Source organism: Balaenoptera musculus, chromosome 11, assembly GCF_009873245.2.
Source record: "Balaenoptera musculus isolate JJ_BM4_2016_0621 chromosome 11, mBalMus1.pri.v3, whole genome shotgun sequence".
In the NCBI taxonomy this organism is placed as follows: domain Eukaryota; kingdom Metazoa; phylum Chordata; class Mammalia; order Artiodactyla; family Balaenopteridae; genus Balaenoptera; species Balaenoptera musculus.
The window spans coordinates 41,275,605-41,419,783 of record NC_045795.1 but is presented as its reverse complement, the minus strand read 5'-3'; the positions used below and the strand labels follow the sequence as shown (position 1 = coordinate 41,419,783).

Below are 144,179 nucleotides of genomic sequence, written 5' to 3'. Positions count from 1 at the left end.
GGGCCTGAGCCTCCGAGGTGGGAGAGCCAAGTCCAGGACTTTGGACCACCAGAGACCTCCCGGCCTGATGTAATATTAATCAGCAATAGCTGTCCCAGAGATCTCCATCTCAACACTAATACGCAGCTCCACCCAATGGCCAGCAAGCTCCAGTGCTGGATGCCCCATGTCAAACAACTAGCAAGACAGCAACACAACCCCACCCATTAGCAGAGAGGCTGCATAAGCTCATACTAAGTTCACAGACATGCCAAAACACACCACTGGACGTGGCCCTGCCCACCAGAGGGAGAAGATCCAGACCCACCCACCAGAACACAGGCACCAGTCCTGCCCACCAGGAAGCCTACACAAGCCACTGAACCAACCTCACCCACTGGCGGCAGACACCACAAGTAAGAGGAACTATGAACCTGCAGCCTGCAAAAAGGAGACCCCAAACACAGTAAGTTAAACAAAATGGGAAGACAGAGAAATATGCACCAGATGAAGGAGCAAGGTAAAAACCCACTAGACCAAACAAATGAAGAGGAAAGAGGCAGTCTACCTGAAAAAGAATTCAAAGTAATGATAGTAAGGATGATCCAAATCTCAGAAATAGAATGGAGAAAATACAAGAAATGTTTAACAAAGACCTAGGTGAATTAAAGAGCAAACAAACAATAATGAACAACACAATAAATGAAATTAAAAATACTCAAGAAGGAAGCCATAGCAGAATAAGTGAGGCATAAGAATGGATAAGTGACCTGGAAGATAGAATAGTGGAAATAACTGCTGCAGAGCAGAATAAAGAAAAAAGAATGGAAAGAATTGAGGACAGTCTCAAAGACCTCTGGGACATTAAATGCACCAACATTCGAATTATAGGCGGCCTAGAAGCAGAAGAGTGAAATAAAGGGTCTAAGAAAATATTTGAAGAGATTATAGTCAAAAACTTCCCTAACATGAAAAAGGAAACAGTCACCCAAGTCTAGGAAGCACAGAGAGTCCCATACAGGATAAATACAAGGAGAAACATGCCAAGACACATATTAATCAAACTATTAAAAATTAAATACAAAGAAAAATATTAAAAGCAGCAAGGGAAAACAACAAATAACATACAAGGGAATCCCCATAAGGTTAACAGCTGATCTTTCAGCAGAAACTCTACAAGCCAGAAGGCAGTGGCAGGACATATTTAAAGTGGTGAAAGGGAAAATCCTACAACCAAGATTACTCTACCCAGCAAGGATCTCATTCAGATTCAACAGAGAAATTAAAATCTTTACAGACAAGCAAAGTTAAGAGAATTCAGCACCACCAAACCAGCTTTACAACATAATGCTAAAGGAATTTCTCTAGGCAGGAAACACAAGAGAAGGAAAAGACCTACAAAAACAAATGCAAAACAATTAAGAAAATGGTAATGGGAACATATGTATTGATAATTACCTTAAATGTAAATGGATTAAATGCTCCAACCAAAAGACACAGACTGGCTGAATGGATACAAAACCAAGATCCATATATATGCTGTCTACAAGAGACCCACTTCAGACCTAGGGACACATACAGGCTGAAAATGAGGAGATGGAAAACGATATTCCATGCAAATGGAAATCAAAAGAAAGCTGGAGTAGCAATACTCATATCAGACAAAATAGACTTTAAAATGAGGACTATTACAAGAGACAAAGAAGGACACTACATAATGATCAAGGGATCAATCCAAGAAGAAGATATAACAATTGTAAATATTTATGCACCCCACATAGGAGCACCTCAGTACATAAGGAAAATGCTAACAGCCATAAAAGGGGAAATCGACAGTAACACAATAATAGTAGGGGACTTTAACACCCCACTTACACCAATGAACAGATCATCCAAAATGAAAATAAACAAGGAAAAACAAGCTTTAAATGACACATTAGACGAGATGGACTTAACTGATATTTATAGGACATTCCATCCAAAAAACAACAGAATACACTTTCTTCTCAAGTGCACATGGAACATTCTCCAGGATAGATCATATCTTGGGTCACACATCAAGCCTTGGTAAAGTTAAGAAAATTGAAATCATATCAAGTATCTTTTCTGACCACAACACTATGAGAGTAGATATCAATTAAAGGAAAAAAAACTGTAAAAAATACACACACATAGAAGCTAAACAATACACTACTTAATAACCAAGAGATCACTGACGAGATCAAAGAGGAAATCAAAGAATACCTAGAAACAAATGACAATGAAAACACGATGACCCAAAACCTATGGGATGCAGCAAAAACAGCTATAAGAGGGAAGTTTATACCAATACAATCCTACCTCAAGAAACAAGAAAAATCGCAAATAAGCAACTTAACCTTACACCTAAAGCAATTAGAGAAAGAAGAACAAAAAAACCCTAAAGATGGGACTTCCCTGGTGGCACAGTGGTTAAGAATCTGCCTTCCAATTCAGGGGACACGGGTTCGAGCCCTGGTCCGGGAAGATCCCACATGCCGTGGAGCAACTAAGCCCGTGCACCACAACTACTGAAGCCCGCATGCCTAGAGCTCATGCTCCAGAACAAGACAAGCCACCGCAATGAGAAGCCCACGCACCACAACGAAGAGTAGCCCCCGCTCGCTGCAACTGGAAAAGCCTGCATGCAGCAACAAAGACCCAACACACCCATAAACAAACAAACAAATAAATAAATAATTTATATATATTAAAAAAAAACCAAAGTTAACAGAAAGAAAGAAATCATAAAAATCAGTCAGAATTAAATCAAAAAGAAATGAAGGAAACAATAGCAAAGATCAATAAAACTAAAAGTTAGTTCCTTGAGAAGATAAACAAAATTGATAAACCACTAGCCAGACTCATCAGGAAAAAAAAGAAGACTCAAATCGAGAGAATGAAAAATGAAAAAGGAGAAGTAACAACTGACACTGCAGAAATACAAAGGATCATGAGAGATTACTACAAGCAACTATATGCCAATAAAGTGGACATCCTGGAAGAAATGGACAAATTCTTAGAAAAGTACAACCTTCCAAGACTGAACCAGGAAAAAATAGAAAATATGAACCGACCAATCACAAGCACTGAAATTGAAACTGTGATTTAAAATCTTCCAACAAACAAAAGTCCAGGGCCAGATGGCTTCAGAGCTGAATTCTATCAAACATTTAGAGAAGAGCTAATACGCATCCTTCTCAAACTCTTCCAAAAAATTGCAGAGGAAGGAACACTCCCAAACTCATTCTATGAGGCCACCATCACCCTGATACCAAAACCAGAAAAAGATACTACAAAAAAAGAAAATTACAAACCGATATCACTGATGAATATAGATGCAAAAATCCTCAACAAAATACTAGCAAACAGAATCCAACAACACATTAAAAGGATCATACACCATGATCAAGTGGGGTTTATCCCAGGAATGCAAGGATTCTTCAGTATACACAAATCAATCAATGTAATACACCATATTAACAAATTGAAGGATATAAACCATATGACCATCTCAATAAATGCAGAAAAAGCTTTTGACAAACTTCAACACCAATTTATGATAAAAACTCTCCAGAAAGTGGGCATAGAGGGAAACTACTTCACCATAATAAAGGTCAAATATGACAAAACCACAGTCAACATCATTCTCAATGGTGAAAAGCTGAAACCATTTCCTCTAAGATCAGGAACAACATAAGTGTGCCCACTCTCACCACTATCATTCAACATAGTTTTGGAAGTTTTAGCCACAGCAATCAGAGAAGAAAAAGGAATCCAAATCAGAAAAGAAGAAGTAAAACTGTCACTGTTTGCAGATGACATGATGCTATACATAGAGAATCCTAAAGATGCTACCAGAAAACTACTAGAGCTAATCAATGAATTTGGTAAAGTAGCAGGATACAAAATTAATGCACAGAAATCTCTTGCATTCCTATACACTAACAATGAAAACTCAGAAAGAGAAATTAAGGAAATAATCCCATTTACCATCACAACAAAAAGAATAAAATACCTAGGAATAAACCTACCTAAGGATGCAAAAGACCTATACTCAGAATACTATAAAACTCTGATGAAGGAAATCAAAGATGACACAAACAGATGGAGAGATATACCATGTTCTTGGATTGGAAGAATCAATATTGCGAAAATGACCATACAACCCAAAGCGATCTACAGATTCAATGCAATCCCTATCAAATTACCAATGGCATTTTTCACAGAATTAGAACAAAAGATTTTACAATTTGTAAGGAAACACAAAAGACCCTGAATAGCCAAAGCAATCTTGAGAAAGTAAAATGGAGCTGGAGGAAACAGGGCCCCCAACTTCAAACTATACTAGAAAGCTACAGTAACCAAGACAGTATGGTACTGGCACAAAAACAGAAATATAGATCAATGGAACAGGACAGGAAGCCCAGAGATAAACCCACGCACATATGGTCACTATCTTTGACAAAGGAGGCAAGAATAAACAATGGAGAAAAGACAGTCTCTTCAATCAGTGGTGCTGGAAAAACTGGACAGCTACATGTAAAAGAATGAAATTAGAACACTTCCTAATACCATACACAAAAATAAACTCCAAATGGATTAAAGACCTAAATGTAAGGTCAGACACTATAAAACTCTTAGAGGAAAACATAGGCAGAACACTCTATGACATAAATCGCAGCAAGATCCTTTTGGACCCACCTCCTAGAGTAAGGGAAATAAAAACAAAAATAAACAAATGGGACTTAATGAAACTTAAAAGCTTTTGTACAGCAAAGGAAACCATAAACAAGACAAAAAGACAACCATCAGAATGGGAGAAAATATTTGCAAATGAAGCAACTGACAAAAGATTAATCTCCAAAATATACAAGCAGCTCATGCAGCTCAATATCAAAAAAACAAACAACCCAATCCAAAAATGGGCAGAAGACCTAAATACACATTTCTCCAAAGAAGATATACAGATTGCCAACAAACACGTGAAAGGATGCTCAACATCACTAATCATTAGAGAAATGCAAATCAAAACCACAATGAGGTATCACCTCACACTGGTCAGAATGGCCATCATCAAAAAATGTAAAAACAATAAATGCTGGAGAGGGTGGAGAAAGGGAACTCTCTTGCACTGTTGGTGAGAATGTAAATTGATATAGCCACTATGGAGAACAGTATGGTGGTTCCTTAAAAAACTAAAACTAGAACTACCATATGACCCAGCAATCCCACTACTGGGCATATACCCTGAGAAAACCATAATTCAGAAAGAGACATGTACCACAATGTTCATTGCAGCACTATTTACAATAGCCAGGACATGGAAGCAACCTAAATGTCCAACGACAGATGAATGGATAAAGAAGACGTGGGTCATAGATACAATGGAATATTACTCAGCCATAGAATGAAATGAAACTGAATTATTTATAGTGAGGTGGATGGACCTAGAGTCTGTCATACAGAGTGAAGTAAGTCAGAAAGAGAAAAACAAATACCATATGCTAACACATATATATGGAATCTAAAAAAAAAATAGTTCTGATGAACTTAGTGGCAGGACAGGAATAAAGAGGCAGATGTAGGGGACTTCCCTGGTGGTGCAGTGGTTAAGTATCTGCCTGCCAATACAGGGGACATGGGCTCGAGCCCTGGTCTGGGAAGATCCCAGGTACCGCAGAGCAACTAATCCCGTGTACCACAACTACTGAGCCTGCACTCTGCAGCCCACGAGCCACAACTACTGAAGACTGCAAGCCTAGAGCCCGTGCTCCACAACAAGGGAAGCCACTGCAATGAGAAGCCCGCGCACCGCAACGAAGAGTAGCCCCCACTCGTCACAACTAGAGAATGCCTGCGCCCAGCAAAAAAGACCAAACACAGCCAAAAATAAAAATAAATTAATTTTTTAAAAAAACCTAAAGAGAAATATTAAAAAAAAAAAAAAAGACGCAGATGTAGAGAATGGACTTGAGGACACAGCAGGGGTGGGAAGCGTAAGCTGGGACAAAGTGAGAGAGTGGCACGGACATATATACTCTACCAAGTGTAAAATAGATAGCTAGTGGGAAGCAGCTGCATAGCACAGGGAGATCAGCTCGGTGCTTTGTGACCACCTAGAGGGGTGGGGTAGGGGGGGGGGAGGGAGGCTCAATAAGGAGGGGATATGGGGATATATGTATACATATAGCTGATTCACTTTGTTATACAGCAGAAACTAACACAATATTGTAAAGCAATTATACTCCAATAAAGATGTAAAGAAAAAATATAAAAATAAAAATGAAATTAAATCTCAAAGAAAAAAAGATACATGCATCCCAGTGTTCATAGCAGCACTGTTTACAATAGCCAAGACATGGAAGCAACCTAAGTGTCCATCAACAGAAGAATGGATAAAGAAGATGAGGTACATATATACGATGGAATACTACTCAGCCACAGAAAAGAATGAAATTTTGTCATTTGCAGCAACATGGATGGACCTAGAGATGATCATACTAAGTGAAGTAAGCCAGGCAGAGAAAGACAAATATAATATGATATCACTTATATGGGGAATCTAAAATATTATACAAATGAACTTATTTACAAAAACAAAAACACTCACAGACATAGAAAACAAACTTAAGGTTACCAAAGGGGAAAGGAGATGGGAGGGATAAATTAGGAGTTTGGGATTAGCAGATACACACTGTTGTAAATAAAATAGATAAACAACAAGGACCTACTGTATAGCACAGGGAACTATATTCAATATCTTGTAATAACCTATAATGCAAAAGAAAAAAAAGAGGAAGCCCACCCCACAAAATCCACATCAACACGTCACCCTCATTTCTCCATCCTCAAGGAGATAATCACTTTCGCTGCCTCCAACGACTGGCTGGCCAACACATATCTGACATTTTCTGATAAAATAAGTTCTTGTGGATGAATTGCTGTGGCTTTAACAACAGTTTGCTTCCTAAAAACTGTTAACTCTTTTCCTGTTCCAACTTTCAGGTTTACAGGGTAGAGGGAAAACCACACAATGGCAGTCACATTTTATTGTGATCAGTATAATACTGACCCTATTCCAAGAAGATGCAATTCTGATTTCAAAAGATATTGCAGTTCAAACAATTAGATCTCGTTGGACTCTCAGGATAATAAATGAAAGCCTATGCAGGAGAAATTTACTCTGAGATACAATCCCCCCCAAAAGATCTCTTTATCTTAAGATTAGTAAAATGTAAATGCAACAACTGTTTCCAATGAAGATTTCACCTAAAATAAGTAAATGAGAATTATGTGTCACTTATGTGGCATGTTAAGACTACAAACAACATTATAAAATTTTTTAAAAACAATGAATCACAAAGTAATGTCCTTCACATGAGCTGGACAGTGTCTGGGGAGCACAGGGATAGTCTGTGAATCCCTCACCATCAGCACCACCAGCATCTGAGTGGAGGGAGCCCCTCTGACAATACCTGGTCCAGAGATGGTGAGACACCAGACAGGTGAGCCATGCCTGGCCACTGGCCTCAGGAAGCCAGATGGTCCAGGCCAATCCCCGGGTTCAGCATTCTGACTTGGGCAGGACAGGATGTGTCCTCAGTCACAGAGAGGTCTCGGCTGTACACAGGCTCCTGGGGAGACCAAGTACATCCCTTCAGAGAACTCATTCTCCCTGGGATATACCTGGCCTTTCAGGGAAATCTAGGAACCTCTGAAACTCAACCTAGACAGAGCCTGTACCCAAACCCAAACCCAAACTACTATCTTTCTACACACACGTGCACACACACACACACACACACACACACACGTTCATTGTGGAAATATCAGAAGACAAATATGACCCAGGTATCAGCTGGGGTCCCCCGCTTGAGAGGACATGGGGAAATTGTCCAGAACCTCCAATTCCAGAGCCTGTGGAAGTCCTGATTCCAGTGCTAGCTATTTCTGTCTGCTTCCCCCGCTCCACCCCTCCCTGACTGCTCTGTGTCCCACGGGACTGAACTTTGCAGGTGGCACCTGCAGGGTCCCTGGCCTCCTGGCTTCTCGGTAGGGTTTGGCCAATGGAAACACATACAGGAAATCAGTAAGTGGAAAGAGCAAAAGGAAGAGACACGGATTCCCTCTGCTTCTGTCCTCTGTTGCCTACATTCTGTAGTCTTAGCTCCAGGTGAACAGTCTGTCTTCCAAGGTTCCAAGCTCTCTGTGGACTCGGATAATGCAGTTGCCTCCCTCTGCCCCCTAAGGACTGCACATGTACCAAACCAAACTTGGGTCTGCTCACCCGACGTGCAGCAAAGCCCAATCTACAGACACTGAGTTATGGTGAAGGAAAGTACAGAGTTTAATGCAAGGTGCCAAGCAAGGAGAAAGGCAGTTGGTTCTCAAAAGAGCCAAATTCCCCAATGGTTTTCAGGGAAAGGTTTTTAAAGACAGTGTGAGGGAGAGGGTCATGGGGTGTGTGATCAGCTCTTGCAGAATTCTCTGATTGGTTGATGGTGATGTAACAGGTTCTGTTTTGGGAATCTCAATCATCAACCTACTGGTTCTAACTGGTCTGGGGTCTACATGCTGGTGGCCAGCAGTCAACTTCCTCCACCTGGTGGGGGTTTTAATATCTGCAAAACAAGTTAAAGATATGACTCAGGATAGCATTTGTAACCCTTGAGGAGGAACTAAAGGTCCTTGACTTTGTTTTATGGCTAAACTATTATTATGTTGTCTTGCTTGACTCTTTTCCTTTGTTTCTGCATTTTCTCACGTCTCTGATTGAATTTGCTCTTTGGAACTTAGGGAAGGCCTAGGTGGCTAAAGTTTTTTACAAACAAGGGGTGGGGATGTGGAGGTCTGTCCAGGGAAGGCCCCACAGGGTCCTGCTCAGTTTCAGGAGTGTGAAGGCTCCTTTTGGTTGCTAGTCCCGTGTGTCACCTGTGCTTGCTGGTTCCTCTAACACTGTCCCCCTCCTTTCTTCATTAAACTCTTCTCAGTTAAACCCCCTGAAGGTGTGGTCTTTCCCTCTTGGTGTCCTGACAGATGTACACTCCTTCCCAGTGATTCCTTTGGACTCCAGAAGGTCTTATGGTCACATGTGCACTGCTTTCCAGGCATCCCTGCTTCTTCACTTTATGGATCTAAACAAGAAGCAGCTATTTTAATGGTTCCTTAACACAGTAAGATTTTTTTTTTTTTTTTAGTAAGATTCTTAAAGTCAGTCATTCATGAGTATGGGGGGAAAGTTGGGGGTAACAGAAATGATCATAACTCACACCATGCAGTCAACAACTTAAAAATCCATGCTAGACACATGTGGCCAAGTGTTTCAGACCATAGCCTCTGGAGTCAACTCTAGGAACCAAACCCTGGCTCTACCACCTCCTAGCTGCTGTGTGATCTTGGGTAAGTTACCTAATTTCTCTGGGCTTCAATTTTTTTCTTTCCTCCCTCTCTCTTTCCTTCCTTCCTTCCTTCCTTCCTCTCTCCCTTTCTCCCTGCTCTCTCTCTTGTAGATTGGAGTGGTCATAGCCTCTACCTCCTAGGGTTGTTGTGAGGATGGAACAAGTTAGTATCTGCAAAGTTCTTAGACACCTGGCCACAATAAGGATCCTGTGTGGGAATTAGCTATCATTTATTATATATTATTATTATTACTGGACATTCTCTAAAATCCTTCTCAGCTGAGTTTCTTGGCCTCTCTCAGCCCCTTTGGCAACTTGGCACCCTCTTTTTGTCCAGCTTCCCCATTCCTTTCTCCTTCCTCACCCTTGCTTTCTCCGGGACTGCCCCTAGGGTGCTGGGTGGGAGAGGACAAATATTTTTTGCCCCCTTGTCTGTACAAACCATTTGAGTCACTCAAAATTAGGATGTCAGCCCCATACCGGCTGTCCAACCTTATGCAGTTCATGAAGGAAATACGGTGCTGAGCAGTGGGGGTGACCCGCCTGCCAAGCCTCTGGAACTGGGGCCTGGCCCCAGGGCTCCCAGAAAACCCCACAGGCACAAAGTCTCCGAGATCCTCAGGACATCTGGTCAACCCCACGTGTGGGAAGTGGGGGTGGAGGATCAGAGGGTGCCCCAAAAGGGAGAAAGAGGGGCCAGGGCCCTCAGGGAACCTGGGACTCTATACAAGCCCTGGTCTGGGCTCAGAGTCCCCCACCTGGAATGTTCTGCTGACCCCATCAGTCCCAGGCGCTAGAGGATGATGGACAATTTTGAGGACCCTATGAGGTGCTGGACTGGTCTTCTCCTCACCTATTTCCTTCTGCATTTCTCCTTCATATAAAGCAGAGTAAAGAAAGTTCCACATTCTCCCTCCCAGGCTTCCATGGCCCCACCATCAAGGTCCTCTATAGATACAGAGGCCTTCCTTTGGCAGGACCTACCCTCCTTATAAGGCGCTTAGAGTGATAGACTTCTGATAATGACAAGGGAGGAAAAATAAGAAGATAAATATTACCCTTGACTCTACTACCAGGAGATATTGCCTCGCCACATTTAGGCATGTGGAAAAGTATGGTGACTCTAAACAAAGAGGTGGATCTAAATGTGTGGATACAGAAACAAATTTGTAGTACACAATACAAGATGCCCCATTAGACTTGAATGTCATATAAACAATGAATCTTTTTTAGCATAAGTATATCTCATGCAATATTTAAGACATATTTACACTAAAAAAAAAATTTTTTTTTTTTTGGCTGTGTTGGGTCTTCATTGCTGCAGGCAGACTTTCTCTAGTTTCAGCGAGTGGTGGCTACTCTTCGTTGCGGTGTGCGAGTTTCTCATTGCGGTGGCTTCTCTTGTTTCTTCTTCTTCTAGAGCACGGGCTCTAGGCTCACAGGCTTCAGTAGTTGTGGCACACAGGCTCAGTAGTTGTAGCTCGCGGGCTCTAGAGCTCAGCCTCAGTCGTTGTGGCACACGGGGTTAGTTGCTCCGCAGCATGTGGGATCTTCCCTGACCAGGGTTCGAAGCCATGTCTCCTGCATTGGCAGGTGGATTCTTAACCACTGCACCACCAGGGAAGTCCTACACTAAAAATTTTTGTTGTTTATCTTAAATTCAGATTTAACCAGGCATCCTGTATTTTTATTTACTAAATCTGACAACACAAATTACATTGTTAAGTGAAAAAAGCAAGTTGCCAAACCTTATGTTTATACTGATCCCATAAATGTAAACAAAAATTATTCTATACATAAACATGCTTATATAGACACACACACTCATAGATAAAAACCTCTAGAAAAATATACACAGGACCAGTATCTCTTGGGTATAGGATACGTGAGGGAGCTTTACCTTTTTACCCTACACATCTGTATGTTATTTACATTTTTAAACATGTGACAAAGTCATTTAAAAGATGTAATGAATGTATTATGGGTGAAAAGACTTTTTTTTTTTAACATCTTTATTGGAGTATAATTGCTTTACAATGGTGTGTTAGTTTCTGCTTTATAACAAAGTGAATCAGTTAAACACATACATATGTTCCCATATCTCTTCCCTCTTGCATCTCCCTCCCTATCCCACCCATCTAGGTGGTCACAAAGCACAGAGCTGATCTCCCTGTGCTATGCGGTTGCTTCCCACTAGCTATGTGTTTTACGTTTGGTAGTGTATATATGTCCATGCCACTCTCTCACTTTGTCACATCTTACCCTTCCCCCTCCCCATATCCTCAAGTCCATTCTCTAGTAGGTCTGTCTTTATTTCCGTCTTGCCACTAGGTTCATCATGACCTTTTTTTTTTTTTTTTTTGAAAAGACTTTTAAAATAGGTGAAAAGGCAAAAAGCATAACTGTATAAACAGTATAATTACATCTATAATTATTTTAAACGCTGTGTCAGAACATGCACTAAGAACTTAACAATGGTTCTGGACACAGTACTCGGGGTTCCCATGTATGACATTAGTCCACGCAAATGGATTTGGTGCTGCTGCTTGATTTGCTGACCCCTCATTTAGATCACCCCCAATTTACTGAGAAGGAAAGGAAAATTGGAAGCCCACAGGGATGAGGGGAATGCCCGGGCCAGACTTCAGGCTGTGAGCTCATGGATGGAGTCCCGGGTGGCTGTATGCATCAGGCTGGAGCTTGGTTTATTTCAAGGTGATACCAGGCGTCCCGGGAGTGGAGAAGGTAAATGTTCTCTGAAGTGGACACCTACAGGCCCCTGACACAATTGTTAAGGCCTGAGTTTTACTCTGAAAACTTGAAATTGTGTCCCGAAGATACAGAGGACTTTGCTGTATATAGGAAGCATCATGTAAAACTTTAAACATTGGGTTGTATCCAATATTGACAATTTTATACGTTTAGTATCTTAGAGGCAGCACAGAGCCATGAACTTAGCCAACTGAACCTTTTTGTAAAAATCACGCCCCCAAACTTCTCCAAACTTTACATGCTTCTCTTCCTACTTGAGGACATTCTTTCAATTTTGGATCCTCCGACCTCCTGTACCTCAAAATAGTCTATTAGGCAGACCATTTGTTCCCTTTGATTCTATTTTGAGAGCGGCTTTCCCTCGGACAGAGCCATTAGAGCAGCTGCGAGAGTTGATGTCCGTCCATCTGTGACCAAAAAAAAAAACTTACACAAGTGCAGTAACACCAAGGCTGTCCCCAAGCTGCTCCGAACACTGCTCTGAGCAAGGGAGCCCCGCCGGCCCAGAGGTGGAGGGTCCCCTCTCCCGATCTACGTAGCGCTGGATTGAGGGATATCCACAATAAACACGTGGGATGAGGACTCATTTGTAGCAGTTACTATTAAAAATCACTTTTTTAGGATCCATCATCGGATAGTATTAATGACTTAGTACAAGTGAGGAATGTATTTATGCCACGTGCTAGGTTGTAATCAGGAAAGATTCAATTATAGTTTCTGCCCTCAAGGAGTTAATAGGCTGAGACACAGAATAGTAAGTGATGAACCTTATACATGTCACCTGATATTTTTGCATGCTGCTCTGTGCTTTCACTCTGCCAAGCCTTTTAACCAATTTGAGCTCATCTTCCCAACCACCCTAAGAAGCGGGCTGCTGGGAAAACAGACAAGAGAAGCAAGAATCAAGCAGTGACCAGTAGATTAAGTGACATTAAAAAACGTGAAATTTCATTTCTTCATTTCCAAGTAATGGAAATGAACTTTGTAAACGGACTTTGTAAACGAATCTGAAATAGTACCAGTTAAATAGAAGCTCAGGGGAAAGGAGTCCCCGGGCTCCACCTGCTGGGTGTTGGGTCACCCAACCTGTTCCCCGCTCCTGCCAGCAGCCCAGCCCACCCCCAGGACCCGAGGCCAGTCTGCACACTTCCCTCCAATGGCCACAACCAGCAGTGTCAGTTTGAGCTTCTGAGATGAGGGACAGAAGTTAAGGGCGGGTCTGGAGTCCAAAAGGCAAGGAGCCACTGAAGCTTGCTTCCTAAGAGGGAAACTCAAAGTTCGTGGCAAGCTATTTTTACCCCTGGTTGCCTTAAAGGAACCTTATTTCTTCCCAGAGAGTAACGCAGGCATGGAGAATCTGGCCCATGTAATGTGGTCTCAAATTATATTAAAATACTTTCAATTCATGAATGGCTTTGGGGCAGAAAGTTGTCAAATCATGAACCAACCCATGTGCCTCCTTGCTGTGGATGGTATAGTTTTGATCTTGCTTCCCACAGAAATTTGAGCAATACACACAGAGACCCTGCCTCCAGTCCTTGGGATCCTCCAAAGCATGGGGCAGTGCCGGGACACCCAGTGCAAGTTCATACATCTTGGCTGAATTTATCACTGAGTCATAAACATAATACATCCTGTGTCCTAATGTGAGAGGGGAATCAAAGACTCCAGCGTAGAGGATGTGTCTTCTTCTTCCGGGTTGGCAGGCAGAGAGTGAGAACTTTGCCTTGCACTCTCCCTTCTTACCTTCCCCTCCCAGGGGCCCACCATCTGTTCTGGAATATCACCATCCATGCAGGGTTACCCCAAGTGAGCCTTTTTAGACAGGGTTTCATCATGAACTATAAGTAGCAGTGATCCAAAAGAGAGATTAGAGATGAATTTACTCTTCATCCCTCCCCCCAGCCCAAGCAGTGCTTTACAGAAACACAATGCTTACTCAGATAGCTGAACATCCCCCAAAGCGCTGGTTACAAGCAAATCCATAACACTAGTTTGTATCACCCTTTCAACCGGCGCGTGGACATCACCCACCCACGAACACAACACGCCTCATTCATGAAGTGTTTGTTGAGCTGCCTCCGTGGGCAGGTAATTGTGGGGGCACCGGATGAGTCAAATACGGACATTTCCCCACGGAACTTCCGAAACAACATGGGAAATAAAAGGTGCAATTATAATCCAGGCAGGAAGTGATGAAGTGCCAAAAGAAAGATACACACACAGGGATGGGGGTTCTTGCAAGAGACCAGTTCCTGTGTTTGGGAGGAGAGGGGGGTGCCTTTGAAGGCATTTGAGCCAGGCCGCAAGCAAGGGCAGGGTTTAGCCCTGCACAGTCTGGACCCGGCAGGGATTGGCAGAGGCATAAAGGCAGGGAATTGCGTGCACGCCGCGCGGAGATGGTGAGCGAGGGATCTGGATTCATCAGCATGAGGCGGAGTAAGAAGAGATCAAAGTTAGATTCCTGCCAGGTCAGGAACTATGTAAAATAACAGGCGACAATTGTAGACTCACTCCACGGGCACGGCTTTTTGTGTCCAGCAGCAACACTAGAGCTGCGTTTGCAAAAGTCTGAACTGACGTGTGCCCTCCTGGGAGGGGGCTGTGCGAACCGACCTCTGGGTGCTTCCCACGTGGAGCGGGGCTGCCTATTGCCTCTGGAGCACAGAGCAGGGCTGGAGAGGGAAGGGCGCCACCTGGCGAGGCACTGGATAAGTTCCAATCGCAACCGGTGCTGTAGCCCCGTTTGACAGGTAAGCAAACTGAGGCGTAGAGGGACTCCTTTGTCTAAGGCCGTGTAGACGGTCAGAGATCAGAATCAGGACTGAAACCCGGATCCATCTGACTCCAAAGCTGCTGTTCTCAAATAGTAGCAGCCTTGACATCTGCAGAAATGCAGCTGAGCTCTCCTGCACCCTCTCCATTCAGCAACCTACCTTAGGTCCTAGTGGCAGAGAATCCAGCATAGTGGATACATAGTGTTACTGTAAAATGACAGGCTGGAGCCCAGGTTTCGTAAGGAAAAAAAAAAAAAAGAGAGAGAGAAGCCAGAAAGGTGCTGATCATCTATTAAAAATAACCAGGGCTCCAGGGACTGGAAGATGAAAAAAGAAATAACAGTACATATAATAATAGTTAGCATTTTGGTAAGTGCTAGTCAGTATCGAAACACTTTATGTATAAATAGATTATCACAATTTTCACAGCAGCTTACTGAAGGGGATGTAGTTAATATCATCCATGGCCCAGAGAGATTGATTAACATGCCTAAGGTCACACAGCTAAGAGAGTAGCAGAGGCAGGATACAAATCCAGACATTTCTGACTTCAGGGTCTGTGCACTGAACCTCCACAAACTGTCCCTTTGAAAGATGTCAAGTAACCATAAGGAAAAGACATAGACCCTCTAATAGAAAAGAAGACTCTAGGATTTTGGAGGTTTGTGCTTACCACAAAGTCATGTAGCCCGTGGCTATCTAGAGATGATTTCTTCCAAGGTAACCATTCATTCTCTGTGTCCAGTCAGTTTGCTTCCTTTAAATTTGCCTCCACCAACTTACCCCCAGCCTCCCCACCAGGACAGTATTGTAGGTTCTGGTCACTTCTCCTCCCCCCAGATCTCCCATGTCTGTCTGCCTCCTTCCTCTCACACCTGGAAACTAGCAGTTCTGCTTCTGTCACTTTTTGGCTGGCAACAAAGAGATTGGGTTTCTTGAAGCAGGAATTTTAAGGCTACACTTAGACGTGTCTCCCTTTTCTTCAATAACAGCATTTTTCTCCCAGTGGATTCAAAACTACTTTTAACTTGGAAAATTTCATCTCTCACAGCATCTCTCTATCGTGGATCAGGATGGTTGACATTGTTTGGGGATTATGGTGAGCCAGGCGTGGCTCTTAGTTCTTTACCTGTATTAGCTCATTTAATCCCCATGCATTACCTGATAGGATGATACTACTGTTAGTTAGTTCCAATTCTAGATAAGGAAAGGGGTTCAGAGAAGTTAACATATCTCTTGTTTCCTGGTTAGGTAACTGCTGGAAGCAGCAGAATCCGTGTTCTTGGATCCTAGAGTTGAGTTCCGGTTCATTTATGGCTTACTAGTGCCCTGGTGAGACCCACGATGCTGAATATTAACGTGGTTCTAGGAACTCTAGGGTGATCGTTGGTAGCCCTAGTTCTTGAGGACATTCCAAAATGCGTGGAACCGCATTTAAATCACTGTAAAATCACATTTGTAGACCTGAAGGCATATAATCCACCTGCCAGTGCCACCATATTATATAGTGGAGGCAGGAAAACCGACCCATATCACTTGCAGGCGTAAGCAGGCCAGCGTCCAAGCTGCCACGTTGCAAAATCACATTACTTACAACAGTTGCCGTGGACAGGCAGGGATTTGTGACTCCCAAACAGCACCTTAAATAGCAAGATCCACCAAGACACGTGGTTTGGATTCTTTTTTTAAACGAAAAAAAATCTCTACATTCTTAACAAATGGCCTTATCATATTTGGAATCAACTAAGATATTGACTAAACTAATAATGTTTTATTTTTATTTTTACTTTGTTATGGACATAGGCAGAAAAAAAATATCCATTCAGATAAATAAGTTGATTTGCATACTCAAAAAGAACAATTAGGGCTTCCCTGGTGGCGCAGTGGTTGAGAATCTGCCTGCCAATGCAGGGGACACGGGTTCGAGCCCTGGTCTGGGAAGATCCCACATGCCACGGAGCAACTGGGCCCGTGAGCCACAATTACTGAGCCTGCGCGTCTGGAGCCTGTGCTCCGCAACAAGAGAGGCCGCGATGGTGAGAGGCCCGCGCACTGCGATGAAGAGTGGTCCCCACTTGCCGCAACTAGAGAAAGCCCTCGCACAGAAACGAAGACTCAACACAGTCATAAATAAATAAATAAATAAATAAATAAATAAAAGAACGTGAATTTCTAAAAAAAAAGAACAATTAAGAGGAATTCCTTCAGGAATACCGAAAGAAGTAACAGTCTCCCATGTGTGAAATCCTCTTTTATGCAAAGTCTAAATAATAATCTCCTAGTGCCCTCATCTGATTATTTCTTTACGGTAAGTTCCTAGAAGTAGAACTATTGTGTCAAATGATATTAAGGGGCTTATCATACACTTGACCAAACTGTCATCCAGAAAGGTGTCCCCAGCTTCCTACAAGAGCCCTGATTTCCCACACTCTCACCCTGGCTGATGTTATCCAGGTGTTTTTGAATTTTACCATCAGAAAGTATGTTCAGATTCTGCTGAATCTATTTTTCCTTACTTCTTGGGTTTGTGTTGCACAAAACCCAACCCCACCTATCCTCTGGTCTTGTTTCACCCTCTAGGTCCTCACACCCTGACCTCCAGCTTCACAGGCCACCCTACAATCTCTGCACACGCTCTTCCCTCTTCCTGAAACCTCTCTCCCTGAGCTCTGCCTGGGGGACTCCTACTCGGCCTTCAGCTCTCTGCTTAACCATCTCTTTCTCAGGAATGCCATCTCTGTTTCCCTAACTAGATCAGACCCCCATGAAGCTCCCTTCAAAGCACCCCTCTCTGTTGGAATGTAATCTACTATGTGATTCATTTATTAAGGGTCTATCTCCACGACTAAATCATAGCTCCATGAACCCAGGTATTTTTTAATGTTACCCATTGGATTCTTAGCCTAAGAGTGCCTAGGACATCCTAGACACCCAACAAGAATATTTGAACAGGGCTTCCCTGGTGGCGCAGTGGTTGAGAATCTGCCTGCCAATGCAGGGGACACAGGTTCGAGCCCTGGTCTGGGAAGATCCCACATGCCGCAGAGCAACTAAGCCCGTGTGCCACAACTACTGAGCCTGCACGGCTGGAGCCTGTGCTCCGCAACAAGAGAGGCCGCGATAGTAAGAGGCCCGTGCACCGTGATGAAGAGTGGCCCCCGCTTGCCGCAACTAGAGAAAGCCCTCGCACAGAAATGAAGACCCAACACAGCCAAAAATAAATAAATAAATAATAATTTTTTTAAAAAAGAATATTTGAACAAATAAATGAATGAATATTAAGAAATAAATAGAACTTGCCTTCAAGTTGCTATTGACTCAAAAAGAGAAGTAAATGCACAAAAAAATTTTTATAATACGATGTAATAAATATGCTACTATAGAAATATACAAACATCAGTTCAGAAGAGAGAAGGGGCAAGTGTCTAACTTTGGAGCAAACTGAGAAGGCATTATTGGTAGGGTCACCTGAGCTGAGACACAGAGGGTGAGCTCCTAAGAGAGAATGAGGGTGGGGTGAACATCAGGGATGGAGGAGGAGGCCGTGCAGAGACCCAGCCAGGGAGCCCTGGGAACTCACAGGCACCAAGGGAAGTTTTCGGAGCGAAGCGGAAGGGAACACTGGAAAATGACAGGGTGGGAGAGGTGACTGGAATTTTATTATGCAGTTTGCACAGGCAGAGAAGACACCACTAGAATCTGCATTTTTAAATCTTGCTTTTGCAAACTGGAGCAAGCATTGGGGTGGAACGGCGTCAGGCAGGACTCAGAGAGACAGGGAAGAGGCTGTTGAAACGGTCCAGGAGATAGATTAGGGCCGGAGCCAAGGAAGTAGCCGCGGGTTGGAGATGAAGAGGTTGAGACGGGGGTGAGGGGGGGTGGTGACAGGGGGTTGGGGGGGGGCCTGCAGAATTTGCAGGGCTCGGTGTCAAACCGAAAGGCAGGGCCCCTTGTTCAAGGGACAGTGCCAAGAAGTGCCGTGAAAGGTACAAGTGTTTTCCTTTCTTCCATAGCCCCCCACCTCCACCCCAAACCTCTCTCAACTTAGGGTATTTTTTATTTGCTATTTAATGCTTTTCCCAGTAAAGAAAAATTAAATTCTACGTTACTACGCTGAATTTTACCCCTCCTCTTTATATTGTGAGATGCCAGTGTTAAATACAAATATCAGAGTTGGTTTTTTTTGTTGTTTTTTGTTTTTTTTTTTTTAAAGAACTATAACTATGGGAATTAAGTAAGGGAGCCCTTGCTTTTTTTTTTTTTTAATTTATTTATTTATGGCTGTGTTGGGTCTAAATTTCTGTGCGAGGGCTTTCTGTAGTTGTGGCAAGTGGGGGCCACTCTTCATCGCGGTGCGCGGGCCTTTCACTGTCGTGGCCTTTCGTTGCGGAGCACAGGCTCCAGATGCGCAGGCTCAGTAGTTGTGGCTCACGGGCCTAGTTGCTCCTCGGCATGTGGGATCTTCCCAGACCAGGGCTCGAACCCGTGTCTCCTGCATTAGCAGGCAGATTCTCAACCACTGCGCCACCAGGGAAGCCCAATATCAGAGTTTTTAACTGCGGAATTACACACTTTGAATTTCGTGGCTCATTCCGGAGGGTTCCTCCAGGAAGGCTGGAAGGAGGAAAGAGACTCCCGAGGCACGAATTGCCCTCGGGCGCTGCGGGGCTGAGACACGGGGTGCTTTTGCTCCTGCCTGAGGGCCCTCGGGTTCCCAAGATGCTGCTCCCGTCCAGGTGGCATCTGGGGGAATCAAACCAGGCGTTTCCCTTCCCACCGCCTGCAGCCCCAAGCCCTACGGGACAGGATCTCCCAAGGATCTTAAACCCGCGCCCGGAGGCGCTCCTCCTGCTTGGGGAGGGGAGCGGGGGCGGGGGCGGGGAGACTGCTGCACAGAGAGCGTCCCCCTTTAGCCCCCCGCCCGCCGCACACGGCCCCCAGCCCGGGATGGGGACCACAGCCGCCTCGCCAGCCTCCACCCGCACCCCCGCCCCAGACGGCACAGGGCCTACGTGTCTGATCCCGACGCTCCCGGACAGCGTGGGAAATGCTGGGGGTCCCGGGGAGCGGTGGGAGAACTCCCGGCGAGGAGGCGGGACCGCGGTGAACCCAGGCTCCGAGGTCCCTGGAGCCTGCTCCATCCTCCCCTTAGACCTCATTACAAAACACAGATTCAGACAAACTGGTTCAGACTTACGAGACAACAGCTGCAGAGCGTTAAACCCCAAGTACACGCTCCTCTGACAGCCCGGCCCTGTCGGGTTGCAAAGCTGTGAAGCTGGCCCCAGGCAGAGACAAGAGATATTTAAGAGGTAAGAATAAGATGATGGGTTTCATTGTGCGTATGTGGGTGTTTTGTGGGAGGCATAAAGGAGAGGGGACCTTTCACAACCAATAGTTTTATGTCTTAGGTGACAGATATGGGGGTGCCATTAGCCCAGAGAGGGAATGTAGAAAAGAGCAGGTGTGTTTCCACCTGTGACTCCTTCACTGTGTAGCGTTCTCCACTCAACCTGTTCTCCCAGTAGATTTGCCTTGTCAGGGGGCAGTTGCCTTTAAAAGAAAAAAAGTTTCCCATACAATATGCAAGACTTGAGCATGTGAAAAATTCCATGGAAATCTCTTGGCCCAGAGAGTAAAAGAAAAATTAAACTATTCTTTAACTTTCCACTAAAATTTAAAATTTGGAGAATTTTCTAATGCTTTTATAAAGAAAGGAAAAAAATCTTGACTTCTATAATTTCCCTCTTTCCTCAAAGTATTCAATAAGTATGTGTTCCCATTTGATGCCTGGGTCATACTCTTAAGTAACGAATTGGCTTAAAGTAACATTCCCATTAAAATATTTAGCATAACTGTTTACAATAGCCAAGACATGGAAGCAACCTAAATGTTCATCAACAGATGAATGGATAAAGAATATATATATAGTGGAATATTACTCAGCCATAAAAAAGAATGAAATAATATCATTTGCAGCAACATGAATGGACCTAGAGATTATCATACTAGGTGAAGTCAGTCAGACAAAGACAAATATCATATGATATCACTTATATGTGGAATCTACAAAATGATACAAATGAACTTATTTAGAAAACAGAAACAGACTCACAGACATAGAAAACAAACTTATGGTTACCAAAGGTGAGAGGAGGGGGATAAGTTAGGAGTTTGGGATTAGCAGATACAAACTACTATATATAAAATAGGTAAACAACAAGGTCCTGCTGTATAGCACAGGGAACTGTATTCACTATCTTGTAATAACCTATAAGGGAAAAGAATCTGAAGAAGAATCACTTTGCTGTACACCAGAAACTAACACAACATTGTAAATCAACTATATTTCAATAAAATAAGTGAATAAATAAAATATTTAGCATAGAAGTGTTGAGTTAAAATTTAAGGTAGAAGTTTTTTGAAGCTTTCTGTGTTTTCAAAATAGGTGTCCAAAAGATGAAAGTGAAAATGTCATTCATTCATTCAGCAAATATTTATACTGAGAACCTATGGTGTGCTAGGCTGGAGGTGCAGAGGAGAACAAATAACACATAGGCTGTTGTAGAACAAGATCATTCTAGTGGTAGAAGACCTCCAAAAAAAGGTGAATACAAAAGCACAGTCATTTCTAGGTGTATTTTCCTTGCCCTTGCCCTGGAATCAGCCGAATTCTTCAATGACCCCCGGTTCCTTTTAGGAGAAAATGGTATTTAGAATTCAGAGTCCTATGGCGCACGTAATGAAGCATCCCTGCTCCCAGGGTCTCAGCAAACAGAACTCTAGCCGGTTATCTCCACACACGCACGCACACACACCCACGAATGTACAGCATCAGTGCCAATTCTAATCACACACCACAGGGTTCCTTCTGCTTCCCCCCTTTTTCATATTTATAGCTCCCTTCGCTGACAGTGAGAGACCTGGCACCCACCATTCTTGATACGTTTACTTATCGAATCGATCCCCTCCTTATAACCACGTTCTTACTGCCGTTGCCACCCCTTTCCCCGATGTTTGCTCCCTTCCTCCCACCCTGTTTCCACTCCCATGTCAGTCCCACGGGAGTGTGGGAGCTCCCCTCCCTCCATCTGTGCTCTGACAGTCTGCCCTGTGTGGACACCTCCCTCACTCTGCTTGGATGCGATACCCTGAGCCACGCTCTTCTACATCGTATGCCCTCTTCCCTCCACTTGAGCCCTGATCCCCAGACCTTACTGCCCCCGCATAGACAGACCTCCTGACCCCCACAGGCTGCCCCTCCACGTGGACACCTCCTCACCGGGTTCCGGAGCCTGTGCTCTCATCTGTGTGGTCAAATAGGCCACAGAAGTCAGGAAGAAAGAACACCAAGCTAGCGTGTGCCTTATTTAAGGGGCTGGGGCAGGAGAGGATGGGTTCGTGGCAGCAGTCCTCCTGCCCTAAAGCTATCGTTACTCTCACTTTCCTCCTGCCCAGTTTATTGAAGACATTCATCTTCCGTGAATTGAATTGGAATGTAATGGGCAGCAGGCATCATCGTCAGCCAGTGCAATGCGTTAGATGAAGTTCTTTTGTCCTCAGAACATTTTTCCACCGAAATAAGCCATGTCTTAGGATCTTGTATTGCTATTTTTCAGAAAGTTTCTCTGGGGTCAGGTTAACCCGCAAAGAAATCAGGTACTACTTCAGTGGGTCCCTTGAAAAGGTTTTTTGTTGGTCAGTTTTTATTTATTTTTATCCAAACCCCGCCCCCCACACACACAGCCTATTAGGTATGACGAATAAGTTAAAGAATAAGTCACTAAAGTAGACTGATGGATGCAACTCTGAGTAGTCTTCCTACCTTTCCAAGATCCTTTCATTTAAAGAGTTCTCCTTTTAATTACTTGCTACCCTCTGCCTCTCACTATATCCATCCTTGATATTAATGCCCTAACTTTTCCCATCAGCCTTGCTTTCCAACCCAATCCTGGATTTCCTTCCTAACTCAATAGCAAATTCTGGGATCCCACCCAGGGACGAGAGTACTTGACCATCTTTAAGTCCCAGACACAATCCGTCAGAGCCTGGAGTCCATGTAAAGAAGAAGAAGGGCATGTGTGTGCACAGGTACGCGCACAGGTATGTGCACAGGTGCGCGTGCAGACTGCACAGCACAAGCCAACAAGCAAGCTCCCTCTTCTCACCACGTCCTGAGTCACTTTTCCGCCTGCACAGTCAAACCCTGAGCATGGCTTTGGGAGAAAGAGAAGATGACACAGACTTAGAAGCAACCCTGTGGCTTTTTCTGCCATTTCTCCCATCAGTGATCTTCTGCTCGGCACTGACCACAATTCAAGTTCACTATATATTTGGAACCACCCAAGACCCAACCAGATTCTGAGGGTTTGTGTCAGGGGATTCAAACTGACTGCCCCTGGGCTGAATCCAGCCCCATAAAAAGTTTACATTTGTCCAGAAGAGCATTTAAGAAGTGCCTGTGAATGTCTGCAGGTGGGGTCTGCCCTCCCTACCTGGCTCGGTGCTCATCACGCTGTCTTACAAGGCAGCCTCCACACCCTTTCCACATCCTTTGCCTGCCGTAGAGGCCCTGGCATAAACCCTGTACTCATGACTTCCAGTGCCCATAATAAAGACTGCTCTTCCCCACACACGTATTTTCCTTTACTTGTTATTCCGGGATCTTGTTCCCTAGCCCCGTTAAGAGGTCTTATAATATTTTCTTCCCAGGCTCTCCTTCCACCTTTCATCACATATTCCTTTTTACTGTTCACTCAGCCACAAAATTCAATTGTTTTGGAGCCTGACTCCGTCCACAGGTTTTATAGGGAGGGTGCCAGATAGTCATGAGACCTGGCTTTATTCTGGTCTCTGCCTCTGGTGAGCTGTGTGCTGTTGGGCAAATTGCCTTGGAACTGCAACCTCCAGCTCCCCATCCCAACGTGAGGGAAGGGGAGTGGGTCGTCTCAGTTTCCTGTCAACTGTCCCACGTTACACTTCTGTGATTTGGTGGGGGGGCAGGCAGAGAGGTCACAGTCCAAATAGAAAGAAGTGGCAAGGAAAAGTAGCATCTGTTTCATTGACTCAACCATTATTAGCTGAGAATGAGTAGGCACTGGGCACACGGCAGTGAATAAGACAGACAAAGTCACTGCCTTAATTAGAGGGAGACGGTAAGCAAACGAAGAATGTTGGGTTGTAACAAAGCTATAAAGGGAATAAAGCGAGGTCGCTCAGTAGAGTGACTGAGCAGTGACTTAGGCAGCGAGGGAGGGCATCTCTAAGGAGATGATGTCCAAGCTGTGAGCTGAGTGAGGAGGCACGCGAGGAACAGTCAAGGCAGAGGGAACGGCAGTGAGAAGGCTACGAGGCACGTTAGAGAATCTAAAGCATGCAGTGTGTCTGACATGTACTGCGCTGGGGGTAGAAGGTACAAGCAGAGGGGAGGGAGGGAGGCAGAGGTCAGATTGCGAAGGGCCCTGTGGGCTCTGATGAACTGGAGTGTGGTAAGCAGAGAAGTGGCCTGGGCTGCTGGTATGGCTGTAAGTGGGGTGGAGAGGAAGCCAGGGAAGACTCCTGGTGATGGAGAAAGCAGGCGAATCTGGTTGTATTTTGGAGGTGGACCTGGCAGGACTTGCTGAGAGATTGTGAAGATGGAGGTGCGGAGCAGGAACCCAGGACCATTCTTGGTGGTGTGGTGACACTCTGGTGTCAGCAGACCCTCCGGTCACATGCATGAAATCCGACAGCCCTTCCAATGCTCTCCTTACGTCTCCCTGTTCACCTGTAAACAGCAGTTCAGACGGCTCTGTGCTTCCGTTCAGCATATATTTATTGATTGCCTATGACATGTTTCTTTTAAAGTAATGTGGCTATTTGGTTAATTTCAGTGTGGCTGCTTTAAACCGCTCCAGTCGGAGCCGACTTAATCAGCAATCTAAGCTGTGGGTGAAATTAGTTCCTTTTTCATCATTGGCAGGCTGTTTGCAGCAAGTGAAGACGCCTCAGCTTCATGCCAGCTGTGGGCATATAGTTTGGGTTCTCAATCCATAATGTTCTAGAAATTCAGAGGAGATAGCCAGGTTGAGGCTCGGGGATGATCTGTGCTTGTCAAACTCTGTCCTGCTGCATGTCTCAGCTCTCTCTCCATCACAGATATCATTTGCTGGAGAGGAAAGGCCTCGTGTGGGGTCTGTCACGGTGTCAGTTAGTAGGGGCTGTGTTCAGTCTGATCTGCTCCTTTGAACCGAACGCCCTCCTTGCTGCTCTTGTGGGTACAGACCTGGGTCTGCTCCACGCAGGGTTTTTAGATATTCAAAGCTGCCGCTGAGATCACCGCTTAGTAAAGCTCCAATCCATGGAATTATGCTAAAGTGGGCCCCTTCGTAACTGAGACAAAAGAAAAGTGAAGCCTGTCAACTGGCTTGAAGGAAAAAGATATGAAATCTTCACCAACTCATCAAAACCTCAAAAAATGTGGTTGTTTTATTCCACCCAGGAAACCGGACTTAGTCAAGTGTAGGACTAGTTCTGCTCCCTTGGGATTATCTTTATTTTTTTTTTTTAAGTATTTTGTTTATTTATTTATTTATGGCTGTGTTGGGTCTTCGTTTCTGTGCGAGGGCTTTCTCTAGTTGTGGCAAGCGGGGGCCACTCTTCATCGCGGTGCGCGGGCCTCTCACTGTCGCGGCCTCTCTTGTTGTGTAGCACAGGCTCCAGACGCGCAGGCTCAGTAATTGTGGCTCACGGGCCCAGCTGCTCCACGGCACGTGGGATCCTCCCAGACCAGGGCTCGAACCCGTGTCCTCTGCACTAGCAGGCAGACTCTCAACCACTGCGCCACCAGGGAAGCCCGGGATTATCATTTTAAGATTCTTCAGGTGGACAGGTACAGAGTCATTCATCCAGCTTGGCTCGCTTCCAAATGGCAAAAGCCTCGTCTAGACTTTGAGCATCTTCAGTGGCCATTTGCTGACATTTCTGCTCATTTCCACACAAGCAAGGATGGAATCCCAAGCCCACGTCCCAAGTTCACTCCTCACATCGGTCACGTGAGTGATTGCAGCTACACTGGAAAGTCATCAACTTGTCATGGCTTGAGTGGCTCACAGAAGGTCCTGACACCCCAGATGTCACCCTCCAATACTCCCAAGACAATAGCTAGACTAGCAGAGTAATAGGGTATCAGGTAAATGCTTTCTTTCCTGTTGCAGGGAAGTTTGCTAAAGCCCAGAGAAGGGGGAAAAGGCACCATCACATCCAGCAGCGGGAGCCAGCCACCTCCCCATAGGGTTGATGCAGAAGCACCAATTCAAGAACCAGCAAGTCTGCCCCCCAACCCACCCATGGAAGAGCCACATGAGAAATGGTTTTTGAAAGTGTTCTTTGGAAATCTCTATCATGTCGTAGTCTAGTCAGCCTTTTAAATGGAATCATAAAGGCCTAGCCACCTCCACGTCACCTGTGCCCTGAGAGTGACTTCACAGAGGCCTGCAAAGGGACAGCTGAGTGTGCGGTGAGGTTAGCAGCTATGTGTGGAGTGAGGGCTAGAGGGCCTGGTTACACTGAACCGTAGCCGGGCAGTGCAGACGCCAGCAGGCCAGGCTGGCAGGAGAAGAAGGACTGACCTGAACCCAGTAATCTCAGTGCACAGGTTACATTAGCATTTCTGGCCCTTAGTGAGAAGCACCTGGCTCCTTGTAAGACAAATATATCTCCAGCAAAACAATTTTGGCAAATAGAAGGCATTTATTCATTTAAAAAGTACACCCAGTCAATTATGCTGTGTGATTATAATTATGTAGAAGAAGCTGTGCAAATATATCTTGTCATACCTTTTTAAAATTTGTAAAGTGTTTTTATTGAAATATAGTTGATTTACAATGCTTCAGGTGTACAGCAAAGTGATTCAGTTATATATATATATATACATCTCTATTCTTTTTCACATTCTTTTCCATTACTGGTTATTACAAGATATTGAATACAGTTCCTCTTGTCATAACTTTGTATGGTGACAGAGGGTAACTAGACTCATAGTGGTGATCATATGCAAAAATATTGAATCACTATGTTGTACACCTGAAACTAATATAATACTGTAAGTCTACAATACTTCAATTTAAAAAAAGATTTTAGAACAAAAAATTCCACAGTTTGTATGGAAACACAAAAGACCCCAAATAGCCAAAGCAAGCTTGAGAAAGAAAACCAGAGCTGGAGGAATCAGGATCCCTGACTTCAGACTATACTACAAAGCTACTGGCACAAAAACAGAAATATAGATCAATGCAACAGGATAGAAAGCCCAGAGATAAACCCACACACATATGGTCACCTTATTTTTGATAAAGGAGGCAAGAATATACAATGGAGAAAAGACAGCCTCTTCAGTAAGTGGTGCTGGGAAAACTGGACAGCTACATGTAAAAGAATGAAATTAGAACACTCCCTAACACCATACACAAAAATAAAATCAAAATGGATTAAAGACCTAAATGTAAGGCCAGACACTATAAAACTCTTAGAGGAAAACATAGGCAGAACACTCTATGACATAAATCACAGCAAGATCCTTTTTGACCCACCTCCTAAAGAAATTGAAATAAAAACAAAAATAAACAAATGGGACCTAATGAAACTTAAAAGCTTTCGCACAGCAAAGGAAACCATAAACCAGACAAAAAGGTAACACTCAGAATAAGAGAAAATATATACAAATGAAGCAACTGACAAAGGATTAACCTCCAAAATTTACAAGCAGCTCATGCAGCTCAATATCACAAAAACAAACAACCCAATCCAAAAATGGGTGGAAGAGCTAAATAGACATTTCTCCAAAGAAAATATACAGATTGCCAATAAACACATGAAAGGATGCTCAACATCACTAATCATTAGAGAAATGCAAATCAAAACCATGGGGTATCACCTCACACCGGTCAGAATGGCCATCATCAAAAAATCTACAAACAATAAATGCTGGAGAGGGTGTGGCGAAAAGGGAACCCTCCTGCACTGTTGGTGGGAATGTAAATTGATACAGCCACTATGGAGAACAGTATGGTGGTTCCTTAAGAAAAACTGAAAATAGAACTACCATATGACACAGCAATCCCACTACTGGGCATATACCCTGAGAAAACCATAATTCAAAAAGAGACACGTACCACAATGTTCATTGCAGCACTCTTTACAATAGCCAGGACATGAAAGCAACCTAAATGTCCATCCACAGATGAATGGATAAAGAAGATGTGGCACATATATACAATGGAATATTACTCAGCCATAAAAAGGAACAAAACTGAGTTATTTGTAGTGAGACGGATGGACCTAGAATCTGTCATACAGAGTGAAGTAAGTCAGAAAGAGAAAAACAAATACCGTATGCTAACACATATATATGGAATCTAAAAAAAAATAAAAATGGTTCTGAAGAACCTAGGGGCAGGACAGGAATAAAGATGCAGACGTAGAGAATGGACTTGAGGACGCGGGGTGGTGGGGGGGGAAGGGTAAGCTGGGACGAAGTGAGAGAGTGGCATGGACATATATACACTACCAAATGTAAAATAGATAGCTGGGGGAAGCAGCCACATAGCACAGGGAGATCAGCTTGGTGTTTTGTGACCACCTAGAGGGGTGGGATCGGGAGGGTGGGAGGGAGACACAAGAGGGAAGAGATATGGGGATATATGTATACGTATAGGTGATTCACTTTGTTATAAAGCAGAAACTAACACACCCTTGTAAAGCAATTATACTCCAATAAAGATGTAAAAAAAAAAAAAAAGACCTTGTAAGGCAAACTTTCAACCAATAAAAAATAAATAAATAAAAATTTAAAAAGATTTTAATAAAGGAAAGAAAATTGATACAGGTAAAATAATATAATAGTAATAGTTGTCCTTGTTTGTTGGGGTAATTTTTTTCTACGTTTCTAATTTTCTTGATTTCATACTTGTTAGTTTTATAGCTGAAAAGAGAAACTAAATAAATGAGTTTTGTAAAAAGAAGGCTTAATAACTCCAAAGACAATCAATTAAATTATTAGGGCTTATGAGCCTAGTAAGATTTATATTTAGGAGATAAATATACTTAAATCAGTAGCTGTCATATACTGTTAATAATCAATTAGAATGATGACATATCTCTCTATCTATCTGTATCAGGAAGAAACTTAACAATAAATGTGCAAGATCTATGTTTGTGAAGAAAGTATTAAAATATATATGAATAACATACATGAATAAATGGAGAGACAGGCCTTGTTTCTGCATGGAGCACTAAATACTATAAAAATATCAATTCCACTCACATTAATGGATTAAAATGCAATTTCAGTAAAAATTCCAATAAGACTGCTTTAGAACCTGCCATGGGAATTCTAAATCCATCTGGAAAAAAGTAGAGAAGAAATTTGTTTAAAAAAAGAAGAAGAAAAATGTAAAATAAACTTTCTAGAAGTTCTATGAAACTGCAGAAATTATGGCAGCTTGGACAGTCACACAAATGAAGAAAGAGATGAAAAGAGGGACCAGATTATATCTGTGGGGTTGATTATATGATAAAGGAGGTATTTCAAATTCAGGAGGCCTGTTTGATGCTGAGGATGGAATTTGAAAATAAAAGAAACAAAGTATTGTGGGTAATCCTGAACAAACTTTTTGGTCAACCCAATAAGAGGTCAACTTTAAGTCATAAGTAAAATATGTATTTTGCGCATGGACTAATGATCAGATGGATTAATAAATGACAAATCTATGCAAGTAGTAGATGGAAAAACCAGGGATATATTTTATAATCTTGGAATGAGGAAGTCTCTTAAACAAGTAAAACTCAGAAGTCGTGAAAGACAATTGACAGACCTCACTATATAGAAAGGGAACACATCTGTGAACCATTGTCAAAAAGACTGAAAAATGAACTATAGTCTAGAAGGAAAATACTTGTAACATATAGTAGACAAAAGATTACTGTAAAAAGATAAGCAACCCAACAGCTAAAGGGATAAAGGCCATAGAAAGGCAATCCCAAGAAGAGATCCTTAAGTCTAGCAGACATTCATCTTCATGCCTTCATCATGATGTGCAAATTAAGACATCCATGGGAGCCACTTTTCACATATCAGATCGGTTAATCTTGAAAATATTGATAATACCCATTAATTGCAAGGTGGTAGGGAGAAGGGGCACTTTTATATGAGATGATGCGTATGTAATTTGGTGAGCCTTTTAGAGATGTAATTTGGAGGGCAATTTGAGAAGAGCTATCTAAATAACCCAGCAATTCCACGTCTACAAGTCTGTCCTGCAGAACATCATGTACACGTGCCCATGGATGTGTGCACACAGTATTATCTGTAAAACAGAAAAATTAGAGTCAACTGAATGTCCCCCTATGAGGGGTTGGTGAGATGAATTATGGCTCAACCGTGCTATAGAATACAACACCATGTCGATAAGGACGAAGTAGGTCTACAGGTACTGACAATGGAAGAGGCTCATGACACGCTGAGTTAGAAAATTGTGGCATACGTGTGTGCAGGGATAGCTTGATTTTTTTTTAAAAAAATTCTTTATACTATGCGAAGAATGGAGGATTCTTTTATTTTATAAACTTTCATAGTTTCAAGTTAGATTACTCTTATCTTTTTAGAACACTTGCTTAACTGAAGTATTCAAAACTAAGCATCTCTAGAGCAGTCCACTTCTCAATGTTCCTGCCCTCCCTATGGGCTACTCATCACTTCTACTCTGTTCACAAAAGAGCCCTGGAAAGCTTTTAGAACATAGCGACTGCCTGGGCTCCATCTCGAGCAAGTAAGTCAGAATCTCAGGGGTAGAACTGAGGCATCTCAAAGCATGGTCTGCAGACCAGCAGCATCACCAGCCTCTGAGAGCTTGTTAGTCATGCAGAATCTCAGGCCCCACTGCAGGCCTTTGCCAGCAAAATACGCATTTCAAGAGAACTATACTCAATATCCTATGATAAACCATGATGGAAAAGAATATTAAAAAAAGAATATATATATTATTGAATCACTTTGCTGTACAACAGAAATTAACACAACATTGTAAATCAACTACACTTCAATTAAAAATATATACATTAAAACAAAATACGCATTTCACGTGATACACCCTGGGTGATCCCTGGGCACATTAGAGTTTGAGAGGCACTGACTATTCCACTTCTTGGTCTAGAGTAAATGACTTAATCTCTGCAAACTCCACCTTCCTTGATTGTAAAATGGGGGAACATCATATCTGTGAAACCTGAAGAGCTGTCACATGCCCGGGGTCCTGCCAGGCACATGGTAGAGACTCAGGAAATGTGGATTTCTTAGGCTGGCTACTTCCAACTTTGCACCTGAAAGTGGGGGCTTGCCCAAGTGACCTCCATCTGCCAACTCAGAAGAGCATCCACGCTTTCCGGTTCCTGAGATGTGCAGGCCACGCTTGGGATGCACAGAGGCTCTCGGCAGTGGCTGTCCTCCAGCACACCCTGGCTTCTGCTCCCACAGGTTCAACCATGTGTTTACCAAGAGGCAGCTGGGTGTGTCCCCCAGCCTGTTCATGCCAGAACTACCTGTTATGGAATTTAATAATTTAATTAAATATTATGTGAACCAATTGAAATATTAGTACAAAAAGAAGGTTGTTGTTTCTATGAAACACTAAATTGAATGCTTTCTAAAAAACAGTTAAATGCAAGCTTCTAAAAATGGGTGTGGATGAGACAACTGTATAAGACAAGAGAAAAGAAATCATATACATTTATAACTATATTTAGGTCTCCTTGCAAGTTTCTCAAAATTTTCAATCCAGTATAAGGAAACCAAAATTGGAACTCACAGTCAATGTTTTGTGGGTGAGTTAAAGAAAGATCTATTCACCTGTGCTCACACGAAAGGCCTTGGCTCTACATTGAAAAATTGGGGGTGAGTGTACATTTTTAAGTTTCAAGTGTAAATAAGATGCTTCAGGAATTGATAGGCATCTCTTGAAGGGTTTCACATGTGGTCGGGTTGGGAAGGCTTGGTGCTCAATAGGGTACAAAGAGAAACTTTGGGGTCTGCTCCCCAGCCTCTGCTGCTTTGCACTGGCTGCACGGGCTGGTTCTTTCCCTGTCCTTGTGTGAAGTCTCAAACAGTCACCATTGGGTGGGTGGTAATGTCCTGAGGTCACCTTTGGTCTTTTGGAAAGTCTTGTTTTAGTAATTAAAATGTTCAGTTTAGTATAATAATCAAATTCCAAAATTTTTGCCTTCCCTGAGCTGAGGCCTGATTTAGGCCAAGAAGCCTGGAGTGGGAGTCCTGGGGGTCAGGGGCACAGGGGCCATCAGGGCAGGCGGGCATCTTTCCTCTTCCACTGCCTTCCCTCACTAGCTGCCTTTCCCACCCCTCCAAGTTGGGCCCAGGGCAAGAGGGTTAGGACGAAGGGCACAGTCTTCTATGGATGGTGCCTCTGGTCTGGAGCTGCTGCTCATTGGACTTGGCGTTCAGGGCTGACTCTGTTACAAGGTGCTTCCCTCATAAGAATCCCCACTGGGAACTCCATGATGACAGCGTAACTCCTCGGCCTGCCCACTTTCACCAGCGCTCAACCCTCAGGCTTCTATTTTGAAGAACCCTCTAGAAAGCCTTTTCTTTGGGCAGTCCTTCTTAAGAAAAGAAGGCTCCAGGCCAGGTCCCTCCTAAGAACTCACACAATCAATCAGAAAAGCATTTACCTCCTTGTCCCATTGTTGGAGAAAGGACAGCTTGCTCCCAGTGCTATTACTTAACTGCAGCTCCAGCCACAATAGCTGGCCTCGTGGAGAGTCAGACACCCAGGGAGTTCAAGCACAGTTTTACAGGTTATAAACATTGTCATCTCCGTGAATGGGACCTGTAGACTTGTACAGCGTGCAACCTAAACAGCCATCGTCAGAGTTCAGACATTAGTCCACTGAATTCCAGAGGGCACAGATCAAGCACCTGAAGTGACTCCCTCAATGCCTTTCTCGCTTGGATTGAGAAGGGAGGACGCACACTTCTCCCCCTCCCCGCAAAAGGGAAAATGCCACAGGTCCCCCAAGAACTTCCTTCAGAGGAATCCTCTCTCTTTGCTCTCTTTTCTCCTCTTCTCAACCTCCTAGCTCCATCTTAAATTACTTCCAAGGGTCACAGAAACAGTTTTTGTTTTTGTTTTTTGGACAATGCAGCTAATGAGAAAAATGAGAAACTAATCTTTGGGGTCTTGTTTAATCTTGTTTTATTCTAGAGCTAGCAGGTTATTAATACAAGCAAATGGGTCATCCCTAGAATGACAAACTTTCTTGAGCATTGATCAGGTATCAGGCACCATGCTGGGTACAGAGATTCAAAAAAAAAAGGACACTACAAGGACCTTGTCCTGCAGGGTCACATAGGCTAGGGAGGGGAAAACCACGTTAGTATAATGTGGCAGGTGTCACAAGACGCAGCTATACCCGTGGCATTGCAGGAACGTGGAAGAAGGCACATAGAACAGTCTGGGAGGTGGGTGGGAAAGAGGCAGGCAGACACGTCAGGGAAGGGGTCAATGAAAAGAAGGTCACTGATGGAGAAGATACACTATCAAAACTTGTTGTTAAAGAAACTTATATTATTTTAACCCTGTGTGGCCACAGGACTCAGTATCTCACTTTTATTAAGCCAAACGCTGCCAGGAAAGCAAGTTCTCTGATTAGCAGGCATCTACATTTTAGAAGGTGGACTCTTCATTGGTCCCGCTGCAAATGAGAGCTTGTCCTCGAGGCTTTCATGTGTATCCTGTTTTCATTATTTGACACCAAAAGTCAGCCCTCAGTGACTATACGCTTACAGTCGGAGAACTCGTGCTCTGTGTTTTGCAAACTGCCTCATACTTTCAGAAGTGTTTGCAATGTACATGTTTTCTCCTTTCCAAGTGTGTCTTAACCAAAACAGTGCTGCCACCTTTAAAATGTCACAACAGAGCATATGGCTCGCAAGTGTCCACTTACGTCAAGAAGCTCTTAACTATATTGAGCACAGCCCCAGCACAGCTGGCATTTCTAGAAGTTATTGGGACGACCAGTGGGAATTCACTGGGTTAGCTGCAGTCTCCACGAAAGTTTTTACTTCATTGATGGACCTCATGTTTATTTTCCAGAAGTCAGAGTTTGATGGGAACTCTGAACACATCTGTGCTGCTGGCCTGAACTTATCTTAGCCAGGGCTTCCTGCTTCAAACTTACACGTGTCTGAATAATAAAACATCTCCCTTTGGTTCCCCTTGAAAAGGCGATGCTTCGAGTCTATTATCTGGAAATTCTTGGCATGTGGCCTCTGCACATTCTGTGCATCCCCTTTGTTTGCAGAGTCACTCCTCTTGCAGGCAGGTTCCACCTCCCACAATAAAGATGGAGACAATGTTGGGGGGTGGGGGTGGCATGAACTGGGAGATTGGGATTGACATATATACACTACTATGTATAAAATAGATAACTAATGAGGACCTGCTGTATAAATAAATAAATAAATAAATAAATAAATAATTTTTAAAAAAGAGATGGAGACGGCATTGCTGTTCCCTGTGACCCGTCCATGAGCACGTCCTTCTCAGTGAGGACAAGTGGATTAACTCTGGTGTGGCCCAGACGTCATCTGAGGTCTCCAGGCCTTTTTGATATTTATTTATTTTCTTTGGCTGTGTTGGGTCTTCATTGCTGCACAAGGGCTTTCTCTAGCGGCTGCGAGCGGGGGCTACTCTTCATTGCGGTGTGTGGGCTTCTCATTGCGGCGGCTTCTCTTGTTGCAGAGCACGGGCTCTAGGCACACGGGCTTCAGTAGTTGCAGCGTGTGGGCTCAGTAGTTGTAGCTTGCAGGCTCTAGAGCGCAGGCTCAGTAGTTGTGGTGCACAGGCTTAGCTGCTCCGCGGCATGTGGGATCTTCCCGGACCAGGGATCAAACCCGTGTCCCCCGCACCGGCAGGCAAACTCCCAACCACTGTGCCACCAGGGAAGTCCCCTGATATTTAAATAAAATTGGCTTGACCTCTCAAAGTCACTGCCATTGGGAAGTTCCATGCCCTCACCTGCATTTCAGGGACTGGCCCAGGGCCTTAGACTTGTGTCTGTCACCTCTGACCCCAAGTGACCCCTCTGTTGGACATTCCATCACAGCCTATCTCCATAGCTCTCCTGTCATCTCTGCCCACCTGGGTGACCCTTCATTGATTTCTGCTCAAAACACCCACCCAGTGTTTATGGAGAGCAGGCTTTACCGAAACTTCTGTGCCATGGAGAGTCCTCACCCCGCAGAATGCAAATCACTGAAAACAGATCATGAGGCACATTTGCTGTTCCAGGTACTTCAGCCACTGGCCATCAGAAAGTCCTCCAGGGCTCCTTTTCCCCCACAGACTCCAGTTCATGTTGTGTAGCTCAGCTCTCGTCTCCCTGACTCCCCATCTTCCTGACGGCCTGCTCCCAGCTTCTCGCTTCTCCTCATTTCATGAGCTCCTGAGCTAGTAAACCACATAACTAAAGAGGAAGGGAGTCTATTGAAGGGGGGGTGGGGAGGGGAGGGATAAATTAGGAGTTTGGAATTAACAGAGACATACTCCTATATATAAAATAGATAATCAACAAGGACCTACTGTATAGCACAGGGAACTATACTCAATATCGTGTAATAATCTATAATGGAAAAGAATCTGAAAAAGAATATATATATATGTATGTATGTGTGTGTCTGCTGTACACCTGAAACTGACACAACATTGTAAATCAACTATACTTCAATTAAAAAAAAAAAAAGAAAAAAAATTTAAAAAAAGAAAACATTATAAAAAAAAAAAAATAGATCCCGTGCAGCTCAGGGAATCGCTGTTGGAAGACCAGAGAAACAGGCCAGGGAAAGGAAAGGAGCAAACGGGGGCTTTGCAGCCAGAGCCACAGCCAAGAAGAGATTCAGTCACCACAGCTGCCCCCACGGAACCGTGGAAGCCACAGCTGGATGTCCCAAAACCTCCAGCTCTTGATCCCGAGGCCATTCCTGCAAAGAAGTGCCACCCCCATTGCCAGAAGGGCTCCCAATTTCCAGTTGGGGGCGCAGGCATCTGATCAGACAAGCCCTTATCTTGTGCCCATCTGTGCCATTGCTGCAAAGAAGGCTGGCAAATCAAGCATCTGGCTTTTTGGCTTCTAAGGTGGGAGACAGACTCTGCTTCATACCTAACCTCATACAGTGGAAAAGCACACAACCATTGGAAAGGGGTTCAGAGATCCCGCAGCCAGAAGTAAAATGTTCTGCTTCACCTTTCCACTGCCTATTGGTCTCCTGGCCTTTCTGGCTCCTTGATGACTTTGCACAACCAAAGACTTGCTATAGCCTTTGCTCAACAAAGGCTATCTTCTCCAGTCTCTCCCTCTAAGAGCACAAAAACTGGCAGCTTTGTTCTCTTAACCTTTCCTGTCTCCAGCCTGAAATGAAACTGCATATTTCTGGGAACCCAATGTCAGAAACACAAAGGCACAAGCTCAAACCCCTTTCCCAGGCTACTGTTCAAGATGACGAGTCAGGATTTATTTTCCAGTTTCCATTTAAAGAGCAACTTTAAGACAACTTCTGTCCCTAAAGTTCAGTTTTTATTTTGAACAGTTTCCAGTGTATCCGGAGATCATAACAGAAGTAGTGATGAGAATAACAGACACTCTGCAGACTCTCACTGGCTGAAGCTTCTTTTCAAATTTTCTTTACACCTGCGCTGTCTGCACACCTGCACAGTCCATACACCTGCAGTGTCTATTACTAGCTACTGGGCACTTGAAGTGGGGCAAATCCAAATTTCAGCCCTTGAAATGTGCTGAAAGTGTAAAAGACAGACCAGATTTTGAAACCTTAGCACTTACTTAGAATGTAAGTTTAACTTTATATTGATTACCAATATTATACATATAAAATAAAATGTATTGTTAAAATTAATTTCACCTGTTCCTTTTTACTTTTTTTAGTGCAACTCCCAGAAAATTTAAAGTTACATATATGACTCACACAATAGCACAGGGAACTATACTCAATATCGTGTAATAATCTATAATGGAAAAGAATCTATAAGAATTTAGATCTAAAAGAATTTAGAATCTAAAAGAATTTACATTTTGCTGCTCTATACACTGAAATGCATCTCTGATTTTCAGTCAATTAGTACACAGCCCATCTGAGGCCCTTGGAGAGGGCGAGGGCTGGTTTTGCATGAAGAGATCACGGAGATAGACAGGGACCACATGTCTGAAAGGCACTGCAAGCCAGAGAAGGATTTGGCACTTTATCCTGAGGAAACGGAAAGCTGTTGTATTTCCTGCAGGGGAGTTACATGATCAGATTTGGAAAGATCACTTTGACTACGCTGTGTAGAGGATGGATTGGAAGGAAGCAAGAGTGGACACAAGAAGGCCGTTTAGGGGATTTCATGATGGTCCAGGTGAGAGGTGATGATGGCTTGGGCCAGAATGACAGCAATGGGAGAGAAATTACAGATATGTAATACGAAGACATGGTGATCAATCAGATGTGGAGATGAGGGTGCAGGGTGGTGAGGAAGGGGTAAAGAATGACCCCAGATTTACCCTTTAAGGAACTGGATGATGGGGTGCCTTATTCACTACCAAAGAGAATACTGTAAGAGGAACATATTTGTAGGGAAAGGATGACTTCAGTCTTAGAAATAATGAGTTTAAGGAGCCTGTGAAATGCATGAGCTCATCTTCCAGACGTGGTTTTGAGGATGGAAGGGAGTCTAGGACAGCTCTGAATCTTCAAGAGTTCGGCAGAAGAACTTCTGTAAGGAAAGGAGAATGAGAAGAAACAGCCAGAGCAATTGGAGAGAAAGCAAAACCAATGGGAAAAGGGCATTTTTAGTAGGAGCGATTGGTCAACAGTGTGGAATAATTCTGAAAGGTCAAGCACTGACAAATGTCCAAAAAACCAGTGACTTGGGATTATTTATGACCTTGGCAAAGCACTTTGGTAGAAGGGCAAACAGGGAAGCCTGGTTGGATTTAGTTGAGGGGGAAATGGGAAGCAACAAGATAGAGGCAGCAGGTGAAGATATACAACATATCTGAGAAGTTTGCTGTGAAGATGTGGAGAGAAATATGACATTAACTGCTGGGGAAGGTAGACTAAATTGATAGTTTTGTTTGTTGTTGTTGTTTTTTAAATAGGAGAGTTTGTGTACCATTCAACGGTGGTAGAAATTAGCTGGCAGATATGGAGGACTGGGTACAGAGGGGGCAGAGCTGAGAGAGCAAGGTTCTGGAACAGGTGGCTGTGTCTGTGATCCAAAGCTGGGTTTAGAAGGAGGGCTGGTCCATTTTTAATGAGGCAAAGAAGGAAAGGTTGGGGACTTCTTCCAGTAGATCTGAAGATGTGGTATTAGAACACTAAGTGAGTTCTGATGGAATGACTTCTATTGCCCTTTAACAAACCCTTTCCTTTCCGATATTGAGTAACCAAGCATTCCAAATCCTTGCTACTCAAAGTGTGGTCCTTGGACCAGCAACATCAGCATTACCTGCGAGCTAGTTAGAAAGGCAGAATCTTGGGCCCCACTCTAGATGTACCTGATCAGAATTGCTATCTAACAAGGTTCCCAGGTAATTCCTGTATCCATTAAAATTTGAGAAGCGGCATTCTAAATGACTTCCTACTGAGAGTAGGAATTGAGAACTGGCTAAGTGATCAGAGCTATAATCTACAGCAGATACATATACTTTGGGGACCAAGGGTTATCGTCCGGTGGTTCTTTCAGCTATAAAAGCTTTTTTGAAAGACACGTTTTAGCTAGAGAATCCCTGTGAATTGTTGTAGGAGACAACTAGGATGAGTAAAAAGCAAAATATCACAATACTTTTCAACTTTCTAATTTATTGTGTAGTCAGTATTATATTTTTATGCAACAAATGTTTATTGAGAACCTATTATGTGCTAGGCATTGTCTTGGTTCTGGGGTTGCAGCAATTAACAAGAAGAATTCCCTGCCCTCAGGACTTCATATCCACCCTTATTCAGCTCAGTTTTGTGGTCTGTCATTATAATACTTCTTGGCATACACTCTCAAGTCTCTTGTTCTCTAACTTCATCTTACTCATTCAAAATTTATTTATTCATTCATTTATTCACCTAGTCAGTTAATAAACAATGACTCATCATCCACTATGTGCCAGGCACTGTTTTAGGCACTTGGGGCTCATCAGTGAACAAAACAGATACAGATCCCTGCCCTCACGGAGCTTACATTTGAGTTGGTCTGTGGCAGAGGGTCAGGGGAGGTTGGTGAAGGAGAGGTGGGCACTAGCAATGGAAACAAATAAATTACCCACATTGCAAAACCCCTTCTCCAGTTAAATCCAGCTCTCTGGTTTCTCTGCAGTTGAACGTGGCTTAAGAAAAACACACAAGCAGGCTGACAGGTCTCAGACCAACAGTCACGGCCATTGACCTCAACTGGGCCTTCTATCCTGCTGGGCAATCCTAGCCCATGTTCTCTGTCACCAATACCACCTACTCTACCCTAGTCTTTGCTGATAACTCACCTAATATTTTCAATCTCTTTCTAAACCTCTATATTCTACAAAGGTTATACTCCCCAAATGCCAGAGCATTCTTTCCAAAATACCAATCTCATCATGGTCATCTTTTCATTAAAATAAACTTCAACACGTAGGTACCCATTGCTTTAAGAATAAAGGTCACATTTCTTCAGACACAGACATAGAGATCAGACTTGTGGTTGCCAAGGGGGAAGGCGGGAGGAAGAAGGATGGACTGGGAATTTGGAGTTGCAAACTATTACACATAGAATGGATACACAACAAGGTCCTACTGTATAGCACAGGGAACTATATCCAATCTCCTGGGATAAACCTTAATGGAAAAGAATATTAAAGAGAATGTCTATATGTGTGTAAAACTGAGTCACTTTGCTGTACAGCAGAGATTGGCACAGCATTGTAAATCAACTCTACTTCAATAAAAAAAAGATCGAATGTCTTAATATACACTACAGCCTCTTTTCCAGGCTCCTTTTCTACCCATGTTCCATGCTCCCTATTTCCAGCATACCAACCACAGCAGTAGTTGAATCCTGGCATGTGCAGCTACTCTGTGAATGTTTTTCAATTGAAGTGTCTCTTAGATTTTCCATTTCTGCCATTTATTCTTCCACTTGGGTTCATACCTCTACCTCAAACATTCTATTGAAAGAATTATCTCAGGGTTGTTCCCATGAACAATCTGAACTGAAATTAACAGTCTTGAACACTTGAAGACAATAGTGTTGGTTCCCACACCTACCTCTTGATGGCCCTTTCCATCATTATATCATCATTACCATAAATACTGATATAAGGCTGACTTTTTATCACAGTAAGAATAGAGTTGAGTGCTCTGGTCCTTTGTTGGACTCAAGGAGGTAGAAATAAAAAGGATCATTTTGGAGTGAGTTGTCCTCCATTAGCTTTATGTCAACCATAGAATAAAGAGCTTTCTCTGATTTACTTCTAACACATTCTGGGCTGGAGATCTATGAGTGGAAGTAAATTTTTAAAAATCAAAAGAGTTTTTCCTACAAAAAAGCTGGCTGGTTGCTGTACACCTGAAACTAACACAACATTGTTAATCAACTATTCTCCAATATAAAATTTTAAAAAATTTTTTTAAAGCTGGCTGGAATTCAAATAGAAGTGGTAACTAAGATGCTATCCAATGAGTTGAGAGGGGTCAGGAGAGCTAGAGGCAAATACATATAGAATCATAGAGTTTTAGAGTTGGAAAGACACCAGAGATGATCCAATGTGAGCAAGAATCTCCTCCGTGTCACCTCAGTGATATAGCTTTTCTTACGTCCACCCTTCTAATCATAGGGAACTGGTTCTTTTTCATCACTAGAACCCATTTGTTATCAGAGTTCTCATTCCTTATTTTTAATTTTTTTCCCTGGAGTTTCTACCCATGGGCCTAATTTTTGACATCTTAAGCTACAAAAATTTTAATTGAACCACCTTGCTACCCAACAGCCCCCAAAACACTTGCACCCAGGAGACACTTCTCCTAAGTCCTCTCTTAGTTCTCCTTTTCTGCAGATGGTCCCAATACGCCCAGCTTCCTTCCAGCCACTTCCTTCAGGATACAGAGTAACTTCTTAGTGTGCCACAGCGGCCAAGCAATGCTGAATGCATGATCTGACTAATGAAGAATAATTAGAACATTTATTTTCCATGATCTATTTTTCTTTTATTGCAGCCTAATATCAGGGTAACTTTTTTAGCAGCCATTTCACACTCTTGGTGCCTATTTAAAGCTTGTGGTCAGTTATAACCCTCTACATTTTTTTTTCCGCAGGAAGCGTTGCCAAAGTATTTCCCCAAGCTGCATGTGTGCTGGAGTGTGTGTTCATCTCAGGCCTCCCTGTGGATCACCAGATAGTAGGGACTGGTCATGAACCTTACTCTGTTGAACTGTACGATGACTCCAGTGATTCTGGTGCCACATGTGAGCTACCCCAAGTTCCTTTTCTAAAGAACAGTCTATTTAAAAACCCAATCTTCTCAAAGGACCTGAGGTGACCAAGCTATGAACCTTTCTAGTAGCTCATTTTTATCCACAACCTTCCCTTTCTCTTACCAAGTACGCACACTCTAATCTGCTTCCAACAATTAAATACCCACCTAGTTAATTTTCTTTCCACACTCCCAGGTTGATTGAGCTCTTGACTTTCTTGTTTTTAACTACTGGGCAGGTCAAGAAATCCAAGCCCTCTCCACCAACCAGGGCTCCGCCCTCTGCCCCGGGGTGACCTGAAATTGAAGCCAAAGAGGGGGAGGAGGCCTCAGAGCGCAGGCTCGGGCGGCGCTGCAGCCAGAGGGACGGCAAGAGGTCACTCTAAAAACTGCTGCTGCTGGGACGCGTCAGGTGGCTGCTGGTGGTTCCCCAACGGATTTTCCTTCTCCCTGTCTCTCTCTCCACAGATTGCTTCTCAAAAGGAATCTTCTGCTGAAACTTCACCATCACAAGTCGGGGACGCCCCTCACACAGGACGGTAAGGAGCTGGCGCCTCAATCTCCAATTCTGGTCTTCTAATCCTGGGGTTTGAATGGTAGGGGGGGTGGGGGGGGCGTCTGCGTTCGCGGTGGTAGAGTGATTTCATTGACAGTGGTCTACAGCTGGGTCAGATCCTCCTGTTGGAGCCAGAAAACATCTTCTTGAAATCCAAGGGATGCGATAGATGAGAAGAATGTCATAGCAATAGAAATGCATGCTAGGGATGCCTTATGAAAGTAAAGTGACTTGTAATTTCTAACAATAATTTTAAGTCTCTAAAGCCTAATATAGGTTTTTCTTCCTCTATTTTATAGAGAGGGGAGGGGGAAAATAAAATTCTTGGGTTTTGTTCATGAAGTTTAGAGTTTCACCTCCATTTTTTATCAGGAACCATCAGGAACATTTAGTATCTGATAAGTTTAGATAAAATGTAATCAGTTTTGTTGAAATGGGTAGCAAACAAATCAGACAACTCTTTGAATCCCCAGAAATAGAACCTATTGACAAAATCCCTCCTGCAAAAAAAGAACAGCTTTTAATTTAACTGTGAAACAAGTTTTTGTTCCAAATGTGTACCTATGGCAATGCTGACATATGTTTTATGCTAGAAATCCTTTTGGAAATGAAACAGTAAAGTAGAAAAGCCCCCTAAAGTTGGACTTCACTGAAAATGGCAAGAGGCAGAGGCTGGGTGTTTCTATTCCGGGGTCAGGCTGCCAGCCGACACACGGGGGGGCTGGAATGTGGCGGGGACCCGGAGCAGGCGCAGCTGACGCCCCCTTGGCAAGAAGACCTTCTGGGACCCCAGCTCATTCTGGCATGAGAGTGACAGTGACACTTTGGCACACATGGCTTCCCAGCTTGCCCTGGGTACAGTCTCTCCCAGGAGGCCGGGGTGGAGGGCAGCAGGAAAGAGAATGTTCTTACTTATAAAGTGACAGTTCTTTTCTGTAATTGGTTCTAGGAGTTTTCATCTGAAATCTGTTTCAGGCCAGGAGGGACAGGTGTGATCCTGTCACATGGACTTGCCCCCTTGTAGAAGAGGGTAGAATTATGTTACCATGTCTTGGCAGCCTCATTTCAGTCCAACAGTTCTAGATCTATTTGGAGTTATGGACCTTTTTGTGAACCTCTGAAAGCTCTGGGCCCACTTTATAGAAAAATACACATAAACACACATGCACAACATGTTTTCATAATATTCCAGAAATGTTCATGGAATTCCTGGGCTCACCTGAAACCCAACCCAGAAAAGGGTTGCCTGATAAAATACAGGACACCCAAGTACACTGAACTTCAGATAAACCACAAACCAGTTTTTATTATAAGTATATCCCAAATATCACCTGGGATATATTTAAATACTAAAATAGATTGGTGGTTTTTCTAAAATTCAAATTTATCTGGAGATCCTATATTTTTATTTACTAAATTTGGCAACTCAGACCCAAATGCATGACTTGCAAATGGAGAATCCCCTGTCTCTGTTGGTTTATCCATATCTGATCATGAGTTGATGCTAGGGTTCTAAAAGGCCATATTGCGGGGTCGGGGGGAGGGGGGAGAAGTGATACAGACCGGACTTTGACAATTCTGACAGCAAAAGCCAGCTGTTTATTTTTAACTCTCTGTAAAATTTTACAACTGAAAGGTATACATCTCATCTGACAGATGATTAAACTGAAATCCTAAAAAGTTGAATGTTTTGCCATAGGTCTTTCAGATGTTTAGAGCAAAATTAACATCAAAACACAATTCTCAGTTCTGTGACCACCAAAGGGACATTAGTCTTACAAACTAGATTTCTAACCCTACTTCCTGCAACCTTAACGTACACACACAAAAGACAAGTAAAAGAAAGAGCTATTTTACTAAAATTTTCAACAAAACCAAAACCAAAAATCTTAGCACAGGGTCCTTACATCCTGCATCCAGTTTTGGAAAATAGAAGTTAGCTTTATGTATAGAGTGTGTATATGTTATAGATAGCAGGCCTCTAGCTAAGTTGAGCCATCAGAAATTGATAATATTTGTCTTTAAACAAAAATTGATAATTCTGTATTCAACCTAACACTGAAAAGGAGGTGTCTGATTCTCTGATCAACAAATTCATACAAGATGTCCTTGAACCTACTTCTGTTTTTGGCTTACCCAGACTACTAGAGTTTCATAGCCTCACAACCCCTAATAGGATAAAGAAACCCACAGGCTCTGAATGTCCCCGAATGAATCTGTCTTACAATTAAAAGGGCAGCTCTTTTATTTCAGTGTTTGGAGCTATAAAGAACCATTTCATGTTCTCCATATCCAAACTTTGATTTTATAAATTTGAGTTCCACCTCACGCAATCTCAAACTTCCCATGTTGGAAGGAGTTAACTTTTTAACCTGTGACAGATTTCAACCTGCCCTGGATATAAGGGCTATATAGGGGGTCAGGGTTCAATCTGGGTTTGAATCTTTGCCCTACTACACGTTATATACCCATCGTGTGACCTTGGATATGTTTTTAAAACTCTCTCTGAACCTTAATTTCTTCATTTGTAAAATGAACATAATATTACCTGCCTTTTAGAATTTTCATGATGCTTAAATTTTAAAAAATAAAATCATGTCAAGTATTTACCTAGGCCCAGCACACAGTTATTCCACAATTTATACATGCTAGCTCTACAATTATTATTTTAGGTAGAAATGAAAGTAATAGTTTACATTGAATACATAGTCTAGATTCATGCTTGGTGATTTATATTTAGGAATTAATTATTCACATGCTTAGATTGGCAAATACAAAAGATCACGGCAAATTTGACGGCTCACGTAACTGCCCAGCTGTTGATCACGTGTTGAATACACAACACTATCATCATAGAAATGACACAAGAGCCAAGACCGGCAGTGGGCAGTGCGAGGAGGGCGTGGAATTGTGCCTCTGTTGCCCTTCTGCCCACTTTCTAATAGGCAGCTCTTCCAGGGGACCCGGGAGGCTGCTCTGGGCGCTAGTGGATGGAAGGGGGAGGGAAGGAGGCGTGGGGTCCACGACCAGAGAAGAATTCTCTGAGCTCCCTCCACAGAATGAAGGGATAGCTCCGACAGCCTGGGGAGCCTTCCACAACCTTCTGCACTGTGTGCAGTCGCCTCTTTTACCCAGAAAGGGAAGGGACGGGGGGTGCTGCAGTGCCTCCAAATAGCTGCTCATCCCATTCCACAACCTCAGCTGCCGGGGCTAGACCTGCTCTGTCCAGCGTGCCCTGCTACGGCAGGGCCACTAACGGTCCCGGGGCACCTGTAAAGCTCCTTTTTGATCCCAAGGGGGCAACTCATTAGAGCCCCCTGGCTGGGGAGGGAGAATCATGCCCTTTGTGCTTCAGGAAAAACGTAGAAACAGTCTTGAAACTGTCCCAGTTGCAGGCAGCTCAGATAGGCTGGTCCCCTCACCATGCAAACCCCATGCAGACTGACCGTGACCCAAGTCAAAGCCATCCCTGGGGTGTGGAAATCACAGCGACTGCCCGGCTACCAAGCCCGGTGGTGGTGGGGGGGGGTCCCTGAGCCACTGGCCACAAGGCCCTCACTCATTAAAAAAGAAAAGAAAAAGACAAAAAGCTTTGAAAACAACAACAAGAGTAAGTAAAACCCCCAAACCCCCATCCAACTTATTGAATCAATAAGAATGGAATGCTTTCGAAACGGATTACTCAACACCTAGGTTACACTCTGGATTGTATGAGAACATGTACAAGCAACTCGTCGTAACCACCGCTTCTTCCTTGTAGCCACGTTTTGGTATCACTGTGACCACCATTTGTGATCATTTACAGTATGACCCAGGGGTGCATAGTGAACATTTGAATAACTGTAAAAATTATATATGTTATAATTGAAAAGACAATGAGACTTCTGTGCAAATTGCTTTGACTACTTGTTCACATATGACCTTGGGGCTGAGTAGTACGTTTCTGTGAATATTCCATTTTTTTCTAATCATCCTCTACAAGCCCACACCATCAGCCTGGCAGTCCAGCACCGTGACCAGATGAGTAAATGGAAGTGAGTTAAACTGTTTCCCTTTCCTTCCATTCATGACTCCTTAGGCTGCCCTCTTATAACTTCTTTCCTTTAAGGCTGCCTTTGCTTTTCATTCAAGTGTGATTGTAGAAAAATGCTGGTTGGTTGGTCAATTGGCATGGGGTGTGTGTGTGTGTGTGTGTGTGTGTGTACCCAGCGTGACATGACAGAAAGGCCTCAGTGTGAGGGTCCTAGAGAGTCATCAAAGGCTTCCCAGTCTTCCCTGTGAGAACATAGCCTCTGGGTTTTGAACACCCATGAAGAGGGAGCTGGTCTTCCCTGCAGTAGGGCCTGGAGCACACCCTGTAGCTGTCCTACCATACTTGCCTTAAATTGAGAAAAGCCATGGCCAGAGCCCCATCTCCCTGGGAGATGGAGGAGCAGGGCCAGAGGAAGAGCATTTCTTGTGATGTAGGGGGCAGTGAACACCTCTGCAGCCTAGAGGACAACATCAGAGCCTGGCCCAGCTTCCAAGGAGTGAGCCTGGTCCCCAGACTCCTCTGAGGGGTCTGCAGCGTGTTATTGGAGGAATATGGCCCAGACTAAGAATACCTGGGCAGGTGGATGGAGAGCCTCACCTTCGAGGTGCAGACCTAGGAACAGGATGTAATGGCAGCTCTAGTAGAGAAAGACTGAATTTATGAGCATATCTGGGGAAATATGGCCACCAGGAAGTGGTCTGCAGGTTCTGATTTCAAAACTCTCTTAAATGGTCTCCTGCATCTCAGAGCTAAAGAAGCCAGTTACCTTTACACAGTGATTTTGAGGATTCTAAAAACCCTCTCTTATTAAGAAAATATATATATATTTAAAATATTAATTAATAATATTAAGATTAAATTAATTTAATTTGATTAATGTTAAAATATTATTTAAATAATAATATAATATTAGTTTAAAGAATATGCATATATGTTCCACAGTGGTAGCTCTGTTAGACATTTGTATGTGAGTCATAGGAGTACACTGATTAAAAAACCCAAAAAACTCCAAAAAACATGCATATCTGGGAGAAAGAGTAGATTTGCCCACTGATGGATTAGCTTGGATCATCTGTCAGACTAGCTAATGTGTCACCCAGTAGGGCCCTGGAGAAATGGGACAAGGGCAAGAGAATTCAGATAAAGGGTCATGAGGGTTTCCATGGGAACACCAGGGGCAGCAAGAAGGCCAGACCATGGAGGAAAGAGAAGGCAGCAACAGAAAGTAGCAGAAGGAAGCCGTGGAGGAAATTTGACTGATTTCACTAGGGCCTCAGTGCGCCCTCTCCTTCCTGGAGGTTCCTTAATCCTTCTCAATTGCATAGCAACTCATCAAGTTCAAACCCTTCCTGGCATCCAGCATCCTTTCTGTATCCTCATGTTACCTGCCTACCTGTCTCCCTCACTCCAGCAGTCTTCTTCATCTGCACATCCTGTGCTGAGTCACCCCTCCCTGCTTCCACAACAGGCATTTCCTCTGCTTTAAAGGCCTTCCCCATCCTATACCTACTCCTCTTAAAAACCTTTCATTCCTGGAACCGGCAAGATTCCTGTTATCTACAAATCTTCCCATCCTAACTCCGCTCCAACAAAACAGTTCCTTTCATTTGAAATCTGAAGTCCAGGCTCATAGATTCAATCTGTTCCATATAATCTGTTATTTTCCTTACATAACCTATGTCCCAAGTTTCCTAAACTTCCAGGGTTACCTTTCTCATTCATACCAAAGTAAATAATCTGTTCTTCAGCCTATGTCATTGCATGAGTTCCATTTCTCTCCCTGGCATTTTCAAAAATCCCTTAGAAATGTTTACCTCTTCCAGAAATCTCCTCTTGATCCCCTTGACTGCATCTCCATCCTGTGGCCACTTTCTCTGATTGGCTTCACCCCAAAGCTTAAACAGGTTACTTCCTTCATTCCCCAAAACACATCTAAGAAGGTTATTGATTTTAATGAAAACAATTCAAATTTTTTGAACATTCACATTTTGCAAGATACCCTATTAAATGCTGTACAGACATTTCTCACTAAGCTTTCATGGACCACCCTACAGGCAGGCACCATTATTATCTTTACTTTAGAGGTAAGTCAGTGGAGTGGAGACTCTAAGAGGTTAGTAATCTATGGAAACTCACAGCTCAGATAAGTAGTGGAGCTGGTATTTACACTGTATTTTCATTTTCATTCTCATTCAGTTTGAAATACTGTCTAATTTCTTCTTTGACTCATGGATTATTTACAAGCGTATTGTTTAATTTCCAGGATTTCCTCCAAAACAATGAGTGGTAATAAGCCCGATGTCCAAATGAGTAAAAAATTGCCCAGAGGGCTTCCTCCAGGAAAATAGACAGGGCTACTTACAAAAACACATTTGTACTCCTACTGGTAGAATGTACTGGGTTTTTGTTTTGTTTTGTTTTGTTTTGTTTTTTTAAGTTACTCTGCTGTGATTCCCTACTTTCTTGTTGTCATTTTGTACTTGTCATTGTTTATCTATTTAACACAAATTACATATTGTATTGCTCCATCATTCCCAGTACAGTGCCGCCCACACAGCAATAGGTGTCTGATAACTACTTGCTGAGCAAAATTTTTAAAATTTTCCCCAGAAAAATCCAACAAGGGGACACTTACCACCTAAGTCAAATGCATTTGAAGACTAAAATGATGGTGGGTTGAAAATGTGTTTCACAAGGTAAGGATGCATGTGGCTTTGTCTGAAAGAAAGAATGAGGAAGGACAAATGTGCTACAGTCTTGTAAACAAAAATAAATGTGAATATGACAAAGCTTAACGAGGAAGAAAAAAAGCCCTGGCAAAGCAAAAGACCTCTGTTTCCTATCTACTTGCTACTCTCCTTCCTCATGGAAAAGAACAGGAACAAACACAATAGAAAGGTTATGGAATTGTTTTTAACATCTATTCCAGTAATTAAACTGAAGACTTTCAAGGGGGATCAAAGCTAACTTTTACCCCTCAGGATGAACTCAACAGTGAGACAAAACAGACACACACACACACACACACACACACACACCACCCCTCAAAAACTATAAAAATATAAAACATCTAAATGTGCATCAACAAGAGAATAATTGAACAAGTTTTATATATCCTTACTATGGGAATCTATGCAGCTGTTAGGGAGAATGATATAAATTTATGTATGTGCTGATATGGAAAGATGTACATGAGTACATCCGAGTGAAAAAAAGCAAACTGCTGAATAATATAGCATAAACTTGTTTTGATACAAGTTCTCTTATAGTGGTATGCTGGAGCTCATGAGAACCAATTTACATTTTCAGGAATTTAGCAAACTGGTTGTTGGTAGCTTAAAACCAACCACAACGAGTGTATTTGTACTAAAGAAATTAGCACCTTACAAATACGGGATTTTTTTCCCCCGCTGGAGAGTTGATTTACCAGCACACCACTGCTCAAACTATGCAAATATAAGTTTGCATAAGCATATACAATTATCTGGAATGATATAAAGCAAACTGTGAGTTGTTGAACTACACATACTGATTTTGTTATTTTTAAAATGAAAATTAAAAAAAAAATGGATGGCCCTAGAGATTATCATACTAAGTGAATTAAGCCAGACAAAGACAAGTATCATATGATATCACTTCTATGTGGAAACTAAAAAAACAAAAACAAAAACAAAAAAAAGATACAAATCAACTCATTTACAAAACAGAAATAGATCCACAGACCTAGGAAACAAACTTACGGTTACCAAAGGGTGAAAAGGGAGGGAGGGAGGGATAAATTAGGAGGTTGGGATTAAAATATACACACTACTATATATAAAATAGATAAACAACAAGGACCTATTGTGTAGCACAGGGAACTATACTCAATGTTTTGTAATAACCTATAAGGGAAAAGAATCAGAAAAAGAATATATATATCCTGAACCACTGTGCTGTACACCTGAAACTAAGACGACATTGTAAGTCAACTATACTTCAATAAAAAATTAAAATAAAAATGAAAAAATGTTACACCAGTAATTTCACAAGAAAGTGAACGGCTATAGATAAAATCCATTTAAAAGTCTAAGTGTAGCATCTTCTAATGACTATGCCCAATATTTTGAGAAGGGCTAAAATAATTAATCTGTGATACTTTAAGGGCTATGTATTTATTTGGTAAACTTAATATATTTCAAGGCTACATTTAATATTAGGGCTGTTCAGAGCTACGTAATAGAGCTAAATCTACACTTCCTATAGATTTAAAAACTGGTTCAAATATTTATAACATTGATAATAGGAAATGGTTACTGTCCTTAATATGTCAGCATCTATATAAATATATTTCTAAGAGGCACATTAGTAGATTTAGAACTTTAGTGTCAAAGCATAAAAATAGTTTTTATTCTTAATGGGCTGCTAAATTATTATTCAAAAGACTGTATCAGTTGTACTCCCATCAACAATGTATGAAGAGTACCACACCAACATCTGATATTCTGAATATTTTAAAATATTTTAACCACTTGATAAGCAAAATTTGATGACAAAAATTAAAAAGGCTCTCTGGATTTCAGTTGACAGTTCTCTGATTATTGTTAGTTTAGCGTTTAAAAAATATTAACTGTTTGTATTTTATTTTCTGTGAACAACCTAGTTACCTAGACATAGTCTTTGTCCACTTTCTACTTGGATTACCTTTGACTTATTAACTTTAGGAGCCCTTTAAATATAGTGTTAGGGAATTCCCTGGCGGTCCAGTGGTTAGAACTTGGCGCTTTCACTGCTGGGTCCCAGGTTCGATCCCTGGTTGGGGAACTAGGACCCGGAAAGCCTCCTGGCAAGGCCAAAAAATAAATAAAAATAAATACTGTGCTAACTTCACTTTAACCTTTTATCTGTCAAAAATGTTACAAATATTTGTCTTCACAGTCTGTTGCTTGTCTTTTAAATAGTTGGTGCTGTTTTATAGATATAAGTTTTCATTTTTTTAATATTCAGATATTTCAGTCTTCCTCTTTATGCTTCTGGATTTTATGTTATGCTTAAGAGGGTCTTTCCTACTCTACGATTTTTTTAAAAACTACTTTGTTCTAGTTCTTGTGTAAGTTTGTGTGTGTTTGTGAGTCATTTAGAAATTCAACTGGAAATTATTTTAGTGACTTTGTAGAGTAGAAAGCACTTGACTATCATTACAATTCCTTATCCATTGATTGCTAGCCACATTTATTCTAATATATATTCTACATTTAACACGGATCCCTGAACTTTAGTGTTATAATATTTTATTGAGAGAGAAAAACTTCAGGGTAGTTGTCATTCACTTTTTCCTGAACATAAACTAAGCCCTTAAAATGATGTTTAACTACTATTCCATAATAACTGTACAGGTAGATCAGAGAATATTGGGTCATTTCTGCTATATAAAATTACTTGTCCATATAGCTATTGAGAGGTCTCATTTGATAATATAAATTTTTCTAGAATTGTCTACAATGATCGATGCTGAAGTAAACTGTGAATAAGATGTGCATCTAGTTTAATGTAAGTCTTTAAATCTAGTTTTGAGACTTAATCAATCTACATTATGCCATTAAAAAACTACTATCTTATTAAAAAAAGGAAAGTTCCTCAACATAGCATTTCAAAGTTTAATGCACAATTAAAATAAAACCGTGTCTTTTTTTTTTTTTTTTTTTAGCAAGTTCTTGCCTGTGACAGCCACCATGGCCCCCAAAAAGAAGACTGTCAGAAAGAACAAAGGCAACATCAATGAGATGACCATCATTGTAGAAGACAGCCCCCTCAACAAACTCAACGCTTTGAATGGGCTCCTGGAGGGAGGCAATGGCCTTAGCTGCATCTCTTCTGAATTAACAGATGCTTCTTATGGCCCCAACCTCTTGGAAGGTTTAAGTAAAATGAGGCAGGAGAGCTTCCTTTGCGACTTAGTCATCGGCACCAAAACAAAATCCTTTGACGTTCACAAGTCAGTGATGGCTTCTTGCAGTGAGTACTTTTACAACATCCTAAAAAAAGACCCCTCTACCCAAAGGGTGGATCTCAGTGATATCGCACCGCTGGGCCTGGCCACGGTCATTGCATACGCCTACACTGGAAAGCTCACTCTCTCCTTGTATACCATAGGAAGCATTATTTCTGCTGCTATTTATCTTCAGATCCATACCCTTGTCAAGATGTGCAGTGATTTTCTGATACAAGAAATGAGTGTTGAGAACTGCATGTACATTGCTAACATTGCCGAAACATACTCCTTGAGAAACGCAAAGGCAGCAGCCCAAAAATTTATCCGGGATAACTTCCTTGAATTTGCAGAATCAGATCAGTTTATGAAACTTACATTTGAGCAAATTAATGAACTTCTTATAGATGATGACTTACAGTTGCCTTCTGAAATAGTAGCATTCCAGATTGCAATGAAATGGTTAGAATTTGACCAAAAGAGAGTGAAATATGCTGCCGATCTTTTGAGCAATATTCGCTTTGGTACCATCTCTGCGCAAGACCTGGTCAGTTATGTTCAGTCAGTACCGAGAATGATGCAAGATGCTGATTGTCACAAGCTTCTTGTAGATGCTATGAACTACCACTTACTTCCCTATCATCAGAACACATTGCAGTCTAGACGCACGAGAATCCGAGGGGGCTGTCGTGTGCTTGTCACTGTGGGGGGCCGTCCAGGCCTTACTGAGAAGTCCCTTAGCAGAGACGTCTTGTATAGAGACCCTGAAAATGGATGGAGCAAGCTTACAGAGATGCCAGCCAAGAGTTTTAATCAGTGTGTGGCTGTGATGGATGGATTTCTTTATGTGGCCGGTGGTGAAGACCAGAATGATGCAAGAAATCAAGCCAAGCATGCAGTCAGCAATTTCTGCAGGTACTGGCTCTTTTATTAGGAATAGAAATCGTTCAATATTATGAGGAAATTGCCCTGACATAGAATGAAATTAATCATGCCTATTAGCTTAATTCATTGGCTCAGTAAATCAATAATAATAATGCCACATCACATATATGTAACACTTCACATTATATAAAGTGCACTCACATATATTATGCATTATAATTTTCCAAATAAGCCAATGAAGCGAGCACGGAAGATATGATGATTCTGATTTTACATGTGAGAAATTTGACACCCAGAGAAGTGACACCACTAGTAAGTAGAATTCACATTTTCTCATTTCTGGTCAGGGTGCTCTTCACAATACCCTGCCTTTTTGAAAGAAACTGGGTGCAAAGTTAGTTTTTAACATTAAGTGGTAAGAAAGATTAAAATGATACAAAATTTCTTTTTAAGTGGACTGTTACTGATGACTTCAGATTCATAACTGGCAACTAGAATGAGATCATTAAAAATGTGGCAGCTAATTAATTTTAAATATTTCCCTAAAGACTGAATACCATCAATATTTTTGATGCATGTAAACAAGAGTAAAAGCATGCTAAATCCTGCAGAAAGTGGAATTCAAATGCATGTTATTTTTGTATATTTATAATAAAAAATTAAACCTCCATATACATGAAATGTTCAGAAAGTCATGCTTCTATCATGGTAGTGGTTCAAAGGCAAACATAACTAATGAGCAAGATCTGAAAATTCATCTAGTAAATCATAAAAAATATTCTTTATTATTTCATTATATGTACATGTGTGTCATTTAAATGAATCCAAACAATTGATTTTTAGCCCTTAATTTATAGCTATGGTTAAGTTTTGATTTGGAGGTGAAATGAGACAAACATGAATGAACATCAAACAGAATCAGTTCTGTGTTTACAATACTTGGAACTATGGAAAGTGTTAGTTTACTATGGGTGCTTATTTTCCTCCTGCTGATAACTACTTGTACTCAAGTTACTGTTTTTGAGGTATTGACCTCAGTGTTTATGGTATAATAACTGTAATGCTGAACACAAAATATATATACCCCTACACTAAAAAGTCAGACCTACTAATAAGTGCTAGAAAATAGAGAAGCATCAAAAGTTAAGGTTTTGTTGATGCACTGGGACATGAGTTCTATTGTTCTCATTATAAACAGATGACAGAAGACTTAGTGACAGCTTTACGGTGGCAATGGCCAAGAGAGGTGTGTGAACAAGAAGGGGTTTGTGAGAATGTAGGAAGTCAGTCAACTTTCTTGATTAAGCCATGAGAATGAGCTAGGGGTGCTGGTGTCCGAAGATATGTGGAATTGACTTTAATGTAGCCATATTCCCTTCTCCGATTCCACAAATACCCAGCTTCCACCCTTCCTCCACGTGCGCATCCCCTAAATCCTACGGGATGATGGATTTGAATATGAAGGAAAGGGGACTGGAGGTCGGTCTCAGCGGGGTGGTCTCCCAGTAGCTGCTTTTATAAACGGGAGGAGGCACCTATGCCTGCCCTGCCTTTCCCAAGGGTCACACTTTTTTACTGGTTGAGAGAGGATTAGCAGCCTCCAGGCGAGGAGCTGCGATGGGTCCCCAGCCTCCTCGCAAGGATAGTGTCGAGACTCCCACGTCCTGGTTGGCGGCGTCACCTGGGTTCCCCGGCTGCCGCCCACAAGGCTGTCACGCTTGCTCTACCACTTCCAGATACGATCCCCGCTTCAACACCTGGATCCACCTGGCCAGCATGAACCAGAAGCGGACGCACTTCAGCCTGAGCGTGTTCAACGGGCTCCTGTACGCCGTGGGCGGCCGCAACGCCGAGGGCGGCCTGGCCTCGCTCGAGTGCTACGTGCCGTCCGCCAACCAGTGGCAGCCCAAGGCGCCCCTGGAGGTGGCGCGCTGCTGCCACGCCAGCGCGGTGGCCGACGGCCGCGTGCTGGTGACCGGCGGCTACATCGGCGGCGCCTACTCGCGCTCCGTGTGCGCCTACGACCCGGCCCGCGATGCGTGGCAAGAGCTGCCGGCGCTCAGCACGCCGCGGGGCTGGCATTGCACGGTGACGCTGGGCGAGCGCGTGTACGTGATGGGCGGCAGCCAGCTGGGGCCGCGCGGCGAGCGCGTGGACGTGCTAACCGTGGAGAGCTTCAGCCCGGCCGCCGGCCAGTGGAGCTACGCGGCGCCGCTGCCCGTGGGCGTGAGCACGGCGGGCGCCTCGACGCTGCACGGCCGCGCCTACCTGCTGGGCGGCTGGAACGAGGGCGAGAGGAAGTACAAGAAGTGCATCCAGTGCTTCAGCCCCGAGCTCAACGAGTGGACGGAGGACGACGAACTGCCCGAGGCCACCGTGGGCGTGTCGTGCTGCACCCTGGCCATGCCCAATCACGTGACCCGAGAGTCCCGCGCCAGCTCGGTGTCCTCCGTGCCCGTCAGCATCTGAACCCGGGGAGCCGCGGGCTCGCGGGGAGAGAAGATAGGCATCGCGGTTCAGCCGTGAGCTAGCGGAAAGGAAACTATCTAACATTTACTGCAGGGGAGTCTTTTCAGATCCATCGAGGCATCTGCCTTGGTGGTTTTCAGTTGCTGGTGTGGCATCATCTACCTCTCTGTCGATTTTTTTTTTTTTTTTTTTCTTTTTTTAAGCAAAATACAGGGCCGGAGCCAACAAAGGAAAGAAGCCATTTATTTCAGCGGCCACTGGGTGGCAGACAGAACTCGCGGTGGGCACTTCCATCGCGGCCTCCTTTCTAAACATAGAGCGGTTGCACCCACATTTGAGATTGTGCTTCTGCACTTTAATACACACGAAGCCTGTGTGAGTAAGAGATTTCTCGTACAAAAGTTTATTTTCCTTTCTCTTTTTTTTCTTTAGGGAGTTTAAAATAGTCCTTTATAGGTTTCATTTTTAAATGGAAATCAGTCTACATCCATAAGGACTTAAGATTTAATTCTGTGTTTCTATGCAGTTTCTTTTCCTATACATGCCTGAGTAAAGGATTTCGAAAGGCATCCCAGGAGAAAATCATAAACCTTAAGACAAATACTGATGGGAAAGTAACAGGGATTCCACCCAGGGGCTGACAGGTTGATGCCTTTGGTTTAGTGGTGAGTCCCTCCTCCCTGCCTCAGGCCCCCAAAAGTATTTCCTATCATAAAATCCTACTCTCAAAGAAGGAACTGACATCAGTCATCTAATTTATAGGTAAATTTAAACCATTTTGTTGTTTCTCCTAGAAGTATTCACATTTTACTTTGGTCCCCCATTAAAAGAATTGCAAGTAGTACTCTCACCCTAAAAACTACATCAAGATGGTTAAAGGCAACCTTGACCTTCATGTAAGCCCCCAGAAGAACACCAAATGAAACTCTGTCTGTAAGGATCCTTAACATATAGCATATACAGCCTGAAGGTTATGCAACCAGTAACAATAATTTGATTTCTTCCAGTCTTTTAGATGAGTGAGAATGAAGGAAACATTTGGAATTCCTGGATTTGGCAATAGCGGGATGAATGGGTCCCCCTGTTGGTAAATTCTATTCTTTACCAATTGATTTCAATCCTGATTTCTTAATTAAAAATCTAACACGTTCATTTTCTATAGAAATGTTAAGATAATATATGCCCATTTGATTATATATTTTTAAAATTTCATCTGCTCCAAATTAGCTTTGCAAATTAAACTATATCCACTCCATATCATTTTTCTTATATGTTCGCCAAGTTTGGAAGCAAGGGAATGATGGCAGTAAATGATACATATTTTCCTTTCTTCTAATTTATCTTTTTATTCTTTGATAGTTCACTTGTTTTGGAGAGGAAGGGCCTATCAATTATGGGTTATGTGCAAATGGATTTTGAAAAATAAGACAAACTATTTAAATGGTGAAACATGACATCTATGACAGTATAACCGGGTTTTCGTGAGCCCTGTCCTCTCCCACTGTGTGTAGATAGGTTATGGCTAGAGTTACAATATTTATATTGAAAATATTTTATTCGAACTGTGAAAAGTGGTTCATATAGTAGTACACTTTGTGGAACAATTTTATATCATTGCCCCTTATGGAAAGTTCAATCTCTGGGTATTTAATGGTAACACTCGGGTAAAGGCTAGAACATTGCGGGTTGAGAACAAGACGTTATTAATGTAAAAACACTGGGCTGTTTCCTAACCCCACGCAGGGCAGGAGGAGCTTCTCCAAGTACAGAGCAGATCTGCTCCTTGATTCTTTATTGGCCCAGGCTGAAAAATAAACCTGTGTGAGAAACCAGTGTATGGAGCTGGTTATATCACTGAGCTCTTAAGTCACAATGTACAACCTATAGATAGACTTTTGTCCTTGCAGCACCATGGGTAAAATTAGCTTTTCATTTGTAATAAGTTGTTTAGGCCACAACTTCCAAAGCCTATATGAGGGTGACTGTAACATCTTTTAGTTTGGTATAAACATATATTTTCATACAATTGAGAAGCCTATAGCATACCGTTAGTTTTGAGAGACAAAAGGTGATGTATTATGGATTACAGGTCATAAGTGGGCAAATAGACATAATCTCTTGATGCTCACCAAGAGATGTATCTCCCATTGAGATCCTAGAAGTATTGTGAAGTGGGGGGCTTAAGGCTAGAATGAAATAAGAATCAATCAACTGTAATATTTTATCATGGACAAATGAGGAAAGATGCTGAAACTAAAGGATTTTTCATCTCTCAGAGCTTGATAAAATACAGTGCACAAAAACTCGGCAGTGGCTTTCCAGAGGTGACCCTGGAGATGTGTTAGAATGGATAAAGCATTTGAAATGACCATTTAACGTAGTTTCTACATTGGTTATCTGAAGACTCAGAGGATACAAATATTGGGGCTACCCAGGTTCCTGGGTGCATTGCTGCTGTGTCTCCTGCTTCAACCATTAGGTCAATAAACAAAGACCAATAGGAATTTGGAATTCCAGAATTTCTGACATAACAAATTGGAAGGGAGCATGGAACCTAAGGGTGGGTGAAGGTTTTACCTCCTGGAACATCCTGCACGGACCACTGAAAGACATGAAAATATGCAGCATCAAAATAATGCCTGTCATCTTCCACGTGTCAGCGAAACACACTCTTTAACCCAACTACTGAAGCAGGCACCTCTAGAAAACTTGACGACTTCCCCATGTTTTCCAACTGGAAAATTACTTCATTTTCATTACGTTTTAAGCTTACATTCAGTCACACTCCCAAGTCTTAGGAGCCAAGCCGATACCTCCTTTTATTTTTCCAAAAGCAGAGGACTTGTTATTTTTGTAATACCAGAGTCCTGTGATGAAATAAAAGCATTGGTTCAATGTATCAGAGAAATAGCAGGTTACCCAGCAGCTGAAATAATAAAACTCAAGCTCTCTTTTTTGGAATGGGCCAGAGACCTGACGTAAGACTTTCCAGGGAACCAGCCTGTAGTCTGTCCGTTTTTAGTTAGGTTCTTGGTGCCGAGTTGTTAACCCTCCTGCACTAGTTGCTTTCAGTGGCATTGGATGAGTTTTCTTTTTACTTCCTATGTTGTAAGAATGGTTATGAATAGGAGGTCAGGGATGGTACAGATGAATATAATTCTAAACAAGGATTAGATGGTAGTGGACTGTTACGAGTGAGGAGGCATAATTGAGGTAAGAAGAATGTGAGAATGTACTGACTGGGTCTGTGACTTAAGGCAGAGCAGCAATTATAGTAAGTGTATTTTACAAACACGCATGTAGATAGAGGTTTGCTTGGAAATATGTAAGTTTTAAGAGGTCCACATTTTGCTGGTTATCCTGGCCAGATAGCTTCCGAATTCAACCAAGTTACTAGATAAAAGAAACTAAAATCACTTCATTTAATTAATGTTTTCCCTGAGTTACAAAGAAGTTAATTTATGTCATCCACTCTGAATGACTCTTCTTTGAATGAGCTAGATTCCCAACCCAGCCACTGATGGATATATTCTCTAGCACAAGGCAGCATTCAAAGGAATTATTTCTCAGTATTTCTTTTCATATTTTAAAAACTATAGACTAGTTTCCTAAACACTCCTCCATGGTAATTATGAGAATTAAAGATTCTAAAATATTAACAATTTACCCTCCAGCACATTCAGAGGGTCAAGACCATTTAAATGTCCCTCTCAGGGAACTTGAAATAAAATACTTGTCTTGAATACTCCTAAAAATCTTTGTATTATTTAGCAAAGTTTGGCCCAAAATTTCTTTGTTTGCTTAAGACATTCTTGTACTATATAAGGAACAACAAACTAAAAGGTATGTCGTGTTTGTCACCTCCTCACTATCAATAAAGCTGCATTCAATAAGCGCTTTGTCAGTGATCAGATATGGGTAGTTTTGAAGTGTTCTTTCTGTGATGGTTGGGGTGTTGGTTTCTTTCTCTTTTTTTTCTCTATTTAGTTTTCCTGATGACTCACCTCAACAAAACACAACAAAAAAAGGAAACGACAAATAATTGAAAAGCTGCTCCAATAACTTGAAGACTAGTGAAAAATAAAAAGGAATAAAGCATCACTAGTGACTTGCTCTGTAACTCAGACAGAAGCCTAGGTCTGTCTCTCAGTCCTGACCATGTAGAAGTCATGGATTAAGTGTGGTTTCTCATCTCAGTTCCACCCTGACCACAGCCAGCCTGGTGCAGACTCAGGTTCATCATCATTTGCAACGAAACCACTTTTTAGGAAATGAAATTGTGTTGTTATGCAGACCAACCCTCACGGCCTTTCTCTTCCACCTCACCGTCCAAATGAGCAAATGACATGGAACCAACGTGAGATGCTCAACCTTTGATCTGAGTTAGCAGTAAAGTATTAAAAGTCAGTTGAAACCATCTTGGTCATTTCTAGAAAATTCTAAATGGCAGAAATACTTTTTCTTAAGGCTCTCCAAGCTGTGTGACCATGTAAAGAGAGTGGATTGGCCTCCAAACCGAAACAGAAGCCACGTTCCCAGTTTTGAGCATCCCAGCCAGGGGCCCCAGAGTTTCTTTGTGTTTTCTTTGAACTCTCACAGAATTCCAAGCTTCCCTACAGGTTAGCACCACCCCCCGCCCCCACATTCATATACCATCTATCCAACTCATAACACACATGAAGTTATTTCATCCCACTGAAATAATTCCTTTGTGTGTCAGAGGAACAACCATTTTGCACATGCTGTACTTGGCAAACTTGGTAGAAAGACTAGTGGCGAAAAGACATTCAAACACTCCTCTGGGCTTTCCTCCATCAAGGTGGTATGGAAGTGCAGTGAAGGTCCATTTCAGGAAAGGGAACAGGCCTTGAGGGAGAGAGAGGTCCAACCCATGACTCTGGAAGCACCCTACTCAGCCCCTTTGCTTTCCTTTCTAGCCACATTCGCAGGCTGGTCTATGAACCTGGGTATCAGACGCATTACCCCTTATGCCAGCACCAACCTTCCACCCAGTTTCAGACCAAACCTGCTCTTTAGGGAGTGGTGCGGAAGAGAAGGCACTTTTCCTGAACCTTTGGGCAGGCACATTAGCCTCAGGTTAGCCTAGAGATCCTATGCGTCTTCTTTCCTTATCCCTTTCAGAGAAACGCCTTATAAAGTCAGGCTGACTCATGCTGACCTCCCATTCGGACTTTGCCTTGACGTTCAATCATGGCTATAGAAGTGATTGCAATCTTCAAAAAGAAGACCCTTGTAAATTACCATTATTTAGCCCAGAAGGGGTGATATACCAAAATGGAAGAAGCAAGACCTTGATTATAGTAACAAACATTTCTCCCACTGCACCCCCATCCCAAGCATTTCAACACGTACCCAAAGGAGGGAAGTGTCCAGTGACATGATTGGAGGACTTAAACGCCCTTTATCTGGCTGTCTTTGCTTTGTGCTCATGTTTAGGTTATCACCACAGGCTCCACATTCAGAAATTCTCTTTCCATGTTGGGAATACCTTTCCCCCTCAATGAGAGGGGGAAACTGAGCAGGTGGGCCAGGTATGGAGGTGATTTATGTCTATTTTTGGTGGGCCAGGTATGGAGGTGATTTATGTCAATTGCATCTGCATCACTTTGGCTGGAAGTAGGCATACGGCCCTACCCAGATGCAAGGGAGCTGGGGAAGGATGTCTTCATGTGACACCGGGAAGAAAAAGAAAAATTTTCATCGAGGATTGTCTCTGCACAATGAATGATTACATTCAGGAAGCCGTAGCTCTCATCTCCCTCCCTGGCTGTCCACGGAGCAAGGAGCTTGCCCGGCGAACCACCTGCCTCCACCACACCCCTAGGGATCCGCTCACGCTACGCAGGGCTCTCCCCCACCGCCAACCCCTTGCCTGGGTCATAAGTCTTGCACTCAGCTCCCCTGTTATATCTTGCCTTTCCCCTTCTGAAGGACAAGCCCAGACAACTCTTGCAGCCTTTTCTCAATTCAGGGCCCTTACAAGTCTACAGCATACATTAAATGGGTTCTGTAAGCCTTGGGTGTCTGCATAAATCCGGTTCTAATGAACTCAAGGAAATCCGTCTAATATCACAAGCCCCCCACACACACCTCTGCCCCCCTGGGTCTCCCTGTCCCTCTACTTCTAGAAATGCTCTACACTCTTCTTGATTTTACCTCTTCTAAGACAATATGGACTGTAAAGTCCACATCTGTGACTAAATTCCTCTTATTCCAGCCACACAAGAAGGTTCCCAATGCACAATGGTTTTGGGAAAAGAGAGCACATCATGGAGAGTCTAAGAGAGGGAATACATGCATCGATTCTTTTTTTTTTTTTCCTTTTTGTGTTAGTTTCATGTGTACAGCAAAGTAATTCAGTTATACATATATATATGCATATATAAAAAATATATATATTCCTTTTCAGATTCTTTTCCAACATAGGTTATTGTAAGATATTGAATATAGTTCCCTGTGCTATACAGTAGGTCCTTGTTGTTTATCTATTTTATATATAGTAGTGTGTATCTGCTAATCCTAAACTACTAATTTATCTCTCTCCCCTCCATGCATCGATTCTTAATCACCACAGCAAGAGAGGATTCCTCAGGGACAGAGGGAGAAGGAAATTGAAATGATTATAGTCTGTCCCCCAAGTCTTCTTCCCTAACCTTTATGAAACTTTTCCATTTATTGCAGGCTTGAAGTTGAGAAATGTTTTATTCTATCACAATTCTGCATATGGGTAACAAAGAAAATTCTGCATGCAAAAAAGAATCCTTGTTTAGCAAATGTTCACTGGCATAACTGTGCACCAGGCACATTGCTGTAATGCATCGTGAACAAGATGCTGTGTTCCCCAGGGATAGTGAGGAACCAGAACCCCCATGGGGTGACCAATGCCTGAAACACACATTTAGATCAGGCAGAGCCAACCATACAAAACAGAGTTAAATTTATTTTTTGAATTTTATTTTATTTATTTTTTTATACAACAGGTTCTTATTAGTTATCCATTTTATACATATTAGTGTATATATGTCAATCTCAATCTCCCAATTCATCACACCACCATCCCCCCGCCACTTTCCCCCCTTGGTGTCCATACGTTTGTTCTCTACATCTGTGTCTCTATTTCTGCCCTGCAAAGCGATTCATCTGTACCATTTTTCTAGGTTCCACATATATGCATTAATATACGACATTTGTTTTTCTCTTTCTGACTTACTTCACTCTGTATGACAGTCTCTAGATCCATCCACGTCTCTACAAATGACCCAATTTTGTTCCTTTTTTTGGCTGAGTAATATTCCATTGTATATATGTACCACAACTTCTTTATCCATTCGTCTGTCGATGGGCATTTAGGTTGCTTCCATGACCTGGCTATTGCAAATAGTGCTGCAATGAACATTGGGGTGCATGTGTCTTTTTGAATTATGGTTTTCTCTGGGTATATGCCCAGTAGTGGGATTGCTGGGTCATATGGTAATTCTTTTTTTAGTTTTTTAAGGAACCTCAATACTGTTCTCCATAGTGAGTGTATCAATCTACCAACAGTGCAAGAGGGTCCCCTTTTCTCTACACCCTCTCCAGCATTTGTTGTTGTTTTTTTTTTTTTTTTTTTTTTTTTTTTTACGTATACATTTTTTTTTTAAGTTTATTTATTATTTATGGCTGTGTTGGGTCTTCGTTTCTGTGCTAGGGCTTTCTCTAGTTGCGGCAAGTGGGGGCCACTCTTCATCACAGTGCGCGGGCCTCTCATTATCGCGGGCCTCTCATTATCGTGGCCTCTCTTGTTGCGGAGCACAGGCTCCAGATGCGCAGGCTCAGTAATTGTGGCTCACGGACTTAGTTGCTCCGTGGCATATGGGATCTTCCCGGACCAGGGCTCGAACCCGTGTCCCCTGCATTGGCAGGCAGATTCTCAACCACTGCGCCACCAGGGAAGCCCCATTTGTTGTTTGTAGATTTTCTGATGATGCCCATTTTAACTGGTGTGAGGTGATACCTCATTGTAGTTTTGATTTGCATTTCTCTAATAAATAGTGATGTTGAGCAGCTTTTCATGTGCTTCTTGGCCATCTGTATGTCTTCTTTGGAGAAATGTCTATTTAGGTCTTCTGCCCATTTTTGGATTGGGTTACTTGTTTTTTGATATTGAGCTGCATGAGCTGCTTGTATATTTTGGAGATTAATCTTTTGTCAGTTGCTTCATTTGCAAATATTTTCTCCCATTCTGAGGGTTGTCTTTTCGTCTTGTTTATAGTTTCCTTTGTTGTGCAAAAGCTTTTAAGTTTCATTAGGTCTCATTTGTTTATTTTTGTTTTTATTTCCCTTACTCTGGGAGGTGGGTCAAAAAGGATCTTGCTGTGATTTATGTCATAGAGTGTTCTGCCTATGTTTTCCTCTAAGAGTTTTATAGTGTCCTGTCTTACATTTAGGTCTCTAATCCATTTTGAGTTTATTTTTGTGTATGGTGTTAGGGAGTGTTCTAATTTCATTCTTTTACATGTAGCTGTCCAGTTTTCCCAGCACCACTTATTGAAGTGACTGTCTTTTCTCCATTGTATATCCTTGCCTCCTTTGTCATAGATTAGTTGACCATAGGTGCATGGGTTTATCTCTGGGCTTTCTATCCTGTTCCATTGATCTATATTTCTGTTTTTGAAGCACAATTAAATTAATAAGCATGTGCTTCTTGCCAAGTATTGTGTTCCTTGGGTCCTATGGGGAAGAGAAAAGTAAACCCAACTTAGAGCCTGCCCTCAAGGTGCTCAGACATGGTAAAATCTTTCTAACTGACTACATTTGGCCCCTGATCATGCTCTTTCTCTGCCCTGCTCTGTGCTCTGGGAGGCTGACCCCCAAGGATTCCATCATCCAGACTCAGACTCTTCAGCCAAGAGGTTGTATTTATCCAATAGGAGACCTCAGAGAGGTCAGAGGCCGGAAGAGAGTGGCTGGGGTATTTCTCTCCTGTCCTTTCCTGGCCGTGGCTATAATTCTGAGCCTGCATCTCCTGCCAGGAGGCATCTCCCCACACCGCCTGGACTCCAGCTCTCACTGGACTCATACCACCACACTACAGCTACCACTTCTAGATATTTTCTCACTGGTTTGTTGATGCTCTGCCACTCTTTTTAGAATATGTTCCTTCAGAGCAAGGAACTTGTCTGTCTTATTCACTGCCATGAATGTCCAGTGTCTAGAACGATTCCTGGTGTGCAGCAGGGGATAAGTACTTTTTGTTGAGTAAATAAATGAGTGAATGAATGAAATAACAAAACCATCATGACTTACCACTTGCTAGATTCCTATTCCAATATCATTCATTTATTTAATCAATAGTTATTGCACATCTACTATATTCAAAGCACTTTCCCTTGCCCCAAGAAGATGGGAGCACAATAAAATACACAACCATGACAACGAGGACTCCCCCAAACTAGCTGGAAGCCAAGAATTCCATTGCTGAGAAACATCACAGGCTAAAGGAATTATCCAACCAAGCCTTACTCTATATTTACCTTTTTTTAAAAAATTTATTTATTTTATTTATTTATTTTTGGCTGCGTTGGGTCTTTGTTGCTGTAAGCAGACTTTCTCTAGTTGCGGCGAGTGGGGGCTACTCTTCGTTGCAGTGCGTGGGCTTCTCATTGTGGTGGCTTCTCTTGTTGAGGAGCGTGGGCTCTAGGCTCGCGGGCTTCAGTAGTTGTGGCGCACAGGCTTAGTTGCTCCGTGGCATGTGGGATCTTCCTGGACCAGGGCTTGAACCCATGTCTCCTGCATTGGCAGGCGGATTCTTAACCACTGCACCACCAGGAAAATCCCTACCTATTTATTTTTAAATTTCTCAGAAGATTGATAATATTTCTATAGTTATTTCTCCATTAATTTTTTTTTAATTACATACTTTCTCTCTATAATTGCCAAATCTTTAAAAGCAGGTTAGGACTAGTTTCAGCAGTTAGCTGGTAAGTGTTTATTTAGTGCTTACTATATGTAATATAATATAGTATAATAATATATAATTATATATAATTATAGACTATATTTATGTTTATATACTTATATATATTCTATCAAATAATGTGTACATATATGAATATAAATATATATTCTATTGAATTTTATAGATAGATAGATCTATATCTATTTATCACTAAATAAATACCAGCTAAATGCTGAAACTAGTCCTATATATAGTTATTTATACAAACATAGTTATATTGTTATAGACTGAATGTGTCCCCTCAAAATTCATATGTTGAAGCCCTAATGTGATGGTATTTGGAAGTGGGGGCCTTTGGGAGGTCATTAGGTCATAAGGGTGGAGCCCCATGATGGGATTACTGTCCTTGTAAGAAGAGGAAGAGTTAGCCCTCCCTCTCCACCATGGAGGACACAAATGAGAAGATGCCATCAGTAGACCAGGAAGAGGACCTTCACCCAGAATCCAACCACACTGGCACCCTGATATCTGACTTCCCAGCCTCCAGAACTGTGAGAAATAAAAATATTCGTTTATGTTTAAGCCACCTGGTCTATGGTATTTTATTACAGCATCCCCAGCCAGAGAGAACTAAGAGATAGAGATGGAGATTATAGAGACAGAGATATGTCTCATCATGTTGTTACATGATTGCGTTCTGAGACTGAGCCGTTCTGATTCCATCCCCTTGACTTACATGACACCTGAATGAGTTACTAGGTAATGTTCATTTCTTTAAATACGTCTTGAGGACAGCCATGTTCCTGGCCACATGGAGAAACCTGAGAAGGTTGGAGCCTACCCACTGACACCCAGATGACTTTTTCTGGTTCAGGAATGAGCCATAGATAGAGGGACTCCTGGGAGCAGGGCACCTGCAGCCTGAACCCTGGAGCCCTTCAGAGCCCCCAGACAGGCCTCCATTGATGGTTCTCTCATTTCCCTCATGGATAAAGATACTGAGGACAAGTCAGGACTCATGGCACAGTCCTGGGTGACGGACAATAAAGCTCTGGGCTTGAGATACTAGGATATCTTCCAGAGATACTAGGAATGTGGCATGTATAAAAAAAAAAAAAACAGAAGTCAGCAAATTCAGCTGGAAGAAGGACCTGCCCACTCTTCAGAGGCTCTCCATGGAGGCACACTTCTGAAGGTGATGCAGTAGACTGCAGACCAACCCCAGGCAAGCGTGGGAGCCACGTGCTAAAGGTGGCAGGGCCACTGGAGGAGAGCCTCACCATCCAGGAATGCTTGGATGGAACGGAGACAAACTGGCTCCACCGAAAATCCATGAAATATTAAACACTTCAATTTCTCCTGAATTCTTCCAGTTGAAATCCAGCTCTATAAGTTAGTGCCTTTGGTGAAGCCCTTCTGTCCCCTGTCCCTGCCTGCACTGACCAAACACAGACAAGATAGGGAGTCCTCAGTGGTGAGAGGTCCCTGTGATGTCCAGAGGTAGACCAGGGTGCTGAGCTGCAGCAGGAGACTTTAAATCAGGAGAAGAGTGAGCTTCACCCAGGGATGGAGCACACGAGTCCCCTGCTGCAGCAAATGCCACCATAGGCCCTGCCACACTCCTGTGCAGAAAATGGGTTATGACCCAGCCCTGCTTTGATGCCTCCCAGGTTTGCCATTGGAATTTAGCAGTAGGGCTTTTGCTGTAGGTTTGCCAGGCAGGGTCTACGGAGGCCAGTGTTTCTCTGGCTGCTGTCAGCCATTTGCGTTTTTCCCCAATGCACCACACAAATCATTCTACTTTCTCTTCATGCATTTTCTCTTTGCTCACGCAGAGCAGAGTTAGAGAGCCCTGTTTTACAGAACTTGGCCTCCCCGTCTCCCAGCCCCACTGCTGGTCTGCCCTGGATATCAGGCACTTGTTTGGGTCAGAACTCTGCAGGATTCCATGCCATCAATTGTGGTTCACAGGTCACTGGCAACCAGAGACAGAGCTGCAGTGTTCTCTGGAGCCAGAGAGGGTCTGCTGACTGCCACAAAAATGTCTTTCCAGCAGCCCTGGAACAGCTGTGTGGTGCTCTGCCTGTGTTGTCAGAATGCTGGGGACGATGCCCAATTCTCTGTGAGTTTCCCAGTAATTCTGGTATCTGCTCTTTATATACTAAAGAGCCCACGTACTTTAAGGAGGGAAAAAGAGTGAGCCAAAAGGTTTTGTGCCCGGGATTAAGACTATGGTAAAGTCAGAGAGAAGATCAGACTGCTTACAAGACCAAGAAGGCCTGAGTCACCTCTAGTGGATGTTGGTCCTCTGAAGTTATGAGCACTCGACAAAAATCTGAACATGTCCATCTCTTCCCTTGAGGATAAGTAGACCTTCCTGACAAATGATAGAAAAGCGAGACTCCTAACCTTTCATTTCATGGAGTGATGTTGCTCGCCTTCAAGGACAGACGCACAGTCACTTGAAGAGGCATCAAAATCCTCCATTGCCTAGTAACACACACCAAAAATATCTTAAAGGCATCTCAGAAGAATGTAGAACAACTTTGGAGAGAAATGATGGGTGGTTTGGATGAAAACACTCATCTTCAGGAAAGCCTAAAACTGCTTATCTGAGGGACTTCCCCGGTGGCACAATGGTTAAGAATCCACCTGCCAATGCAGGGGACACGGGTTCGATCCCTGGTCCGGGAAGATCCCACATGCTGCGGAGCAACTAAGCCCATGTGCCACAACTACTGAGCCTGTGCTCTAGAGCCCGCGAGCCACAGCTACTGAAGCCCGCATGCCTAGAGCCCATGCTCCGCAACAAGAGAAGCCCCTGCTCGCCGCAACTAGAGAAAAGCCCGTGCGCAACAACGAGTACCCAACATAGCCAAAAATTTTGAAAACCAAAGAACTGCTTATCCGAGAAGTTATGAGATGGAAGAAAGTGTGGGAATTAAAGAACAGAAAAAAAAAACAAACCCTTGAAAACTCAAACCATGAGAATGAAACAGGTTGTGAATGACAAAGCAGCCAGTTAAAATCTCTAACTGAAACTATACTGAAGGTGATACATTTGTCTGCTCTGTTTAGAGAAGATTATGGATGATGGCAACTTCGAATGAGATGAAATGAGATGAAAATAGTGAACCGCACGTGGCTGCCTAAACTGTCAGTCAGAAGTCACTTTGAAGAAATTCATTGATGCTGCTAACTTAAATGTTTCCTTAAAAGGGTTTAAAAGAGAAGACCAGGAATTATTTTAAATTATTTGAATAAAATCAAATGGATGAAGAGCTTACAGGTCAAATGAAAAGTTTCCAAACTGAACAAATATCTTAACGTTTAAAAATTCACAACCTAAAGGTGAAAGTCAAGAACTTCAACTGAAACTTCAAATACCGCCTGAACTGTGTCAAGAACATGCAGTGAAACTTTGCAGAAAACCAATCGAGGAAGTAATTTACCTCTGAGGGAAAAAACTTCCTAAAACATAGGAAAGCATCAGCAGCATGAATTGGAGACACAGCTCCAACTGGAAGATGGCTGAAGATCTGGAGAAAGAATTACGATGAACAACTTCCTTCTTGGAAAGCTAGATGGACTATCTCCCACGGGAAAAAAGCTCAAGAGAGCTGGTTGGCAGCTGCATCAACTGAAAAAAAGCTCAATGGACTAAGAAAAGGAAATGGCTGTACCAGACAAAAATCGGCTGAAGCTGATTAAATTTCCAATTTTCTCAAGCAACCCTACAGTGGGCTGATTAATGGCCACACTCTACTGTCTGGATCCTGTGTATACGTCATGTCACGTGGCAAAAGGGACTTCACAGAGGTCATTAAGGTTATGGATTTTGAGGTGAGGACTATCCTGGACTCACCAGATGGACCCAACCTAGTCACTTCAGACCTTAAAGCCAGAGAAATTTCTCCAGCTGGAGCCAGAGAGACGCAGCCAGAAGAGGAAGTCAGGGAACTTCCAAGTGGGAGAAGGATTCACTGCACTGCTGAGGTGTAGGTGTCCAAGTGCAAAGATTGAAAAAGGCCTCTAGAAGCTACAGCCAGCCCCCGGCTGACAGCTGGCAACAAAACAAGGACCTCAATCCTACAGCTGCAAGGAACTGAGTTTTGCCAACAACCTGAATGAGCCTGGAATGAGCCTCTCTATAAGAGCCCAGCCCGTCAGCACTTTGATGCAGAGAAACCAGAGAGCAAAGCCACACCTCTAACTTACAGAACTAGAATAAATGTGTGTTGTTTTGAGGGCTAAGTTGAGACCTAAATGCCCTTCTATTCAACAAGCAGCCCTGGGCATAGGTCCAAGAGGATCAGTGCATCCCCTGAGCAATCAGGTCCCTGGGGGAAGAGAAAGGTTAAGGAGTCTGGAATGCAGGTCACATACAGGTTTGATTCAGCTTTCAAGGCATCTGACCCCTGCATACCCATGGCCACGGGAAATTTTCCTGCATTCTCTCTCTTTAAAAGTCATTTTGAGGGCTTCCCTGGTGGCGCAGTGGTTGAGAATCTGCCTGCCAATGCAGGGGACAAGGGTTCGAGCCCTGGTCTGGGAAGATCCCACATGGCGCGGAGCAACTGGGCCCGTGAGCCACAACTACTGAGCCTGCGCGTCTGGAGCCTGTGCTGCGCAACGGGAGGGGCCGCGATAGTGAAAGGCCTGCGCACCGCGATGAAGAGTGGCCCCCGCTTGCCACAACTAGAGAAAGCCCTCGCACGAAACGAAGACCCAACACAGCCATAAATAAATAAAATAAATAAATAAATAAAGTAGCTATTAATTAAAAAAAAAAAGTCATTTTGAGTCATCTGTTTTTAGTTTAACTACTATTTTTTAATTGAGGCTACATCTGCTGATAAAATTACAATTCCTAAGGTAGTGTTTTTCAAATATAGGTGATTGTTATGTAATTCTTATGCATACATTTTTTCCACTTCACTGGACCCTGTAGAGAATAAGTCATATAAATATTGTATTTTGTTTAAAATAAAAGGTCTTATTTATTTATTTATTTATTTATTTATTTATTATTTTTGGCTGCATTGGGTCTTCGTTGCTGCACGTGAGCGGGCTTTCTCTAGTTGCGGCGAGCGGGGGGCTACTCTTTGTTGCGGTGCGCAGGCTTCTCATTGCGGTGGCTTCTCTTGTTGCAGAGAAAAACTAAATTAATTAATTAACTAATTAAAATAAAGTAAAAGGTCTATTATCACTTAAGCCATCATTGAACTTCGACATGACCAGATGGAAACATTCAAAAGAATAAAGATCATTTCTATATCCTATGAGCTGTTATTAGAAATCCATAAAAGTAGGCTGATACTTACCACAAAACTTTTTGATTGTTTTTAAAAACAACACACACACAGACCCGAATGACAACACCACCCCCAGCTAACCTTAGTCCTATAATATTTTTATAATCACTAATTCATAGATGAGAGGATTTGACATTTGCATTTGTTTCTTATTTTTCCATTTTTTAACCTTTATTTTGTTTAAGATATTCTTTACTGTTTAAATGTCTCTAAATGTTATGCAGTCAACAAGTTTGCCTTTTGTGAAAAACATAAAGATACTTCTTGAGCTGTTGTTACATCTAGCAACCTGCTAGGTGCTGGAGATCCGAGATGGCTAGGCCTTGGCTGGTTTTCCCTGGGGTCGGGGGGTGGTGAGGGAGAGGCTGGGAGACAGACGTGTAAACAGGTGATTGTTGGATGATGCAATATGTGTAACTCCAGGGTGTGTGCAGAGCCTCATGGCACCGCCACAGGACATGCAAATTCTACCTGCAGGGGTCAAAGCAAAAGAGGCAAACTTCCAGCTGAATTTTTAAAAAGATTTAGGAATTCAGTGTTTCTGTGGATCATGCACTACGTTCAAAGAGCATTATAAAGTCTATACTCTTGCCTCTCTTGAATTTTGCCAAGAAATTTAGCAAGGGTTTTCCCCTCATGGCCTCTAATGTCATCTCTGGAAAGGAATCTAAACTGAGAGTTGGAAAACTGGCGTTTTATACCTAAATCCAGCATCTACTAAACAAATGGTTTGGGCCTCAGTTTCTGAAAAAATGGCACTTAATCATAACCATCCTGCTTACCTCGTAAGACGATTGTAAAGATGGAATTAGATCACGTATGTGAAAACACCAGGGCACTCTACAGATTACTCCAGGTCCAAATATTTCTGTACTGAGTTGCCTGTGGCTGATGTGAATGACTGTCGTGTATTAAAAGAACAGATTAATCAGAATAATAAAGATATTTGATTGCTTAGAGTTCCACAGCACCGTTCTTCTGAAGCTTTGCACATCTGTTCTCTCTTTGGCCTCCTAATGTCTTTCCAGGGTAGGCTGGGGCACGTGTTACTGCCCCAGACTTGCAGAAGAATAAAGAAGATGAAGTCATAGGGTGGATTCTGGACTTGAACTCCAGCTCTTGCCTTCAGACCATCCCTATACACATATGGTGCCCAGAGCGCCAAGGAGGAATGGCTGTGATGCTTCCTAACAGATTATTTTAATAGCCATTCAGAAGAGATAAGGATATATTTATTCCAATTACAAATGCTCAACAGTAAAGTTCATTCTCTTCAATATTCAACTGGAAATAGTAAATCATGCCTCTAAAATATAAAGGAGAAAGCACTGCCTGCCTGACTGACCAGGCTCCCACCTTCCTCCCAGTAGTCCGCACAGCTGTGGGGACCTCCCTGCTCTGTTCTGCTCCAGACATGCCGGGCACAGAATACCCTTCCCCATCTCCACCTGTGGAAATTCCTCTCCTCCCTAAGCTCAGCTCAAATGCCACTCCTCCCTAATCCCAGATGCCAGAAATAGGTTCCTCAGCTTAGACAAGTGGGTAAGAACCCAGGCCCCCAGGAAGCCTGCCTGAGTCTGAATCTCCGTCCTGCTACTTTCTAGCCACCTTTCTGCCTCTGGTCCCTTATCTGTAAGGGGGAAGCTATGGTGGCCACGCTAATAATGGCATGGTCATTACAGGGTTATTAAAGGGATTAATAAGATAACACATGTGGCACACACTTGATGGCACATGCAATACCCAATAAATACTAGCAGTCAAATTCTCTTCTTTTCCTATGCAGGTTTTCCGTCCTGCACCAGGTAGCCAGTTCCCTGAGGGTGGGAATTCGTTCCCTGGCACCCCTTGCCTGGTACATAAGTGTAGGTTCCAGCTCTGTCGTTTATGATATCCGTGAACTTGGCCTATCACTTAATTTCCTAAAGTCTCAGTCTTTATCTGAGGACTGAGATAATGGGGTTAACATGGAAATCAAAGCCAATAATGTGTATTAAACCACATGGCACAGTGCCGGTAAATAAGTAATTAAGCAAATATATTTTAGCCACTGTTTGGTGATTAAGAGTTTATATGAAAACTGTATTAAAGGGTTAAGGCTCTGATGTCACAGTGTTCCTCAGACAGTATTTTCTGACCTTTACAGTTAAAATTACAGATCAAAATTTGCGGATTGAAAAAAGAGAGAGAGAGTAGTGTTAGGAGGCTCAGGGCTGGGAGGACTGCAGGAGGCAGCCTTATGAGATCTATTCTCCAAGAGAGACAAGAAGCCCTCAACTCTACTCCTAGAAGGAGGCCATGGCCTCCTCCTGATGAAGGGGGAGGAAATGGGGAAGGGAAAGCCAGTGGGGGAGAACATAAGGGACAAGTAAGATGAAGAAGAGGGAGGCAGAGGGACAGAGGATGAGGGAGACTCGGAGGAGGAAGAGGAGAAAGAAGGAGACAGACAGAGGGGACAAGGGGACCAGAGCGGCTCTGTGACTGAGCAAGCACACACCTAAGGGTCGTTGGATGGAGTATTACAGCCCAGGAGGGTGCTGGGAAAATCTAAGGGGGTAGTTGTCCCAACACTTGCAGGTTGCATATGGCAAGTAGACTACACAGGCAGGTCCCACAACCCAAACAAGAGTCCCACATCCTGCTTTTTAAAATTTTATTTTATCAATATTTATTATGTTTTAAAAGTCATTTAATGGACTTCCCTGGTGGTCCAGTGGTTAAGAATCCATGTTGCAATGCAGGGGACGCTGGTTCGATCCCTGGTCAGGAAACTAAGGTCCCACATGCAGCGGGGCAACTAAACCCGCGTGCCACAACTAGAGAGAAGCCCGATCACGCACCGCAACGAAGCAAAGAGCCCACGCGCTGCAACGAAAGATCCTGCGTGCCGCAACTAAGACCCGACGCAGCCAATAAATAAATACATTTTTTAAGTCATTTAATAATGATGGTTTATATATCCTACTTTTTAAATTAATTAATTAATATTGAAGTATAGTTGATTTACAATGTTGTGTTAATTACTGCTGTACAGCAAAGTGATTCAGTTATACATATATATATTCTTTTTTTACATATTCTTTTCCATAATGGTTTATCATAGGATATTGAATACAGTTCTCTATGCTTTACAGAGAACTTGCTGTTTATCCACCACATCCTGCTTAACTGTGGAACTAATTCAGGAAGGTGACAGATTCAGGACTCGACCCTATTTTCCATATTAACACATAGTATTTTTTTGCTTGGTTTTGATATAGGCTGAATATACCAGTAATGCCACTAAATTAGAAAGAAAACTGTATGTTGCTTTGTTGATAACTTTTTTTTTTAAAGCAGAGGATGATTGTAGGTTGTCTTGCTAATGACTTTACTTGGCTTCCTCACCACCAAAGATCTCAGCTCCTGTGGTGAAGGCCACAGGCGGTGGGTGCATGAGTCACATACACACCCTCGATTCAGTGCATCCTTGCCCATGTGGCTTTGCAGAGACTCCACACATGGGTGCAAGCATTTGGCTACATCACTATGACTTTACTCTAGTGGGCCCTGAGCAATAAACATCAAACTATTTCATTTCCATTTATGTTCCTCTTATTTTTTCTTTATGTTTCAGGTGGGGCATTATACTGATTGTATAAGTAGGTTAGATTATCTATGAAAGTCATTTTAGGATAAAAGAGTTCAATTTTTTTTCTTGACAGGGGGTACTGGGGAGGATGGGATTGAACCCCTGCCCTAGAAGCATTTCTGACCATCCTTTCCCTTAGTTCTCCTCCCTCTTGCCCACTTCAACAGTAGGAGGTGCTGGCCTGCAGGAGCTCCCCCAAAAGGCACTGGACCCTAGCCGTCTCTGTCCTGGGTCTCTGACCACCACCCCCTGCCAAATGTGTGCTCTGTAAGGAAATAAGGAGACCGGCAAATAGTCACTGTCACTAATTTTATCATATAATAACATGATTTTTTAAAATAAAACATTTAATTTTTAGAAAGTTGTGGTATTTCTGGTGAGTGGGCCTAGCTGGAGAAAATGTAACTGCTTAAAAATGGGGCCCACATGGCCTTCGTCATTCCAAGATCGAGAGACCTCTTTAAAAACACCCAATCATGAATCCCTCCAGCTGGACTGAGAGGCCGTCTCATTCTGTCCACTTCCTGCAAAGATGATCCTGCAACCTTGGGCAAGTACATAGACCCAAATTTTGCATTAGCTGAAAAGGATACAAAGACACTTATTTTCAGTGAGGAAAACATTACAACATTCAGATCCAGGAGGGGAGTTTTTCCCAGGTAGGAAGCCAACAGGGTAACGGTGAAAGCTAAGACTTTGCAGCCAGACGCCCTGGGCTCCTCAGTTCAGCTCTTGTGATCAGCGAGTTTTACTTATCACCCCTGTAATTCAGATTCCCGGGCTGTCGAGTGAGGGCACCAATGGCACCTGCCTCACACAATGCCTGTGGGGATGAAAAGAGTTATCTGCTGTCAGCACCTAGAGGAATGTTTGGCGTGGAGGAATCACTCGGTAAGTGTTAGCTATCAGGATTCTTCTTCCCTGGAAATTTCCTTCCTTTGACTCCAGCGGGCCCCCCGGGGAAGCGGGGAGCACTGCAGAACGACTCAGCAGTGCTTGTTGCGATCCTGCTATGCCAGGTGCACGGTGCTCTTTCTATCCATGTCATCAAACACAGATCAAATTAGAGGGGAAAGCTCTACAGGAAAACAAAGACACCAGAGAATTCCCCTCTGACAGGCACAGACCAAGACAAAAGGAGTTATGTGAACATGAGCCATATATTCAGAAGAGTTTAGACAATACGTTTCTTTGTTATATTGCATGAGTTCATGGCACCCAAACACGCTGCAAATACAGGAGGACAATAGCTGACATATCAGGTTTTGCAGTCATACTACCAGTGGCTGACTGTTTGCCAAACTGCCTTCGGCTTCGGCCCTGAATTCACATAACAAAAAGAGGAGAGTATTAAAATGCTCACTTCCATTTGGCTTTAAAAGTCCCAGCTTAGCTGAAAGATAAATCAAAACTAAAACCAGAATGTAGCCCGTTGCATTTGATGCAGGATTATTAGTTTATTCCTTTCCTGAGGTATCTACATAGCAAGAGAGAGGGTGTTTCGCAAACATAAGCAGAGGGGAAGCCTGCACAGAATTTATCTGAGTTATTAGTTTACATCAGCCCATGGGTGTTGGACTAGTTTTCTAGGGCTTAACAAATGACCACAAATTCGGTGGCTTATAACAACAGAAATTTATTCTTTCACAGTTCTGGAAGCAAGAAGGCCAGAATCAAGGTGCCAGCAAGGTTGGTTCCTTCTGGAGAGCTGCGAGGGAGCACCTGATCCGTGCTTCCCTCCCAGCTTCTGGAAGTTACCAGCCATCCTTGGCATTTCTTGGCTTGTAGCTACATGACTCCAAACTCTGCTTCTGTTGTCACATGGCCGTCTTCTCCCTATGTATCCCTGTGCTTCACATGGCATTCTCCTCTGTGTGTCTGTGTCCAAACTTCCCTTAGGGTGCTGGATTGGAGCCACCTTAATGACCTCAACTTACCTCGATTACATCTCCAAAGACCTTTATCCCAAATAAGGTCACATTCCCAAGTACCAGGGGTTAGGATTTCAACATCTCTTTTGGGAGGACGCAATGCAGACAATAACAGGTGATGAATTTGCTAATTGCTAAAGAGAATTTAGAGTCAATCAAGTTCTGCCCACTGGCTTGAGTATCTTCATTCCTTATATGAGGAGGGCAAACAGACTTGATTTGGGTAGGGATAACTCTCTTCTAGTTTTCACTTGAGTTCTGTTTTGATATTTTTTTCAGTTTTAGAAGAAATGGTAATTGCCTTGTCTCTAAATCTATTATTAACTCTTTATGTAGATAAGTCACGCCAGAAGGTAAAATTACAAAGGCTGTTGAGTTAGTCATTGTTGGGCATGACATGGGAGAAAGAAAATAGAGGCCACCTCAGAGAAGTTCCTCCACTCTTGCCAGAGGCTGGCTGTGTGCAAAGAACTTCACCAGCTGGGAGGGAAAGTAGCAAACAGGGCCCCTCTCTTTAAAGAAAGCCTGGAATAACATATTCCAGCCCCTTCTGTATCTTAAAAGCAGGCATGAAGTTTGGTTTAAGGCTATTAGCTTCCAAAATTACAAATGTAAGATCGAAGGGAAACAACAGTGACATAGTTCCATGCAGGCAAAATGGTTCCTCCCTTTCCCATCCTTTAGGAAAAAACAATAACAAAAAATTGCTTGTGGAGAGTATGAAAGTTATTTACCTGTTTGTTTTGTCTGTTTATTTATATCATGGGTCAGAAATGGGGGCCCATGTGCCAATCTGATGGCTGCCTGTTTTGTGAATAAAGTTTTATTGAAACACAGCCACCCCTATTTGTTTTATTATCTATCGCTGCTTCACACTACATGGCAGAACTGGGTGTTGCCAGCAAAGCCTGAAACATTTACCATCTGGCCCTTAACAGAAGAAGCTTGCCAATCCTTTAGATTTAGGGAATTAGGAACTAAAGGATATCACGAGGCACCAACACCCTACTCATGGATTACCAGTAGTAACTTGCAACCTCTTGGCGTTGCCATTTCTTTAACAAGCCTATGAGCTTAGTGGTAAACACTTGGAATTTGTGCCTATTGGTACAAGCCAGGCAGGGTTTAAACAACCAAAAACCCCTAGCAATCATAAGAATAGGGATGCCAAAAGCAGATACTATTAAGAATCAGAATCCCAGGGACTTCCCTGGTGGTGCAGTGGTTAAAAATCCGCCTGCCAATGCAGGGGACACGGGTTCAAGCCCTGGTCCGGGAAGATCCCACATGCCGTGGAGCAACTAAGCCCGTGCACCACAACTATTGAGCCTGCGCTCTAGAGCCCGCGAGCCACAACTACTGAAGCCTGTGCGCCTAGAGCCCGTGCTCCGCAACAAGAGAAGCCACCACAATGAGAAGCCCACACACCTCAACGAAGAGTAGACCCCGCTCGCCGCAACCAGAGAAAGCCTGCGTGCAGCAACGAAGACCCAACGCAGACATAAATCAATAATAAATTTTAAAAAAAAGAAAAAAAGAATCAGAATCCCAGAACTGATAGAAAGGAAGACTGAATCACAGTCTAGGATAGCCTTCTAGGGCTTGAAGCAGGGTGTGGATGAAGAATGCCACCTGCCATATCAGTAAACCAAGGATGTTGCAGCCATCAAGCCCTCAGCCACTGCAGCCAAGCCCAACGGTGCACCCTGAGGGGCTTCAGGATGGAAAAAAGGAGGATACTGGCCCCAGATAGCTAAGGTGCCCATCAAAGGAGTGATTTCAGTGAGCCCAGACTCTTGTACCTTCCCATACATGGAAAAGTGCTAAAATCCTTAACTTGAGATGTCTGGTTTTCTTTCATTAACAGTAACCTTTTGATGTACCAACTCCCTGGTTTTTGTTGCAGAAACTCTATATCCCGGCTCCTGCCTTACTCTTCGAAGCAGTTCCTCACGGCTATCTGAGAGGCTGCCTCCCGGGCTCAAGTCCTCAGCAAGTCCACCAAATAAAACATAATTCTCAACTTTTAGGTTGTGCACTTCTTTTCAGTTGACAAGGGGATAAAATCCTCTTCTTATGCTTGTTGATAACCACTTTCTGGTGTTGGGATGAAATCTGGCACTTCTCCCTGCTACTGTCATCCTTGTACTTTGTCCCCTCCTTTGCTTGGGTCACCAAACCACGGGAGGGTATCCCCCAAACAGTGCTGGAGACCCCTGAGCCGTTCACGGGGTCCCCCCCAGAGCACCTCAGACCCAGTGCTCTATAAAAAGCACCTGCCATTCTGTCCCAGGGGCTGAGGCTCCTCTCCCAGCTCCCACACCCCTCTCCCCGGCCTATGGCTTTGATCGGGTGTGCCCGTATTCTCAACCCAAACTGTCTTTCCGGCCGGGCCCTATGGATGAATGCCTCGGCTGAACTGTCTGCCTGGCTTCGCATCAGATCATCTTTGAATCCAGGCTCTGCGGCGAAAGTGCCAGACCTGATCTAGCCCAGTCCGCTCTGACCTCATTATTTTTCCCCTAAGGGCACAATGTCCAATCTCTACCACTAAGCCACAGGGACTTCGATGTACTATATTGGCTGTTGCCTTTTTGCTGAATCTGTCTTTCCATGACAGTTTCTGGGTTAACCCAACTTAGAATATACCAGAACCTGAAGGGGCTGCTAATCTTTTATGTCCTAGGAGAATATATACATATATATGGCATTTAGAAGCTTGCCTGACTATAATAAGCACCTAATACATGGTAGTTTTTATGTTATTATGTTATCTGAGCCAATGACTGTAGTTTCTTAAGTGCTACCCAGTATTCAGAGAGCTTCTTAGAACCAAGCGTTTACTTCTAAGAACAGGATTTGTCTTCAGGTTATTGAAACTGTGGTCTTACCTAGGATCTCTCTTGAATATTTCTCAATTCCTATTTCCAGGTGGAGAAGGAAAGCTTGGGAAATGTGCCTTTAAGTAGAATGAGAAGGCAAGAATACATGTATTTACTTTTCTTATTTTATTTTTAAGCCACTGAAGCTCAGTTGGGCCAATAGATAAGCGATCCTTGAACTGTCACAAGCTTTGTCTAAAACAGAAGCATGTTTTTCATTTTCTCAACAGAATGTCTTTTATACTTTTCCATATAGCAAGGATTGTTTTTCCCCAAATACTAGCACAGAAAGAACTACTCAGAGTCAGAGATAGCATATTTACCCAACATAACTGCAGCCCTCCAGGGTCATCTATTTTCATGTGCTTTTAGATGATCCATGGTTATGAGGTGCTGAGTATTTACTGCTCATTTGTTGAGCTTCAGGTCTCTCCCATGCTGGTGTCTTGTCCTTTGAACTCTTTGTCCAGCCAGCCCTGGGAGACAGGGCTGCAGGAAGGGGTGTAATAGAAATCAGGAAGCAAAGGTGCTGGTTCCCCAGCAGCGGCCAAACTGGGAATGGACCTGTTTCAAAGATTATTTGGGACAAACACATGCTGTACCGTTCCCAACACTACCTGTCCAGTGTCTGCTCCAGAAGCACCCACGTGGGGTGGATAATAATTAATGGGCCTGTAGGGACCAGACCAGTAACTTGGTAACCACAGGGAAATTTTAGACAGTGGGCCTGGCTCCAGATATGAGATAATCTGTGATCTTTAGAATCAGGCCTCATTTAGAAGAGCTGGAGCTGGAGTTGAGCCCATACTAGCCTGTAGGTAAGAGGGCCTCCCAGAGGCATTTTGTCTAACACAAAGCCCAGAAGATTCCTTCTATCTTGGACTTGCTTTATTGTTGCCCTCATCACACAATATCATAAATATTTCTCCATATTCTCCACTAAATTCTGAGCTCCTTAAGTGGTATGATCATATAATTTTCATGTTTAGATCCCCAATGCCTGTCAATCAGCCAATGCACTAACCAATCAATTCATTTCAGGTGAAAAAGAACACTGTACCACACACCTCTCAATTAGACCAAGCAGTTGAGATACTAATGGGGCTTTAGGGACTCCTCCAGGGTGGATTAAATGTGGCATCTTCCTTTCTCCTACCTCATTCTCTGGGTCATTCACAAATGGACTGGGAATGTTGGTCCCCCTTGTGTCTTAAAACTAAAAGCCTCTGTCTGGTTGTGGGGCGATGGAAGAACACTTGGGACTAATGAAATTTTTCCCACCTACCTGCCAGGTGGCATGAACGTCGTCCAAGGCTAGATGCAGGGATTCATCCAAATGCTTGTTGTCATCTATTGCATCATCCTCTTCTAAGGAAAGAAAACAGCTTCCATATCTCTGTGCCCCTGAATGTTCTTGGTCTAATCTGACCAAAGGCAGCTCTTGGCCTTTCAGTGCCAATAGCACTGACCATCCTAGTACCTACAGTGTCACCCTGACCAAGCACTCTGGAGGTGTGCATGACTCATGGAGTCCCACCTCCTGGAAGTTACAGCAGGAGTGTGGATAGTATAGCAGGGCCAGAGTCACAGCAGGAGAGGTGACCAACCTGTCATTTACCAGAGACCAAAGCAAGTTTTTTTCATTCTCAACCCCCCTGAATAATACTCTATTTATGTTTTATTCCTTTTAAATGAATCCAAATTTGCCCCTCATTTCCTTACTTTTAGTATCTCATTCCAGATCTATTTAGATCCAGTGCCCTTCCTGTACCTATTTAAAACCCACTAGTTTACCATCTGAGTCAGAGGTTCTGGACTCTGACCTCTGGTTCAATATTTGAGACAAGATGAAGAGGTGACTTTAAAACTTTCAAAGGATAAGAACCAAATCAGCACATCCAACCCTTACAACCTGCCGTGTATCACAGAAGTAACTATATGGATGTTAAAAGGGTGAGCAGAAGTACCTTTGGCTCCACATTCCCCTGGTTACACTGAGACATTGTAAGAAGCCATCAGGAAATAGATGAAGGAATTAGAGGGGAAGGAACTATGAGCTCTGCTAGCTGGAAGCCACATGCCTTGTGGGGGAACAGATTCTTTGACCACCTCCAACAACAACTCCCAACCTCTTTGGAATTCTGACATCCCATCACTATCTATTTGATTATCTAGTCTTGATATGACAGCTTCCATCTTGCAGGAAACAAGTTACACAGCGTCGATTCATTACATTTTTTCAAATGAATGTGAATGAACAAGACTTTTATTGCAAGCATTTTACTGCATCCCTTGAAACAACTTGCAACGCCTTGGCTAAACAAACACCATTTTTCAAAAATAAACTCGAGCGGTTGTGTAGCTATTATAGCACTGTAGCCACTAGGGGAGCATTACTGCAAGAGTCCTAGGAGCTAGCAGAGAGCAGTTGTAACCTCAATCAGGAGACAGCACAAGAGAGGGAGAGTTTCCCAGGAGGTCCAGGCACACTTCCTGCAAATGAAGTTCAGGACATTTCCTCAAATCCTTCCAGTAAATCCTCCCTTTACTTGAGCTAGATTCAGTTTTTCAGTCCTTGAAACAAATGATCCTTGACTAGAGCATGCTGAACTGGAACTCAGAAAAAGGATAAATGGAGAAAAATCAGTAAAAAGCTTTGCAGGCCCATCACCTGCCTTCTCTCGTTTGACCATCCGAGCACAATACCCTGTGGGAGTGGAGGGTGAGAGAGAGCTTGCCTCTGTGTCTGGTATCACTCTCCCACCTAACAGAGCCATCTTGCCATCTGAAATGCTTAACTCGGATAAAAGAGGGCATTTTCTTGGCCTCTTTAACTGATATCTTTGGGTAGGGCAAAGGAAAAAGAGACATTGACCAACATGAAGAGGAAAAATAAAACAAAACATGAAAACCTGTGGCAAATAATTCCCACCCAAGCATGCACACTCCTTTACAGAGCACATAAAAGACCCTGGATTTGGAAAAAGACTCCGTTCCCTCAGAGTCATACTTACATTTTCAATAAAAATATCTTTGCTCTACACACCCATCTGGCTGCCTGAGTCTACTATAAAACAAGCTCCAGCTTGGCCTGGTTGTAAGGGGGGAATGTGAAGCTGGGAAGATTATTTCCCCAGCTTCTTTTAGCACCGCCCCCCCTTTATTGTGGTAATTCCTTGACTTTCACACCCAGGTTCCCATAATTGCTTTATTTCCCTTGTGCTTAAGGCCAGGTCAGCACACAGTGGTTGGTGGCCCAGTCCCTCAAGTCTCCTCTTTCTGCCGAGTCACCGTGAGTCTTACTAGTTCATACAGGAAGTAGTAGTGTAGATAAAAGGGTTTGGCTTAGACAGGCTGACAGCCCACAGCTAAGGAGCCCAGTGCCTTCTCTGGGCCTCAATTTCCTAATGTATAAAATAGATATTTCTGCTCTCCTGGGTTGCTGACAGGCTTGCAGAGCTCCAGGCTGGGAGCAGGTACACGCCAGGCTCTACACACTACACTGCGTGGGGCCTGGCCTCTCCCCGAAATGTACTCACCTCCTTAGAGTTTCTGTTAGTGGGTCCAAGAGTGCATGGAATTTAAGAACAAGTTGATAAGGCAACGAGACGTGGGCAGAGGACGGAGGACGTTTGCTCAGGGGCACTTTTGTGCCCTCACATCCCACTGCAGGGGTAGAATGTGCTTTCGTACACTTACCATGGACTCAGATGAAAACTTCAGAGGAGGTTGAGGAAGCCGTCAAGCAGAAAGGCTGAAGGAAGGTGAGCAGTAGAAGTCAGCATAATTCTGCATCAAGATCAAAACTGAAATTCTGCAGATAAAATTTTATTGTGAAAGAAGGATGTGAATTAATGGGAATTACAATCTAATGAAGTTAGAATTAACTACTATCTTAGCTGATTTTTTATATACTGAGTTGAAAGGAAGTTTATAGCATTCTTCTTATTATTAATAATATTAATATAATGTTATTATTAATTATTATTATTATCATGTTTAGCCAATTCAGAGTCTTTTGGGGGAACCAAAATGTCTCTTAACGACTTAAAGAAATTAAATTACTTATTTAGAGCCTATAATAAATCTCTTTGACTCTTTGTTAACGAAAGCTTTAAATCCATCATTCAGAGATGGATTCCAAGAAATAGCAAACTTATTAAGATTTAATCATACAGACTAAACAGCTAAGTCCAAGTAGTGAATTTGACTGAATTTAGCTGATGATGTGGATGAGAATTTCATTCTCTGAAATATCTTAGAAAATAAATTCTGGGACTTCCCTGGTGGTCCAGTGGTTAAGACTCCACGCTCCCAGTGCAGGGGGAATGGGTTGGATCCCTGGTCAGGGAACTAAGATCCCACATGCTGCATGGTGCAGCCTAAATAAATAAATAATAAATAAATAAATAACACTGTAAAAAATGAAAAAAAGAAAATAAATTCTATGATTGTTAATGTGAGGATAACAACCCCTGTGCACAACTTTATGTTCAATCTTTATCTAGTTGGTTATAGTTTTAAAATTTAACTAGTAGGCTAATTAGTTACTCCCACACCATTTTCTATAAAGAATAATAAGCCTCTAAGAAGGTTTTATAAACTAGAACCTGATAACATAAGTTACCTATAGGTGGAAAACAAACGTAAGTACGTGAAATAGAACTAGGAATAAATCCAACAAAAAACTGTCTACCATATGAAGCTATTTAGTTACTTTGGTACCAACTTCTTAACCAGGTGTGGAAAAAAACAGTTTGACTTTTTATAAATATAAAATATTTAACTTTTTACTTTTTCGAGTTTAAACTTTACCTATTTGAAGCACATTCCAAAAAGATTCCTTTGCACTTCAAAATCTTCTAGTGAGTCTTCTTAAAATTAAAGTCATATCTTATTATGATATTTATATTTAATATTATACCAAATTGAATTACTATTTTTCCACCTGATAGCTTGAAAACAAGGACTGTCATATTACTAGAAAATCCTACAAAAAAGCAAATCTCAGCCTGTGTGAATTCCTGGGAAGTGATAGGATTTTTTAGGGACTTATATACATATCCACATCTATAATTTTTTTAAGATAGAAAATTTCTGTAGGAATTGCTTGCACGTTTCTGTTTACAGGCTTCAAAGACTTCAGATATACCCTACCCCTCCACTTAACACACTATTCTTTTATTTAAAAGATTTTCCCAATAAAGTGTTAGTTTTATCAGGTTTTGGTCCCTACAAAAGCTGTCACCTTGCAAATTTCAGAAACAGATCGCCCTTAAGATTCAGCACTCACAATCTTAGATTTTCTGAGTCCTACTTTAAGTATTCTGTCCCATATCCTGTCCCACTGAATCATCAAAATACCCTAGAAATTTCAGCATTTTGGCAAAAAAAGAAAAAAGTACATAAGCATTATAATAAAAACATTCACAATTCAAAAATAACTTCAAGCCACAGATGAAGAATAATCACAAGCTAAAGAAATACTTTAATTAGTGGTAGAGCTAGTAAGAAATTTTTAAAAGCTGACATCGTGCTAATTGATAAAATGACTTTTTTTCCTAATCTAAGTAAGATTTCTGGTATATCAGTTAAAAGTAGTAACATCAACAATATTTGCCTTGGTATGTCCAACGTAAGACACAACATGTTAATTTCAACAATAATGTTTTGAGTGCTTCTTGGCTTACTCCATACAAGGCAGTATCAAGCACTAAGTACAGTTATAAACAACCCCTAGGGATCTTTCTTTGGCACTCAATTAGGGAAAATTTCTAACATATACAAAAGTAAACAGAATAGTATAAGGAGCCCTCACATACCCATCACCCAGTTTTAATAATTATCAGCTCATTGTCAGTGTTGTGCCATATCCCCAACCACAACTCCACCCCATATTATTTGAAATCAAATGCCAGATATCATAACATTTTATCTATATACATTTATTATTTATTCTTGATTTTAAATACAAGCATAACAGCATTATGCCACCTAAAAAAAACAAACAAACCAATAATTCCTAAAGTATCAAATATTCAGTCAGTGTTCAAATTTCCCTGCCTCTTAAGTCTCTTTTAATCTCAAGCTCCTCCTCTGCTATAGTTTGAGTTCCTCCAGAAAGAGACCATAACACAAGGATTCAAGTACACGTAGTTTAAGAAGGTCAGGGGACACCGTGAAGTAGGGAAGAGAAGGCAACCAACAAAGGGTATTAAACATAAACCAACAATGCCATTTAACCATTTACCAGCGCATGATTGAAGCTTAATCCTTTCAGGGAAAAGGTATTAACACACACACACACACACACACACACACACACACACGTTAAGCCCCTCGGAATGACCTCCCTGAGAGTTGAAAAAGCAGGGTATTTATTCACCCACTTTATTTAGTCATTGATTAAAGGCTGCTTCTGGGGGCATTGATTTCCTGGCACTCCTGACCTTCCAAAAGTGGGCAGAGCAGGCTTCCATGGGTCAGGGGGAAAAGCTCTTTGGCACAGAGGAGCTAGTAACAACTGGAAGTCGGGTTGAGCACAGTGAAAGGTACAAAAAACAGGGGTGAGCACTGACAGCGTCTGCTACACACTCTTTCCCCTCCTTGCCATTTATATGGTGAAGACACTGGGTTGCTTTGTCCTGGAGAATTTCCCCCATTCTGGATTTTCCTGACTGCCTCCACATGGTGTCTTTTAATCTGTTTGCTGACCCCTGCATTTCCTGTGTTCTCACTCTCCAGTGGGTAGTTGGTTACAGACTTGATCACTTAACAGATTGGATATAGCAGATATATAATGCCCAGGACTTTTCATTAGCAGATATATAATGCCCAGTTGTCTTTCTTAGATATTTTTGCCAAGTTCATTATTTCATTAGAGCTTGCAAATATTCTAACTCTCATTCCTTTTTCACTTACTAGCAGGAATACTTCTATAATACAGAAATTTCCTCTTGTCAACTATTTGGTTACTCCGTGATACATTTAGTACAAGAAAGGTAGGATAAACACTTGATCTTTTCCTTTTATTTACCAATTCTCAAAGTCCTCTGTAGGTGACCAGGAGTTCTTTATTTTTTATGAACTCATGGATTTAAACATATCTGCTGTGTTTCAATCCATAGCTCAAATGTTTCTTTTCAAAAGAAGTATATCTGTTAATATGCCTTAATGTCATCTTTAGAGGATTTTTAAGACTTTTTCTTTTTGAGAATTATGTTTTATTTGGTGGACAAAACTGAGGACTTAGCCTGGAACATAGCCTCTCAGCTAGTTCTGGGTGACTGTTCTGCAGAGGTGGGGGGGAGCCAGGCTATATAGGAGTTTTTGTAACAAAGACCAGGTAGTGGGACATCAAAACATTACTGTTAATTAAAGAAAGCCAAATATCTCAAGTTAAGGAATTTAGTACCTTTCTTTTTTATTTTTTTGAATTTTATTTTACTATTTTTTATACAGCAGGTTCTTATTAGTTATCCATTTTATACATATTAGTATATATATGTCAATCCCAATCTCCTAACTCATCCCACCACCACCAATCCCCCACCTGCTTTCCCCCCTTGGTGTTCATACATTTGTTCTCTACATCTGTGTCTCTATTTCTGCCTTGCAAACCGGTTCATCTGTACCATTTTTCAAGGTTCCATATATATGCATTAATATACGATATATGTTTTTCTCTTTCTGACTTACTTCACTCTGTATGACAGTCTCTAGATCCACCCACGTCTCTACAAATGACCCAATTTTGTTCCTTTTTATGGCTGAGTAATATTCCATTGTATATATGTACCACATCTTCTTTATCCATTCGTCTGTCAATGGGCATTTAGGTTGCTTCCATGACCTGGCTATTGTAAATAGTGCTGCAATGAACATTGGGGTGCATGTGTCTTTTTGAATTATGGTTTTCTCTGGGTATATGCCCAGTAGTGGGATTGCTGGGTCATATGGTAATTCTTTTTTTAGTTTTTTAAGGCACCTCCATCCTGTTCTCCATCGTGGCTGTATCAATTTACATTCCCACCAACAGTGCAAGAGGGTCCCCTTTTCTCCACACCCTCTCCAGCATTTGTTGTTTGTAGAGTTTTTGATGATGGCCATTCTAACTGGTGTGAGGTGATACCTCATTGAAATTTTGATTTGCATTTCTCTAATAATTAGTGATGTTGAGCAGCTTTTCATGTGCTTCTTGGCCATCTGTATGTCTTCTTTGGAGAAATGTCTATTTAGGTCTTCTGCCCATTTTTGGATTGGGTTGTCTGTTTTTTTAATATTGAGATATTGAAAAATTTAATTAATTTAATCTGATTTAAATATATTTAAAACAGATCATGCAGTATTATTAAATTATTATTTAATATTTATTAAATATTATTTAATAAATATTAAATAATAATTTAATAATACTGCATGATCTGTTTATATATTTTGGAGATTAATCCTTTGTCCTCTGATTCGTTTGCAAATACTTTCTCCCATTCTGAGGGTTGTCTTTTCGTCTTGTTTATAGTTTCCTTTGCTGTCCAAAAGCTTTTAAGTTTCATTAGGTCCCATTTGTTTATTTTTGTTTTTATTTCCATTACTCTGGGAGGTGGGTCAAAAAATATCTTGCTGTGATTTATGTCAAAGAGTGTTCTTCCTATGTTTTCTTCTAAGAGTTTTATAGTGTCTGGTCTTACATTTAGGTCTCTAATCCATTTTGAGTTTATTTTTGTGTGTGGTGTTACAGAGTGTTCTAATTTCATTCTTTTACATGTAGCTGTCCAGTTTTCCCAGCACCACTTATTGAAGAGACTGTCTTTTCTCCATTGTATATCCTTGCCTCCTTTGTCATAGATTAGTTGACCATATGTGTGTGGGTTTATCTCTAGGCTTTCTATCCTGTTCCATTGATCTATATTTCTGTTTTTGTGCCAGTACCATATTGTCTTGATTACTGTAGCTTTGTAGCATAGTCTGAAGTCAGGGAGCCTGATTCTTCCAGCTGTTTTTTCCCCTCAAGATTGCTTTGGCTCTTCCGGGTCTTTTTTGTCTCAATACAAAGTTTAAGATTTTTTGTTCTAGCTCTGTAAAAACTGCCATTGGTAATTTGATAGGGATTGCATTGAATCTGTAGATGCTTTGGGTAGTATAGTCATTTTCACAATATTGATTCTTCCAATCCAAGAACATGATATATCTCTCCATCTGTTTATGTCATCCTTGATTTCTTTCATCAGTGTCTTATAGTTTTCTGAGTACAGATACCTCCTTAGGTAGGTTTATTCCTAGGTATTTTATTCTTTCTGTTGCAATGGTGAATAGGAGTGTTTCCTTAATTTCTCTTTCTGATTTTTCATTGTTAGTGTATAGGAATGCAAGAGATTTCTGTGCATTAATTTTGTATCCCGCTACTTAACCAAATTCATTGACTAGTTCTAGTAGTTATCTGGTGGCATCTTTAGTATTTTCTATATGTAGTATCATGTCTTCGGCAAACAGTGACAGTTTTACTTTCTTTTCCAATTTGTATTCCTTTTATTTCTTTTCTTCTCTGATTGCCATGGCTAAGACTTCCAAAACTGTGTGGAATAAGAGTGGTGAGAGTGGACATCCTTGTCTTGTTCCTGATCTTAGAAGAAATGCTTTCAGTTTTTCACCATTGAGAATGATGTTTGCTGTAGGTTTGTCGTATATGACCTTTATTATGTTGAGGTAGGTTCCCTCTATGCACACTTCCTGGAGAGTTTTTATCATAAATCGGTGTTGAATTTTGTCAAAAGCTTTTTCTGCATCTATTGAGATGATCATATGGTTTTTATTCTTCAATTTGTTAATATGGTGTATCACATTGATTGATTTGCGTATATTGAAGAATCCTTGCATCCCTGGGATAAATCCCACTTGATCATGGTGTATGATCCTTTTAATGTGTTGTTGGATTCTGTTTGTTAGTATTTTGTTGAGAATTTCTGCATCTATATTCATCAGTGATATTGGTCTATAATTTTCTTTTTTTGTAGTATCTTTGTCTGATTTTGGTATCAGGGTGATGGTGGCCTTGTAGAATGAGTTTGAAAGTGTTCCTTCCTCTGCAATTTTTTAGAAGAGTTTGAGAAGGATGGGTGTTACCTCTTCTCTAAATGTTTGATAGAATTCACCTGTGAAGCCATCTGGTCCTGGACTTTTGTTTGTTGGAAGATTTTTGATCACAGTTTCAATTTCAGTGTTTGTGATTGGTCTGTTCATATTTTCTATTTCTTCCTGGTTCAGTCTTGGAAGGTTGTACTTTTCTAAGAATGTGTCCATTTCTTCCAGGTTGTCCATTTTATTGGCAAATAGTTCTGTGTAATAGTCTCTCATGATCCTTTGTATTTCTGCAGTGTCAGTTGTTACTTCTCCTTTTTCATTTCTAATTCTGATTTGAGTCTTCTCCCTTTTTTTCCTGATGAGTCTGGCTAGTGGTTTATCAATTATGTTTATCTTCTCAAAGAACCAGCTTTCAGCTGTATTGATCTTTGCTATTATTTCCTTCAGTTCTTTTTCATTTATTTCTGATCTAATCTTTATGATTTCTTTCCTTCTGCTAACTTTGGGGGATTTTTTTTATTATTCTTTTAAAACTTTTAAAGAGATTTCTCCAGCAAAATTTCCCAATTTGCAGCTCAGAAAATATTATCATCGTTCCCAAAGACCATAAAGTAAAATTCATCCATCTTGCAAATCAGAAAACTGGGTCTCCAAATCATAGAACTAATTTTTTTTCACTTTTTTGTTTGAAATAATTTCAAATTTATGGAAAAGTTGCAAAAATTGGACAAAAAGTCTATATAATCCAGATTCATCAAATGTTAATATTTTGCCACATTCACTTTCCCAGTCTCTGTCTCCTCATCTCACTCTCTTTTTTCTCTTTCCCCATGTGTCCACACACTTACACACACACACACACACACACATTACCTTTATCAAAATTAGAAATCTGACATTGATACAATACTAATTATCTATCATTCAGCTTGTATTCAGATTCTTCGAATTTTCCTAGTAATGTCCTTTATAGCAATTCAGGAGCCAACATGGATCATGAATTGCATTTAGGTGTCACACCTCTTTGGTCCCTTTAATCTGGACTGGTTCCTTAGCCTTTCTTGATCTTGACACTGACAGTTTTGAAGAGTGCAGAGCACTTGTAGAACAGGAACTAGTGTTCACTCTTCTCAGCCTCTTCTATAGTTGGTGTTGCCTTGGCAGTAAAACTTGGTGTGTGCTATCCTGACCTTCAAGAATCTATTTCTTAAGGGTGAATAAACCTAACAACTCATTTTCATGAATCTATATGTGTAACATCTGAATCCACATACACATATAAAGATTCAAGGCAAACTTACAAAACAGTTGTGGCAGTGGTAGCTAGTACTTATAGCACTTACCCCATCACATATACTGTCATTTAATCCTCATAACAACCCTAGGAGATCAACACAATTATCATCACCCCTATTTTATGGCACAGGAAACTGAGGCACAGAAAAGTTAAGTAGCTTGGCCTGAACCACACAGCTAGAATACAGCAAAACCTGAACTTCAACCCCATAAATCTGGCACCAGAGGCTTCTATGGGTTCCGTCTCTCCCAGATAAACCTCATCACCTCTTTCACAAGCATCCAGCCTGGTGAGTGAGTACTTGGACCTGATGGTAGGTTGGCATATGATCTGGGTAACAAAACCCTCAGGAACTATGTCTTGGTCTACTTCATAAGCCCCATACTCTACGTCTAAGCCAGGTAGGAAAAGAAGACCAGAGAAGCAATAAGTTAGCAACAGACATAAATTCTCTGCAAGCAAGAAGTGGCAGTGTCTGGACAAATTGTCACAGAGTCATATTAAGTTAAATATTTACTCCCGCTGACAGGAGTAAATATTACATTTTTAATTATTATCCACTTTAACCAACATTTAGCTTGTGTCCACTGTGTATGGGAGACCATACTATGCATTTTGGAAAAAATGCAAATAGAAAAAAGGGTCTAAGGGAGCAATATGCATTCATGAAAAAACAAAAGCCTACAAATATTTATCCAAAAGTATACACATGTTGATAAGTTAGTATTATACAAAAAAAACAGTGTTCACACAGACCCTGAGGGAGCCATCAGAGAAGGGAAAGTTTATGGAGATAAATTTCTCCTTGAAGGTGTAGGTTTTAAAATAGGTTTAGAAGACATAGAGAACAAACGTATGGATACAAAGGGGGAAAGGGGGGTGGGGTGGGATGAATTGGGAGATTGGGATTGACACATATACACTACTGATACTATGTATAAAATAGATAACTAATGAGAACCTATTGTGTAGCACAGGGAACTCTACTCAATGCTCTGTGGTGACTGAAATGGGAAAGAAATCCAAAAAAGAGCGGGTATATGTATACGTATAGCTGATTCATTTTGCTCTACAGTAGAAACTAACACAACATTGTAAAGCAACTATACTCCAATAAAAATAATTTAAAAATAAAAATAAAAGTTATCGAGACAGAGTAATTATCAGAGACAGTAAGACTGTTGTATTAAAAGATGAAAAAGCCAGTATCAAAGAGAAATAATTAACTGCTTAATAGGGCAGCTTGGTCCAGGAATCAGACCCCAAGAGGCTACAGAGGGAGGCCTTCTGTTTGGTGGGGCCTCAGGCAACATTAGTCATTTTAGACCAGACCTTTATTTTTCTTTCAATTTTTTTTATTGTGGTAAAACACACATGAAATTTACCATCTTAACCATTTTAAAGTGTACAGCTCAGTGGCATTAAACACATTCATAATGTTGTACAGTCATCACCACCATCCTTCTCGAGAACGTTTTCATCTTGCAAAACTGAAACTCTGTCCCTGTTAAAGCATAACTTGTGTGGCAACCACTATGCTACTTTGTCTCTGAAATTGACTGCATTAGGTACCACAGGTAAATGGAATCATACAGCATTTGTTTTTGTCTTTCTGTGGCTGACTGATTTCAAGTAGCATGATGTCCTCAAGATTCATCCATGTTGTAGAATGTATCAGAGTTTCTTTCCTTTCTGGGCTGAATAATATTCCATTGTATGGCTAGACCATGGTTTGTTTCATCCATTTATCTGTTGATGGACATCTGGGTTGCTTCCATCTTTTGCCTATTGTGAATAATGTATACGAATATCTGTTCAAGACCTTGCTTTCATATTCAATATCCTGTAATAAACCATAATGGAAAAGAATATAAAAAATGAATATATATATGTATAACTGAATCACTTTGCTTTACAGCAGAAACTAACACAACATTGTAAATCAAGTATACTTCAATTAAAACAATCAATAAGAGAAAAAAATAAAATAGGTTTAGAAAACCAAGGGACTATGTGGAGTTAAGAGTGTCTTGAGTGGGATAAAGATGCAGAGCTGGGAGGAGATCACACACATGTGGACCTACAGAGGGAGGAGAGTGGTGGACTCACTTGGGATGCGGAAGGATGTTAACAGCAATCGTGACCATAAAAATCTCCAGACAGGTCCAAATAATGCACATGGGCTCAGGGTTACAGATGTCAGGATGGGGAGACTGTCTCAAGAGCGGGAAGACTTTGGGTTTGGGGGTTTTGTTTTATTTTGTTTGTTTTTTTTAACAATGTGGAACCGATTAAGTAAGCGTGAAAAAGGGGTATGAAAACAGCTCAGTGGATCAAGGTCAGAAGAAAAACATCAGGGCTTTAGAGAAAGCAATGTGTTCTGATAAGTGGTGGGCAGAGAGGAAAAGAGGGTGGAAATGTAAATTTCTTCACTCCAGACATTTTGTCAAAATGGTTGTGGAAAATGAAATGGCAACTGGACACGGAAGTGAGGTCAAGGGAGGGATTTCTTTTAAGTAAGAAGAGAATATAAACTGGCTACAAATTCCCTGAGATTGTGTCTAACCAGAGCTACAGATATGAAATCAGCTCCCAACGTCTGCTTTCATGACCTCAGTCGTTAGAAAAATGTGCAGAAGAAACAGGAAAACTGAGAAACATAAACCTTTGAGCAGAAAATAGAGGGGAATCATAGAAAAAAAACTTCATACTATTATGCAAAAGGCCACCTGTATATGCTTACAGTGGAAAGGGAGGAACCAGGGGCATGTGATAAGAGAAAAACACCAGAGTCAGTTAAACTTTAACATGCAAAGATTGAAGGCAAACCTAGAAATAGTAGTAATTGTGGCAGGCCTAGTTAACACTTACGTTGCGCTTACTCTGTGTAGGATCATGTGAGTGTAGAAGCAAAGACCCTACAGAAGGATCCGAAACCCAAGTAGAGACACTGATGTTTTTCATCACATCTCAGAGTTTTGATAAAATGTAGAGGATAGATGGATGCATTCACAAATTCAATAAAACATTTACTGTGAACACTAGGGGTACAGAGATGAATTCACTACAACTCCTTTAGTCAAGGAGCTCCCAATCCAATGGAACAGGCAGATAAGGACAGTCCAGTGCAACAGCGGCCACCAAGGACAGAGTGACAAACACAAGTGTTCCACTGAGGCGTGGGGTTCCACTCAGTGGACTCCCAGGAGCCCCTCTTTTATCCTGGGAGGATGCCCATCACTCAGGATGTTCTTTGGTGTTCTTAGCGTTGCCTCCTGCAGGATGACTACTAACCCTGCCCCAAGAAAGATGGTCTCTATTGATCCTTCCAGCCCCATTGTCACCTCACTTCTAACCTTGCGGAGTGGACCTTGATGTTATCACAAAGAGGGACTTCACCTCACCTATATTGGAGCTCTCTTACTGGTGTTCCAAAAGGTTGTCTGGCTCCTAAAGATTATTTTTTGTAATTTTCTCTCTAACGCAACTTGAAATACCTCTACTGTGTTCAACCTTGAGTAAGCTTCTTAACCAGCTTCTAGTGAGGTTAAGAACACACAGATACACACAGACACACACACACAACACACACACACACACACACACACACTCTCTCTCTCTCTCTCTCCTTTGCTCAGTAATCTAAATCTCTGGTTTTTTTAAAATTTTATTGAAATATCGTTGATTTACAATGTTGTGTTAATTTCTGCTGTACAGCAAAGTGACTCGCTATACATATATATTCTTTTTCATATTCTTTTCCATTATGGTTTATCCCAGGATATTGAATAGAGTTCCCTGTGCTATACAGTAGGACCTTGTTGTTTATCCATCCTATATATACTAGTTTGCATCTGCTAGTCCCAAACTCCCAGTCCTTCCCTTCCCCTCGTCCCCTCCCCCTTGGCAACCACAAGTCTGTTCTCTATGTCTGTGTTTCGATGCCTGAACATCAATCCCAACTCTTACACATCATCCCTGCTTAAGGTTCCCAGGAACATCTAGTCCAGAGGCTTCTAGGTAGCAAGGCCACTCGGTTTCCCCCAGGGGCACAGTCTTGGGGGGAGAAGGGGGTTGTGGGGAGGTGCTTTGCTATTTTATTATGTAAGAGGGAGAAGCACCTGGAAAAGTGAGTTTTAGTGAATGAAAGTGATCATGTGACAATGCCTCCAGGCTCACTTCAGCAAATGAAAGGAAGTGAAAGTCAAGCTCTCAATCTCCTTTTCACAGAGAATCACCTGATCACAGTGACTCAGCACCATCAGACATTTTTGTCACTGGTGCCTGATTGGACCCAAACATTGCTCCAAACATGTTGCCTTGTCACACCTCACCACTGTTACTAGGAAAACATATTCAATGCAGGAAAACGTATTTGTTTCACTAAAAGCAAAGATAGAGATTGCAGGGCAGAAGCAGATAGTGATCAGATCAAAGCTGCCTTTCAAAAGACATTTGTCATTGGTTCACACTCTCCCATTTAAGCTCTTGCTGACTCACTGTAAACTACTCAAAGCTGCACCGAGCTAATGTTCAGAAATTCATTCTATATGGAAGCAAAGTCCAATATCAAATTCGTAAAAGCATGTGACTTGGTCTATTCACACCTGAACATACACTTAGTCGTGAGTCACTCGCCAACTCAACATGATTGTAGGAAAATGGAATAACCAGCCAATCAAGTGAGGTCAATGAGGGTTATTTTTAATAAGAAATAAGATTACAAATGGCCACAACCTCCCTCTGCATTGATGTTTCTATGCATATATATACATTCTCACATGAAACTCTTTACAAAACTAAAAGCCAAGTGAGTGGAAATACCTGTAACTCGAACTAAGACTAGAGTGAACAAGGACTCTACAGATTACAATTTAGTTGTATATTTCCACTTCCTTTCCCATTATTCCAATTATACATTTTTTTAATGTAGTGAGGTATAATATACATACTGTAAAGTGCACAGATATTAAATGTGGGGTGGATGAATTTTTCCACCTGCGCTTACCTATATAACCACCATCCAATTCAAGATAGAGGACATCTCTGCTCATTGCCCCTTCCCAGTAAATATCTCCCCAGAATGAAACTACTCTGACCTCTATCATCACAATTTATGTTCTTGAAATTTATGTAATTTAAATCTTTAAGATACAAAAAAGAAAAAAGATACATACTTTTAATTTTATAAAATGTGATACATTCAAAAGGTACAAAAGTGATGTTTCTCTCCCAGCTCTGACCTCCAGGAACTCAGTTCCTCTACCCAAAGGGACCCAATGATATCAGCTTCCTGAGCATGTCTACAGAAATATTTACTCATATGCATGCAAATGCACGTGTATATACATAGCTTTCCTCCCTTCATACAAGTTCTATAGAATACCGTATACACAATGTTCTATACCTTGCATTTCACACACACACACACACACACACACACACAATATCGGGGATATTGTTCCCTATTCCAGACTTTCCTTATTTTTACTGTGCCAGAGTATTCCATTATTGAATCAGTCCCCTATTGATAAATATTTAGGTTATTTCCCTTTTTTTGTTATGATGAACATACACGGAAGTAAATCTATGAAGTAGATTTACTTACACGGAAGTAAAAGTACAGTTCTGGGTCAAAGGACATATACATTTGCAATTTTTATAGATTTGCAAAATTCATCCCATGACATAGAAGTTGTTCCCATTTAAATTCCAATTTAAACTCCAAGATCCTATTTGCTCACACCTTTGCCAACACAGGGTGCTATTAAACTTTTGGATCTAAGCCAATCTGATAAGGAAAAATGGTTTCTCTAGGTAGATCTAATTCGCATTTCTCTCATTGTGAGGCTGAGCATATTTTCATGTATCTAAGAGCCATTTGTATTTCCTTTTCTGTGCACTCTCTTTTTGTTCATTTTCTTATTTAATTGTTGGTGTATTTCTTTGAAGATGTGTCTTACATATTAGGGAATTCATCCTTTAATTGGGAAATGTCTTGCAAATATTTTTCCCTAGCTTATTATCATTTGTTTTTCTTTATGGTAGCATTTGCCATACAGATATTTTTATGTAGTTGAATTTTATTGTATGTCTTCTGACCTTTCCACTCGAAGAATATAAAAGAAGATTTTCCCATGGAATCTCTTGGTGTTTTAATAGTTTGTTTTTTCTTTACGTTTAAATGTCTGATTCATCTGGAATTTATTTGGGTATACGATGTAAGGTATGGATATAACTTAATCTTTTTCCAGATGACCATTCAGGTTTACAAACACCATTTATTAAATAACTGCCTTTTCCCTCTTGATTTGAAGTATTGTTGTTATCATATCCTAAATTCTATGTGTCCTAGAGTTTCTGTCTCCCATCATTGATCTAGAGTTCCTACCTCTCAGCAGTTTTTAGTACCAAACTGTTTTAATTATTACATTTTAAAATGTTATAACAGCTGATAGGGCTAACCACCTCCACTCTGCCCTCCCCCCTTCATTGTTTTATTTTGTTTTGTCTTTTTCAGAATTATCCTAGTTATTCTTTTTTTTTTTTTTTTTTTTTTTTTGGCTGTGTTGGGTCTTTGTTGCTGCACGCAGGCTTTCTCTAGTTGTGGAGAGTGGGGGCTACTCTTCATTGCGGTGCACGGTCTTCTCATTGCAGTGGCTTCTCTTGTTGTGGAGCACGGGCTCTAGGCGTGCAGGTTTCAGTAGTTGTGGCACACGGGCTCAGTAGTTGTGGCTCGCAGGCTCTAGAGTGCAGGCTCAGCAGTTGTGGTGCACCGGCTTAGTTGCTCTGTGGTATGCGGGATCCTCCCAGACCAGGGCTCGAACCCGTGTCCCCTGGATTGGCAGGTGGATCCTTAACCACTGAGCCACCAGGGAAGTCCCTATCCTGGTTATTCTTACTAACGGATTTTTCCATGTAAACTTTGGAATCAGCTTGTCTAGCTCCAAATATCTTGTTGGTACTTTTATTTGGATCTCATTAAATTTGTAGATTAATGTAGTGTTCATGTTACCTATTATTATCTAACAGACTACCACCAAAACTTAGTGGCTTAAAGACTTCTTATTATTTCTTATAGCATATTGATAAATTAAGCCCCTCAGGAAAATTTTCACTTGGGGTGTCTCAGGGGCTTGTAGTCAGATGAAGATGTCTTCCCTCATATGTCTGGTGCCTGAGTTGGGACAGCTAGAACAGCTGGGGGCTGGCCAAGCATCTCTCTTTCTCCAAGAGCCTTTCCACGTGGCTGGTTGGGCTTCCTCACAGCATGGCAGGATCACAGGAGTCGGACTTCCTACATGGCTACTAAGGCTTCTCCCAGCCCAAGAATTCCAAGAGACAGGCAAAAGCTTCCAGGCTTCTCATGACCAGGGTTCAGAAGTCACACAGTGTCACTTCTCCCATGTCCTATATATCAAAATAAGCTACAGGGATCGAAATGGAGAGGACTACACAAAAGTGTGACTAAGGGCTGTTTTTGAAGTCTAGCTTCCATACTTATGGAGAGTGACAACATGAATGGGGTCTGTGGAGAAGAGATTATTTATTTGGCTCATGCTCTCAAATAACTTTTAGGCAAAGAGAATTTTTCATTCATTTAGAAGTGCTAAGAAAGAACTTCTGTGATAGAAAATAGAAAATTAGAGAAAGGAAAGGGTTAACCCTACATATAAATGATTCGCTTTAATAACACTTTACGGTTCACACAATGCTTTCCTCCCCAGTCTCAGCTGATTTTCATTTCTACACAAGACAGCTTTATTGTTCTGGTTTCCCAGATGATGAAATTGAGGCTTAGATGGATTCTAAGTTGCTCAAGGCCGCACAGTTCCTCTGACTCTAAGGCCCACCTTGCCCGAGGCAGAAAAACTCAAGTGTCCACAGGAGCCAGGATGATAATCAAAATGAGTTAACTGGGACTGCCCTGGCAGTCCAGTGGTTGAGAATCTGCACTGCCACTGCAGGGGGCACGGGTTCCATCCCTGGTCAGGGAACTGAGATCCCGCATATCCCGCAGGCCGTGCTGCGTGGCAAAAAAAAAAAAGAGTTAACTGGCCCAGTTGTATTCTTTTGAAAGAGACACATTTTCTCTGAAAATTAAGTGCATAAGTCATTCTTTATTTCCACTAATCATTATTCTCTCATTTCTTGTTAAACACGCCATTGTCTTCAGCTACCTTTGGTTTCCAAAGGTAGCTGATAGAGACGGAGTTGCAAGAAACAGTTTACTCTCTTCTGAAGCTGACCACGAGAAGAACACATCCACACACACGGTCAATGACAAATGAAGGCTTTGGCAGTTGTAGTCAAAAAGAGAGTAGAAAGACTTCTGCAAACTGGAAAGGGAGCTTTCCAGCAAATCCAGCGAATGGTTGTCATGCAGCACTATGGGCTCAGTGTGCAGGTTTTTGATTTTCAGAGCTGTTGCCCATATTTCAAGTGAAGTAGTCTGAGGCTGAAACAGTGACAACAAATTCAATTTTTTTTTAAAGACTGAATTGCCCACCAGCCCCTGAGTATGGGATGGAAGCAGCGGCCTGCTCCAGCCCACGAGCGGAAAGAGTCTTACAATTAGAGTTCCCAGCCTGAATTACTGCACAGGTGCTGACCCAAGTTCTCTGAATCTCTCTCTCCACAATATGAAAGCCTCAAAGCAAGAGACAAAGGGGAAAATTTACATTGAAACAATGAACACCATGGAAACTGTCTTAGTCTGTTCAGACTGCTAGAACAGAATACCATAGACTGGGTGGCTTAGAAACAACAGAAATTTATTTCTCACAGTTCTGGGAAGTCCAAGATCAAGGCACCAACAGATTCAGTGTCTGGTGAGAACCCACTTCCTGGTTCATAGACAGCTGTCTTCTCACTGTAACCTCACACGATGGGGTCTTTTTTATAAGGGCACTAATTCCATTCATGAGGACTCCACCCTCATGACCTAATCACCTTCCAAAGGCTCCACCTCCAAATACCATCACACTGGGGACTAGGAGTTCAAAATTTGAATTTTACGGGGACACAAACATTCAGTCTGTAGCAGAATTACAGCTAAGGCAACAAGAGAACAATCTGTGAAGATTCTTCTACAGCCCTAAGATCAAATAGGACCCAAACAGAGGTCACAATTACCTCTGAAGATAGGCTCATAGGAAATGAACAGACAAGGAGAGAGTCAGCAGCCACTCAGATATGAGGAATCACACTCAGTAAACTTCACACAATAGGACATCTGAAAGGCACCTTAAAATAAATGTTTCAAATGTCAAAGAGATGGTAGCAGGAAGAAAATCTCTAAGACAAGAACAGAACATTCTGAGAAAAGAACCTACAAATCTGAAAGGGAGTCGAATGGAATGGATTGAATTATAATGTACTGATTTGACCTGAATCGAATACTAAAGTGACCAATTATTAACTAAGCTTTGTTGTAAATATTGCCTAAGAAGAGAAAAAAAAAATGAAGGGAAACAAATATGAATTTGCCTATCAAAATTTTTTTAAATATTCTTAAGTTATTTAGAAAAATTATTTTTAAAAAATCATTCTAAACTTTTTGTCTCAACTTCTACAGTTATTCATTTGATAGTGATTTATATTAGAAGAGGGGCATCATTTCACCTGCGGAAACACATGCTTAAGATAAGGAATGGCACAAAAGCTACTGATGAGAAAAGCATTGTGTAGTATTTCTTCGTAGATTAAAGGAACCTTGAAAACCAACACAAATTAAAGGTGTTTCTACTTGGTAAGGTAAGTAATAATGGATATGGACATATTAAAGAGCTATAATTATCATGCCTCAAGTGCACGTAGAGTCAATTTGATATAAAATAAATAATAATATTATTATTTATAATAATATATGATTTTTATATATTATTAATAATATAATTATAATAACAAATAATTTGATATAAAAATAAATAGGAGAAAAAGATAGCGATATAATGTAGCATTTAGAAATGTGTTTAGCCACAAATAACAGAAACTCAAAAACAGCAGCTTAAATACTAAGTTTGCTGCATGCAACAAGAAGTCTGGGGCAGGCCAAGGCTGCTACGCAGGCTCAACAGGCTTCTTCTGTTTTTCACTTGTCTTCATGCTGTCACCCCTTTGTTGCACTATGGCTGCTGTACCTCCAGGTATTACACCTGTATTCTAGACAAGGAGAAGAAGGAAAGGGGAGGTAGGAAGGGGCTGGATCTGTGTCAGGAAAACAAAAGCTTCTGCAGAAACCCTCCGCTTATATCTCATGGAACACTACAGGGTCCCATGGCTCCTGTAACTGCAAGATAGATAGTCTAGTGAAGCAAGTAATTTTAGTTTGGCACACTGGATAAAATTAAGGCTCTTTTAGAAAGAGAGAGGGGATGAGAATTGACATCAGCAGATAGAGGGTCAGCCCTGGCCTCATGATATTATGACTATGTTGATTATTAAACACTGAGAAAGTTATGGACTATTCTAATAAACCTTAGTTTCGATAAACACTATTCACATCAATTTTTGCTAGGTCCTTCCTACTTGCAGGCAAAAGGTGAACTAAAGTACTCCTAAAATTTTCTCTCATTTTGCTATTATAAACAGGTCCGTCTTTCTTTATCCACAATTGCAAAATGTAAAAACAAGACAAACAAATAAAAACTATGAAAACAGGGAAAAAAATGTAGCCAATTTTGTGGCAGAAACTTTATCTGACCTGAGGTGAAGATATTTAGAGCCTTTATTTATATGAATTAGTGTGACTGTTTATTTCATATATTGCAGAAATATTAATGTTTGATTAAGGGGTGCTGCCCCAGACCCTGCTTGGAATATTATGTAATAAACAGTATCATCTAAATTTGAAAAGTTCTGAGTTCCTAACACCTCTATTCAGTGGTTTGAATTGGGGATTGTGGAACCATACTTAGAAAGATGACCTCAATATAAATACACAGCTTGTCAGGGGAATGGCATAAATAACTTTAAATTAAGGCAGGCAGAAATGAAAAAAAAAAAAAAAATCCTGAAATTTTGAGAAACTGGAATAAGGTCAAATTAATATGTTGCTTAAATTTGAATAATTTGAACCATTTATATAGTCACTTAGGATGAAGGCATCAAGAATTACATATTTCTAAACTCTAAATATTATGTACATTTGAATGCTAAACAAGTCCTAGGACTAGTCTCAGGAATATCACTGACAAGTATGACTCAATGTTGATATTTGCCTCCCTACGTGACCACAGTATTCACAAGGGTAAAAGGTAAAGCAACTGCACAAGAAGTCTTTGCTCTTGTTCGTTACTCTGAGATTATCCTCCACCTGAAAATACTTAAGCAGATGCTTCTTAGCAATGCAATACAATTGACATCTAATCATTCCCAATGAATACTTTGTGCTTATCAAACTTCTGCTAAAACACATTTATTGACATGATAAATGACAGCCAAACTAGTCAGTGTATTACCTTGTTCAATATCCATATTATATTGTACAAGCACTATATTATACAAGTATTATATAAATACTATTGTAAGGTAAAAAATACAATGAATTAACCTCGCTTGAGCTCTTTGCAGGGCTGCTGAGGCAGAGCTGAGTACCAGGTAAGTGACCAGGCCAGACGACCACCACAACCATGCTTCTCCAATTTTAATGAGCACACAGATGGGGAGGGGCGGGCAGGGGGGCGGTGTTACAACATGCATTCTGATTTAGTAGGCCTGGGGTTGGGCCCGAGATTCTGCATTTCCCCCAGACCTCCAGGTGACACAGATACTGAATGGTGCACCACATTTTCAATAATAAGGCCCTAAAGCTTCTTCCAACCCTGGGTTATCATAATCCTCTAAACAAGGATTCATATACTCTATCTTGAGCTGGACTATGGAAACATAGGGTGATAATAATAATAGTTGACTACTGTTAGTTGCTTTGGAGGAAAACATGCATCTCAGAATCTACAGTCTTAGGGGAACTCCATGTGATTTAGAAATCAAGCCAGCTTGCCAAGAGGATAATGAAAAACATCATTGAGATGGGGGTGAAAATCTCCAAAGACTAGAAGCCTTTGCTCCGACATGCACCCTGAATATGGCTGTCCCTGTGCCAAGGTCTTACTCAAAGGTAATTAAGCCCAACCTTGAGAAAACATGTGTTCTTACGAGTCTCTTGAACTCCCAGCCTCCAGTGAAGTTAGGCAATTCTGGAGGACCCAGTTAACTTCTTAGGTCTATTACTTGCGAGGAACATTTAGACCCCATAAAGAAACAAGATGTTAGCTAGATAATAGGCCATAAAAGAAGTCGAGCAGAGTGGAGAAGTCCATAATAACTAAGGACAGAAAAGAATTCAGAGTGAATAATTTCTACAGGGCTCTTATACTGGATTTCAACTGGTCTCCTTGTCTCCAGAATCTTTTCATACCAATTTCTGTTTCTTACCACAGTCATCTTCTCCAAAGAGAATTTTTTACGTGCTGCTCTGTTGCAAAGTCTAAGGCTCAGAGAGATAAGGAAATGCTCAATCTTTTGAGTGTACAATTCCATAGGTTTTCATGGAAGAATACAGTTTCATAACCACAACCACAAGCAAGATACTGAATGCTTCCATCATCCCCAAAATCCAGGTCCTATTAAAATCATTCTTCTTTTACTGGAAATTGGTGGCCAATTCGGAGCACTATCAAAATTTATTACAAATGACACTTTCTTACTTTCTTGCTCACTTTCTGGTTTACGAGTTTATGAAACGTCTAGCATTTCTGGTTTTGTCTTCATATTTCAAAAAAGATTCTTTAGTTAACTCTGAATTTGATGATTGTTCTAATAATATCGATATTTAGAGACTTGATTGTTTTCAATGGTTGAAAAGCTGTTTTCTAGCCAAACTTGTAACTTGTAACAAGTATAATTTAATCCATTTCTGCATGCATTCTTTCTTCTTTTCCTAAACACTGTACCACTTGGCTTTTTAGATGCCATATTTCTGAAAATTAATTTTTAGTATAAATTATAGTATATTTTTAATCAATACAAGGTTTAAATCAAGTAAATATAATGTACAGTGAATTAATTTATATGAATTAGCTTAATTCATATAAATTGTAATATTTAAAAATCAAATAGATGTACATAAAAGTTTGTATCCATAATATTAAAAAACCCCTTGTACACTATTGTTGGAAATGTAAAATGATGCAGTTGTTATAGAAAACAGTATGGCAGTTCCTCAAAAAATCAAAAATATAATTATCATCCAGTAATTCCACTTCTGGTAATATACCTAAAAGAACTGAGGGTAGGGTCTCAAAGAGATGTTTGTACAACCATATCCATAGCACCATTATTCACAATAGCCAAAAGGTGGAAGCAACCCAAGCATCGTCCAATCAATGGATGAATGGATAAACAAAATGTGATATATACATACAGTAGGATATAATTCAGCCTTTAAAAGGAAGCAAATTCTGACACATACTACAACATGGATGAACCTTGGGGACATTATGCTAAGCGAATAAGCCAGTCACAAAAGAACAAATATTGTATGATTCCTCTTATATGTGGTACCTCAAGTAGTCAAATTCACAGGGACAGAGAGTAGAATTATGGTTACCAGAGACTGGGAGAAGGGGGAATAGAATACTTCACGTTCCTTTCCAGGCTCAAAGAGAGGGAAAACCTTTCTCCATCTTTATCCGTTATTGTTTTGAAATCAGAGATTCCAAGGAAAACAGTATCTCCTTAACACAGAAGCTGCCACAAAGCTTTGTCCAGGATTGAAAGTGTGTACTAATGAATAGTTTTCAAATAATTTGTAAACCAGAGAGGTGAGCCTGCTTCTGCCCGAGGGTAGTCACATGGGTGAACTTTTTCGGCAAACACAGGGCAAGAAAGCAGGCATTGTTCTGGGATTAGGATGGAACCCAAATTTTGTGTCTCAGTCAAGACTGAGAGCCTTGTTATATAAAACTGGGGAGACAGGGAGGAGACAGTGGGTCAATCTGAGTGAGTTCAGGGTCTTCTGGGAGGCAAGAAACTGAAGTTTTAACCATCCCCAGTTCCCTGATATGTGAAGTTAGGAAGCTGTCAAGGTGGACCAGGATGCCTCTGAAATTAAATTAACTCCAGGCTAGCAGAGGTCTGAACAGGTGAGCTGAGCCTGCCCCAGAGTCAACAGGGAAAGGCTACATCAAACACTGGTCCTGTGGTGATCATTTTGTAATGATATTGAATCACTATGTTGTGTACTATGTTGTTTATCAATTATACTTCAAAAACAAACAAACAAACTGGTAGAAAAAGGGATCAGATTTGTGGTTACCGGAGGTGGGGTGGGTAATATTGGGGAAGCTGGATTGGATGAAGGTATTTAAAAGTTACAAACTTTCAGTTATAAGTAAGTACTAGGGATGTAATGTACAACACGATAAATTAACACTGCTGTATGTTGTATATGAAAATTAAAAGAGTAAATCCTAAGAGTTCTCATCACAAGGGCAAAAAACCTTTTCTTCTTTTTCTTTCATTTTATATCTATATGAGATTACGGACACTCACTAAACTTATTGTGGTCATCATTTCACGATGTATGTAAGTCAAATCTTGTACACCTTGAACTTATACTGTGCTGTGTGTCAATTACATCTCAATAAAACTGTAAGGGAAAAAAAAGCAGCCATTGCTAATGATATAAAGAAGAAGAAACTCATGACTGCTGAAATGAAATTGGGTGCTATGTCCACATTATCTTGGAAACTTAACAGTGGGATCCTAGGGTTCAATACCCTCTTGCCTTAGCATAGAAACAGAGATCTAAAAAATTACATCCATTAGAATATACCAAATGTAACTGGGAACTTACAATTCACGGTTACTTCTGTATTTTTGTTTTTATTTGTAAAACCATTTTTATTGAAAGATGCCATACATATAGAAAAGGGCACACATTATAATTATGTAGCTAGATGAATTTTTACAAAATGATCACACCCACATAGGCACCACCCAGATCAAGATAGACCAGCACCCCGAAGTCCTCTTTGAGCTCCCTCCTTGCTATGAATGTTTGCAAAGGTAACCACTATTTTGATCTTAAGTCATCTGAGATTGATTTTGTCTGTATATCTATTTAATAAAATGGAACCCTATAGAACAAAAACAAACAACGTAGGTCCTGCAGATGCTGGAATGCCTCCTGGCCAGGCAGCAGGACCTGGTGCTTTTGATCCAAGAAACAGGTGCTGAGAGTGGAGTTGTGAGAGGAGTGGTGGATGCACCTCCATGGAGGCCCAGAACTCCGGGAGGGGAGGGGAGGGGAGGGGATGGGATGGGATGGGATGGGATGGGATGGGATGGGAAGGGATGGGATGGGATGGGATGGGATGGGATGGGATGGGAGGGGAGGGGATGGGAGGGGATGGGATTAGGTGGGATGGGAGGGGAGGGGAGGGGAGGGGATGGGATGAGGAGGGGAGGGGAGGGGATGGGAGGGGAGGGGAGGGGAGGGGAGGGGAGGGGAGGGGATGGGAGGGGATGGGATGGGAGGGGAGGGGATAGGAGGGAGAGGGGATGGGATGGGATGGGAGGGGAGGGGAGGGGAGGGGAGGGGAGGGGAGGGGATGGGATGGGAGGGGAGGGGAGGGGAGGGGAGGGGATGGGATGGGAGGGGAGGGGAGGGGATGGGATGGGAGGGGATGGGATGGGAGGGGAAGGGGTGGGATGGGATGGGATTGGATGGGAAGGGGAGGGGAGGGGAGGGGAGGGGATGGGATGGGAGGGGATGGGATGGGAGGGGAGGGGAGGGGATGGGATGGGAGGGGATGGGATGGGAGGGGAGGGGAGGGGAGGGGAGGGGATGGGATGGGATTGGATGGGAAGGGATGGGATTGGATGGGATGGGATGGGATGGGATGGGAAGGGATGGGATGGGATGGGAAGGGATGGGATGGGATGGGATGGGATGGGATGGGATGGGATGGGATGGGATGGGATGGGATGGGATGGGATGGGATGGGATGGGATTGCCCGCCCACCCTCAATGAACTGACTGCCAGGAGTTGCCCAGGAGGCACCATTTCAGAGTGGACCACCATCACCTGAAGATTAGGGACAATTTGTTTTTTTCTGTAACAGTGTGTGCATGGTGGGGAGAGTGGCAACAGCTGATACATCACTTGTGAAAGTTAGACAAAGGCCCTTTTCAGACTTTAGAAGTAACCATGGTGTTTGGGAGTTTTATTTCAACAACTCATAGAAAGGAACCTGAAAGGAGGACTATTAGACTTCTTGTTAGTCTGGCAGCTGGGGTTCTGGAGCTGTCTTCAACTCAATATGAAAATCTAAAAGAATGTGACTAATTAAGTCCATGAGGCAGATAAATCCAGCTACACATATAACATAACCCTTATCCAAAAACAGTATTTGAAGTAATATCAGAGGCATTATAATTTAGTGATTAAAGGCATAGACTTTGAAGCCAGACAGGCTGAGACCACGTTCTAGTTCTGCCACTTGTTTGCAAGGTAATCTCGGTTATTCTGATGGGCAGATCATTTTCCATCCTTTTAAGCTCAACTTATACAATGGCTTGGTGTGGTTGATTAAAGAAATGGTGTTTGGAAACAGAAAATCTGAGTTCAAGTTCTTGTTGTGCCAATTAAAAGTGTGTCTTTGGCAAGTCATTTAACGTCTTATATCCTCAGTGCTATTCCTTGTAAAATGGGATAATAAAACCCTATCTTTCAGGTTTGTAGGGAAGGTGAAATGTGGCGATGTCTCTGCGAGCGCTTTCTGAACTATTCAGGGGTGAGCCTGGTTACCCTGTGTGGCTGATGTGGTCCGCAATCCACCATTGCATCCCCCTGGCGCTTTCACCTACGTTCTCAAGCCTGCTCACTACCCGAGGGCTTTGTTCTGGTCCTGGGAGAGTGACCAGCAGCGTGTGAGGCAAGCCAGGGTGCTGGGAGCAGCCCTGAGCCAGCGGTGGGCAGAGTTTGGTGGATAAATACCCCCCCTTGCAGGGCTGCCAAAGAAGTGGAGTCCACATTAGAACAAGATGACAAGAAGCTATTTAGAGTCTAAGCTGGTATTATGTGTGTGATAACGGATCATTAATTCCAGGGAGGGATCATAGAAGGGTATTAGAAGTTGGGGGAGGGGGAGAAGGTGGGATAGAGGAAGGGGACAAAGAGGGAATACACGGAGCCCTGTGCAATTCTCAGAGCTTCCTCCTCTCCTGTCACCTCCCCCGCTCACTCCACCCCCCACCATGCTGACGCCCCCACTCCAGCTGCCCTCCCTGCAGGGGGCCTTTGCCCGGGTTGTTCCCCCTGCCTGGAATGCTTTACCCTCAGAGAGCCACTCGGCTGATTTCCTTACTTGCTTCAAGTCCTTGCTCAAATCTCTCCTTCTCAAGGAGACCTAACTACCCTGGCCACCTTATCCAGGCCGTATCAAGTCCTGACCACGCACCTACCCTCACACTCTTGATCCCGTGCTAATTTTTCTTTTTTTTTCCATAACACTTAATCACCTCTGACTTCCTATACAGTTACTTATTTACTGTAGGTATTGTGTGTCTCTCCTTCCTAAAATGTAAGCTCTATAAGAACAAGCACCTTTGTGTCATCCACTGATGTATCCCAAGCACCTAGAATGGTACCCAGCCAGTCGTGAGTGCTCCATGAACATTCGCTTAAAAATGAATGAATGGATGAATGAATGCCAACATTCATAAGCCCACAGGAACAATCAACGTGACACTCCACGCCTTCACTGTAACTTAGTGCCCTGTGCTTCCAAGGAGAAAGAGAAGGCTTCGTTTTCTCTGTTTCCTGTCCCCCACTTCCTACACATTCCCCACTCTCCGAGGCCCAGTCTTTTCTGTCTCTTTTTGGGTCTAGCAACCAGAGGCCTCTGCCTTGTGAAAGTAGGCATTTTCTTCTCAGTTTGATTCCAAATGTTAGTGCTTTTGCTTGCCTGTGAAGCCGATAGTAACAGTTTATTTAATAACTGGACTGGCTCCCGTCTCTTTTTTTGGACACAGTAGACGCCATGAACCATATTTTGCTCTTGGTTGTTTTTGTCAAAGAGAAGGTAGGATCTGCTCTGTGATCAGCATTAGGTCTGGACCCTGCCCTTAAATTGTCAACATTGTGTTTACTTGATATATTTATAGTGTCTGGAAACATTTGCTTTAGTTCCAACAGTCAAGTTTAAGAGATAAGGATCTGAAGAAGAGAAAAGGATGGGATGGAAATCAGCCCATGTGTCAAATGCTGGGAAAGGACAGAGCTACAGGCTGGAGAGTAACAGAATCTTACTCTACAGTGAAATCAGTAGTAAAAAAAAATATATATATATATATGTATATACCAAAGCATTTAAATAATTCTAATATGTAAGCTGAGAACTAAACGTTGTACTTAAATTCAAAGAGTAGCATTTAAAATTCTGATGCACCCTGGTGAGTGTTGTAGGGCTGAGCTTAGGATTTGATTAACTAAAAAATAACTAGCTCCATTTCCTGAAACCTAAAATCATAAGGAATTAAGTGTATGAAGAACATAGAAAATACACAGAGAAAATTCCTCAGGAACGCTCACTTTCAGTCTTTTTTTTTTTTTTATCATCCACCATACTTCTTTTTTTCACACTTTTTAAAATTGTGGTATATAATTGACATATAAGAGTATATTAGTTTCAGGTGTACAGTACAATGATTCAAGATCTGTATATACTGCAAAATGATCACTACCTAGTTAATATCCGTCACCATGCACAGTTACAAAAACATTTTTCTTGTGATGAAAATTTTTAAGATCTCTTAGCAACTTTCAAATATATAATACAGTATTATTAACTATAGTCACTACGCTGTTCATTACATCCCCAGGACTTATTTATAACTGGAAGTCTGTACCTTTTGACCCCCTTCATCCATTTCAACCCCCCACCCCCACCCCAGTAACCACCAATCTGTTCTCTGCATCTATGAGCTTGGTTGTTTTTTGGGTTTTCGGGTTTTTTAGATTACACATATAAGTGGGATTGTACGGTATTTGTCTTTCTCTTTCTGACTTATTTCACTTAGCGTAATACCCTCAAGGTCCATCCATGTTGTGGCACTAAATGTCTGAAAGATAATAATCTGGTGTAGTGAGAACATTGGCTGAGAGGACTCCACGGCACACCAGGAAGTCACTGGCTGACTGTGTCCGCTGGTAACAATATGGACCGACTGCACAGCCAACAGAAGAGTCACCACGTTTTGCCCTTCAGATCCAATAAACAAGGATAGAACAGCTCAACATTAAATATTCTGTTCCCCCATCCATTCATCCATCCATCCATTCAGTAGATATCCAACACTTTGGATATCTACTGAAGGGCCAGGCAAATGAGCTTAAAATTATTGAAAAAGAAAAAAGAAAGAAGCAGTCCCTGGTGCCAGGAGTTCCCAGCAAAGTAAGAAAGATTAGTTGGAGAAAGTTTCAGGAAATGCAGCCCGCTCTGAGAATGACTGGCTTGTCTGCAAGGCACAGGCTGAAGTGAATGCAGGAATGAACACATCAGTATTTCTTCAGTGTTCTTGCTTTGTCACATCTATTTACTTACAGAGTTTCATATTTATATATTTATTTTAATCAAATTACTTTTTTTTTTTTTTGGTGCTGGTTTTAAAATGTATCATTGGCAGAGTGAAAGAGGGTATGTCTTTTTTTTTTCTTTATATATATATATATTTTTGGCCGTGCCGTGCAGCATGCGGCATCTTAGTTCCCCGACCAGGGATCGAACCCATGCCCCGTGCGTTGGGAGTGCAGAGGAAGTCCACTGGACTTAACCACTGGACCGCCAGGGAAGTCCCTGTATTTTACTTTCTTTAATCCCCTCCATGAAGCAATTCAGAGTCCAACCTTGGCTCTGAATTGCAACAATACCAAAATAGTCAAGAAACCAGTCCATTAATTAAATGCCTACTTCATAGATAAGAAAACTTATGTTTGGAAGTTTGCACAATGTCACCCACTGACATCTGTGGCAAGAATTTTTTTTACCTTTTTTTTCCTACTTAATCTAGAAAAATTTATGGGAATTTTCATAATCCTGCATTATTCTGGAAATGGGTGATATATTAAACCATTAAAAATGACTCAGTCTGACCCTGTCTATAGGGTACACAGTCAGCTCCAGCAAGAAACTTGTGGGAACATGTAAAAGAGATCAAGGTGACAAGTGCAGAGCCTGAAACAAAAGTCTAGTTAAAGATGCAAGAAAGTCAGCCGGCAGCATTTGACCTGGTAATTTATGCTTAAAAAGATACTAGGTGCTTTTCCACTATAGACTCTAAAACAAGTAAGGAAAGGGTTATTACAATGCTTCATCCAAGACTTCCTTCTTTTTCATTTCTTCCAGTTTTGTTAGATAGAATTGACATACAGCACTGTATAAGCTTAAGGTGTACAGAATAATGATTTGACTCTCATACATCATGAAATGATGATCACAGTAAGTTTAGTAAGCAGGCATCATCTCACATAGACACAAAATTAAAGAAATAGAAAAAAATTTACTCTCTTAACAACTTTCATATACAAGATACAGCAGTGTTAATTATATTTATCATGTTGCACATTACATCCCTAGTACTTATTTATCCTATAACTGGGATTTTGTGCCTTTTGACTGCCTTCCTTCAATTCCTCCTCTCCCTACCCACCACCTTTGGTAACCACATATCTGATCTCTTTTTCTATGAGTTTGTTTGCTTGTTTTTGAAGTATAATCGACCTATGACACTATGTTAGTTCCTGTTACACAACACAGTGATTCGATATTTCTATATATTTCAAAACGATCACCACAATAAGGCTACTTACCATACAAAGATATTACATAATTATTGACTATATTCCCCACGCTGTACATTTCATACCTATGACTCAGCTATTTTGTTACTGAAACGTTGTACCTCTTAATCTGCCTCACCTGTTTCTCTCCTCCCCCCACCCCAACACTTCCTTCTTATTTGGAGTTAGTCTGTCTGGAAATTCTTGGACAATGGGAACTTTATTGTACCACTACTTTTGAAATGGGTGAATGAGCAAACTCACGGAGAATTTGCAATAAGATCTAAATCCTTATAATGACCGACCCTATGGTCCTTGATGCATGGCTCCGTCTTTCCCAGTGCGCCCCCCCCACCCCACCCCCGCCACCGACTGACCTCTAGCCATGCTGCTGTTCTTCCTATTTCTGGGCTGCATCAAGCACTAGCCCACCTGGGGCTGGGAGCCTTCCCACATGCTGATTCTCCCAAATGCTGGTTCTCAATCTCAGTACTATTGCCTGAAAATTGGGGACCTGAAAATTCTTTGCTGTGAGAGGTTGTCTTTTGCACTGTAGGAAGTTTAGCAGCATCTCTGGCCTCTACCCACTAGATGCCAGCAACGCCACCAACCCCCCTCCTACACCTTGCCCAGCTGTGACAAGAAAAATGTCTCTAGACACGGCCAAATGTCCCCTGGGGGCAAATGTCCCCAGATGAGTACCACTGCTCTAGCTGGTTCCAGCTCACCCTTCAGGTTTCAACTTAAATGTCCCCCCCTCTAAGAAGCCCTCCCTCGTCCCTTAATCTAAAGTAAAACCCCTTATTAATCTCCCTTTCATACCACCTCAGTCCTTTCCTTGATAGATATTGGCACAATTTGTAATTACATACATATTATCTTATTTACTTGTTTAATGCCTCTCTAACACCTGCTGTTGGAAGCTCAATGAGGGCCGTGACTGTGCATACTTCATTTGCTGTCATAAACTCAGCAGCTAGCACAGTGCCTGACACACACAAAAAAGATGCTCAGTTAAAATTGTCTAAGTACATTATACTAACATTTCAAAGGATTCTGAGGTCAGAGTTATTTTGTATCCAAAGTCCCTACATAGACCCCAATCCTTGCAGGGGTAGGTATTTATATTCTAGGATGTATGATGAGTGACTGGCTTTTGATCCATTGCCCAGTTCTGCCACTTAGCTGCCCAAGTTGGGTTAATCACTTCACTTCATTGACTTACAGTTGTCTGCTCTGTAAAATAAGGCAGAGTTATAGTAAGGAGTAAGGATATTGTTTATAAGGTATCTGTCACATAGCAACTGCTCAATAAAATGGCACATGTCATCAAATATTCTTCTTAATATTGATAATGACAGTCCTGTCCATCCTGGGCCTTAGCAATCCAACCACACTCAGCTACTGCCATCCAGCCTCCAACCAACAAGCCCAGTTCCAACAGCCAGGCCAAGGCTACCAGAGACCCTGCAAATGAGCAGGGTGAGTAGTTCACTCTCCTGCCTAAGGCTGGTATGCAACATGCCCCACTGAGCCCGGAGCCCAACAAATGGCAATCTGTCTCTAACCCCAGGCATCTTTGTTCAGACTGTGTAACTTGGTTTTTGCACACATTTCTTGGCTTGCACATTATTTTCCTTTCCAGGACAAATTTTCCCTGAGACCCACCCATTTTTATTAGGGCTCAAACACGCTCCTAGATATTTCTAGCCCCCTCTGTATGTCGATAACCACAGTCGCTGCAACAACCCAGACCAACCCAAACCACAGCAACATCACCACTAGGAACTCCCCTGCTGCCCTCATCCAGTAATCAGAACCAACGCTGGTCCTGCTATTGATGTGAGCCAGAAGTCCCCTCTGGAGAGTAGGAGATTAATAGCAGAAGCACTGCAAACTGGGACAGATTTGAGGAAAGGCATGTGGATTATCTGGAGAAGGAGGGACAGGGTTGGAAATTGCTGACTCACAGCCCCTGGCATCCCCTCCCTCCTTTCTCCCCTCTCTCACCTGCTGCAAAGGTCCCAGGGGATCCCCTAGCCAACAGATGATGAAGAATCTGTGGCAAAGTCTTCAAAACACACCCACAACCTTGAAAATAGTTCAGCATAGCCATAACTCTTCCTATATTTCTGAAAAGTCGAGTTCATTTCCGGATTGAGGTTAACAACCTGTGTGTGTCCTGACTTAGTGTTTCTGGCACAGCATTTCAGCAAAATCTTCCTTGTCCTTAAATTCACTAGGTGGGGCTGACATAAGTCAGTAAAAAGGTAAACCCTTTTCTGATTGAGCAACATGTAATGCCAGTCAGAAAGAAGGCCGTTGACACATCTTCCTGGGCTAGAGAGCGAAGAAGAGCAACCATTACCCTTGGCTTCCAGTTAGCTTTCTTTCCTCTATGACCTCTTTTCCATACGAGGTCAGATAGTAAATATGTTAAATTTTGCAGTCCACATATAGTCTCTGTTTCTTCTTCTTCTCCTCCTTCTTCTATTTTGTCTTACACCCTTTAAAAATATAAAAACCATTCTTAGCTCCCAGGCCACACAGAAATAGTCCCACAGGCCATAGTATACTGACCCTGCTCCAAACTAACAATGCACAAATTTCTGAGTAACAGCCAAATTCATTCATTTTATTTGGGATATTGTGCTCATTGGGGAAATTTTACCAGTGAGCACACTATCCCAGATAAAATGAATGGACTTTGGCTTGAATTGTCAGTTTGAAGGCCCACTTATGAATACTCCTAAGTAATTGGTAATTTGTTGAGCTTATACTTAATATTTGTACCTTTTACTATATGAAAGTTTTATCTCAATTTTTTTGTTTTAAAGCATCTTTAGTACTTTTTTATTTAACCTCTATCTCATCTACCTTTTTATTTCCAGAACCATGCCCAGTTGAAAGTAGGCACTCATTTATTGTGTTTTATGGAGAAAAGGAGAAGCAGGAGGCTGGATGGTGGTAGAGGGAGGAGGGGAGAAAGAGCATTATTGAATAACCCATGGCTAAAAACCAAGACAGCTCATAACTGAATGGCCAGATCTCTTGAAAATCACCTGTTACACAGGCAAAATGAAGCTCCTATGGACACCTAGTTCTAATAAACAAGTAAGATTTCATAGTTGTTACATCTGTGGTTACAAGGGTTCATGCAAGTCCTCTGGGGCAGCATAACACATGGATCCCCAACAGGTTTCTCAGGACTGTATCCCTGGAAGCTGTGACCAATTAGCCTACTAAGCCAGGAGAGAGTTCTAAAATTCAATTTGATATCATTTTAATACGCATAAGAGCTCTGTGAGATTCCATGAAATTTGAAGTGTTACAGAGTTGTATGTAAAAGACACTTATTTATAAACCTTAAGATTCAAGGAAAGAGGGATGGTAGACTTCCCTGCAGAGAAGATTAGATGTTTGAGGGTTAAGGGACCACTTGGCTCTGGAAATCAGAGTCTGGAAGTGACAAAAGTGCAAGTATTGGGCTGGCCAAAAAGTTCGTTCGGGTTTTTCTGTAACATTTAAGTCTAACGTGTCGATTTATAACAATTATTCAAACACTTGAGAAGGTTTATTAGTCAAACAACTTTTTAGAGATAAAGAACTGAAATATATTAAATATTTAAATGCAGTGTAAAATATCTGAAGATGTTTAATTAACAAATCCATAAATAGAACCAAATATTAGTCAAAGACCCTTACAAGTGATTGCAAAACTTTGCTTGGTTTACAAACAAAATAAGATTTGTAAACTGAACTTTAAAGTTTAAGGAAAAACTATGATTTTGAATCTGTAACTATAATAAATTTATTATTAACTCTTAAAGCTTAACCAACCTCTGAATAGTCTCTTCTGCACTTAAAACAGCCCTTAAGTACACTGAGAAATTCACACCTAACACCTCCATCACCAGCCTTAATTCTTTCTACAGTTCCCCTTATGACATGATTTATACACTTCTCAGAATTTCAGTTACCTCTTCTGGACAGTCATTTATCACTGTACCTATAGGCACTAATTGTAAAAATTCAAATTGATACTTATCAATTTGACATCCAAGAGGTGCTTAGTAATTTAAAATCAAGTAGAATTTAAAACCAAGATATCCTGGTGCAATAACATAAGTTCTAAAATTGAGATAAAATGCAAAATAACTAAAATTTTGAGAAAACAGCTCAAATTAATCTGCTAATTTAGAGCTTCTTTGTGCCACAGAAATTTAGCCATACAAGTTGGGACTTTGACCAATCAGAATAATATATTGCCTTCTATAAGCATAGCCTGCTTATAGAATGCATATTGCTTTCTATAAGCATAGCCTGCCTCCAACTTCTGGAAGTGTAAATTTAGGGACCATTAGAAGAAACACCCCATCTAACATATTCTGACAAGAAGATATAGCAATAAAATAAAAACTAAATATATATTATATCTATAGGCAGTTTTGAGATCCTTTTTTCTAATCTGAAAATGTTTTTTAGAATAGGAAAATAGTGCTGTTAGCTTTGAGTTATTTTCTAGTAATAATAGTTTTAAAAGGATAAAATAAATACATAATGTTGCAATGGGTATGAACATCTTCTGTAACTGTAGAAGAGCATGGTAGTCATAAAATCTTTTTTTCCCCCAAAACAAAAAGTGTGTGAATGGAAGATGTCTCCAATAACAAAGAACAAGGACAGAGGGATAGCCCAATTAGCAGTAAAGAAAAAGTCTTTATACCATTTATGTATAAATTTGTTTTTCCTTACTATAATTCAGGGTTTCTTAGCTATCTAAGTCACAACTGTATATAATAAAATTTAGGAATAAAAAAGGAATATAGAGAAACTTCTGCCTTTTGCCACCTTCACAGTAACCAGTATTAAACTTGTCCTCCTGACATAAACAACTATAAATGACAAATAAATAAGGCAATTATTTTCAGACATTGAACATGAGGCAGCACAGGACTAAGAACCTTGAGAGAAGGGAAGCCCACAAAATGAGTGACACATTCACCCTGGTTCTTTCTCTAGAAAATCCTTCCAAACGATAGGGGCCAAGAAGTGGAGCACAATCAGAGCATAGCAGTCGTCTGAGCAGAAGAGGCAGAGACTGAAGTTCAGGGCTGCTAAAGGTCTGGAATGTGTAGGGAATAATACCAGAGAGCAGAGAACCACAAAGAAGAGTTCCTAGAAGTCTGCATGGGAGTTCCCAGCAGATCCTTGGCTGAGGACAGGGATGTACATATCAGGGCAAAACTCCACAAGGCCCCACAGAGAGAGGCTGCTGCTGGGCTGTGTGCTGAACGAAGGCACCAGAAATAGCTCAGTGCTGGAAGGCTTTGGAGTTCTAGCCCAGCCAGGGTGGGAGGCCTTGCCAGGCTCTTTGAGCACCTCCTGAGGCGGCAGGAAGGCCATGTGATGGCAGGAAGTATCACGCCCTCAAGTGTGGGGCATTTTTTAGAGCAGAGGTTGGCAAAACTTTTTACAAGCCCGGACAGTAAATATTTTAGGCTTATAAGTCATATGATCTCTTTCCCAACCTTTCAATACTGTCAATGTAGCATGAAAACAGCCACAGACAATATGCAAATAATGAGCATTGTTGTGTTCCTATAAAGCTTTATTTATAGACACAAAGATGACCTAAGTGTTAGAACTGGCAGACAAGGACATAAAAGTAGCCATTATAAATATGTTTAAAGACTTAACAGAAAAGATAAACACAGTAAACAGGTAGGAAATGTCAGCATAGAAATGGAAATGATAAAAAATAACCAAATGGAAATTCTATAACTGAAAATTACATTACCTGAAATAAAATACTCATGAGATAGGTTTAACAAGCAGGCTAGAGACTGCATAAGAAAAAGTCAGTGAGTTTGAAGACAAATCAAAATAAATCATCCAATTTGAGGAACAAGAGAAAAAATGTTAATGGGGCAATACCAGTGATCTAACATATGTGTAATGGGAGTATCAGAATGAAAAGAGAAAGCGAACAGAGAAGGAAAAAAATATTTGAGAGAAAGATGGATGAAATGTTTTCAAATTTAGATTTTTAAAAAGTCAATTTACAAACCCAAGAAGCTCAGTGAAACCCATGCAAGATAAACACAAAGAAAAATACACCAAGACATACTATCATCAACATGCAGAAAAATCAAAAAAATGAGGAGAAAAGTCTTAACCGAAGCAAGAGAAAAAGATGCATTACATTCAGGGAACTATAATACAAACTCAAAATGACTTCTCATCCAAAACAATGGTGACAAGAAGTCAGAAAATGAACCATTAAAGAGCTGCAAGAAAAGAAAAAAAAAAACCCACCACCATCAACTCAAATTTCTAAATCCAGCAAAATTATCATTGAAAAGGGGGGGAGGGCATAAAATAAAAACATTTTCTGATAAATGAAAACTGAAAGAATTTGTTGTCAGCAGACCTACACTGTAAGAAATGCTAAAGCAATTCTTCAGACTAAAAGAAAAATGAAACCAAGTGGGATCTCAGATTTATAGGAAGGAATGAAGAGCGTGGAAAATAGTAAATATGTAAATACATTAGAAGGCTATTTTTTTTCTTAGTTTTTTTAGTAGACAAATATTTAAAGCAAAAGTAGCACTGCTGTAGTGTATGGGGTTTATAAAATCCAAAGAAGTAAAATACGTGACAGCATTAACACAAAGATGGAGTAAAAGAAATTATACTATTGTAAATTTCTTCCATTTTACATGAAGTGCTACAATATTAATTTTAAATGGACTGTAATTTTTCAAAAAGAGAAGAAATTTTTTAAAATAATGTTAAAATATTCAATTAAACAAAAAGTGGGACAGTAGAACTGCAGGCAAGTTCATTTCACCTGCCTTCACTAATCAAGGTCGTTTTAAGACTTGCATGTCCTCCAAGCAGCACGACACCCAAACAATAAGATGTTTGCCTGAGTTGTTTTCCAGGAACTTGGAGTCAGCTGTGTCAAGTTCTAACTTAGCTGGTTAGGACTGGATGTAACCACTGACCCTCCAACTGGGCATGTGTGTGTCCGCTTGGTGACATTTTGACATCAGTGGGCCAAAAACTCCACCCTCAGATTGTGCTAAGCACCTCCATTTTTGAACATGCAGAGGCCTGTAGCTTAGTACACCTGCACAGAACGATTACCGTACCTTTTTCCAGTAACATTTCTCTACATTCCCCATGCTCCCTAAGCCTCAGACTGCCCTGCTTCTTTATTCCATAAATACCCTGACCCCTTGTCTTCAGGGAAGTGGGTCTGAAACTTGTTCTCCCATCTTCTTGCTTGCCTGCCTTGCAAATAAACCCTCTCTCCTGCAAATCTCAGCATCCCAGCGTTTTGGTTTGCTGTGCATCAACCTGGTTTGGTAGCAAAAGGAGTAACAGAGTAACAAAAACCACATGACAAACAGAAAACAATACAAATTGATAGACCTTAATCCAACCATAACAACAACTACACAAAATGTCAATGGACTATATTCCCCAATTAAAGGGCAGACCATCAGGCTGAATTTAAAATGCAAGACTGAATAATATGCTGTTTGTAAAAGATGCAATTTGAATACAAAGACATAAACACATTGAGGGAAAAAGATATATCATGCGAACAGTAAGTGTAAGAAAGCTGGAGTGGCCGTATTAAAATCAGTCAAGATAGACTTCAAGGAAAAGAGGCATTTCATAATGATAAAAGAATCAGTCCACCAGGAATACATAATACTAAATATGTATGCCTCTGATATTAGAGCTTCAAAATATATGAAGTGAAAACTGACAAAACTAAAGGGAGAAGTAGACAAATCCACAATAATAACTGTAAACTTTAATTACTTTCAGCAGTTGACAGAACAAGTAGAAAAAAAAAAAAAATCAGCCTGACCAACACCTATCAAATAACTATTGCACCTGGTCTTCTTTCTCTCCGAGGCACTCCGAGTGTAACCCAATATACACAGAATGAATTAGAAAATTTAAAATAATTCAGTACAATTTTTCCAATACAAATTTTTATAAAAAACTATTTTCTTATCACATCTTTATTTTCATAAGGTTCTTGGAGCTGCTGATTTAGCTCACCCAATATACGGAGAGTGTTATGGACTGAATTGTGTCCTCCAAAATTCGTATGTCGAAGCCCTAACCCTCGGTAAGTCAGAATGTGACTGTGTTTGGAGTTAGGACCTTCAAAGAGGTGATTAAGTTAAAATGAGTCTGATAGGTTGGGCCATAATCCAATCTGACTGGTGTCCTTATAAGAGGAAATTTTGACACCCAAGAGTCACCAGGGATATGCATGTGTAGAGGAAAGACCATGTGAGGACACAGTGAGAAGGCAGCTCTCTGCAAGCTAAGGAGGGGGGCTTCAGAAGCAACTAAGCCTACCAACACCTTGATCTTGGAATTCTAGCCTCCAGAACTGTGAGAAATAAATGTCTGTTGTTTAGGCCATCTAGTCTGGTTCTTTGTTACAGCAGGCCTGGCAAACTAATACAGAGAGCCAGTGGTTGTTGTCAAACTGAATAGCCAAATCAGAAAAAAAATCTGACTTCGTTTGTCAATTCAAGTTGATTGTTAGTACATGTCCTCAAGTCAACCATCTCCCCTCTGCATTCCAATCCCATAACTAACAGACAAGACATGAAGCCCTAAGTTTCTCACCTAGTGAAAACATTGCTCCCTCTGTAAGCCCCTCCTTCAGCATCTGCTTTCTTCTCACTGAACGCTCACCAGGAGAAGTGCAGTTTTTGACAGTGCAAGTGGACAAACCAAGAGAGGTCATTGGATGAAAATTGTCACCATGCTCACTCATGCAACACAGTACTACAGAGGAAGTCAGGACATTTGAACTTGGGCTGGAAGGCTCCATGTTTAATGTAGTCCATGAACAGGAATACACGGGGAAGACGCATGGCATGTTTATAGTGCCTCGACTAAAGAAGGTCTTGACACCCAGGACAGTATGCCACAGTAAGAGCTAGAGCAAAGTACTGGTATGATTTTCAGGCAAACAAAAGGAAGGGAGGAAGGAAGGGGATAAGTGAGAATATAAGAAAGGAAGACACACTACTACCCATATCTTAACCCAGGTGTGTGCTCAGTTGACCTGAATGCAGACAGGAGACACAGAATTTTAGAGAAGGTGGTGTATCTAGTCCAACAGTCACATTTATAAAAGTGGAAGCTTTTATAAATTAGGAACTAAGTGACAGGAGCAGAACTGGGCCTAGACTGAGGTCCCTACACGCCCAGTCTTCTCTCCACATTTCCAAAGGTGTGACGTGAAGCCACTGATGTGATAATCTTGGGTTATAAAATGCAGATAAAGACAGTTTTCTCTGATATTACGTTGACTCCAGTAATGTAATATTTATGTAACATTTAGCATCAAATGAAGAGCGAGGATATTTTAATGAATAACGATAATCCAATTACATTGTAATGTACAAAGAGAAGAGTTTTTATTCAGTGTTTTCTCTCATCTGTTAATGACAGGCTATTTCTGAGACTGAAAATAAGATAAAAGTCCAACATAGCAATAAACTAATTACAGATTATTTTTGGTGTCACAAAGTAGTAGCTATAGAAGTATTGACAGAGAAGAGATTCCAGTGAGGGTGAAATTCTGAGTGGTGCTGGGGGCTGGGCTGGGGGAGCAGATCAAGGCTGCCCTCACCGGATTGGCACTATCAGGCTCTATAAATTTTCAAAAGCCCATCTAGACTGAGTGGTGCTTAAAATGGGACATAGGCAGGCAGGCCAAACCACACAGACCGAGGGATCAGAGTTGGCATGAACTTCTGGCAAGGTAGGGCCATGATGGAGGCCAGGTCAGGTGACTGAATTCAACAATCCTGCAGCCTCAATAAAGATTAAAAGATGAATTAGCAAAGAGCTCTCTCTAGAATCAGCAGCTCAGTCTAAAACACTCATTGCCTGTTCTCATGAGTCTAGCGATCTGTATAAATGACTTTTTACAAAGACAAGTATTCATTTATGTGGTAGTGGATGTGAGGTGTGAAAACATAAATCATGACTTACATTTAATGATTAAAGGTATTTAGTGCTTCCCATTTTAAATACACTTTCAAAATGTGTTCATTTTCGTTTATAAAGAGAATGCTGGAACTCAGAGATGTGAAGTGGTTCTGTAGTACGTAAAGCAGCCGAGACAAACGAGTCTCTCTAAGGCATAATCTGAAGGAGGTGGGGTCAGAGGTTACAGTCGGGCTGCTGCATACAGTTGTACAAGCAGGCCTATGGTCAGTTCCCCCCAAAGCAGAGCTTCAGACAATCAGTTACTCTATCTTGAGGAACCCTTTGACAACTCTTATGAAATGTGTCTCAGAAACTTCCATGGAGGCTTGTGGAGGCAGCAGAGCATTTATTCACCGAGTCCTGTCCCCACTGGTCAAGGGTTGCCTCGTAGAGCATTAGTCCCTCCACCCTCCTGCCCCTGTGTTACTCCTCCCCGCCCTCAGTCCCACCCTTCAATCTTGCACATGCATGAGTGCCAAAAAGGCTCCTATGGACATCTCCATGAGGAGACTCACCAAAGCCCCCAAACAAGAAATGAGAGGCCTGGGTGGTAGAGGAGGCACTATTCAGGGGCACCTGCATGAAATTAGTTGACGCCTGCACAGAACCGGTCACTGCAGCTGTGGCTGGAATAAGAGGTGAGGCCAAGAGGATTTGAGATAATACGCAAGTGTCCACTACCCAAGTACACTCAGTCGGGGGGTGAGAGGGGCTGAAATTCATCCTGTGCTCTGCTCTCCATGGCACGCCCGTGAGTCCAGGCTGCAACCCCCTGGAGGCAGCGGCTGGTTTTTCTCATTCACACAAAAATGCCATGTGGGGTAGCAAAGGTCCTGGTTGTTGCGCACCAGCTGTTGCACAGCAGGCTAGAATCTTAATTTCAATGTTCAAAACTCTAAAACAAACAAGAAAAAGAAATAAAAGCCATCTAAACTGGAAAAGAAGAAGTAAAATGATCTCCGTTTGCAAATGACATGATCTTATATGTGAAAAATCCTAAACACTCCACACACCCATACACAAACAAAACTGTTACAACTAATAAAAGATTTTAGCAAAGTTGCAGGATAAAAAATTAATATACAAAAATCACTTGCATTTCTATACACTAGCAGTAAAATTTCTGAAAAAGAAATTAAGAAAATAATCCCATTTATTATAGTAGCAAAATTTCTCATGGGTTGGAAGACTAAACATTGCTAAAATGTCCATACTACCCAAAGTGATCTACATATTCAGTGCAATCCCTATCAAAATCCCAATGGCAGGGACTTCCCTGTTGGCACAGAGGTTAAGAATCCACCTGCTAATGCAGGGGACACGGGTTAGAGCCCTGGGCCGGGAAGATCCCACATGCCGTGGAGCAACTAAGCCCGTGCATCACAACTACTGAGCCTGCACTCTAGAGCCCGAGAGCCACAACTAATGAAGCCCGCGTGCTTAGAGCCCATGCAACACAACAAGAGAAGCCACCACAATGAGAAGCCTGTGCACCACAACAAAGAGTAGCCCCCGCTCGCAGCAACAAAGACCCAATGCAGCCAAAAGTAAAAATAAATAAATTTATTTTAAAAAAAAAATCCCAATGGCACTCTTAGCAGATAAAGAAATAACCATCCAAAAATTCATAATGAATCTTAAGGGTCTCTGAATAGCCAAAATAACCTTTAAAAAGAACAAAGCTGGAGGCCTCATACTTTCTGATTTCAAATCATGCTACACAGCAACAGTAATTAGGATGGTGTGGTACTAGCATAAAGACAGACATATAGACCAATGGAACAGAACAGAAAGCCCAGAAGTAAACCCTTACATATATGACCAAATAATTTTCAAGAAGATTACCCTAAGGAAAGGGTAGTCTCTTCAACAAATGATGTTGGAAAACCTGAATATCCACATGCAAAAAATGAAGTTGAACCCTTCCCTACGCCAAATGCAAAAATTAATTCAAAATGGACTAAAAGGGTGGTGGAATCAAGATGGTGGACTAGGAGGACGCGGAATTCACGCCTCCGCACAACTAGGGCACCTACCAGGTACCGGTGGGGAACCATGGGCACCTAAGGGGATGGGAGGAACCCCCAGTGACTGGGTGTGGGGTGTGGGAGGAGTGAAGGGGGAAGAGAAGTGGAGGCAGGATGGGACTTGCACCACTGAGGGGTGGCTGGGGGAGGGGAAGGGATCCCACGCCGGGAGGGGTTAACTGGGGGACCATTGGGAGGGCAGAGATCAAAAGGGAGCGTGGCCAGGTTTCCCCTGCCCACTTGGGCCCTCAGGAACCTGCTGAGATCCCGGGCCTGATCCTCTGCCCACTGAGGCCCCCTCCAGCCATGCAGGTCCTGAGGGAGTGGGAGGCAGGGAAAGGGGAGCAAAAGTAAAGGTTGGACTTCCAGTGGGGGGGTTGGGGGAGAGGAGGAGTTCCTACACCCAGAGGGACCCACCCACTGGTAGGGGTCCATAGGCGATGGGGGAGACCTTAGGGGGGTGTGTGGAGGAACGGAAGGGAACACAGCCAGTGCTTTCCCTGTCCACTTAGGCACCAGGGAGCCTGTTGGGCTCCTGAGCCTAAACCTCTGCCCTGGGAGCCTCCCTCCTGCCGTGGAGATCCCAAGCCCCGCCCCTATGCCCCCCCTACCTCTACACTCAGAGACCCCCTCCAACGCGCTGGGCCTAAACCCCACCCACACACCCTCACCCAGGGCCTTACCTCCAAACTCCGGAACTCCACACTCCAGACACCCTTCTTTGGACGTGCTGCCTCTCCCCTTCCATGTAGGTCCTAAGCAGAGGCGCCACCTCATGCTTGAATAACGCCCCGCCTAGGCCCCGCCCCCAAGGCCTTTTCCAGCTGCAGTGGGTCCTGAGCCTAGGCCCTACTCCAGGCTGAAACGTCACCCCCCCACCAGCCTATGTCCTGCCCCACCCTAAACCCCGCCTCTGCCTAAGTTCCACCCTCGCCTAAACTCTGCCCCCAAGGCTTATTTTTTTTCTTCTTTTTTCCTTTTAGATTGGCGTTCCGTTTTACCTTGTTGATTCATTGTTGTTCATTTATTTTTCTTTTTTTTTTTTTAATTATTTATTTATTTATTTATTTATGGCTGTGTTGGGTCTTCGTTTCTGTGCCAGGGCTTTCTCTAGTTGCAGCGAACGGGGGCCACTCTTCATCGCGGTGCACGGGCCTCTCACTATCGCGGCCTCTATTGTTGCGGAGCACAGGCTCCAGACGCGCAGGCTCAGCAACTGTGGCTCACGGGCCTAGTTGCTCTGCGGCATGTGGGATCTTCCCAGACCAGGGCTCGAACCCGTGTCCCCTGCATTGGCAGGCAGATTCTCAACCACTGTGCCACCAGGGAAGCCCTATTTTTCTAATTTTATTTTATTCTCTATACTTTGTTATTGTTCTCTCCTTTTGGCTTGTTCCCCCCCCCCCACTTTTTTTTCTTTCTTCTGTTGTGGTTTTATTTTACCTTTTTGCAGTTGTTTCAATTATATTTTTAATTTTCCTAAAATATTTTTTAATCTTTCTAATTTTATTTTGTTTTTTATTCTTTGTTATTGTATTGCTCCTTTTCTTCTTTCTTTCTTTTTTTTTTTTTTTCTGCTGTGCCACACAGCTTGTGGGATCTTGGTTCCCAGGCCGGAGGTTGGGCCCAAGCTCCTGTGGTGGGAACTCCAAGTCCAAACCACTGGACTAACAAAGAACCTCAGACCCCAGGGAATATTAATTGGAGTGAGGCCTCCCAAAGGTCCTCATCTCAACACAAAGACCCAGCTCTATCCAACTGCCTGCAAACTCCAGTGCTGGAAGCCTCAGGCCAAACAACCAGTAAGACAGGAATACAACCCCACCCATCAAAAAAAAAAAATGAAACAACAAAAAATTATGTTACAGGTGACGGAGCAAGGTAAAAACCTAAAAGACCAAATAAATGAAGATGAAGTAGGCAACCTACCTGAAAAAGAATTCAGAGTAATGATAGTAAAGATGATCCAAAAATCTCAGAAACAGAACAGAGGCACGGATGGAGAAAATACAAGAAACATTTAACAAAGATCTAGAAGAACTAAAGAGCAAACAAACAGTGATGAACAACACAATAGCTGAAATTAAAAATACTCTAGAAGGAATCAATAGCAGAATAACTGAGGCAGAAGAACGGATAAATGAGCTGGAAGATAAAATGGTGGAAATAACTGCCAGGGAGGAGAATAAAGAAAAAAGAATGAAAAGAATGGAGGACAGTTTCAGAGACCTCTGGCACAACATTAAATGCACCAACATTCAAATTATAGGGGTCTCAGAAGAAGAAGAGTAAAAGAAAGGGTCTGAGAAAATATTTTAGGAGATTATAGTTGAAAATTTCCCTAACATGGGAAAGGAAATAGTCACCCAAGTCCAGGAAGCACAGAGTCCCATACAGGATGAACCCTAGGAAAAACACACCAACACACATATTAATCAAACTAACAAAAACTAAATTCAAAGAAAAAATATTAAAAGCAGCAAGGGAAAAACAAAAAATAGCATACAAGGGAATCCCCATAAGGTTATCAGCTGATTTTTCAGTGGAAACTTTGCAAGCCAGAAGGGAGTGGCAGGACGTATTCAAAGTGTTGAAAGGGAAAAACCTACAACCAAGATTACTCTACTCAGCAAGGATCTCATTCAGATTCGATGGGGAAGTCAAAAGCTTTTCAGACAAGCAAAAGCTAAGAGAATTCAGCACCACCAAACCAGCTTTACAACAAATGCTAAAGGAACTTCTCTAAGCGGGAAACACAGGAGAAGAAAAAGACCCACAAAAACAAACCCAAATCAATTAAGAAAATGGTAATAGGAACATGCATATCGATAATCACCCTGAATGTAAATGGATTAAGTGCTCCAACCAAAAGACACAGACTGGCTGAATGGATACAAAAACAAGACCTTATATATGCTGTCTACAAGAAACCCACTTCAGACCTAGGGACACATATGGACTGAAAGTGAGGGGATGGAAAAAGATATTCCATGCATATGGAAATCACCAGAAAGCTGGAGTAGCAATACTCATATCAGATAAAATAGACTTTAAGATAAAGACTGTTACAAGAGATAAGGAAGGAAACTAAATAATGATCAAGGGATCAATCCAAGAAGAAAACATAACAATTATAAATATTTATGCACCCAACATAGGAGCACCTCAATACATAAGGCAAATGCTAACAGCCATAAAAGGAGAAATCGACAGTAGCACAATAATAGTGGGGGACTTTAACACCCCACTTACACCAATAGACAGATCATCCAGACAGAAAATAAATAAAGAAACACAAGCTTTAAATGACACAATAGATCAGATAGACTAAATTGATATTTTTAGGACATTCCACCCAAAAGCAAAAGAATATGCTTTCTTCTCAGGTGCACACGGAACGTTCTCCAGAATAGATCACATTTTGGGTCACAAATCAAACCTTGGGAAATTTAATAAAACTGAAATCGTATCAAGCATCTTCTTCCAACCACAACACTATGAGATTAGAAATCAAATACAGGAAAAAAACAGTAAAAAACACAAATACATGGAGGCTAAACAGTGTGCTGCTAAATAATTAAGAGATCACTGAAGAAATCAAAGAGGAAATCAAAAAATACCTAGAAACATATGACAATGAAAACATGATGCTCCAAAACCTATGGGACACAGCAAAAACTGTTCTAAGAGGGAAGTTCATAGCAATTCAAGCTCACCTCAAGAAACAAGAAAAATCTCAAACAATCTAACTGTACACCTAAAGCAGCTAGAAAAGAAGAACAAAGAAAACCCAAAATTAGTAGAAGGAAAGAAATCATAAAGATCAGAGCAGAAATAAATGAAATAGAAATGAAGAAAACAATAGCAAAGATCAATAAAACTAAAAGCTGGTTTTTTGAGAAGATCAACAAAATTGATAGAACTTTAGCCAGACTCATCAAGAAAAAAAGGGAGAGGACTCAAATCAATAAAATTAGAATTGAAAAAGCAGAGATTACAACTGACAACGCAGAAATACAAAAGATCATAAGAGACTACGACAGGTAACTATATGCCAATAAAATGGACAACCTGGAAGAAATGGACAAATTCCTGGAAAAGTACAACCTTCCAAGATTGAACCAGGAAAAATTAGAAAATATAAACAGACCATTCACAGGTAATTAAATTGAAACAGTAATTTAAAATCTTCCAACAAACAAAAGTCCAGGACCAGATGGCTTCACAGGCTAATTCTATCAAACATTTAGAGAAGAGTTAACAGCTATCCTTCTCAAACTCTTCCAAAAAATTGCAGAGGTAAGAACACTCCCAAACTCATTCAACAAGGTCACCATCACCCTGATACCAAAACCAGACAAAGATACTACAAAAAAAGAAAATTACAGACCAGTATCACTGATGAATATAGATGCAAAAATCTTCAACCAAATACTAGCAAACAGAATCCAACAACACATTAAAAGGATCATACACCATGATCAAGTGGGATTTATCCCAGGAAGGCAAGGATTCTTCAATATATGCAAAACAATCAATGTGATACACCATATTAACAAATTAAAGAATGAAAACGATATGACCATCTCAATAGATGCAGAAAAAGCTTTTGACAAAATTCAGCACCCATTTATGGTAAAAACTCTCAAGAAAGTGGGCATAGAGGGAAACTACCTCAACATAATAAAAGCCATATACAACAAACACACAGCAGACATCATTCTCAATGGTGAAAAACTGAAAGCATTTCCTCTAAGATCAGGAACAAGACAAGGATGTCCACCCTCGCCATTCTTATTTAACATAGTTTTGGAAGTCCTAGCCATGGCAATCAGAGAAGAAAAAGAAAAAAAAGAATACAAATTGGAAAAGAAGAAGTAAAACTGTCACTGTCTGCTGATGACATGATACTATACATAGAAAATCCTAAAGATGCCACCAGAAAACTACTAGAACTAATCAATGAATTTCATAAAGTTACAGGATACAAAATTAATGCACATAAATCTCTTGCATTCCTATACACCAATGATGAAAAACCTGAAAGAGAAATTAAGGAAACACTCCCATTTATCATTGCAACAAAAAGAGTAAAATACCTAGGAATAAACCTGCCTAAGGAGGCAAAAGACCTGTACTCAGAAAACTATAAAACACTGATGAAAGAAATCAAAGATAACATAAACAGATGGAGAGATATACCATGCTCCTCAATTGGAAGAATCAATATTGCAAAAATGACTATGCTACCCAAAGCAATCTACAGGTTCACTGCAATCCCTTTCAAATTACCAATGGCATTTTTCACAGAACTAGAACAAGAAATTTTACAATTTATATGGAAACACAAAGGACCCCGAATAGCCAAAGCAATCTTGAGAAAGAAAAAGACAGCTGGAGGAATCAGGCTCCCTGACTTCAGACTATACTACAAAGCTACAGTAATCAAGACAGTATAGTACTGGCACAAAACCAGAAATATAGATCTATGGAACAGCATAGAAAGCCCAGAGGTAAACCCACACACATATGGTCACCTTATTTTTGATAAAGGAGGCAAGAATACACAACGGATAAAAGACAGCCTGTTCAATAAATGGTGCTGGGAAAACTGGACACCTACATGTAAAAGAATGAAATTAGAACACTCCCTAACATCATACACAAAAATAAACTCAAAATGGATTAAAGACCTAAATATAAGGCCAGACACTATAAAACTCTTAGAGCAAAACATAGGCAGAACACTCTATGACATAAATCACAGCAAGATCCTTTTTGACCCACCTCCTAGAGAAATGGAAATAAAAACAAAAGTAAACAAATGGGACCTAATGAAACTTAAAAACCTTTTGCACAGAAAAGGAAACCATAAACAAGCCCAAAAGACAACCCTCTGATTGGGAGAAGATATTTACAAATGAAGCAACTGACAAAGGATTAATCTCCAAAATTTACAAGCAGCTCATGCAGCTCAATATCAAAAAAACAAACAACCCAATCCAAAAATGGGCAGAAGACCTAAATAGACATTTCTCCAAAGAAGATTTACAGATTGCCAACAAATACATGAAAGAATGCTCAACATCATTAATCATTAGAGAATTGCACATCAAAACTACAATGAGATATCATCTCACACCAGTCAGAATGGCCATCATCAAAAAATCTACAAACAATAAATGCTGGAGAGGGTGTGGAGAAAAGGGAACCCTCTTGCACTGTTGGTGGGAATGTAAACTGATACAGCCATTACAGAGAACAGTATGGAGATTCCTTTAAAAACTAAAAATTAAAAAAATTTTTTTTAAATAAAAATAAAAAAACTAAAAATAGAACTACTATATGACCCAGCAATCCCACTACTGGGCATATACCCTGAGAAAACCATAATTCAAAGAGAGTCATGTACCACAATGTTCATTGCAGCTCTATTTACAATAGCCAGGACATGGAAGCAACCTAAGTGTCCATTGACAGATGAATGGATAAAGAAGACATGGGTCATATATACAATGGGATATTACTCAGCCATAAAAAGAAAAGAAATGATTTATTTGTAGTGAGGTGGATGGACCTAGAGTCTGTCATACAGAGTGAAGTCAGAAAGAGAAAAACAAATACCATATGCTAACACATATATATGGAATCTACAAAAGAAAAGAAATGGTCATGAAGAACCTAGGGGCAGGATGGGAATAAAGACACAGACCTACTAGAGAATGGGCTTGAGGACACGCGGTGGGGGAAGGGTAAGCTGTGACAAAGTGAGAGAGTGGCATGGACATATATACACTACCAAATGTAAAACCGATAGCTAGTGGGAAGCAGCCACATAACACAGGGAGATCAGCTCGGTACTTTGTGATGACCTAAAGGGTTGGGATAGGGAAGGTGGGAGGGAGGCTCAAGAGGGAGGGGATATGGGGATATATGTATACATATAGCTGATTCACTTTGTTGTACAGCAGAAACTAACACAACATTGTAAAACATTTATACTCCAATAAATGTGTGGGGGAAAAAATGGATTAAAGACCTAAACGTAAGACATAAAACTCATAGAAGAAAATATAGGCAGAAAGCTTCAGGACCTTGGAATTGGCAATGATTTCTTGGATATGACACCAAAAGCATAGGCAGCAAAAGCAAAAGTAGACAAATGTTATGATATCAAACTTAAAAACTCTGTGCATCAAAGGAAACAATCAACAGAATGAAGAGGCAACCTACTGAATGGGAGAAAATACTTGCAAATCATATATCTGACATATATAAGTTGATATCCAGAAAATGTAAGAAACAACAACAACAAAAAACAAATACCCTAAGTAAAAAATGGGGAAAGGACTTGAACAGACAATTTTCCAAAGAAAATATAAGAATGGTCAACATGAAAAGATGCTCAACATCATTAATCATAAGACAACCCAAGATCAAAACCACAAGATTATCACCTCATACCCACTAGGATGGCCACTGTAAAAAGAACAGAAAATAATGTGCTGATGAGGATGCAGAGAAATTGGAACCCTTGTGCACTGTTGGTGGGAATGTAAAATGGTGTAGCCATTATGAAAAACAGTATGAGGATCCTTAAAAAATTAAAAATAAAACTACCATATGATCCAGGAATCCTACTTCTGAATATATATCCAAAAGAATGCAAAGCAGAATCTTGAAGAGATATCTGCACACCCATGTTCATGGCAGCACTATTCACAATGGCCAAGAGGTGGAAGCAACCCAAACGTCCATCAACAGCTGATTGGATAATGAAAATATGGTATAAACATACAATGGAAGATGATGTAGCCTTAAAAAAGAATGAAATCCTGTCACATGCTAAAACATGGATGAACCTTGAGGACATTATGCTAGGCGAAATAAGCCAATCATGAAATGACAAATACTGTATGTTTCCACTCACATGAGTTACCTAAAGGAGTCAAAAATCACAGAAACAGAAAGCAGAAAGGTAGTTGCCAAGGGCTGGGAGGGAGGAATTAGTAGTTCGTGGGTATAGAATTTCAGTGTTGCAAGATGAAAAAGTTCTAGAGAGCTGTTGCACAACAATGTGAATATACTTAACACTTTCGAGCTGTACACTCAAAAATGGTTAAGATGGAACATTGAATGTTATATGTTTTTTATCACAATTAAAAAAAGACCAAAAAAACGAAAACAACACCTAAAATAATATAACTCAGAATTTTTAAAGAAATAAAACAATTGGTGAGGATGACGGAAATGTCACCCAGTCATGAGACTTACACACAGTTCACTCTCCATAAACATGCACAACAAATTCTAAAAGACACAGAGCATGTTTTGATACCCTCTTTAGCTCCTCTTTCCAAAAATTCTTAGTGAAGAAACTAGTTAGGGTTCAGTCTGGTTTCTCCATATGACGCACGATATGCTTATGCCACTCAGTCATTGAGAAATCTGTTTCTTGCTTTGGGATCTTTAGGAGTGATTTCGGCGAGTTAGCTTTGCTTCTTCTTCGCTTGTTCACAGAAATTCTTTGAAGTCTGAGTTTGTGTCAGCTGGTCATGAGGGAAGGCTTTGTCCATCCCTGGCTGTGAATCACTGAGCTCTGACCCTGCATCTGTGGCATCTGGAGGCACGTCGTACTCTCTGCAGAGCATCATTTTGCAGCCAGGACTAAGTGGGTGTGGGGTTTCAAACCTATTTTGGTTATTAGAATCACTTCCTACCTGGAGTGAAAGCCAGAAATAAATTCCCTGTTGACTGTGTTACTATTAAAACATTTTTCTCCCTCTTGCTTCCTGCCCTCTGCCAACAGTTGCTAGGAGTTGGGACAAGCCTATTTCCTCATCCAATGTTGTGTGAGTCGTCACAAATTGTCCAAAATGATGCAGATAGTCATAGCTGGGACCAGAACTAGAATCTAGGTTTTTCTGACTACACATAGGATATTATCTCAGCTATACTTCTTGGCTATAGTTATTGGTCTTTGGTTAGTATGAATTCCAATTTTCCAAGAGTTTTAAGTTTAAAAGATTATTTTCTGGGACTTCCCTGTTGGTCCAGTGGTTAAGACTCCATGCTCCCAATGCAGGGGGCCCGGGTTCAATCCCTGGTCAAGGGAACTAGATCCTGCAGGCCTTAACTAAGAGCCCGCATGCCTCAACTAAAGATCCTGCACGCAGCAACGAAGATCCCGTATGCCACAACTAAGATCCGGGGCAGTCAAATAAATAAATAAGTACTAATTTTTTTAAAAAAAGGTTATTTTCTTGGGACTTCCCTGGTGGTCCAGTGGTACAGAATCCACCTTACAATGCAGGGAACACGGGTTCGATCCCTGGTCAGGGAACTAAGATCCCACATGCTGCGGGGCAACTAAGCCCACACGCCTCGGCTAGAGCCTGTGTGCCGCAAACTACAGAGCCCACACGCTCTGGAACCCACGTGCCACAACTAGAGAAGAGAAAAAACGCACACCACAACTAGAGAGAAGCCCAAGCACCACAACAAAGAGTCTGCATGCCACAACGAAAAGATCCTGCATGCCACAACGAAGACCCCGCGTGCTGCAACAAAGACCCAACGCAGTCAAAAATAAATTAAATAAATAAATAAATCATTTTCAAAAATAAAATAAAGATTATTTTCTTTAAATTATTTTTAAAGACTAACAGGAAAAAAAAAACCTAACCAAAATAATAACACTCATTATCACTATTTTATACAGGTAGGAACAGAGAGGAAAATTAACATTTATTCAGCATCTACTATCTGACAGACCTGTACATACTTTATCTTATTTAATCCTCACTACATTGAAGCGTATTTATTATTATGTAAATACTTTTCCCTATACTTGACAGAATGAAAGAAGTCAAGTAAAGTACATTTATTCACATCATACCTGGCTCCCATCCCTCCGTGGTCAAAGACAGCCCCATGGAGCGTCATTCTCTTGTATTTCAGTTGTGCATCTGTCACCATGTCTTGGTGAGTTCCTGGAGACCTCCCACACAACAAGAACAGAGAGGTAACAGGTGGGCCAAAGATACACAGGACAGCTGAGTCCAGGCACTGCCAGGTCACACCTACACCTCTGGTTGCCAATGCCAGATGGGGCACAAGAGGTGTCCCATATACCCACCAACTACAAACACATATCCAGACAGTCCACACTTCTTAATTCTAGCCTTCATGCAGCTGTCAAATTGCACCACCACCTTCTATGGGCCTATCAACACATGATACCCAATTCGTGTTTAAAAATGTATGAAAATAAGAAGAATCTTCAACATATTAATATTTCCATAACCTATCATTTTTCTCAGTCCAAAATATTAGTGATATCTAAACATGGATATTTTCAAAAGTGGTCCTCTTGATTTTAATGATCTTTTTGAGCAAATAAAAAGGAAATAGTAAAAATTAATAAGCATTTTTCAGAGTTAAAAAAAAAAACTGTAGCCATGAGGAGTCAGCAAACAATTGAAAGGTTGATCTTTATTTTACAGAATCATAATTCTGCAGTGTACACTAGAAAACTTGGGGGTAAAAAATGCCAAGCAAATACAGGGATGAAAAATTCCAGCAGACTGGAAAAAATAGCTTTCAAGAATGTGTGAAAAATTAGGAAACAAACATTTGAGTTTCAACACAGGCAATTCAAAAGTAAAATTATGAAGAGAAAAAAGCAATCTATGCTATTAACTATGGCTATCCTATAGTATACTACTACATATTAGTAGATTAAGTAGATGATGATTACTATTGGCTATAAAGTAGATATGGAGCTCTAGAAAATAAATGGAGAAATCATTAAGCTCTAGAAATTACTGCAGATACAGCTGGATCATATTTTTAAATAAATAAAGTTTCACACATACTCACATTTCCATGCCCTCTGGTCTTTTCAGATTAAGTCATCCAGGGCATTTTTCTTTGCAGTTTCGGGCCAGGCACTATCTGGCAAAATGAAAAGGACAATGGAGTCAAGTGTTTGGCATTTCAGGCCTTGGCTGGCATAGAGACAGATGACTTGGGAACGTGCATTCTCTGAACTGGAGAGAGAGAAAGCTAAAGAGAACTGAATTTACTCAAGAGCTATTGAGAGGGATGAACGGACAGGATTTGTTAATTAATTTAGGACTGCAGTAGAGGCCAGGGAGAAGTCAAGGGTAGTTCCTGGGTTCCTCTCCTGGGTAACCAGATGGATGGTAGTGTCATTCACTGCAGTTTGGACCATAGAAGGAGCTGATGGATTGGGGGGTCGGGGGGCAAAAAAGCAGTATGAGGCCAGGGGAAGGGGAGAAGGATTCAGCCTTCAGTCTGGGACAGGTTGAGACTGAGCCATCAGAGAGAAGCTGCTCAGTCGATGGTTTGATTTCTGATGTTCAGGAAAGAGATTTCAGCTGGAGACGTTAATTTGGAAGAGATTAATATAGAAGATAAGAATCTACGTAAGGGATGAAATTGCCCAGGAAAAGTGTATAGAATAAGAATAGAAGGTGACCCAGGACATACCCTGAAGGAACACCAATATTTAAAAGATGGAGGGCTTCCCTCGTGGCGCAGTGGTTGAGAATCTGCCTGCCAATGCAGGGGACACAGGTTCGAGCCCTGGTCTGGGAGGATCCCACATGCCACGAAGCAACTAGGCCCGTGAGCCACAATTACTAAGCCTGCGCGTATGGAGCCTGTGCTCCGCAACAAGAGAGGCCGCGATAGTGAGAGGCCCGCGCACCGCGATGAAGAGTGGCCCCCACTTGCCGCAACTAGAGAAACCCTCGCACAGAAACGAAGACCCAACACAGCCATAAATAAATAAATAAATAAACCCAAAGTTAAAAAAAAAATAAAATAAAATAAATAAAATAAAAGATGGAGGGATACAAAAGAGCCCTCAAAGGAGACTTCGGGGTATTCAGAGCAGTAGGAAGAAAACCAGAAGGTGGCGGTGTGACAGAAGCTACAACAAGAACATACTTCAAGAAGAAATTGGTCATCAGTGTCACATTCTGCTAAGAGGTGAAAATAGAAGTTGAAAAGTGTCCACTGGATTTAGCAATACAGACTTGTGACTTTGATAAGAAGCACTTCGCTGGCGTGGTAGAGCAGAAACCAGATTCCAGTGGGTTGAGGAGTAGCAGGTGACAAAGACAGCACAGACACAACTTCTGCTTATATCCACCCAGCTTATATCCAAGGACAGTAGCTACCACATCCTGGAATGCATCCCTTAGAGCAGGGGTCCCCAACCCCCGGGCCGTGGACCCTATTACCCACCGGGCCCCACAGCAGGAGGTGAGCAGTGAGCGAGCAAAACTTCATCTGCCGCTCCCCATCGCTCACATTACCGCCTGAACCATCCCCCCAACACCCCCACCGCTCCCTGCAACCAGTCCGTAGAAAAATTGTCTTCCACAAAAATGGTCCCTGGTGCCAGAAAGGTTGGGGACCGCTGCCTTAGAGCCATCGCATAGAGGGAATGAGTAGCTGAGTGATGAATAGACAGTGGGTATAACTCATCATGGTAATTTTCATATTAAAAACATAGCTTGTTGTTGAATTGAAAGGCAATAAATACCACTCATTAAGTAAACATTGACTTGCAGTGTATTAGGCAGAGCCAGAGTAAAAGCTGGGACAATCAGCTGTTCTTTTACTCCTCTATTAACTGTAAATCTTACCCCTAAACAATTTCAATTTCAGATCAGTACTAGAGATAAAAAAACAAAACAAAAAACAATAACAATCTCTACCAATTCCCAAACACGTCAAGTTGTATACACTAAATATCTCCAGCTTTTTGTATGTCGATCATACCTCAATAAAGGGTTTTTTTTTTTAAAAGATCTCTACCAGTTATCTAAATCCTCAGGTAAAAATGTCAATAGAATTGATGGGCAGTCTTAAGAAATGTTACACTGTAAGAGTATAAATACTCTAGGAACTTCCTCTTAATTCATTTAAAGGAATCATAAATATAATGAGTCATATACATGCCATACATTCAAAAGAGAAGTATTTTGCTGCTTCTTTCCTTTAGAGGTGGTGCTAAAGCACAGGGAAGGAAGGGTATTCTGGGGCTTTGAGCTCCTAAAAGACCAGGCCCATTATCTGCCTCTTTTCTGTATCCCCAACAATATGGTAACTTCATTTTAATGAATGAATGGCTTGTTTCCTAAATCTACTAACATTAAAACAGCAAGAAAAAAAAGCATAATAAGGACCACTGAGTCTCACGGATCTTGAATTTAATGACTTTCTAAGAATAAAAAGGGAAAAATCACATAAAATTAGAGTATACAATAATATACCGAGGCATTCTTTTCAGTTTAATTTTATTGGTTTCTAGATCTGGACTCTTTTTTCTGTGTTGTTTATAAATATAACAGAAAAAAGAACTAAAGAAAAAAAAACAGCTGGTGCATTTTCTTTCAAGGTTCTACATGTTAGAAAGATATTTACTTGCAAGGCACATTCATTATACGCTGATACTTGACAGCCCTTCACTGAAAGAGCTAAAGGAAATAGAACTTGGGGAAGGCAGAAACCTGTCCTTTACAGAAGGCATTCCAGGTAGGGTTAGTCAGGTTCTGGCCCCAGCCAGAATCTTCTTTCATGATGGCAATTCTTCCTTTGTATCACCGGTGAGGCACTGAGTAACAAAAGGCTTGTAAATGATCCTTATTCCTCATGTATCAGTGGTTTAATACAATCTCCCAGGAAGGAGGAGACAAGGAAGAGAGTAAAATAAACCTTTGTTGAAATACTGATTTGTTTCTGGTGACCTTTGGCTATTGCATTTTATCACAAGAAACAATTCCTAAGAAAAAACATGGAAAGTGGACCCCTTCCAAAGAGAAAGAAAATGTACTCCCCCAAAACATGTGGGATGAGGTAGGTTCATGCACTTGTCAATGAGCCATAAAATCATTCTTCTCTGGTCACAATCATAATGGGCCTTAGGAGAAATCAGTGAACCAAGGAAACTCAAGCCCACAGGGAGTGGCTTTTAGAGATGGGCTGTGTTCTGCCTCTTCTTCCTGGTCTCTTGTTTTGACTCTATGCTGTGGAGGAAACTTGGGAGGGAAGAGAGGGAGAATTCTCCGTGACTTATAAAGGATTCAGACCACACTGGCAGTTTATTTTAGTGTGCTCAGACATGTCTCTCCATCCTCTCTGTATCACACTCCCTTCCGGGTTCCTGCATCCCCAGATTTCCTTTGGATGCTAAGAAAAAGTGAGCCCCATCTTAACCTTATGGCTTCCTTTACCTCCTTCCCATAACCACTGGGGTCACATCATTTCTTTGCCTCTAATCCTGCTCAGCTTTTCCCAGCCCAGTAAGGGAGCATCCAGTAGCAGTCTCCGGAGAAGCATAGGCTTCCAGCTCACACCCACAACTCAGGCTGTACCTAACTGCTGACCTCGGCCCCTCCCCTCCTCTCCTCATCTCTTCGTGGACTGGAGTGAAGATAGCAGAAGAAGAAACAGCAATCACAGCCTCCTAATGGGACAGGGAGGGATGTCCTACAGAAGGCAGTGAGGATGTGGTCTCTGGGTGGAAGCTGGATGTCGGTGAAGACTTTGGGCGTTCATAAGGCATGCAACAGAGGAGGGAGGCCAAATAACGTGTCACGATGCCTGCCTCCATCAGAGGGCTCTGCCGGGCCTTTTCCCATTTGCATCCCAGACATAAAATGCTTTCAGAACAACAGTGCTCATAGGCCTTTAATGCAGAACCACCCATCCACACAGGATCCAGTAGAAACCACTGGATATTTCTGGCGCATGGACAGGGCCGACTTGGATTCTCCCTATTCGTGCTGTTCTGGGTGCTAGAATAGATACAACAGTGCACAATACAAAGACACCCCTGTCCTCATGAGCCTTCCATTCTTATAAAATCTATGTGAATTCTCTGACAGTTCACTCCCCACTCTCCTTCCTCCAAGCTTGCTAACCACTACTTTCCCTTTCAAAAATGACTCCTTTCTCTCTCAAACTATATCCTTCTTTGACCAAATTCCTCCACTTCCATAGCACCAGTTGTCACCTCTAAACACGCAAAACTCCATCTTCTCTGCTGGGATCCTGGACAATCCTTCCAACTACCAAAACAAGAGACTGAAAGTTTCCTCCTGAGTCCTGGGGTGAAGGACGTGGTCACACTCTCACCACCCACATCACTGCTCTTCCGTCTCACCAAGGCGGTTTGTTTTCCAAGATTCACATTGAAAACTCTAAATTCATGTTTTATATCAACAGGGGCATGGACATTTATGTTTGCTCATAGAGGGTCCAGTTTATGCTGCAAGCTTGATAAAGAAAATTATTCAATTGGATTTAACAAACAGGTACTGAAAACCTAAAATGAGCAAAACACTGTGTTTGGTCTGGAGACATACAGGCAAAAGGTGGATTTAGCTTAATGAGAAGACAACTGAGTAGAAATCAGTGAAGAATGAGTAAATAATTTAGCACCACTTTGAAGTGAGGCCAAAGTGTGAGCATAGAACCTCATACCGTTGGCGATATGGAAGGTTCAGGAAGTATCCAGGCAGAAGATAAACGGGCATGGGTTAAGAAGATGACTTTAGAGATGATGAAAGAAGGCCAAATTTGAGAATTGTTGTGCAGAAAAAAAGTAATGGGGATTATGAAACCCCGGATGTGAGGGCGTAAAGGCCTGGCAGAAGTCAAAACCAAGGAGATATGTTCCTTAGGAGGAATACTCATATCCCTTGCCCCCAAAAGGAGGCTTTTATTGAGGATTTTTGGTTTGAAGGGTTAAAGGGACCGTAAACACGATAGTTTGTGAGGGCCTTATGACCAATGAGATTTCTAGAAATTGAGATATTCCAGAAAATTAACATTGTCACATGCACCATGTTGAAACTTGCTGGTCTTTCTTTTTTTTTTTTCAACTGAAATATAAAAGATTGTTCTTGGTAAGTAGGGTAGAATAACTAAACCATTCCCATATCTAACTAGAATCTAGGTAGTATTTTAAGAATCAGGGAATCTTTATTCTAAAAGAAAAAGAGCTTAGGAAAGGGCAAAGTGTTTTTATTTGGATAATCATTTGTTTATTTGATGTTGTTTAACTAGGTAGCATATTTTCAAAATCTGAGGGTTTTTTTAATCCAGTAAATTTATGCTATTTTTATTCATCTCCATTCAATCATTTTATAATTCCAAAAGCTACAGTTTCTCTTAATCATTTTTAAACTTACAATTTATCATTACTAACATGTCAACCTCACAGATTTCACAAGTCAATTTAACTCAAATATTCCCCTTGAAGCCCAGGAGAGCACCACACCCCATCCTACAGGAATGCCTTGCCTTTGTTCTATGGCAAGTTACTACTGTCAAAGTACTTTCACACACATTAAATTATTTCATCCTCACAAAGACCCTGTGAGGAAAATAAAAGACACTCTAATCCCCATTTTACAGGTAAGGAAACTGAGGCTCACACAAACTAAGTAAATTGTCCAAAATCACAAGCCTAGTAAGTCAAAAAATTCTTACTCTGAGTTTTCTAGTCTTTTGCTCTTTCCACCATCCCACTATGTCTCCTATCTTTCTGTGCACCCAGTTTCTGTACATTGGGCCAGAATAGGTCTGTCTCTATCAAAGAAAAATTATCAGCTGTGGCTTAAACACACCCTTCATACTACTCTCATTTCCCAGAAATGCCAGCCAAACTGTACCCAGATCTTGTGCATGCATAAAAAGTGTGGAAACAAAACACTATGCACCAGTGACACAGAGATACTTAAAAAAAAAAAAAGTCCAAAGTGTGTTTGTGAATAAATATGTCCACATCTCTTCTCCCAGCATACCTAGACTTACTCCCAATGAGAACTACAGCTCTGGGGAGAATTGAATTTCAGGGTCACTAGGCATTGTTCTGGGCCTAACGAAAAGAATGGGAAGACATTTCCCTTTCTACACATCTCTTATTAAAGGAGAGAAATAGATGGAAGGGATTGGCCTGGGCCTCTGCCTCTCTATCTTGTGTTCCCTCCACCCATCAAAGTGTCAAAAGGCATAAATATTTTTAATATTCTTGATACATGTTACAGAATCATGCTGTCAATCATGCTTTGATAGGAAGCTGCTCCTTGCATAAGGCACATAACCTATTCTGAAGGTATCCGAAACTTTTTCACAGTAAAATGTGAATATCTGAGGAAACATAATAACAGTATTACCCATGCCCAGACTAAGGATTAAAATGTTAAGGGTAAAACTTGAGGTATAGGAGAGACATTAGGGGGTCTAGGGGCATATCTTACCCATCTCAGTCTTCTGTGCAGAAAGCACCAAAGAGAACCTCCTTTTATAAACGCAGCCTGCATTTGAAAGGGCTGCAAGAAAAGTGCTATCTTCAGAAACAAGCCAAGCTACAGATAAGGCAAGGAGACGAAGGGAAAAAATGGTAGAGAGGCTGAAAGAGAAGAGATTATTAATAACCAGTTAGTGAAGAATTCTAGAGGAAGCAACTGGAAGATGAGAACGGGATAAGAAAGCGGGGAGAAGAGGGAGGAGAGAATGGATCAGAGGAGAGAAATCATGGGGAACTATTAAGAGCAGGGAGAAAAATACTTAATGACTTAATTTTGGTGGTGACCAAGACCAATGGGCATTCCAAATTAAATATAAATATCTTGATAATACCTTAATGTTGAAGGCTTGACTGGAAGTGAAACAGCATCTCTAAGAGTTCCTCTGGATGATGGATAGAGAATGAGAATATGGCAGTGGTTCTCAACCCAAAGTGCCACTTAGAATCTCCTGAAGAGCTTTTATAAAATATAGATATCCAGGCCCCCTCTCAACCATTAAACCAGGATCACTTGGAGTAGACATGAACACTGGCAGTTTCCGGCAACAGGATTCTTTTTAAGATCCCCAGGTATAGCCAGGGTCGAGGACCATTGACATGTGGCAGTGGTCCTTAAAGTTGGTATTGGACTACCAGTGTCACTATAACCTGGGAACTTGTTAGGAATGCAAATTCTCAGGCATCACCCCAGACTCACTGAATCAGAAATCTGGGGGTGGAGCCCAGAAATCCAAGTCTTAACAAGCTCTCTGAGTGATTCTGAGGCACGCTACAGTTTGAGAACCACTGAATATGGGATGTGGTGGAGGTGGTGTCCACTTGCTACACAGAGGCAGCTATAGCCATATCTACAAGTACCCTTCATGGTGAGCAGAAGTTATGTTCCCGTCAGCATTCTGTGAGAATTCTTACTGCCAAAATCTTTTTACATGTAATTTTTGGCAGTTTGATAGGCAAAAAAAGAAAAGAAAAGAAAAATTTTCTGTCTTACTTAAGATTGAATACTTTTCATATGTTTATAGTTAACATAAATCTTGCATGCTACAGTTCAAACTGATTTCTTTGATTTTAGTCTAAAAGAAAAATAGAGACTAGCCAGTTACTGCTGAGTGGAGGGGCAAACACAATGAATAGTTGCAAGGGGGTAACAAAAGCTCCATCTAGCCTGCCTATGAAGGATAAAGATAGTGTTCTAGTTACCAACTTTCAGCCCAATAATATGAACATACACAATAACATTTGTTCATAGTCTCTATTTTTATGAAAAGAGAAAGGGAACTACTCTCAAAAAAAATTAAGGGAAAGAAAACGAAGAGGAAATTCCTCAGATTAAACAAGCTTAAATATTGGAAGTATCTGGAGTAAAACACAAGCAGAAGATGTGGTATATATTTCTTGAAACTGTTAGCTGTTAAGTGGAAGGAATCATGTTTCTGTATTTTCTTAAATAGAACTTGCCATAGTCTGGGTGGTCCATAAGTTTTAAATAATAGCAATTTGCTATCCAATCTGGCCTCATTTAGCTTCCTTTTTCACTTTAACTTCTTGAATTTCTCCCAGTGCTTAGTTTGCAATTCACTCCAAAAAAAAAACAACTAGCTAAGAACAAACATACTTAGAAAAAAAAAAAAGGCAAAATAAAACAATAGCAGGACTTCCCTGTTGGTCCAGTGGGTAAGACTCCACACTCCCAATGCAGGGGGCCCAGTTTCGATCCCTGGTCAGGGAACTAGGTCCCACGTGCATGCCACAACTAAGATGTCCACATGATGCAACTAAAGATCCCGCATGCCACAACTAAGACCCAGCGCAGCCAAAATAAATAAATAAATAAATATAAAAAACCCAACAACAACAACAAAAAAAACCCCAATAGCTTCTTCAAGTTTGGGTTCAACTAACAAGTAAATTATTTATACAGAAAAAAAAATCTTCTCACTTCAACATACAAATTATCAATTCAGATCTTTGTTACTGCTTACCTAGACTCATAACTGTTTCCTTCCTCTTTTTATTGCACTCTGCTGCAAGATTAATTTTCTTACAGCAAAACTCAAAAGCTCTCAGTAACCTATCCCCCACTGCCACCCCATGCAGTACAGACAATATGTTTAGCAGAGACAGGCCAAGGGGAATCAGCTCTGGGGAGACTACAGAAGAGAGAGGAATGTGGTAATCTTCAAAACTGTGAGGAATCCTGGAGAGACTACAGACCATTTTCAGCTGTTGGTGGAGAGGCAAGCAGAGGCAGAGTAACAGGTGAGAGAGTGATGTTAGTTTCTGCTCTGCCTCTCTCAGATTTCTTTTGGACCACTGCCCACCCACTTACCACTGGGAGTCAGAAGGCAGCAACAGGAGCCCTCATAAAGGTGGGAACGCTGACCAGCTGTCCTGAGACCCACTCCTCCCAGCCTCCTTGCCAGCCCACATAAGGGATAGTAGGTCACATCTGAGAGAACTGTCTTCTCCCTTTAAAACTTTAGAGGAGAACACTTACCCAAGGAATGCCTAGTTGGGGGTGGGGGGAATGGCAACAGATGGGTGGTGGACTGCAGTTCTGGTGTCTAGGACTCTCTCCCTGGGGCTCATCTTCTAACCTCTTCTTAAAATCACAAGAAAGCCATAAACCAGGGCCTGAACCTTGGTGTCTCATCCTGGTACTTGATAACTCTAGGGGAACATCGGCTCACAACCTAAATACCTGAGGTTAGAACCCCTAGAGAAGGAAAACCACAAACTGCACAACATAGATCATATCAAGCAGAAATACTGGAATAAGCAGATTAAGAATTTAAAATAATTGCAACCAATGTTGTCAAAAGGTACTGGTAATATGAAACAGGAAAAAGTCAAAAAGATAGCCAAACTGAAAGATTAACTATTAAAAAAAAAACACTCAAAGAAATAATAGTAGATGGGATAAATAGCAAGCTGAATATAGCTAAAGAATAAACTGCAAAACTGAAAGAGCAGATTGAGGAAATTTCCTGGGAGGCAGGAAAAAAATAGGATAAAGAAATAAATATAGAAATAAAAAGTTAAGCAGGGACTTCCCTGGTGGTGCAGTGGTTAAGAATCCACCTGCCAATGCAGGGGACACGGGTTCTATCCCTGGTCCGGGAAGACCCCACATGCCGCAGAGCAACAAAACCCACGCACCACAACTACTGAGCCTGCGCTCTAGAGCCCACGAGCCACAACTACTGAGCCCACGCGCTGCAACTACGGATGCCCGCACACTCTAGAGCCCACATGTCACAACTGCTGAGCCCGTGTGCTGCAACTACTGAAGCCCATGCGCCTAGAGCCTGTGCTCAGCAACAAGACAAGCCACCGCAATGCAAAGCCTGAGCACCGCAACGAAGAGTAGCCCCCGCTCAGCAACGAAGACCCAAGGCAGCCAAAAATAAATTTAAAAAAAA

The 144,179-nt window shown here is 41.5% G+C and overlaps 1 protein-coding gene and 1 long non-coding RNA gene across 2 annotated transcripts; one reads left to right on the top strand and one right to left on the bottom strand.

Annotated features, from left to right (window-relative positions):
- The first annotated feature begins 41,848 nt into the window (after nt 1-41,848).
- KLHL31 (kelch like family member 31) lies at nt 41,849-59,306 on the top strand. Its single transcript, XM_036870449.1, has 3 exons — nt 41,849-42,021; nt 51,758-52,954; nt 54,661-59,306. The coding sequence occupies exons 2-3, from the start codon at nt 51,783-51,785 to the stop codon at nt 55,391-55,393; spliced, it is 1,905 nt and encodes a 634-aa protein (XP_036726344.1). The 5' UTR covers nt 41,849-42,021; nt 51,758-51,782; the 3' UTR covers nt 55,394-59,306.
- A 15,374-nt stretch (nt 59,307-74,680) lies between these two features.
- Nucleotides 74,681-134,349, bottom strand: LOC118904109. Its single transcript, XR_005021931.1, has 4 exons — nt 134,286-134,349; nt 82,810-82,924; nt 80,396-80,478; nt 74,681-75,120 (listed from the first exon to the last, which is right to left on the bottom strand). It is a non-coding gene; the product is annotated as an uncharacterized LOC118904109 (long non-coding RNA).
- Nucleotides 134,350-144,179: the final 9,830 nt, after the last annotated feature.

What these genes read in the sequence shown, in the direction of transcription:
- KLHL31 (XM_036870449.1), top strand. Translation starts at nt 51,783, where the DNA reads ATGGCCCCCAAAAAGAAGACTGTCAGAAAGAACAAAGGCAACATCAAT. An exon ending in GCAGTCAGCAATTTCTGCAG is followed by an intron (nt 52,955 to 54,660) that starts GTACTGGCTCTT and finishes TACCACTTCCAG; the next exon opens with ATACGATCCCCGCTTCAACA.